The sequence below is a fragment of the Engystomops pustulosus genome, chromosome 4 (genome assembly GCF_040894005.1).
Source record: "Engystomops pustulosus chromosome 4, aEngPut4.maternal, whole genome shotgun sequence".
NCBI lineage: Eukaryota > Metazoa > Chordata > Amphibia > Anura > Leptodactylidae > Engystomops > Engystomops pustulosus.
Window position 1 is genome coordinate 49,038,549 of NC_092414.1, and position 144,179 is coordinate 49,182,727.

The window sequence follows — 144,179 nt, forward strand, 5'->3', positions numbered from 1 at the left end:
TACAGCAGCAGAAGACCACACCGGGTGCCTCTCCTTTCAGCTAAGAACAGGAAACTGAGGCTACAATTTGCACAAGCTCATCGAAATTGGACAGTAGAAGGTTGGAAAAACGTTGCCTGGTCTGATGAGTCTCGATTTCTGCTGCGACATTCTGATGGTAGGGTCAGAATTTGGCGTCAACAACATGAAAGCATGGATCCATCCTGCCTTGTATCAAGGGTTCAGGCTGGTGGTGGTGGTGTCATGGTGTGGGGAATATTTTCTTGGCACTCTTTGGGCCCCTTGGTACCAATTGAGCATCGTTGCAATGCCACAGCCTACCTGAGTATTGTTGCTGACCATGTCCATCCCTTTATGACCACAATGTACCCAACATCTGATGGCTACTTTCAGCAGGATAATGCGCCATGTCATAAAAATGGAATCATCTCAGACTGGTTTCTTAAACATGACAATGAGTTCACTGTACTCAAATGGCCTCCACAGTCACCAGATCTCAATCCAATAGAGCATCTTTGGGATGTGGTGGAACGGGAGATTCGAATCATGCATGTGCAGCCGACAAATCTGCAGCAACTGTGTGATGCCATCATGTCAATATGGACCAAAATCTCTGAGGAATGCTTACAGCACCTTGTTGAATCTATGCCACGAAGAATTGAGGCAGTTCTGAAGGAAAAAGGGGGTCCAACCCGTTACTAGCATGGTGTACCTAATAAAGTGGCCGGTGAGTGTAGTGCAACCATATATTGAAGTATAGGAGAGGGACTTTGTGTCCCTCTTCAATAGGGAATTTAGGTGTATGGTACCATCTGGTTATTTGCTTAATTTAATGCTTTTTAAATGCAGACACTCATTACATAACAGAAAGAATGTAGTTGATATTATCTGTTTGTTATTCTAAATCTTTGTTACCTGATTTTGATGAAAGCAGGGAAGTAAAAGAAAGTTATCCTACCGAGCTGAGAGAAGGGGAGTAGAAGAAACAAACATGCATCTTTTTTTTTTTTAGGTATAGGTGCAGCATTAGACGTTACCGAACATTATTATGTTTTAAATGCCTAATATAACAATTCTTTGGGGGTAATTTATCTTTATACTGACTAACTGTGACACTTCTATGGGGGGTATTTATCAAAAGCCCTGAAATAATCGCAAATGCGATTATTTTGCCCAATCCGCCACCTTCACCCCAGTGGGGCATGAAGGGACATGGAGAGGGAGGGCACGGCCAGGCGCACAGAGGGCACAGCCTGCTTGGAGTGGGCCGGCGCGGGCCATTATTGTCCCCACGCCTGTGCACTCGCTGCAGCCAGCGAATTTCCACATGTCAGAATTTGCCAGCTGTGTTTATTTCTATGCCAGGCAGAAATAAACGCTACACAGGATCCCGCCGCATATCAGGCTGCGCACGAGCACTGGTGTATGATAAATAACTCCCTTCGTCTGTCTTTCGAATTCTGACAGAATTAAGTAGTCAGATTTAAGTAGCTTTGCCCTTGATAAATCAACTTATTCTCTGTGGGCTGTTTGCGACTGTTGCATGAAAAATCTCAAAAAAACACTTTAAAAGTTGCAACATAGACTAGTGTGGGGACTTCCGTAAATAAAAGTTTACGCCAAATTGAAAAATCATGAAGTCAGTAGTGTTGTGAAAACTAGTCTATGCAAATAATGAATTTTTTGCAAAGGTGATTTTGTTGGATGAATGTTGGAACAAAACATTCCGGGGTTTCTAATCTCTGTCTGATGTGCTTGATGTGCACTTTGATATTAGCTACTTCTTCAAGTATTGGAGGTATTACTTTGATGTTATTTGTCCATTTCTGCTAGATTGTCTTTTTCTTTAATGTCACTGTTAGAGCTTTTGATTTACTTTTTGAGGAGCCTAAAATGATATAGATAGGGCTTATGTGCTTGGTACTTAGTCCTTAACAGAGGAAGATAAGAATCCAATGGGGATAGCTTTGGCTATACCTTGGCTTATAAACTATAAGTTGATGCTGACTGTCATGAACCGATATCTGTCCAATAATCGAGAAGCATTTTGTTATCCATCAGTGTTAATATGGGGATGGAGATTCACCACGCTCCACATGGCACCAATGTCTCAATTTATTGCAAGAATAAAAGAACCTGCACTGACAACGCATGTACAAAGGCCTTCCAACACATGTCAATCTAAGTTACAACATTATAAATGGCCTAGATGCAGCAGGTAAAAATGTAACTTTATTGGCAATTGGTGCGGTCAAGATGGTAGATTCCGATTGATTTTGTTTGTCGGCTTACAAAGATGGTATGTCTAACTTAAATGACATCATCCAAATCATCCAACATAGTATCATAGTAGATAAGGAGTAGATGATATGAAATAAGACGTTGGTCCATCAAGTCCAACCTTAAAAACCCTAAATGATCTTATTCCACCTAATTCTATACTCTAGAGTAGTTAACATGATTTGACATGGTTTTTCCTTATCAAAATACATTGTTGGTCTTTTTCCGCACCAGGTTGACTGGTATTTCCTGTATTTTGAATGGTATGGTCATTTTACCAAATATTTTACAGGTAGAAATACTTTTCCAAAATCTTCCACATGAACATTCCTTTTAACTACAAACAGAAAGTAATTGGTATCTGAATTCATTTTATATGCAAAGCAATAAACAATGATCCTAGTACCATCAACCAAAAAAAATGTAATTACTTTCTGTATACTACATACAAGATAATAAGAAACCAAAAGTAATAAAGGGATTTAAAATGGGTATATTAAAATTATAATTGTAATTGTAAGCTACATCTCGCCTACCTTCATAAAAAAAACAAAAGATAGATGCTCATGGTATTGTGCATTTGGTCACATATCTCGCAATTCCTGCACAGCTGGCTTGTCACATTATGGCATGATTTTGGAAAAAGGCATACCCTCATGCATGGGCCTGAATTAGCCACAACTCGAAGGACAGTTAACCATTTTATTCCATGCCTCATAAAAATTAAAAAAACTTGTATAAAAAACAGTAAATCAGAAACTACTACATGTTCAAAATGGTCATCCAACACGTCTCAAAAGGATTAACTATAACCCATTTTTTTCTTTGACCTGAATCCTTAGCAGAAGCTGATTGTCTATACATGGAATTGTATTATTATGCTAGTTCATGTATATCTGATTTGTCTTTCATGATATGCCAAAGTATTCAGTCCAATAAAGGAGGAAGTGTTTTGTGACTTTAAAGCAGGGGAAGGGGGTGCTTAACTACTAACTATGTTGTAGGAAAATTTTAAAGGATTGCCACAAAATACTAACACATACAATAGTGAATAATGTGAGTAACTCTTAGCAATTTAGATTTAGTGGTGCTTTAATTAAGAGGCCCTTTTAGATAATAATATTTATATGCAAAGCTGATAAAGGAAACATGCCAAAATAATCATATACTGTAAAAGAGCAGAAATTCTTCGAAGTAAACAGTACACTAGAACACCAAAGTGGAAGCGCCTAAGTCAAATAATGTCTTTTAAAAGCTTTGCTTATTTTAGAGAAACGGATTATGAAATCTTTTTTGTCAACATTATTCAGTGACTCTGTTCATCCACCGAAGGCGTTGCCCAAAACTTGGCTGTTCAGATTGTGTGACTACACTTACAAGGTCACTGCATGGTTTTATGTGAAGGCAGATAATCAGTAAGATACCATAAGCTGCCTGTTCTATGATGGGGGATCAAATACCATTTAAAACCCTGTGATCATTCGAATCCCCAAATCTCCTTCCATATTTTTTAATGCCATAAACATCCCATTATTGCAATTTGGAAATTAACCTTTTAGTTGAGTAGAAGCCATTGAGATTAGAAATTCTCCTCTAAAATGTAAAATAAATACTTTTAAAAAGAATATCGGGCTGGATGCCAGTACTACAAACTCCATAAATGACTCTATAAAGAGACAAAATGGTGGCAGTAATTTACCCAAGCGATGCGTTGTTGGCACAGACCATACCTATCCAATGCTTGTATATCAGATCTGTCAAAACTTTTATAGATATAATGTCTTTGTTTTGGAACACAATTGAAATGGAATGATAGTGTTTTGTTATAAGGGGCTTCTAAAAGGTGTTACTGCTTTGTGCGGTGCAAAGCAAACTTAAGCCCCCCTCTGTGGGAGGCAAGGAGTTATGTAGCTCATTAAACCTTAAGAAAGCAAGGGGAGAAGCTGCTTCCAATTACCAGGATGAAAATTAATGAAATAAAAACTACAGACAGGCTGCAGTATTATGCAATAAAAAGGGCTTTGCTGGCGTTAACAAGGCACTATGTAATATTTGTGTGGTTCAAGCTCAGTTTTGCCCTGAACACATGGTGATTCTGCACATAAAATGTATCCATATTAATGAATTAAAAATCCTTGATAATCCCACACAATTTTCTGTTCCCTACTACTCTTAGAAGGGTAAGAAGAATCTGTGCTTATTGGGCTGTTATCTGGAGGACAGGTCAGATGTCCGTGAGGCACTGTAAACTTTTGCTTCATTCACGGTCAGTTGAAGCCTCTGGTTTAAATTTAGTATGTACTACTTATCACATGAACTTCCTATAGACCTTATTTTGTCTAGCAAAACTCATGCCACCTGCTTGAAGAGTTTGATCTTCTAACAACTGTGTGCGTGCAAAGGATGACTCGATATGTAGCTTTGAGAGCTTTACTTTGGCTGTGACCCTGCTCACATCACGTTTATAATAAAGATGGCATGTGGTTAAATGGATTTATGGCGAGAGAAAAAGACTGACAGGTTTCCCAGAAGCAAAACTCTTGTTATCTTCAATGGGAAAATGCTGAAACCAAATGAATATTTAGGGGGGATGAACTCAACTTAAACTTTTCTCTTGGCAGTTAATGGCTACTTAAATACACAATATATAGAATCGACTGAGAAAATCTAAGAATAGCTCAAAGGCAAAGTTACATACATATATAACATTAATTATTATATTAACATTAAAATTTATTGTGATACATTAACATTTTCTATTTAGTCAAGAAACACACTACATTTTTTGCCACAATCACAAAATCTTTAATAATTATATTCTTTTAATACTGGCCTTACATTACAGAGTGAACTGCTACTGTCTGACTATTCCATACACGTGCATGATCAGCACAACCAAGTCACAAGAGTTTCTATTACAAAGAATAAAAGTCAATTACAGTAACCTACACTACCACATTACCAAACGCAAATGCTCTGGAGGCTCACCTTCCATCTATGCAGAACATGTGTAGGTCCACTTGAAATAACATTATAAAATAGTTATATTACATGCATGGCGCATATCTTATATAAGGTGTTGTAAGATTGTTTTGCATAAATAGGTCTATTGGAAAATGATTGCCTCCAAAGTCAAGATTTACTAGGTTTCCATCCTAAATTTTAGCTTGTTGTAGATCGAGAGTTTATGAATATAGTTGAATTTAATTCAAAAGATTGCAATGTTTATTGAGCTATTGTGAGCTAATGTGACAGATTTAGGGTGGTTTCACATGGTGTGTGTCTTGCGTTACCGTTGCATCCGTTGCATTTTGTCTCTGTTTTGTCTCAGTGTTTGCAAAAAAAACGCAAACGTTAACACTAATGTAATTAAGTTACGTCTCCTCAGTTGTTATAATAGGTTTCAAAATGCAACATGTGACCGCAGCCTTAGAAGTAACCAATAAATTAAAAAAAATATAAATGCAAAAATTTCAGAATTTTAAAAAAAAACAGGTTATTGTAAAAAATTTTAAACATTTAACCCTTTCACGACCCGTGACGTAATAGCACGTCACGGGTCGGCCGCGGGTGCATGGAGAGGGCTCATGCGTTGAGCCCTCTCCATAGCCGGTAAGTCTTTGCTGCATATTGCAGCAAAGGCTTACCGGTAACTACTAGCGGGTGTTTTCACCTCGATCGCCGCCGGCAATGCTGCCCACGCGCCGCCATCTTTTCGAGGATTGCCGCTCCCCGTGACGTCATCTGGGAGCGGCGATCCGTCGCCATGGTAACCTCGGGTCTCGCGAAGACCCGAGGCTACTTCAGGTGAACCCATGCATTACAATGTGCTATCAGCACATTGTAATGTATGAGTAGTAAAATCCCCATATACTGCCATACTGTAGTATGGCAGTATATGATAGGATCGTGCAGACCCCCTAGGGTTAAAGTACTAAAAAAGTTTAAAAAAAAAATTATAATAAAAAACCCTAAAAACTCAAATCACCCCCCTTTCCCTAGAACTAATATAAATATAAATAAATAAGTAAAAATCATAAACACATTAGGTATCGCCGCTTCCGAAAATGCCCGATCTATCAAAATATGATAACGGTTTTTCACTGCGTTTAATCCCGTAACGGAAAATCGCGCCCAAAGTCGAAAATGGCACTTTTTTGTCATTTAAAAAAATTAAAAAATTCTATAAAAAGTGATCACAAGGTCAAACAGTCCTAAAATTGATAACATTGTAAATGTCATCAAAATCCGCAAAAAACGACACCACCCACAGCTCAGTACACCAAAGTATAAAAAAGTTATTAACGCCAGAAGATGGCAAAATCCCCAAAAAAATTTTTGTACAGGAGGTTTTAATTTTTTTAAATGTATGAAAACATAAAACCTATACAAATTTGGTATCCCCGTAATCGTACCGACCCAAAGAATAAAGTAGACATGTCATTTGGGGCGCACAGTTAAATCCGTAAGATCCAAGCCCACAAGAAGGCGGCACAAATGCGTTTTTTTACCAATTTCACTGCATTTGGAATTTTTTTCCCGCTTCCTAGTACACGGCATGGAATATTCAATACCATCACTATGAAGTGCAATTTGTTACGCAGAAAATAAGCCGTCACACAGCTCTGTACATGGAAAAATAAAAAAGTTTTTGATCATTTTTCATCATGGGGAGTAAAAAATGAAAATGAAAAAACAAAAAAGGGCCAGGTCCTGAAAGGGTTAAAGCATGTGGAATAATTCCAATTTACATGTTAAAATAGGGACCAGTCACAAAAATAAGCAAAAAAAGTGATACATAAGTGAAAAGTCGCACGGAACATCTGGGAAACTAAGATACATAAAGCACACTGCACAAGGTGCAGACCCAGGCGTACTTGAAAAACGACAGGTGAAAAGTCGCAAAAAAGTTGCAATTACTACAAAAGTCGCAAAAACGAGACAATTTGACTAGCAAAAATAATGATATATGTCCCCCATAGACTTCTATTGTCTTGCATGATCCGCCTCAGTAAAAAAAAAATTTCCAAGGACATTGGATCAATGAAAATTGCTCATACTGTATGGTAAGTTTCCCTATTAACATGGACTGATTATGAATTCATCTATTGGTAACAAGCAAATGTAGGAATGCCCATTTGTAAAAATCACAATATGAGTAAGCCCAATAGATAGAATGACAAGTAAAAGTACATAATATATTCATAACATAAATGGTAAGTTTTTGTGCCCTTATTTTTTGTGCCAAAATTGGGTCATGGCCAAAAGTGAATTTGTTGAGTTTGAACCTCAACTTGAAGCCAAAAGAAAAATCAATTGGGACCTGAATTTTAACACCAAAAAATGTAGAAGTTGGACCAGAAAAATGGGTTAGGGAAAGTACTCTTTGCGGTAAAAGAAACAATGGAAAAACTGCATACCATTCCACTCACTGCAGTTAAGGGGACTCTTATGAATCCATGATGAATTCATTTATTGGAAACAAGCAATTGTAGGAATGCCCATAGTAAAAATTACAATATAAGTAAGCTCAATTGATAAAATAATAATTAAAAGCACATAATAGATTCATATCACAAATGGTAAATTGTTGAGCCCTTAATTTTTGTGCCAAAATTTGGCCATGTCAAAATGTGAATTATTTGTCAATTATTATGTCAATTATTTCGGGACCCGGACTTGATCCTAAGCTTGAACCTCAACACAAACTCCATTAAAATCAATGAGGACCCGAATTTTAACACCCAAAATGGGGGTTATAACAGGGAAGTTGGAGCCCAACAAAGTACTTTTCTCTGTGGTAAAAGAAAGATTGGGAAAACCGGATACCATTCCACTCACTGCAGTTAAGGGCACTCTTTGTGCTCAGACCCAGTGATTCTGATAGTATTAAAATAATTAATAGTATTATATATTTAATAATAGGGTAGTTGCACCACAAAAATGGGCTAGGGAAATTACTTTTCTCTGCGGTAAAGGAAGCAATGGGAAAACTGCATACCATTTCTCTCATTGCTATTAAAGGCACTCTGGGTGCTCAGACCAGTCATTTTCAAATGAAATAAAAGAAGCAATGGGGAAAACCAGGGACCAGGGTTTATCTTTTATTTAGCTTCTGAACATTCACTAGTATCTGACACAGAAAAATAGAGATGAGACAGATCAGAGATGAGAGATGATGAGATCCATGAAATGTATTTAACACAGAATGACAATCTTAGCTCTGCCCCTATAGCTCTGCACCTATAATGCACATTGTTAGCTCTTCTATATCTCAGCTATAAAACACGCAGAGTCAGCTCTCCTATATACCTCCTTCTCCTGCTATAAAGATCTTATTTTGCCTGTAACTTGTGCAGTAAGTCTGTGCATGCTGCTTGCTGGCAGGAAGTGTCTGTGTGTCAGCTTTTCTTTGTAATGGAGGGGGGAATGAGCAGAGATCACACTGCAATGTGCAGAAAGGAGAAACTATTCATGAGAAGAATCTGCCCTACCTGACCATAATCAGAAGATTTATGGTTGGATCCAGGGGCAACTGAAGTTGTGTACACTCGGACTAATGGAGAGTGGCTGGAATTATATCTGTGAAATGCTGTATTTTTGTTAATAACAGTGAGTTCGAGAATGTATTCTTTTGTTATCCTTTTGTTATTTAAGAATCTTGTCTTCACGGGAATACCCCTTTAATTGAACTTTCTATCCAATCACTCTGGTGCTGGCACCGCCAAGTTGTGTGGGATTCATGTCTGGTTTATCTTAATGAAAGTGAGAATGCCCATGATTGTTTTGGTTTAGCAATGACATTTCTGGTGGTGCTGCAGATGAGCTCTGGCAGAACACTTGCTGGCAGTAGAGCAACTCCAAGATGTAAATGGCAATCTCTGACCACATGTCCGACAGGCAGTCTTCCACCATGCAAGTCACAGTCTGACTCCTGGTACTATGTTGGTGATGGAAGTTGAGGAGAATTGAACAAACTTTTTCCACATTATGGCCATACTAACTCTCCCGCCTGAGGTGTGCAGGTGTTCTTACTGTGTTGGTTACTCCCTCCTTCTAATGATGCCAGTGAGCCCTCAATGTCAGATAAGAACTCTGCCAGGAGTGCCTTCACCAAAGTAAGCTTTTACTCCTTAATTTTTCTCTCACTTTTCACTGGTGGAATAAAGGATGCTATGCTATCCTTGTAGCATGGATTCAGCAGGGTGGCCACCCAGTATTAGTCACTATTGACTATCCGGGCAACTCAAAGGCCATTGACAGGAACTGCACTGTCAAGATTCAGGGGTAGTGGACCCATTGTACCACTGTGATCGATGATGTAAGTAGACACCTGGGATCAGAGTCTAAGTGGCACCTGCGTTTTCAACAGAGCCTGCCGCAAAGCGGGTTAAACTCGCTGCAACGGGATACCACAAGGTCGCTCCTCAGGTATGACTCTGCTCACAGTGGTGGCCAAGACGAGGTACAGAATCATGAGATGGAGGGGGAGTCGTGGTCAGGCTATAAGTCAAGACAGCCATCACAGGAGCAGAGTCAGGAGCAGAAATCGAAGTCACAACCTGAAATCACAGTAATCGCAGGGGAAGCTTTCTCAGAGCCATTAGTCACAAGGATCCAGCAAGGAAGATAGGAAGGGGTTGGGAATTTAACAGGGAAGGCGGTCGGCCAGCACCAATTATCGGCTGGGCCTTTAAATCTCAGAATGCTGGCGCATGCTCCCTGGGAGGCGGGGACACACGCACCGGAGCAAGAGGACCACCACTGGAACAAGGGAAGATAAATGCTGCCTTGGGGCTCCAGGGGCGCAGGGAAGCACACGGGTGCCCTTGCTACCCAAAACATGGGTCACAGGAGCACCATATTTTGGCTCATTTGGGCAAGGCTGCCCAGAGGCATGGACAAATTTTCTCGGTGGAAGGTTTCACCCCCAGCTATGTTTCATTGACATGCATGGCCTGTTCTGGGTGTCACCCTGATGGAAAGAAAATTCTTCTTACTCATCATCCTCCTCCTCTTCCAAAACTGTTCCCTTGCTGGACAGTGCAGTTCCTGAACACTGGTATAGCAACCCACCGTGCAAGTTATGTTTTTTTAGGCCTGACACCTGTTCCTTCTCTGATGATGGTATTAGCAGTGCTGACCATATTGAAGACATTTTGGATGCAGTGCCAGTAGTTGGTGGCAAAGTGCTGTTGGTCACTACTTCGATTCAAATGGGCATTTCTGGAGCTAGATCGACTATTACCTGCTGCTACTCACACACCTTTTGCAGTATAAGCAAAGTTGAATTCCACCAAATTTGTACATCACATATAGGGAGGTGAGTGGGAAGGCCAAAGTTCCTATGTGATACTGCATGCAGCAGTAGGTTGTAAATGTCAAAAATGTGCAGACATGACATGCACTTTATGCAGCAGCCCTGGCATGTCTTTGTAATTGGACAGGAGACTTTACATCACCAACTTGAGCATATGAGCAAGGTAAGGAATGTACGTCAACCTGGCTAGGCCCAGGTTGCATACCTCCTTGTTGGGCTTGAGCTTCAGTGACTATAACAACTCATCTGTTTGCTTCTGGATCCCAGTCCACAGGTCCCGGGCAGTGTGTGATCTTTTGCCAGACAGATGAGTTGCAGCACAGCCTGCTGCTGCGGCTTTGGTAAAACTGGCGGTGCAAGCGCAGCACTGATGGAATTAGGAGAGGAGAAAGTGCAGTAGGAGGCAATTGGGGAAAGGCTTCTGGTAGCAGAATGTGGGGCAAAGTGCTTTCTAGCTTACATTAATCTAGTGGGCAGTTAAGGAGATAAAGGGGCACATTTATTTACCCGGTCCTGTCTCGGTCCCCAATCTGGACGGTCCAACGAAGATGTAGTCCGGCGTGATTCACCAAGATCGTGTGTCCGAGATCCTGCATGTGTCGCTTCCCCGCTGAGGTCCGCCGGAGTTCACCTTCTTCTTCCTGATGTATGTGAGTGCGACACAATTTGAGATGTAAAATCCTGCGCGTTGTCTGAATCCGCCGGGCGGGCCGCACCCCAATTTGTGTCACGTGAAAGCTGGCGCCGATGCACCAAAATCCGATCGCTTGCACCAAAACCCCAGTTAAATGCGGCGCAAAATGGAAAATTCGGGTGACCTGACGGAAATGTGTTCCGCGGACCCTTAGTAAATGTGCCCCATAGTGTACTTGCCCATGTCACTACTTCGATTCAAATGGGCATTTCTGGAGCTAGATCGACTATTACCTGCTGCTACTCACACACCTTTTGCAGTATAAGCAAAGTTGAATTCCACCAAATTTGTACATCACATATAGGGAGGTGAGTGGGAAGGCCAAAGTTCCTATGTGATACTGCATGCAGCAGTAGGTTGTAAATGTCAAAAATGTGCAGACATGACATGCACTTTATGCAGCAGCCCTGGCATGTCTTTGTAATTGGACAGGAGACTTTACATCACCAACTTGAGCATATGAGCAAGGTAAGGAATGTACGTCAACCTGGCTAGGCCCAGGTTGCATACCTCCTTGTTGGGCTTGAGCTTCAGTGACTATAACAACTCATCTGTTTGCTTCTGGATCCCAGTCCACAGGTCCCGGGCAGTGTGTGATCTTTTGCCAGACAGATGAGTTGCAGCACAGCCTGCTGCTGCGGCTTTGGTAAAACTGGCGGTGCAAGCGCAGCACTGATGGAATTAGGAGAGGAGAAAGTGCAGTAGGAGGCAATTGGGGAAAGGCTTCTGGTAGCAGAATGTGGGGCAAAGTGCTTTCTAGCTTACATTAATCTAGTGGGCAGTTAAGGAGATAAAGGGGCACATTTATTTACCCGGTCCTGTCTCGGTCCCCAATCTGGACGGTCCAACGAAGATGTAGTCCGGCGTGATTCACCAAGATCGTGTGTCCGAGATCCTGCATGTGTCGCTTCCCCGCTGAGGTCCGCCGGAGTTCACCTTCTTCTTCCTGATGTATGTGAGTGCGACACAATTTGAGATGTAAAATCCTGCGCGTTGTCTGAATCCGCCGGGCGGGCCGCACCCCAATTTGTGTCACGTGAAAGCTGGCGCCGATGCACCAAAATCCGATCGCTTGCACCAAAACCCCAGTTAAATGCGGCGCAAAATGGAAAATTCGGGTGACCTGACGGAAATGTGTTCCGCGGACCCTTAGTAAATGTGCCCCATAGTGTACTTGCCCATGTTTACTCGTTTACATGTCAGTGATGAGGCACCTTGGGACTAATGCCACGTCTAATTTTGTATCGCCTGCCAAGAAAAGTAGTGGAGACTGGGAATTACATACTTAGGGGCAGCCCCAAGTTAAGATCTTTAAAGCTCTTCGTCTTCACCAGCCTGAATCAAGCCTAGGACAAGGCATTTTTGTTCCTTAGGCAGACAAGCAAAATTATGCACCCCCCACCCCTCTGTAATATTGTAGTAAAAACACAAAAAAATTGATCCTAAGGTGAAAATTTAAATGGATCCCTCATTAAAATCAGAAGAATTAAATCTAACCTGCATGGGATAATTTACAATAAATCCTACCAGCAGTAAATACAATATAGAGCAAAAATAAAAACATGTCTCTCCGATTAAAAAAACTGAAATGACTATGAAATGACTATGCTGCACATACATATTAATAGCAATGAATAAACAGAACACATAAAAATATCCTGCATATATAAATATATACCAAAAATGAATAAATTGTACACATAAATATATATCAGGAGTAAATAAGCACACATAAATATATACCAGTATCAAATATACATACTGTTCAAATTAGGATTCCGGTGATTGCTTCGGTGTTGGGCAGGTCCATCGTGGTCTTCTTCCTGTAGTCTCCTAATTATTTGCAATCCTTTTCCATCAGGTAGTGAATGTCATGGCAATTTCTTTCGCTAATGATTTATCACTACAGAATTTGCCTACATCTGAATTTGACCTCTACCTCTTCGACCCTACCTGCTACCCTACCTCTGGAGAACATCTCCATACTGCATCCATAAAAAAAGAAATTACAGGCAATAGAATGTCCCCTAATTAACAGTTATGTGCTCCTCACAATGACCACAATGTGCCCCCTGCATGTACAGATAATACACTGTGACACCTCAATATATTATAATATATACTGCAGTATAGTTCCCCCCTTATTAATTTATATTTAACACCATCATATCCTAAGTAATTTAGATAGCACAGCATCCCCAGTATTTATGCAGCCCAATATATGCCCCCAGTATATAGGAAGCCCCCAGCAAGCACATGCCCCCAATATACAGGTAGTCCAGCACTTGTCCCCAGTACATAGGTAGCCCAGGCCAGCACATGCCCCCAATTTATACAAGTATATGGGTAGCCCATACCAGCACATGCTGTCAGTATATAGGTAACCCAACACATGCCCCCAGTATATATATAGCCCAGAATGAGCTTCAATATAAAGCTAGCCCAAATCATTATACACCCCCAGCATAAAGGCAGCCAGGCCAGCACATGCCCCCATTATATAGGTAGCTCAGACCAGCACATGCCTGCAGAATAAAACTAGCCCAGATCGGCACATACCCCCAGTATATAAGTAGTCCAGCACATGTCACCAGTAGATAAGTAACCCAGCCCATGTCCCCTGTATATAACTAGCCCAGCACATACCCCAGTATATAAGTAGCACAGCATATGCCCGAAGAAAATAGGTAGACCATCAAATTCCCTCCTGCATATAGGTAGTCCAGGCACATGCCCCCTGTATATTACAGCCTGCATCCAGTGATCAGTGCTGTGGGCATCTTAGAGACATAAATTGCGCTGATTACTATTGGGGGCTGAGACAGTGCCCCCATGGTAGAAGGTGGAGGAGGCACTCTAGACAACTGCCTACCCTTGCCTACCCATTGTCCTGGCACTGGCATAAAAGGTAGCATTTTAAAGGCCAACACTTGGCTCCTGCAAACTGCATTCAGTACCAGAGCTCATGTTTGAGTTGGTCCAAACTTCCACTTTTTCTCCATTAATTGGGATATAGAAACTGAACGGATGGTATGGACAGGCTTGGCTATGGTAGTCAATGGCTTGAAAAAGCGCTCAGTAGTGGGAAATGCCCTGTCATTAATCACTGCACTATTCCATGCATGTATAGAATTGGTAAGTGCTGTGTCTGTACCTTGTTTTGATGATCATGGACTGCCTGCTTACACTGAGCACCACTGAAGTGTTTTTTTTGGATCAACCCTGCCTTTTTATGTCCACCACATAACCTCTGCTCTACTCAGGCACACGTATAGTGCCAGTTTATGACATCGCTTGCCTAAGAAGGTGAGAGTCCTGCTGCTAGTGGCACTTCTGGTGATGCTCAGTGCGCAAATGAAACATGTTCTGTCTTCTGAAGCTTGGGCTAAAAAAAATTACATGCCACGAAAAACCTGTGTGCCTTTGTGTTTTGGGCAGTAGAAGGCAACATCATGGTTACCGGTTGACTGCTGTGCCTTGCCACCCTAGTGTATCTTCAGCTGGCTGACTGGAGCTTCCTAACCACCACCTCTTTATCCAGACTATGACTGTGTTCCATTCTTGTTGGGTCTAGGACATCATTTTCAATCCTGGCAGCTTCTACCATTCTACCCCCACCATTGCCCTCTTTCACAGTATGCACATTGCAGAAAATCACAACAGTTGGCAGTTGGGTTTCATGATTATTGTAGATCTCTTGGGATGGTCTGCTGTCCTCCAACACAAGTTCTTTGGAATCTTGTAACAGTATGGGGCAGATTTATCAAGCTGTCTGAAAGTCTGAATATTCCTAAGTGCCCATGGCAACCAATTACAGCTCAGCTTTCATTTTATCAGTGCTCGTGAATATTTTAAAGGGGAGCTGTGATTGGTTGCCATGGGCAACTAGGAATATTCTGACAGCTTGATAAATCTGCCCCTATATCTGCAACTAGATGGGTCATAGTATCCTAGCTAGAAGAGTCATCATACAGCATGAGTGTCTGCTCCATGACTTGTGGCTGAGACAGTTTTGCTGTTTTGAAGGGATAGGTGGAGGGCACTGCACTCAGCAGAGGTTGAGCGTGGGTAAGATAATACCATGGAAGTTGATTCACTGGGGGTCATTTACTAAGGGCCCGAATCGCGTTTTTACGCCGGATTACCCAAATCTTTCCGTTTTGCGCCGATTTTCCCTGAATTGCCCTGGGATTTTGACGCACGAGATCGGATTGTGGTGCATCAGCGCCGGCATGCATGCAACGGAAATCAGGGGGCGTGGCCCAACGGATTCGTAAAAACTGCCGCATTAAAAAAAAAAAAAAAGTGTCGCTTGACACGCACTTACCTGCACCCAACGGAGGATGGTGAACTTCAGTGCACTCCGACGAACTTCAGCGCAGCAGCGACACCTAGTGGACATCGGGGGAACTACCTTAATGAATCACCGGAAGACCCGAATCCTCCACACAGAACGCGCCGCTGAATCGCGAATGGACCGGGTAAGTAAATCTGCCCCATTGTTTAAACTTAATGTGGCCTACTGGGGTCTACCATTGTACGTTGCACAACCTTGCACCTGCTTGCAGCAGAGGAAAATGGCAAAGAGGGAACACTTTTTCTCCGTGCAGAACCAGCTCTATTACTACAAGCAATAGCAGCCTCATCCCTATCCCTTTATTCATGTTTTCCTCATTTAAAAACACTGAGTATACAAATAGAGATAACAATAGAACTTTTATTTTGAAAAAAAACTATTCTAACACATTTAGATCTGCACATACAACATAGAACCATAAGCATATTAAATGAACCATAGGGAGTCAAAAATCAACATTCACAACATGGGTACAGGTTCTACAAATGGAGATGGAAATAGCCATATTAAACTATTTCAAGTTGGTATAGTGCATATAGTGGTAAAATGAAAAAAAACATTAGCAACACCATACCACTTCCTGGCTAAATTATTGACACAAGAATGAATGAGTATAAGCATGAAGAAGGGTAAACTGAGGGGTTTATATAATTTCTAATACAAAAATAAGGTTTATGTGACCTAACATTTCCAAGTGATTACCGTATTTTTAAATTCTCTAGTTGTATAATAGACTAAAACTTTTCAGGTATAATCTTTAGGTATAATTACAAGAAGATGTTATAGATGTCAGACTGGATGTCAGGCAAGCTCAGAAAATGGCACTCATTTTTTGGAACTCTGTTATCTTGCATTGGCTAATCTCGATAATGAGAATAAAAACCCAATTTCCTAGAATATTTGCCATTTTATGTTTTCAGAAACTATATAAGAATTCCAAGTAATACATTAAAATAGTTACTGAAACAAAAGAAAAACTCAAAAGAATACTCCATGTTTGCTATCAGCCATTTTTCTGCTGCCAAAAAACTATACAGGACATGTTCTCAGAAGGCATATAGTGGTGAGCCAGCATTGTAGCCTCTCAGGCTAGATTAGTAAAGTCTTCGGCAAACACTGGCATATCCTTCAACAGATTAATCTTTTAAAGAAATACTCTGATACAAGCCCATGTTTGCATACAACAGAGCATGTGGTATAAGAGACATACTTGTTGGAATCTGACCTAGGACAAATGCTACCACATACCCACCTTCCCTACCCACTCAAACAAGGTTGTATAAAGTATCATGGGCATACTAGACTGAGTAAGCATAGCATAACACACCCACTTATTGGCAAATGTTAAGAACATATACGTGAACCATTACAATCATTGTCATATGCTCTACTGATAATATTACACAGACCAAAGCTGGAATTAAAAAAAGGGAAAGGTTAACATAGAAGTTATAAAATTAAATAGAAATAATCTGCATGGTTAAAATAAGTGCAGGTTAGCTTTAAAGTCCCCCCCAATGACACCAAAAAGGACTCCAATCAGAGCAAATGTGTGGACCATGGCACGCCACTGTTTTAGCGCTGTTGTCTGGTTCAGACACGACAATTACCAAATTAGCTGCTGAGATTGATGGTAGTAGGTAACTGCAGAGACCAAATTATCATTATTGATTTTAATTTTATCTCAAAGTCCCCCTGGACATCTGGGTTTGGTCCATCCTGTTAACTGACCAAGAGTCAGGATAGGATAGGAAGGGAGCCATATATAACATGACATGAAGAAAGAAAATATGTAGAAGAAGCACATCATAAGGAAGAGTAAATGGCTCTTTTCATATATCCAGTCCCAATGTCGAGATAATACCTTCATTATAATCAAGGCTTTCGGACCCAGAACCTGTACCTCCTTTTGTTATCAGCATTTTAAAATTACCATTTTCTTGTGTTTAGGTCAAAAATGTAACACATTATTATTTTTGAGAACTATACATAAAGCATACATTTTGGATGGAGGGTTCTAAAATTTACAGGTAGTCCCCCAGTTACGTTCAAGATAAGTTCCATAGGTTTCTTCTTAAGTTGAATTTGAATGTAAGTCAAAACTGTATGGACTTTACAAAGTTGTCTAAGCCAGCATTGATCCTTAGGTTACTGCATACAAGTCCAGGGCTTTTTAGCAAACACCCTTATCTGCCCGTACACCTCTCACTTTGTCACACATTTTTATTCATGGGAATTAAGTCATTACATTTTTTTCCAACTCCATAAATATACATGTTGTATAGAATTCCAACCTTAGATAGCTTAGTTGACCTGTTGAAACTGTTGACCTAAACTATTTTTACCAGACATTGCTTTTGTTTCCTGACTTATTTGATTCTCATTTTTGACTTTGGCCTTTGACTTGTTGGTTATTCTCTGGTTAGTGATTTTGTCTAGATGTACTCTCCTGGTTTTGGAATATCTTTGGGGCTTTGTATTTAGGGATTTAAGTTTGTGGTTTTCAATATAATGTTCATTACCCCTTTTGCCCTCCTGTCCTTACATATAAAACACAACAGCAAAAACCAGAAATAGTACAGATTTTCATACACCAGTGACGTTACTGTAATTTTTTGACGTTGCATGTAGAAAAAGGTGGTAAAAAATAACCCACCTGGCAAAAGACTTGTGCATTTTTCACATATTATATGACTTTACTTTGTATAACTAGAAATCACTTCCTCATGAACTTTTGTTGTTCAATGAGGTGTTCCATCTTCTGTTTCAACATCATTAGTAGCAATTTCTGTATACAATCACAGTGGTAATAATAGTACAAACACATTGTAGAATTCAGAATTGTGTCTTCTACAAAACCTGTGAAATAGTTGCATACATATGCAACACCAAAGCTAACACATGCCCCAGCAAGTCCATTCAGAATAATGTGTATTAGAAAAATAAATATGTAAACTAATTAACGGTGCAAAACTTACGCATAGAGATATATACACATCTCCAGACTCACACACATACTAATACAACACATGTTAAATATTTAGCACTTCATCAAACAATATACAGTATGTTTAAACAATATTACTAGCGATGTCCAGAAAACATTTGTAATCATCTAATATATAATATATGAGTGTATGTGTATGTACGTCCTCTAAAGAAATGAGCACCGCCGCATCGAGGATGCAGTCACACGTTGCACAGCAATCAGTTTTAAGGTGGTTTTGGTTGCAGTTTTGTTAATTAAACAAGTTAAAGGCATTTGTTTAACAGGTGAATAACATTTGTGGAACATGTTTCCCCTTCAAAATGTCTTTCACCTGTTAAATTAATAAAATTGCACCTAAACCACCTAAAAACTGCAGGTATAACTGCAACGTGTGAATGCATCCTTACAATCACCAAATTTTGCACAGCTGCTCCCTGTGAAACAGGAAACGTCATAGACTATGTTTTTGAGTCCAATCCCCCCCCCCCCTACCCCTGGGCTTACCCAAAAAAATGTATTAACCACCATCTACAGGAGCTATTGTCTGTGGCTGCTGTGGCAGTTAGCAATCAATCACAGCTAAGCTTCTAGCAACCAATCATAGTTCTTTTACCACTGATCATTAATATGAGCGGCTTATGTGTAAGGTAATATGTGAAGTGATAAGTCAGGTAATATGAGGTAATAAGTGAGGTAATATGCAAGGTAATAAGTGAGGTAGTATGCAAGGTCATATGTGAGGTGATATGAGGTAGTATGTGAGGTGATATGAGGTAATATGTGAGCTAATATGAGGTGATATCTGATATGCTTATATCTCTGCCTACAGCTGTGGCTCTGACTAGAGCAGGGGTAGGGAACCTATGGCTCGGGAGCCAGATATGGCTCTTTTGTTGGCTGCATCTGGCTCTCAGACAGATCTTTAATAAATAGTGATGGCTGCTGATCACTGGACACAGGCAGCGACGTTACCGCTGCCTATGTCCTTTGTACGACCCCGGGGCCATCGTCTAAGCCTGGTTCAAACCGAAGAATTTGGGAGCGATGAGGCACTGCCTGCAGAGAGTGCTGGTAAGTGAATATTCTTTTTTTAATGGGGCTACCAATATACTGGGAGGCATGTGCTGTGGCTACCTATTTACTTGGGGGCATTTGCTGTGGCTACCTATTTACTGGGAGTATGTGCTGTAGCTACTTTTCTACTGGAGGTATGTGCTGGGACTACCTATCTACTGGGAGGCATGTGGTGGGTGTCAGGATTTGGAGTAGTGAACCCCCTTGACCACCGCGGTCAATGAAGTAAGCAGACACCTGGGACTGGAATCTAAGTGGCACTTGGTTTTCATCAGAGCCTGCCGCAAAGCAGAATGGTCTTGCTACAGCAAGGTACCACCAGGTCGTTCCACAGGCGCAGCTTATCCCCCGTGGCAGCCAAGGTCGAGGTACAAGATCACTAGGCAGTCTCGTGGTCAGGAACAGGCAGACTGTCAAGGCAGGCGGCAATGATGCAAGGTCAGGGATGGAGCAAGAGATCAGGGCTAGGAGCGAAGGAGCAGAATCAGGAACAGGTCCGGGGTCACAACGGGAGGTCAACTCTTTGGAAACATTAAGATCCGGCGGAGAAGAACCCGGGAAGTGGGCAGCACCAATCAGTGGCGCTGGCCCTTTAAATCAGTGAGTGCCGTCTGGCGCGCGCTGGCCAGCCGGGACAGGAGCCGGAAAGTGGTGAGTTGAGTGAGCTCAGAAAGGGGCACCGCCAAGGAGAGGGGCACGTGTATGCCTGCGATCCGAGATGTAGATCGCTGGGACTACCTATCTATTGGGGGGCATGTGCATATGGTACGGTTCTTACGGAATAACATTTTAAAATATGTGGCGTTCATGGCTCTCTCAGCCAAAAAGGTTCCTGACCCCTGGACTAGAGTATCAATTTGTCGTTGGACCAATTTGACATGCCTGTGCAGCGCTGCGTAATCTGTGTGCGCTATATAAATAAAAGAATTATTATTATTAATTATTATAGTTCTTAATATAAAGCAACTTATGTGTGAGGTAATATTTTTTAATTATACATATTACATCATATTTGAAAATCCAGTCACTTCCAGAGCTGCAGTTTTATCCATGTCATTATATACTCCAGTCACATCCAGAGCTGTAATCATGTAAATACCATAATATCATCTCAGATGACCGATATGAAGTAATATGTGAGGTAATATGAGATAATATATTCTCAGTTCCTATGCTTATATTATCTGTGATACTCTAGTCACATCCAGAGCTGCAGTTTTATCCATGCCATTATATACTCCAGTCACATCCAGAGCTGTAATCATGTAAATACCATAATATCATCTCAGATGACCGATATGAAGTAATATTTGAGGTAACATGAGATAATATATTCTCAATTCCTATGCTTATATTATCTGTGAAACTCTAGTCACATCCGGAGCTGCAGTTTTATCCTTGCCATTATATACAGGAGGTCCCCTACTTAAAGGACACCTGTCATCAGGTCTTTGTCACTTGTCTTGTCACTACTACCTGTTGGAGCAGCTCACAAGGATCCCATCCCAGCCTTTATCTAGTAATTTCATACATTAATCATTGTAAAATCATCTATTCCTTATCAAATAAATGAGGCTGGTCACATGGTCAGAGGCAGTGATGTCACCCCTGTTCCCCCTCCCCTCTCCTCCCCCTGCTCAGGTCTGTGTGTAATGTATAGTAAAGCATGACTAGTGTGTGTTCTGCATCTGCTGACATGCTGCATCCTCCTAATATACAGCTGAGAGACACAGACATCAGCTACACATGAATCTGACATGTTCTGCTGTAACATGGCTGCCTGGAGCTGCTGTATCTCTCCTAAACACACACACACACATACACACACAGGCTGCAGGGGGCGTGGCCATCAGCACCAGGAAGCACATCATTATACAGCCTCACATCATTATACAGGCTGTCAGTCAAGCACTGGGGGTGTGGCTGTGCCTCCCACTCATGAATAACGTGGACAGCTTGAATATGCTAATGCTTCATTGGACATTTCACAGGTCATTTGCATACAGCTTTAGGACCTCATTGCTTAGGTTTACAGGCATGTAGAGGGACAATGAAGGGATAGAGGCAATGCTCTCTAATGGCAGTTTATGAAAATATATTTAGTTTAGGGGGGTTATTTTGCATGACGGGTTCTCTTTAAGGACACCCAACTTACAGACAACCCATAGTTACAGACAGACCATAGTCACATCCAAAGCTGTAGTCATCTATCTATGTTGATAATTTGAGATATTCCATGCATGTTCCAGGCCTGTGATGTGACATGCTTCTATTATTTTTTTGATTTTTCATAATAAAAAGTACATAAATAACCTTGCGGGTACTGCAGTATTGATGTGTTGTCTCATATGGTATGTGTGGCCAGGATGGTCCTGCAATATTTTTTTCTTTTTATAGATCTGGAACTTTAATCATATTTTTACCTGAACTCAGTGAAAGTAATAATTTAAAAAACACATCCCTCCTTCACCCACCATCTTTGTCTTAGAAGTTAATCCTTTTGGTTTTGCACACAAAGGGTGTTCTGTATTGGAGACACAGATATATAATATAAATACATGTCCACAATATGAAGCCTAGGGGTTTACCCAGTTTTTTTGCATATAAAATACAATCCAAGATTAATTATTCTTAATTTTTAAAACCAAAAAAACTCAAGTGTAAAAATATAAGAATGACTTGTCCAATGATAATAACCTGGGCATGAAACATTTGTAATTATCCAGTCTTGTCTTTTTTGTCATCTGTCTGTATTGCAGAAAAGCCAATTGAGAAGTCAAAGGGTGTGTAAAATGTTTAAATGTTCTGCATATACCCGGATGTTTTGTCAATTATTCACCACAGACAGACAAGCTGTCTGCCCATCACATTCCATGCACTGTCACTTATGTCTTACTGCACAAAGCCATTTCATGGCAGTGACATCTTCTTATGGAATCAGGATACATGTTTGTCTTTCTGCAATTTAGCTTTGTCTATATTTTTACAGTTCAATTACTTTTTTCTTGCATATTTTTTTGTTTTTATAAATGAGTACAGTATATGTTGAGTTCCGGAATACCTGCTGATTCTCGTCATTACATAGATTTTTTTTCAATTAAGAAAGTTGTATACAGGCAGTCCCCAGGTTACATACAAGATAGGGTCCGTAGGTTTGTTCTTAAGTTGAATTTGTATGTAAGTCGAAACTGCATATTTTGTAATGGTAGATCCAGTCAAAAAAATGTTTTGCCTTAGTGACAATTGGAATTTCAGAATGTTTTGCTGTGATTGGACCAATGATTATCAATAAAGCTTCATTACAGACACCTTACAGCTGATCATTGCAGTCTGGGAGTATAGTAAACCATCCAGAGAGCTTCACCAGAGGTCACAGGGGGCAGAGGGGTCCGTCTTTAACCATGGGTCGGCTGTAAGTCAGGTGTCCTTAAGTAGGGGACCGCCTGTATATCATTTATTAATAGGCCCTTGCATGCTGTTCATTTTAGGGGCCTGTTTATCATTCATCTGTATATCTATATCTGTATATCATTCATTGGTGCGGGGCACAGAATATAATTTCAGGTGGGCTCAGAATTCTATTTATAGTGAGGAATAACTGTATATATTACAATTACTTGAAGGGTTGCTTTTGAAAAAAAATGAATTGATTCACAATAAAATATACACTACCCCCTGGTATAGTACATCATATACAGCCACCCAAACTTATTAAATGTGATATAGAGACCACTAATCACCTTTATTGCATAAAGCACTCCCCTGAATGAATTACATTCACAATTGGAAGATTTATTGAAGAAATTTCTATAGGTAATTTCGCTATATGGATTTGAATAGAATTTTTTCTATAATAGCATCTACCTGGATTTTTGCTAATTGTATTCCAATGAACGAAGAAATTACTGCAACAAATCTGCACTGTGTGAACAAATCCTTATGATCATTGGAGCTTTAATTGAATGAATAGATAAAGAACTTTTTCTTCAAAGCAGCTTCAAAGGTACAGCTTTGTTTTAAGGATTGCTGTGAAGTCATCATTTTGGAATAATTTTACTTGAGAACAGTATTGTTCAAACTATGTATTGTGTATCTCCTAGTAAAAACTGTCATGATCATGCTCACAAGTAGAGTCTCTATTGAACATTTGGGTAATTAGGGTTAAAAGTGTTTCTTTCATTATGTTTTATTTTACGTTTGACAGCATTATGAATGTCAGCCTGGGAGAAGGGAGTATAATTGCTCAGTTTATCTTTCTGAGGTTGACTGTCTGAGCTCCTGCATATACCACCCACTAATATTACCCATACTGCACACCACTGAGGAAGCATAAAGGAGTGAGAGGATACTACTATTGTAACAAACACACCAAGGTCTAACTTCTAACTGCTTCACCTTTTCAGTGCATTCTACACTGTTCCAATTGAGACTTTTGTTTTGGTTAATTCTATTTATATGGATTTTGTTCACCTACATTGGTTCTGTATGCTGCTGGGTTATAAAGATTTTCAATCAAGCTGTCTGTACGCTACCAAAGATGTTCATTCTGGTCCTTTTGTTTTGTCATTTTTAAGTAGGTGTTTTCTGTCTACATCACTGTGTACTACACTTGTAAAGTGAGACAGTTGTTTCTTTAGAGATGTTCCCAAGAGAATAACAGATATGTTACACTGATGATTTGCTTTAGTATTAGCAAATTTGTAATGGTCTGAGGTCAATTCCTCAAGCTGTTTTCTTTAAACTGTGTAAAATGTTTTCACCTTAATTTTTTTATCCATGTATTTATTGATAAAATATTTAGTTATATGGTTTCTAATAAACGTGCATTTAATAATCTACTTGCATGCCTTGCTTTCTGCAGTGTAGTAGGCCTTGGTATAAAAATTGTATAGCATATATAGTAGTCCATAGCAAAGGTATGTGATTGACCAAATAAATGAACTTAATATGCTATCTGTCATATGATAAAACACACACATCTCATAAGTTTTCCTTGGTAAGTTTTCCTCATATAAGTGTAATAGATTTCGATACAACTAATTCCCAGGCCAGAATTGTCCTACATAAACAATCCATTAAAGTCTGGTGAAAAGCTGGCAAAACAAAGCCCCAAAAGCTTAAGAACCTATATAAAATCCAGCATTGACCTGTATGGAAAAGTCTACAGCTACCATTTTGTGTTCAATATGGCCTCTCACAAGAAGGGTTGGTCGTAGGTGTAAAGTACACTGTGGCTTAGACTATATGCACATGTACAGTAATGAGGCATGTGAGGTAGCTGGAAAAAACGACAGCTAGTTCATTGCCCCCATTGAAGTCTATTGGGCACAGTGCAGTGAGCATACAGTGGAGCACATTAACTTACTGGAGTTAACCGAAAGTGCATTGTCCGACGATAATTCACTGTGCCGTGATTCACTAAGATCGCATGCCCGATATACGGCATGTGGCACTTTCCCGCTCAGGTACGACAGTCACCATCTTTTAAGTTAAGCGTGTAAGTGTATTAGCCTGCAACACAATTTGAAAGTTAAATCCCTCTATCAGTCCGAATCAGTCGGATCGTCCGATGGCAAGCCCCCCCCAATTTGTGTTACATGAAAGCCAGCGCAGTTGCGTCAAAAAACGATCGGGTATGCCAATATTCCAGCGCAAAGATCTGTTAAATACCTGTCCAAGCTGTGCAATCAAAGAAAAAGGTGAACAGTCCGACAAAAGTGAGCAGCGTGACCCTTAGTAAATGAGCCCCAGTATTTCACTGTATTATGACTGAGCCAAGCAGATTGAGAGCAGGTCTTATTCCTGCCTAGATTTGCTATGGAGATTAAAAGGGTGAGCAGAGCTACATAAAATCCAACATTGATCCGTATGGAAAAGTCTACAGCTACCTTTTGTGTTCAACATTGACCCACACAAGAAGGGTTATTTCTAGGAACAAAATACTGCCTAGGCTACATGTACTTGACTATAAATGAGGCATGTGAGCTAGTTATTGTGTGCAGCCACAGAGTGATGAGTATGCTATGTCTAACTGAACCATGACTTAGCCAGGCAGACCAAAAGTAGGTCTTATTCCTGTCCGGATTTACTATGAAGATGGGAGGGGTGAGCAGACCTCATCCCACTCACCTCCACAAGGCCTAAATAAAATTCAAACTTTCCCCTGTTTGCAGCTTGTTTCACTACTGGCAGTATATAGAGTCTTACACCTTAAGGTTACATACACAAATGTTTCAGTCATCTGGAGCTGTGAGCGCTGATCACCCCATATCCATAGGACATCCAGGCAGATGTAAGACCTGTTCTCGATCTCCTTGGCTAGGTCATGGTGTGGTGAGACATGGTGTTTCTGGCTTTACTGCCCTGACCTTTGCATACAGGCAGTATTTACAGTCTAATACCCTAAACCTACATGCACAAAGAGCAGGGCACTCAACCCAAAACTTGAAGGAGAGCATGCCAGAATATATCCAGAGAGCATAGAAATATGTAAACTGCAAATAGAAGCATAATCACTATGCAAGCCAGGGTCAAGCCAAGAGAACAGATAAGCCAAATAACCGATGAAAGGTAGATCCAGGAAACAAACCAAAGGTCTGAGAGACAGGTAACAATCATTAGAATGAAGGCACAAACAACTAGCGAAATATTAAACATCAACCACCAACAAGAGCATGGTTAGATTTCTATACCCCACTGAGAGATAGGATTTTGAGTGCTCCATAGCTCTATAAGAGGTAAAGAGAATCAGCAAAAGAATCAGCTTGTCGGCAAGACAGTCTTAAAGGAGTTGTACCAACTATTTAATGGGGTTATCCAAAGGTTTTAAGTTAACCTGTGTTCTGTGTGAGGGGTTGACTACTGGGACCCCCACTGATCACGAGAATAGAGGTTCTATTCTTACTAAAGGGTGGAGTGGTCGTGTAATCTCTGGCACAACCATACAATTGAATGAAGCAGAAGGATGCAATTTTTTAGTTTTGTTTAGCACAGCTTCCCAAAATATTTTTCATTTATCTATTCAGTAGATGTGTATTTCATTAATTTTCAAGCACAAAATTGAATTAGAATATTTTCTGATTAGATTCGACAAATATTGTACATACAATAATAGAAATCTGTTAAAACATCCACTGATTTCAGTGGACATTTGATGGATCTGTTTTTATGTTTGCTACACTTACATTAGGTTTGCATTAATACTGTTTTAGTAAGAATTAAAAATAATTATTTTTTTAAAAAGTTAATGAAACCAGGCAAGGCCCATTTTATAAAAAGAAGGTTGTGTTTTAGGAGACTAGATATGCTTATTTACAAATTTACAGGAAAATTAAAGCTATATCAGTTTAATTATTGTTAGTACAGTTGAGACTATTCATAGATTCCCAGCTCAACAGTACCATATTTTTCGGACTATAAGGCGCACAAAAAATCCTTTGATTTTCTCAGAAATCATAGGTGCGCCTTATAGTCCAGTGCGCCTTATATATGAACCTCACTTACAGACAACAGCTGCCTTGAACTGTGCACAGGTCTGCAACTTGCTGGTCATTCATCCTTATAATCAGGTGCACCTTATTGTCCAGTGCGCCTTACATATGAACCTAGACATTTTAGCGGGCATTTATTGATGGTGCACCTTATACTCCGATGCCCCTTATAGTCCGAAAAATACTGTAAATAAACGTTTTTTCCTCTGGAGATAAAACCATTATTTTTTCAGACAGAGAGGGTGCCCCCTTGTATTTTGATACATTTTAAACTGGAATAGCTTTTATGTTTTGTTTGGGACATTTTTATATACAGTATATAGAAAGTAATCATGCCTCCCACCCCTTAGTCATCTCTTCTAGCGACTGAATAAATCTAAACAAGTCCCTCTTTTGAGAAATGACAAGATCCTCTAAAGACAGCTAATTGACATGACATAAAACAAAATGTACCTGCGCCAAACACTCTAACAAGTGAACAATCCCTACTATTTCACCATACACGAACCTCCTACCATGTATATATAAAAGATGTGGTATTTTGGGGTCTAGATGGTAATTTGCTATTAAATATATGTGGATACCTGGTGATGGTGGAAGCCGGACCTCCTGGTCTAAAGTGGATACAGTCCCTTTTCGTGCTGGAATCCGGAAATATGGTAGAGTCCACGATTATGGTTGTCCAGAAGGGTTTCTTTCCACAGGTAATCCAAACTGGATGTTCATAGACTTGAGGATCGCTAGTGTTTGCACGTGGAGTAGAGCCCCGGCCGGTGGCTACTGCTCCATACACAGTTCTGATTGCAATCCGTGTGGTGACGTCACCCGGTACGGTAAGTCCAGAAATACAAACTTCTTCCTACGCGTTTCGAAGGCTGCTGCCTTATTCGTCAGGGAATTTGTGTCACTGTGCATATAGTGTGTTCAATTAAATGTAATTGACATGACATGTTGTTATTTCATCTATGATCAACTAATACACTCAACATATGTTGCATGCGGATTATGGGCGGCACGGTGGCTGAGTGAGTAGCACTTCTGCCTTGCAGCACTGGGGTCCTGGGTTCGAATCCCACCCAGGTCAACATCTGCAAAGAGTTTGTATGTTCTCTCCGTGTTTGCGTGGGTTTCCTCCGGGTACTCCGGTTTCCTCCCACACTTCAAAAAAACATACTGTTAGGTTGTTTAGATTGTGAGCCCCATGGGGACAGAGACCGATTTGACATGCCTGTGCAGCGCTGCGTAATCTGTGTGCGCTATATAAATAAAGAATTATTATTATTATTATTATTAACCCCCAGTTGCATAACCTTACATTCATCCACATTGAACCTCATTTGCCAAGTGGATGCCCAAACACTCAGTGAGTCAGCTTGTAGCCTATGAACCTTCCTAAACTGCTCTATACTACATAGCTTGGTGTAATCTGCATAATTAGACTCTAATAATGCTACTAATAATATTTTCTGCTATATCATTAATAAACAAGTTAAAGAAAATCAACCAGTAAAATCAATCATGATAAACCAGTGACACTTAGATCCAGGCACTGTGACTGTGTTAATCTTCTAATATTTGTTATCTATCATCTCCTTCCTTCTAAAATCAGCTACACAATCAGTTACATTCTGAAGAAAGAGCTTTTCCCCTCACACTGTGTGCACACTGCTCACTGCTGCCAATATTACTGGAAGTGCAGGGGGGAGAGTGAGACTGAGATGTGCTGCTGCAGTGTAACAGTTTGTGAAGCCAGAGCTTCTGTAACACATTCGTAGCCTCTCAGGCACATTAGTATAATTTTAAAATTTGTTGTAAGGAGACCATGGATAACCCATATAAGAAGATTACCACAGTTGTGGTGCCTGGATCTATGAATAAGTGTCCCTGGTTTATCATGCTTGATTTCCTTTAAATAATAAATAATAGATTAGGACTCAAATTGGATCTTATGAAAAACTCAACCCTGAAGGAGTCCTGACTGATTCACTCATCTCTACTTCTCAGCAATATACCTTCATTGTTCTGTGTATTGCAATGTATATAAATGTAGGATGATGTTCTATAAAAATTTAACTCCTACAAACAATTTTATCGCATTGTGAAAAGGAGGCATCAATAGATCAGATCACATAAAATAGATAATAGCAAAGAAGGTAAGATTCACTTTTACACTAATACATTTCTTTATTTTAACTCTGAAAATATCGGTATCTGTGTCTTGATTTTACATAATCTAATTACTATTACTATTACTATGGTAGTTTAAGAATTTTTCCTATGCTTTCTGTGTGCAATGCTAACAACAAATTGTTGCTATTATTTTGCTAAATGTATTGGCTTATGAACATAATGCTAGGACTGCTATGCTATACAGTATAGGGAAAATAGTAAGCAGGGAAAGGAGGATGACAAGGATGTATGTCATAATGGAAAACAGGGAGATGACCTCTATGGACATTATATGAGACATACTGTGGGTATTGGGTATTGGGGATTGTATGGATGTACAATTTGGAGTCATCCCTTTCAAGTTTTACTGTTGGTTTTCATTTTTTATCTTGTTTTTAGCCCCCTAAATGTGCAATTTTTCTTTCAAGAGTTAAAAACTGTTTTGAAATGCGTCACCAATTACACTGACTCCTATGGGAGGATTGATGTAACGTATGACATAGCTGTGATACATTTTTTCCATTCTTCCTCCCATTGAATTTAATGTAGAAAAGGTGGATGGGAATACTTGTTATTGTCAATGAGGTTCAGTGTGGAAAAACTAACTCCATACACTGAATTTAGTTAAAGGACTGATAGTAAAACTAATGGTAAGGATAACAATAATGTCACAATGTATGGTGAATCTGTTTTGTTATAATTAGTCAATTATCAAAAATGGAACTGATCTCAAACATTTGGTTGGAACATGTTTGTTAATAGACATTAGACAGCTATCTTCCCTGCCTTCACTATAGATATGCTGTCACATGAACTGAAATGTGACTGGTCACATAGATATAAGTTTCATCATTATGTAGATAGCAGACATCAGGAATCATAAAAACTTTTGCTGAAACATTTTCCCCAAAGCTCCTTAAGGATAACTCATGGATGAAACCCATATGGTCACTCGTTGATAAATCATATCAAGAAAAAGAGAAAGCGATGCACATGAATGGCAACAAATAATCTATATTAAACATTATCCAAAAAAATCACAAAAAATTAGGAGACACATACAAGGTAAAAACAATTCAAAGATGTGCTAAACTAAGGAACAACAAACCCCCTAGAGCAGCGGTGGCGAACCTATGGCACGCGTGCCAGAGAGGGCACGCAAAGCCCTCACTGCTGGCACGCGCCCCATCCTCCCAACCACTGCCAGGTGCGGACAACCACTGTCCACACCTGGTTGTCATGGCTGTTAGCAGTATCGGAGCTGCGCTCCGATACTGCTAACAGCCATGACAGAGCAGAGCGCTGACACTGCCTGCTGTCACTCTGATCACTGCAGCGCACAGGACGGTAAGCATCCCCGCGCTGGCAGCGTAATGATGTCATTACGCTGCCAGCGCTGGGCAACCTTACTCCGTGTGCGCTGCAGTGATCAGACGGAGGAACGAGTCTGAGGTGAGTGTATTTATTTTTTTAATTCAGCGCATCCATCCTGCCCGCTCCCGCACCTCCCATAAAACTCCGCCCGCAACCGGGTCGAAACTCACGGCACAAACTGCGCCCGCTACCACAAGCCCCCCCCCCCCGCGCGCCCGAACCCCAGCCTGTTATGCCCGCTACCGCAACCGGCCGCCCCCCCCCCCCCCCGCAAGAACTCCGGCCGCTCTCACCCCCCCCCCCCGCTCAAATCCGGTCACTGCCCCCCATCACCCCCTCCCCTGAAACTCATGCCTCATTACCACACTGAACCGATCTCCAGATGCTGCACCCCCCCCCCCTGGAACAACAGACACCTGAGCAAGAGTAAGTAACATATGTATTTTTATTTATGTATTTATGTATATGCATATTATATTATATATTTATATGTGCATTTGTATATACCTGTGTGAGGGCTTATTTTTTACGTAACATATTTTACTTCTCATTTATTATTCCATGTCGTGTACTGGGAAGCTGTAGATTTTAATACTTTCGCTGTGCGCTCCAAATCATTTGTGTCCTTTATTCTTTGGTTCGGTCCTATCGCAGTGATACCAGATTTGTTGGTTTTATTGTGTTTTAATGCTTTTTCTATAATTAAAACAGTGTACAAAAAAGAAAATAGTTTCGCCATCTTGTGACGCTAATAACTTTAGTGCACGGAGCTGGGGAGGTGTGTTTTTTTTTGCTTAATGAGCCGTTGTTTTCATTGCTACCATTTTGAGGACTGCGTGACCTTTTGATAACTTTTTATTACTCTTTTATGTGATGTAAAATGGTGTAAAAGTGGCGTTTCAGTGTGTATAGGACTGCTGGAATCCGAGCTCAGACAGTCCTGTGTAAATTGATTCTAAACTAAACCGTCAGTTTTCTGGTTAAATTGCCGTACTGGCACTTTGCGATAAGTAATTAGGTTTTGGGTTGCAGTTTGGACACTCGGTCTCTAAAAGGTTCGCCATCACTGCCCTAGAGGGTAAGAGACCCAAGTCCCAAACACAGGGGCAACCCACAGTGATCAAAACACTATCCATATAGGTAAACCCCAAGTATCAAAAGGTCAATAAGAAAGATAATCAGGAGAGCCTGAGGGGGAAGGAGGAGTGGATCAACTGTGGGGAAAAGGAACCCCATGTGTTACGTATCCGTGACTTCCTCAGGGGTGACGTAACGCATGGGGCTCCTTTTTTCCACAGTTGATACACCCCTACTTCCCCCACCTGATCTGCCTCTTCTCGATTTAGGCCTATTTACTGTTTGGAGGTATCATATACATTCACTCTCCTGGCTCTCCTGATTATCTTTCTTATTTACCTTTTGAAACTGGGGGATTACCTATAGGGAGAGTGTTTTGATGACTGTGGGTTGCCCCTGGGATTGGGACTTGGGTCCCTTACCCTCTAGGGCAGTGGTAGGGAACCTACGGCTCGGGAGCCAGATATGGCTCTTTTGTTGGCTGCACCTGGCTCTCAGATAGATCTTAAAAGATAGTGATGGCTTCTGTGTGCCTCTTAGACTGATCAATGGACACAGGCAGCATGTTACCGCTGCCTATGTCCTTTGTACGACCCAGGCGCCATCGCCTAAACCAAAGAGAAGAGCGATGAGGAGCTGGCTGCAGGGAGCACTGGAAAGTGAATATTCTTTTTTTTTCTGTGACTACTTATCTACTGGGGGGGGCATATGCTGTTGCTACCTATCTACTGGGATTATGTGCTGGGTCATCCTATTTACTGGGAGTATGTGCCATGGCTACCGATTTATTAGGGGCATGTGCCGTGGCTACCTATCTACTTGGGGCATGTGCTGTGGCTACCTATCCACTGGGAGTATGTGCTGTGGCTAGCCATCCACTGGGGGTATGTGCTGAGACAACATATCTACTGGGAGGCATGTGGTGGGTGTCAGGATTTCGAGTAGTGAAGCCCCTGGACCACTGAGGATAATGATGTCAGCAGACACATGGGACTGGAATCTAAGTGGCACCCGGTCTTCACCAGAGCCCGCTGCAAAGCAGGATGGTCTTGCTGCGGCGTGGTACCACCAGGTCTTTCCACAGGCGCGACTTGTTCACAGTGTTGTCAGGAACAGGCAGATGGTCAAAGCAGGCATCAATGATGCAAGGTCGGGGACAGAGCAAGGGATCAGTGCTGGCAACGAAGGAGCAGAATCAGGAACAGGTCCGGGGTCAACACTTGGGAAGGAAACACTGTTGAAAGCTTCCTCGTAGGCATGAAGCACTAAGATCCGGTGGTTTTTATAGGAACCCAGGAAGTGGGCAGCGCCAATCGGCAGCACACTCGCCCCTTAAATCTGTGAGTTCAGGCGCAAAGGCTGGTCAGCCAGGACGGGTGCCGGGAAGTGGTGAGTTGAGCGAGCTCGGAAAGGGGCACTGCCACGGAGAGGGGCACGGGTATGGCTCTTAAGGAATAAAATTTTAAAATATGTGGCATTCATGGCTCTCTCAGCCAAAAAGGTTCCTGACCGCTGCTCTAGGGGTTTGTTGTGCCTTAGTGTAGCACAACTTTTAATTGTTTTTACTCCTAATTTTTTGTGATTTTTTTTGGATTATGTTTAATAAAGATTATTTGTTGCCATTCATGTGCATCACTTTTTCTTTTTCTTGATATGGTTATAGCATTTTGATGCATTTTGGCCTATGTATTTACTTATTTGCTGTGCCGTTCCCTAGCCTTTGGTTATACCATTGATAAACCATCTAAAGGTGCCCATTTTTTAATTTGAGTCTGTTATTGAATCTCACAATGTGTGGAATAACTATTACAGTGTATAAAGTCTCCCCAAAGTTACTATGTAGGATTGTTCTGTTGTCTTAGATACCCTCTTAGCTCTTAGTCATGAGCTTAGCATGCTGATATACTAACGTCATGATTGACAAGATGTCATTACTACCAACAGGGTTTTTCAGTTTTCAGGTGGAAAAAACTTAAGAGACTGACAAGAGATTCACTGCTTAAACAAAAAGGTTATTTATTGTGTGAAACTCAAAAAATATAACATTATGCAATATCCCTGACATTCCTATGTCTGTTCTATAACTTGAGGTAAAACTCAATGTGAAACTATAAACTAACTACTATAATCATATATATAATATAACTGAGCTGATAGCTTGGACTATTTTTGAAAATTACATATCCATGTGTGACAGTACATATATATATATATATATATATATATACATATATATATATATATACATATATATATATATATATATATATATATATATATATATATACAGACACACACAAACACACACACACACACACCAAGACTTTCTACTCTCCCTGCTGGTTATCAATTTAGGCTTTATATTTTGAGGCATTGGTATTTTATATATTAATATATAATTTAGTATTTTTGGATTGCTGTATAAGGCATTTACTTATTCACCACTGTGTGGTTTGCAACGGGCACATTATAGGGTCTGTAATGTGCATTGGTTTTATAATTTTCACACTGAGACTAGGTATAGATATATATGGGCATATATATCATATGTTGCTGCTCGTATGCAGACGTGGGGCAGAGGCCCTGACAAATATGTCCCATAGACATGTTGTATTCATGTTTGCCTATTGCACTTTTATATTTCATTAATATACACTTTGGCACTGAATAGTTTTGGTTTATTTATTATTAATTGTACACATATATTAGGGCACATTTAGTGATCTATATACAACCGTGGTAGCTCATAAAATATACACTTTGCAATATATTGTAAGTGGTCCGGGAGATTATTACATGTTTAAGCTAAGAGACTACACATGCGCCTAGGGTTTGACCATTGACACCAGAAGTTATCATGTGTACGCTTACGCTATGAGAAGGTAAACACTATGGGCACTGCCATTGTAATTTGATGGCGCTTTACTGGGATCTGCCTTGATCAGAACGCTAAGGTATTTTTACTCAGGAACTAAATACTTTGGCTACCCCTTAGGAAGCTAATGATAGGTGGCAATACGTGTGGGGAATTTCCAGCCCTTCTCCGCCACTGTGTCTGGGTATATAGTGATTTATAGTTGTAGTATATAACATGTAATGAATGTAATTATCGGTTTGTGTTGCTTCCCCATATGTCTTGGGTCAAGTTGTGACTTGCATACACCTCAGATTGCAGATATATGTTATTGGGCATGTCGATTTATTACATTTGGTTATCTAGTAGTCTCATGCATATAACATTTTCCATTGCTGACATTGTCTACAGTGGTTGGGGAAGGGCTGTGTAGGAAGATTCAATGTGAGGATATTATCAGGTGCCCATTTCTTCCTTATGGTCATAATGGGGAATGATTCCTCATTTAATTGGTTTTAACCTTGTTTTGTCAACACTCACCGGCCACTTTATTAGGTACACCTGTCCAACTGCTCGTTAACACTTAATTACTAATCAGCCAATCACATGGCGGCAACTCAGTGCATTTAGGCATGTAGACATGGTCAAGACAATCTCCTGCAGTTCAAACCGAGCATCAGTATGGGGAAGAAAGGTGATTTGAGTGCCTTTGAACGTGGCATGGTTGTTGGTGCCAGAAGGGCTGGTCTGAGTATTTCAGAAACTGCTGATCTACTGGGATTTTCACGCACAACCATCTCTAGAGTGTACAGTGAATGGTCCGAAAAAGAAAAAACATCCAGTGAGCGGCAGTTCTGTGGGCGGAAATGCCTTGTTGATGCCAGAGATCAGAGGAGAATGGGCAGACTGGTTCGAGCTGATAGAAAGGCAATAGTGACTCAAATCGCCACCCGTTACAACCAAGGTAGGCAGAAGAGCATCTCTGAACACACAGTACGTCGAACTTTGAGGCAGATGGGCTACAGCAGCAGAAGACCACACTGGGTGCCACTCCTTTCAGCTAAGAACAGGAAACTGAGGCTACAATTTGCACAAGCTCATCGAAATTGGACAGTAGAAGATTGGAAAAGCGTTGCCTGGTCTGATGAGTCGATTTCTGCTGCGACATTCGGATGGTAGGGTCAGAATTTGGCGTCAACAACATGAAAGCATGGATCCATCCTGCCTTGTATCAACGGTTCAGGCTGGTGGTGGTGGTGTCATGGTGTGGGGAATATTTTCTTGGCACTCTTTGGGCCCCTTGGTACCAATTGAGCATCGTTGCAACGCCACAGCCTACCTGAGTATTGTTGCTGACCTTGTCCATCCCTTTATGACCACAATGTACCCAACATCTGATGGCTACTTTCAGCAGGATAATGCGCCATGTCATAAAGCTGGAATCATCTCAGACTGGTTAATTGAACATGACAATGAGTTCACTGTACTCAAATGGCCTCCACAGTCACCAGGTCTCAAACCAATAGAGCATCTTTGGGATGTGGTGGAACGGGAGATTCGCATCATGGATGTGCAGCCGACAAATCTGCGGCAACTGTGTGATGCCATCATGTCAATATGGACCAAAATCTCTGAGGAATGCTTCCAGCACCTTGTTGAATCTATGCCACAAGGAATTGAGGCAGTTCTGAAGGCAAAAGGGGGTCCAACCCGTTACTAGCATGGTGTACCTAATAAAGTGGCCGGTGAGTGTATATATATATCATGTACTGTGGAAATTAATAATGAAGATTTATATTTGTACTACTTGGCTATATGACACAAGTTTTATATGTGTACTCTATCATTATATGTGTACTAATCATAATTGAAGCAATGTTAAGCAAAATGCCACCAATGGACTCTGGAGCCCTTCTTCATGGGAGCAAAATATACTATCCTATCTTGATGTCTGATGTATGAACCTGGTCTTATCTATTGCAAAAATGGTGCAATGGCTGACTACATTATACCAACAGTAAAAATTGATGGAGAAGACATGGAGAAGTCAACAATATGTTTTCAACTTTATTGGAACAGTGAAGGGACCTGGAGGCCTTTTTTTAGTTCCAGCATTTGTTTTTCAGTACACAAAACAAGGTCTATAAAGCAGGGGCGTAACTAGAAACTGCTTCCCCCACACACAAGTACTGAATGCCCAGACCCCCTGCCCCCAAGGGGCTTGTGTTAGCCGCAATGACTACTATGCTGGCACTGTACTACCTACTTAGTATCTTATAATTTTTCTCTTGTACACTGCAGAGCAGGGGCAGTTTATTAAGGATAAAAAGGCTTTTTCCTTTAATTACCTCCATTTAAAGGACATTAACTTGCCCAAACCAGGACTGACTACCACTGTGATATCTAACCAGGTCCCTTATTGTATGGTCTAGGAGAGTCTTATAATAACGATTATATAGCTGAGATATGTCCACTGGAAGTAGTAAGTAACCTCTGCCCATGGCAAACCCTAAGGCAGTGATGGCAAACCTTTTAGACGCCAAGTGTCCAAACTACAACCAAAACACACTTATTTTTTCGCAAAGTGCCAATGCAACAATTTAAATAGTAACTTATCACTCCTTGCTCTGTCACAGGTTTAAATTGTATAGGTACTTGATGACACCAATACAGTAGAAAGAAGGAGAGGAACTTATCATTGTAGCTTCCTTCTAGGGTCCTGGGCTGCCTGTGATTGCAAGAGTCCTGTCATGTCTGGTGTCCTGTCTGGTGAACCCTGTCCTGGGGTGATGGCAAGGGTGCTCAAATAGAGGGCTCTGAGTGCCACCTCTGGCACCCGTGCCATAGGTTCGCCACCACTGCCCTAAGGGAAACCTGCCTTGTTAAACCGCTGTTGGTCTTGGCCACTGTGCTGCAGCTTCATTTCAGGTTGTGCAGCAGTTTAGGTGTGTATTATGAGTTTCTTGATAAGTTTGATGGAGCTATAGAAATAAAGATTTATTTAATATGTATTCAGTATAAGTTTTTGGCATTACTGTTACCCAGATTTCATTGGGGTCCCCAATATTTTTTTCTCCCCAGGGCCTCCGCTGCCGTAAATCCAACCATCCAACCAAGTAATACATCAAATAACACATGGAGAGACAGTTTCTAATTTTGCACAACTTGGCCATATTCACGTAGTGGTATATTTACTTTTGTTGTAGTGGTTTAGACATTTATGGCTTTTTGTTGAGTGATTTTTAGGGCACCCCATTTACATTGTTATAGAAGCTGTACACTGACAACTTTACATTTTATCGATGATCATATCTTCAGTGTTGTCACATGAAAAGATCTGATAAAATATTTTCAAAAATATGAGGGGTCTACTCATGTTTTGATATACTGATATATTTGATATATATAGAGAGACATAGACATACTTTCAGAAGCATTCATAAGCTGATCCTTCAAAAAGACTTGTAGTAAATTGTGAATAAAGAGCCATAGAAATGAAGATGCTGCAGTTGCAAAGCCTGTAGATGCAGATTTCAAGCTATATTTAATGATTTAGAAGGTTTTAAAACTAAGCTTCCAACCTCTTACCAACAATATTACGATTCAACCCAAACACTCCATTCAATCCCTTCCTGGAAAGTCTCTTATGCTAAATCATTTGATACAGTTTAAGTCACCTTCATCTGACCTCTGGACTCACTAAGACCTGTACATATGCTAGGAAATTCCTGCATCATGAATATTATTATAAGTTCATCAATATGTACATCATCCAAAACAGAAATATATCAGGCTTAGTCCTCATTCAAATAAAGGATAGAGCACAAAATATGGTTACTTTATTCAGTGAAGAAGCAATATTTGGCTTGCTTGATTCTGTTAACAAATAAGTTTGTTATCTACAGGGTAACCTAAAGACCTGCACATGTGGTCCTGCTGGACAATATTAGGTGAGAGTGTAAATCAAAACCACATGATCTCAACTGAACCAAAAAGCCACATTAAGATGTCACTTTAAGCTTACGTACCAGTACACATACTGGTTACTAACTTCTATATATTTCTGTAAAGAGATTTGTAGTTTGTGATGTGTTCAGTAATAATTCTAATTTTCTGGAAAAACATAAAAATACAGAGAAATGTAATGGAGAAAAAAAGAAATTCTTCTGTGATGCTCCACCGATGATGTACCCAAAATATCCACAAATCAATCTGTCATAAAGAAGATATGTAGTTGTGCTGTGGTCACTTCATGCCATATAGCTTTTATAGGACACTTGGTTGGCTCACACAGTTACCTATGCAGGATAGAAACTTCTTTAGGTCAGTATTTCATACTTATCATGATACTTTTACCTTTTCCTATTTGACAAAATTAATTTTTGCTGAACTTGCCAAGGTGAATAGCATAGAGCCCTACATATATGGATTTAACCGGCAATCGCTTTACATTTAATTAACTTTTACGTGAACTAAAGAGATTGTCTTCTTGTGAATTGTCAACTGATTTAAAAGTTTTTAAGTAGGATGACCAACCGTTTTATTATGTGTTTTTATAAAGATTGTGATATTATGATTAACACTGTTAATGTGTTTTTGGTGACTATTTTGTATTTGGTTGCAACTGCAAATAACATAGGTTGAAAAGACAAATGTTCATCAATCTCAATCTTTCCAACTTGAGTTGGCAGATACTTTTCTTGTCTCTCATTTTAGTGTTCCATTTGAAATTCAGTTTACCCGACTTTTTTAACAATCTTTAGCTTTCTCAGAGAATTTAGCTAGGTGTATGGGTGGCCAACCTCACCATTCATTCTTCTTCATTTGAAGTAATAGCCCGTAGCCACATCAGTAGGCTGATGAGAGTCAGGACAATAAGCAGCTTCTTTATTTGTGTGATGATGAGTTTCTCCTAAGGTGATATTGAGGGAAGTCTACCAGATTCTGCCAGGGCAATAAAAATAGAAATACATTTTAAGCAGGAAAAACATTGCCGTATTTTTCAGACTATAAGGCGCACCGAAGTATAAGGCGCACCTGATTATAAGGATGAATGACCAGCAGGTGGCAGACCTGTGCACAGTTCAAGGCAGCTGTTGTCTGTAAGTACGGTTCATATATAAGGCGCACTGGACTATAAGGCGCACCTTTGATTTCTGAGAAAATCAAAGGATTTTTTGTGCGCCTTATAGTCCAAAAAACACAGTATATGATCAACTTATTGTCAAGGGCTCCTTTTAACAAGTAGGGGTTGTATAAGGCAGAGAATCCAGTTTATGGTTGGTGTTCTCCTATTATAAAATATCCCTTTTCTCTTAAGAAAAACAATTCTAACTCACAGCATATTGAAGAAAATGCATAATAATCTGAAACAAATTAACAAGAAAATGTAAAGAATCTAGACAGAGGGCCAAATATGGATCTCATTGTAATCTAATTTGCTGTGTTTTTCTAAGATTATGTGCTCATATACCTGCACTATAGAAATAATAGAACTTTTTCATAATGGGACAAGCTACAAAGTCTGACTTTATCTCTTAAATCCAGATTTGGAGAACGCCTTTTGAACTGCTGAAGGAGCTGGTAATGCTATTTTATATCAAACCTGATGGTCATTCAATGATAAGTGTTAATACTAGTAATCCCCACGTCCATTTTGCCTTTGAACTGATCACTGCCTGCCATAAGAGTGTTATCCTTTTCTGAACTGTCAGTATCAGTGAGGATTAGGTACATGTTTAGGCTGGGTGAACTCATGAATGAAAATATTTTGCTTGGCAGTTTTTGAATGTAGACTAGCCCCCTCCCCTCCCCCTTCCTTAGAAGCCAAAGCCTTTGGCAAAAGGCAACATTTCATTCAGATTACCCAGTTCATATTGGGAGGTCTCAGCAGATGTATTTTACTCTTTCTCTGAAAAGTTGTTGGCTGGTTTCTACACAACGGTGGTTACAAAGATGGCTACAGATGTATTTGATGACATTTTATGTTCAGCATAAATGATAAATAAAACATTCAGGCAAACACAAGTTCCATCAGGCAGTAAGAATTGAATAATGTAGAACTAAAGTTTTTACAGGAAATAAATAATGTTCCCAGATTGTGAGTGAAAATAATGAGCTGCTGTACAGAACGCAATAGAACTACTGTATGTCCAACATTGTGGGGAAAGAACGGTTTGTAACAGCCAAAATAAAAACAATTTCAATCAATCATTTTACATATTTAATATAAATCTAACTGACAAAAAATGTAATCCAATGAATAAATAGGTAAATTGATTCATAAGCTTTGAGGATGCTTTTTCGAGGAAAAAGAATCTGAACTTCAGTGTAGAAACCTTTTCGGATCCAATCCGCCTACAAGAGAGAAATTGGAGTAAATAATGTTTTTTGGGCTACTCTTAAATATGATGTCAAATGTAAGAATGTATTCATCACATGTTATTGTTTTATCTGGATTTTAATGGTCTCAAAGTGGATGGACATTTTTTTTTGCCTGTCTTTGTCATCTACGATTAGAGCCATCAACATAAGCTGCTCTAATGTTGATTACCTAAATATATGTTACAGCTATTTAACAAGTTATGGATGCCAAAGGCAGGAATAATTACTCAAATTGAACTTCCCTTCTAGCTATCAGAGTCTGGTTCACATAATTACATTGTAGCAGTTACATGATGCTTAAAGACATTAGCAGAAAGTGACACACATCCCCAAATGAGGAGAACAACCCCTTTTCCCAACAAAAGCTGCTCCAATGAGCAGATCATTGCCATTGATATAAAATTTACAGCTAAAAAATATTGGTAACCTATCAATAGGATGTGTATTAAATATCTGATTGGTGAAGGTTCTATCACCATGCACCTCCAATGAGCAATTGTTTACTGAACAGTCAGGAATTAACATAAAGAAGAAAGCTATAAGCACAAGTTAAAAGCCAAGCTAAGAAGTAGTAACCCGACACAACCATCCTTGGTCTTCATTCTCTAGAGTTGGGGTTGGAGTAGGTAGTGAAAGGTCTTCCTTAATAACTAGATTCTGAAAGCTGCTTGGAAAAGGCATATAGTCTTAAAAATTAAAATGAAGTAAAAATTTTACTGACGAATATTATGAAATTCGAGTTGGATCCAATTAACATTGATTGAGGATACAGTATATTAAAACCAGATTTTTGGACACCTAGGCTCTGAAATTGCATTCTTAATCTAAGTTGTAGGATACAAGGGTCTGCTTTGCAATGTCTATTTCAGTTGATCCCAAAGGTGTTTGATGGTCAACCCTGTGGGCCAGTCAAATTCTTCAACATCGGACTCTTCTTAATATGTACTTTGCTTTGTTAACTACTGCATAGTCAATAGATGTCAAATTATTCCTTGTAAGTTGGAAGCATGCAGTTTTTGAAAATGTCTTGGGATGCTAAAGTTTTTAGATCTCAATAAAATTTTTGTTGATCATTAATCATTATGATATTTACAATTAGTGTCAATCTATACATAAAACCACTAGGAAATTAGCAGACATAAGAGCATTAAACTATTGTTAATACAGTATTATTTGCCATGTCCTAGAAGTGAGGTCATTTATGACTGACTTAATTTCGTACTGAAGCAACATCACAACTGATTGAGATACTAAGGGTATCCTATTTAATCATGATTTTAATTTTCAGCAGTCAAATTAGTTTGTTCCAGTACCCTCCAAAGGGTTTTTCAATTAGATCAAATGAGCTGGACTTTGGCCTTTCTTTTTAGCCTGTAACTTACACCTATATACTCAGTAATACTCCATAAATCCCAACTTTATCATGTTTCAATGCTTTGTTCATCAAACAGGCTAAAAATGTGCTTTGAATTACAACTTCAAAAATAAATGAATCATAATCCACCTTTTAGTACGAATCCCCCAAAAGCCTAATTACATATTTCAGAAATGGATACAATTCTGGCCCAAGCTGCTTAATTAACTGTAATAATGACTATTGGGACATGGAATCTGGATAGAAGAGTAATAGCAAGCACATGTAGACATCTGCCTCAAGAGGTTTTTGGGGTGGAGATCTGTTGTTAAGTGAAGAGGGTAAAGCAGTGAGAGCATCCTTAATCCACTGCGTAAATATCTTGTGCCAATATCGCAGATTAATGTACAAATATTTTACTTTGTTAATACAGCTTTGACTGATCCGCAGTTGAGTGCATTGGATATTTATCTGTCTGATGTGAAAAGTAATCAACATGCTAAGTTTGTTGTGACACTCCAATAGTAATGAATGCATTGCTTAGCAGTGATGTCTCTGGATGTTGCCTAGCCTATCAAACTGCAAATCAACATAACCCCAGAAATAAAGATGATATTAATAATAGTATTTCTGGGCTTAATTTATTCTCTTCCTTGCCCTATGATGATATAAGATGTCCTAGAAGCAGTAATCTTAACCAGAAATCAGCTGCTGTTAATATTACTATTATTTTACAATTATATTTAATCTTACTTATATTTGGAACACTAGAAAAACATGACAATGTAATGGGCTACGAGAGTCCAGTCCCTCTAATTATGTCTGGGTATTTGCCCCTGAGCAGTGTGTTTTATTATTTTCTATCCTGTTTTAATGTGTCTTATTGAAAACGGATCTGGGGATGTATATTGTACAAATGTAGCAACATAATTGTATGGCATAGTTTGTTATTATGTTTGACATTAACAAAAATTCCATTTAAAATTTGCTAAAATTCTGTGTATATTGCAATAAAAACATCATTCCTTTAAAAAATATCAATGAGCAGAATTGAGGGAGGGGATCAGAATTGTGAAATCTACTGGGACTGAACAACACAGGATGCAGAAACTGTCTCTGCTTCCTGTCTCAGGTGTGCTATCCTCCTCTTCCATGTGAGTGAGGGGGTTCTGAGCCATAGAACTGATGTTCTGGGAGAGTTTGGATCAGCTAAGAAAACTTCCATAATGGGTATGTATGTGAAAGCAAGTGTGTGTGCATATTTCTGCATGTATGTGTGTGCAGTTGACATGCATTTTGCTATCAATGTTGGGCTGAGGGGAGGTTAAGGGATATGATCCTGAGTGCTATATCCCTTCTCCTCACATGTGTAGGGAACATTTGGGGGCCATCTTGTAGGGTAGACAGGGACATTTTGGGGGGTTTAATGTATGGCTTGCCACCCCTTTTCCCTTGTGTCCTTACAGCTGTATTAGTGTGTGAATATGTGTGTACGTGTGCCGTATTAGTGTGGGCATGCGTATGCATTTATCTGTGCATATTTATGTACAAAAATAGGAGTATCTACATTGAACCTTATTATATAAATGTACAAGCCATAGCTCCTGGCATTGCCCAGGATGGCAAATAACTGCTCTCAGCTATAACAAAATAGAATTAAAGGGGTTAAAGGGGTTCTCCCATGAAAGAAAATTCTCTAATCTCAATCCCCTAGTGATGTTAACACAATAAAGATAATTTTTAATCCTTTACTTCACAATTTTACTGCTGTTTAGCGCCTATCACTCAGTGATGGACTCTCTAAGTAGACACATTATGATCCATCTAGTTCTGTGAGCTGAAAATGTGTTTAGATTATCAGCGTAGGTTTATATATACTTTCATTTACCTTCTGAACATTGTACTAGTATCTGAGAGAGAAATAGAGATGAGACAGACTAGAGATGATGAGATCCATGAGATGCCTATTACAAACAATGTCAGCTCTCCTAAATCCCTGATATTGAACAACACACTGGATCTTCTGTGCCTTCCTCCCCCAATAAATAATTTATCTGTCCGTAGCTTGTAGTACTACTCATGCTGCTCCCGGCAGGATGTCAGTGTCTGTGAGCTCTATCCTGGACTGCAGGGGGTGGAGCTAAAGTGCAGGGAGCAGAGAGAGAGACTATCACTGTGAAGCCTCAGGCAAGATGGCTGCCATTCCTAAACTCAGAAGTTACAGGGTTGTGTCTAGGGGCAACTGAAATTGTGCACACCAGGTCTGATAGAGACAGGTTGGATTTATATCTATGAAATGCTGTATTTTTGTTAATAACAGTGAATTAGAGGATGTGTTATTTTGTTATCCTGAGTACACTTAAGGAAATTGTCTTGTGGGAATAACCCTTTAGGATGTAAACTCATGTGTTGAAGAATCAACAACAAGTGGGACACAATTGTGAAGTGAAACAATTATTGTCCTTAATGTCCTGTTCCATAGGGGGGGGGGAATGACGGGCTGAGCCCTCTTCATACTCACTGGGTGTTTGCTGTACAATGGAGCAAACACCCATCCCCAACACCTAGGATCGGTGGCAGTGATTGCAGGGGTTAAGCCTTTGATCGCCATTAACAAGCCGTCGGGGCATGGACGGAGCTATCTTGGCTCGTATTGTTGCTCCCCGCAACGTCATTGGGGAACGGTGATCTATTGCCGTGACAGCCTCGGGTCACACAAAGACCCGAGGCTGTCATGTTTTAGGCTATCTATTACAATGTCCGATTTGCACATTGTAAAAGATGATGTGCAAAATACCCATATACTGGCATGCTACATGTGGTAGGATCAATTAGACAACCTAGGGTTAAAGTACCCTAGGGAGTCTGAAAAATAGTACAAATAAAAATTTTTAAAAAGTTGAAAAAAAGTATATTAAAAAAAAAATTCAATCACCCCCCCCTTTCCCTAGAAGTCATATAAAATATAAATAAACATTAAAAATCATAAACACATTAGGTATTTCCGCATCTGAAAATGCCCGATCTATCAAAATTCAATAACAGGTTTCCACTGCGTGTCAATCCTGTTATGGAAAATGGCACTTTTTTTGCATTTTGAAAAATATATATATAAAAATAAAAAGTGATCATAAGGTTGTACAGTCCTAAAATTGGTAGCATTGAAAACATCACCAAAAGTCGCAAAATATGACACCACACACAGCTCCGAACACTCAAGTATGAAAAAGTTATTAGTGCCAGAAGACGACAAAATGAAGAATTTTTTTTTTGTACTGGAAGTCCGTAACCGTACTGACCCAAAGAATAAAATTAATATGTGATTTGCGGCGTTCTGTGAAAGCCGTAAAATCCAAACCGACAAGAAAATGGTGCAAATGCATTTTTCATCATTTTCACTGCATTGAGAATTTTTTTCCCGCTTCCCAGGGAATATTAAATACCGTCACTATGAATTGCAATTTGTACATGGAAAAATAAAAAAGTTATAGATTTTTGAAGGTGGGGAGTTAAAAATAAAAACTTGAAAAAAAATATATAAACTTCTCTTTAACAGTATTACGAACCTGCCTGGTGTGTTCCTTGGTCTTCATGATGCTCTCTGCACTTTAAACAGAACCCTGAGACTATCACAGAGATAGTGAATTTATACACAGGTAGATTACACATAGGTAGATTATAGATTATATTTATCATCATGAGTCAACTTTGGATCATTCAGGGATCCTCCCTGAACCTTTTGGAGTGACTTTGCTACACTGAAAGTAAAGGGGACGGATAATATTGCACGTCCCACTTTTCAGTTTATTTTTTTACAAAAGTTTAAAATATCTAATATATTTCATTTCACTTTACAATTGTGTCCCACTTGTTTTTAATTCTTCACCAAAAACATTTCAATGAAAATGGTAGAAAAGCTCAAGGGGGCCAAATACTTTAGTGGAATATTGTAAAGTGGAGATCAGAAGGAGGAATCATGAGGTTCTGTGGTCTTTCAGATATTAATATGATGTTCTACAGCATCTGAGGTGTGTATAAAAATGAGGTGTGCCTGCAGTCTCCGTACCCCTGTTTAAAGAGGACCTTTCACCACCCCAGACTTCCCAAACTAAACATACCATAAAACAGGCTCTAGCATCCTGATTCTGGGGCACTTGGAATTTTCCTTCTAGCCCCCTCCGTTCCAGAGATATGACCCCCGGGATCTGACAATCTGATGCCGGGAGCGCGCAGCCGCTGCTCGGCGCGCGCTCATCCCAATACAAAGGAGTCTCTTATCTGACACCATCGGACGCTGATTGGATGGTGTCCGAAGATTTTAGCATACTCACACACCCCCCACCCGTGCTGCAGCTCCTCCTTTCTGACCATACAGACCTCAGAATCGTCAGATCCCGGGGGGGTCATATCTCTGGAACGGAGGGGGCAAGAAGGAAAATTCCAAGTGCCCCAGTATCAGGATGCTAGAGCCTGCTTTATAGTATGTTCAGTTTGGGAAGTCTGGTGTGGTGAAAGGTCCTCTTTAAGCCTTGAGTGAGGCCAGTCACTGAGCATTGACAGGAAAGAGAATTGAAAAAGAATACACAAAGAACATGTGTCATATTGCAAACAAAAAAAACATGTCTTTATTTACCACAAAAAGATACATACATCAGACAAACATGGATATGAACTTTGAAAAAAGCTGTAAAGACAAATTATACCCTAAGAGTCAAACACAAGGAAAAAAGCTGTAAAGACAAATTATACCCTAAGAGTCAAACACAAGGAGGATTGCAACACCTGATAAAATCAACAAAAAAATTGACCTATAAAGCCCTAGCTCAACCACTATCATGCAAATAATTAAACCAAATATGCTCAGGCAGATGTCTGGGCAAAGAGGTCTGTGCATGAATCTGCCATATGGGACAAAACCCAAAGCACAAATAAAGGGCGATTATCAAAAATGTATAAAAGAAGTAAATGCACATCCTACCAGAACTGACACTGATATAAGCCTGATTTAGGTGCCAACAGGTAGCTAGATGTACACACACCTGCCATCTATAGAGGAAAGAGAATTGAACCATCACTGCTAGATGTGAGCATTCTCCCTTATGTGGTACTGAGGCCACTGTCTGGCCACAGTGGTCATGTGAATGTAGACACGTCCTGCCAGACCATAACAGTCACTGAAGCCCCTTCACAGGAGAAAAACAAGCATCTTGTGCTCTTAAGGCGGTTGCATAACCGTAAGATTAACCCTGATGATTTTTTTGTCTAACCATAAAAACAGTAGACATGCGTATTAAGTTGTCATTAATACTAATAAATCAAATATGATGTTGTTAAATTATAGCAGGGCATCCAAGCCCATATATCATATTATGACAGGATTTCATTTTTATTTGCCTTTTATTATTCAATTTTGCTCTTGTCAAGGAGTCATTTTTTATTGGGAGGGAAGAGTAATTACCTGTTTCTTTGTATAGTACGATGTTTGCTAATTAAATATAAACATTTAAAAATGACTAATTCAAGTATCTGGCAGTGAAGAGCGAGTGTAATCAGCCAGGCACCTGCATCTCTGACTATTATTGCTAAACTGGATTTGGAGAAGTACATTTCTTTTAGTTTTATTGTTTATTTCTGTAATGTTTTATAGATGTGTTTTATACTGTTTTAGAGATATTAAAGTGTTTGCATTGTCCTGTATGTCCATGTAAAATTAGAATTGTGAAAAAGAATTGTTTCTTAATCATAAGGATTAGAATATAGATATCTTGACAATTTTTACTCAAATGAAAAATTCTATCAAAAGGTAGTGCCATGTGTGGAAGCCGGACACAGTAAAAAAACAATTCCTCATTTCTTGTTACAGTATGAACCCAGGAGATTAAACATGATTACATTATTACATATTATGACAAAGTTTTAGTGTTAAAATAATATTTTTAGGACCATACTTCTTTCCATTTTTATTTTTCCATTTACAGAGCAGCATGAAGGCTTGTTATCTGTAGACATATTGGGGCACATTTACTAAGGGATGCGCACCAGTTTTCTGTCGGACTTTGCACATTCTTTTTAGTGTAAACTGCTTGCACCGATATTTAACAAGTGCCTGTGGCCCGACTTCACTAAGGATCATGCAACAGTAATTAGGGGGCTTTCTGGTGCTCAGTTGGACCATGCCCTAGATTTAACATGCAAAGTCAGGCAGAATTGTGTCACATGCCCCATGTTAAAGGGGGCAGCATGCTCAGTGGATTACATAACACAGTGCAATAGATCTGTTTCGCACTGTGTTAGCTCTATTTAAGCTTGAACAAGCAAAGAACGCTTGTTTAAGCCTACATGTCAGGGGGAAAAAAAGTTAAAACAATAAATAAAGGGTTTTTTTTAAAATAAAATTATGCAATAAAAGAAGGTGAAAGTCACCAAAATACCACAATTCCCTATACACAACTAATAAAGTACAAAAAAAAAACTAAATGCAAATAAAACTGAAAAAAACGCTGCAGAAAAAAACCCGAAAAACTTGCCAAAAATGTAAATTTTTCATCAAATCCCTTTACAAGATATGTTTTAAAAAGTGGTTATTTCCCGTGTTGTGCAAGGGCAACATTTTCCTAAGGAAGTCCCCCATTTTACGTGGTCCCCTGGTATATTCTACCACCTTATACGAAACACATTCATAATTTACACAATTTATGTCCAACAATTATTGTGAATTAATTTCGGTAAAAGGAATCATTGCAACGACTTTTAGGTCAAATTGATTACTATATCCCTTGATTATTTTCTTGAGGGTTTTATTTTGCAAAGTAGGGTTGTCAGGGTCGCTAGGGAGAATGCTGGGACTTCTGGTTCTTCTGCTGGTGCCAGCAGCGTTCTCCGACCCCCGGCGCGTATCCGCGCAAACTCCACCTCTCGTCCCGGGCAGCGGCTGCTAAGATCTCGCGCTGTCTAGGAGTTGTTTTCGGAACTGCTGGGACTTGTGTACCTCTGCATGATGCCTGGTTGTTCTGCACCATGAGGGGTTAATTCCCAGAAGCTGTCCAGCTCCTATCAGGTTCTGGAGGTGGAGTTCTGGCTGCATAAATTGCAGCTTCACTAGTCACCTGTGCCAGTGTTTGAAATCCCTTTTCCACTCGCTCTCAGCATTAGGTTTGACTTGCTCTGTATCTGTATCTGTATCGTTGTGACCCCGGCTCGTTTTTTGACATTGACTCTTGCCTTCTGATTTTACTATTGACGTACCCTCTCGTTGTGAATCCGGCTAGTTCACTATTCTTTTGTGTTTTATGTTTGTCAGTCTGTTTGTGTTTCCCTTCCCACACTTATCCGTGTATTTCGAGTCTTCAAGTAGTTGCCCCACGGTTTAGCGTGGGGGGCTATAGGAAGGGACAGAGGTTGGGGCAAGCTCAGGGCACACTATCCCCTGTCTTTTGTTTTACCCAATTCCTAACAAGGGTCACTTTTTTTTTACACATAATGGGCACTGAATTTTCCAGAAATAATTACAATTTCCATCTTGGGCATCTTTGGCAACCACGTGTGTCCAATATGCTCACTATACCATTTGATAATAAACATATTACACCTTGCTTGATTTCCCAAGGGGTGTACTTTTGGTTTTTGGAGCTTGTTTCATTTTTGTATCCCTTGTGGCTTACTAAAATGAAGAATAGAAGTCATTTTTCTGGGAAAATTTTCACCTTTTCCTTTTTGGGGCCTAAATGGATCATATACTTGTAGGGTCAAATACATATATTACACCTTGTTAAATTTTCCAAAATGACATCACTTTTTGGGGTTCTTCTCTGTTTTGTACCACTAGGACTATCCAACTGCATCCTGACTCATATAAAGGATTTCTGTCAAATTTGGCTTCTAAAAGACAAACATCCCTCTTTCCCTTCTGAGCCCTACTGTGTTCCCATACAACATTTTATCTGCACATGTGAGGCAATGCTATACTAAGGAGAAATAATTTTACAAATGTTGGCGGGGGGTTTCATTTTTTACGCCTTGTAGCTTACAAAAATTAAGGGTAAATGTGACTTTTTTGGTAAAATGTTCAACTTTTTCCTTTTTGGGGCCTAGTTGGATCAAACACCTGTAGGGCAAAATACACATATTACACCTTGCTAAATTCTCCAAGGATGTACTTTCCAAAATGGTGTTATTTGTTGGGGTTCTCTGTTTTGGTACCACTAGGGCTCTCCACATGCATCATGACATATGAAACATTCTTCAGCCATATTTGTCCTCCAAAAAATTAACTGCGACCTTTCCCTTCCAAGTGCCGCTCTGTGCCTGTACTACAACGTACAGTGACAATATGGGTATTGGCATACTTGGAAGGATTTGCCCAAAACATTGTGACAATCATTATCCTTTTTAACTCCTTGTTAAGGTTTAATGAATATATTGTTAAATAAAATTACATTTTCAAAATTTCACTTTTTTTTCACCCTCATGAAATGCTCATAGGATTAACAAACTTCACAACGATTGTTTTTAATATTTTGAGCGGTTGCAGTCTCTAAAATGGTGTGATTTGTAGAGGGTTTCTATAATATAAGCCTTATAAAGTAACTTCTAAATAAATTTCAAGTTAAAGCAGACATATGGAAAATGTTAGTTATCAAGCTATATTGGTGATCTGACTAACTTTCCAAAAAGTAGAAAATTCTGAATTTGGAAACCATCGTTTTTTTCATAAATAAAAACTAAACATACTGTCTAAATTTCTTAACTAACATGAAGTAGAATGTGTCACAAAGAAACAATCTCAAAATCACCTGGATATGTTAAAGCATTCATAAGTTCTTACCATTATTACCATAAGTTATTACTATTTTTCAAAAAAGGGCTGTGTCAGGAAGGTGCAAAATGGTCATTAAGGGGTTAATAATAATCCCTGAATGCTCACCAATTGATGATCATCCCTGATGCTTCCTTTATTGCTGTGTAAAGACTCTCTGTAGGATGTTTGTTTACATGTCTGAACACTGATAAAAGAGGAGATGATTATTGCTACTATATCACATTTCAATACTACTTTAACTACTCATCATCCTATCCGATGCCACATAGTTAGGTGCAAATTATGTAATTTTTTCCTGTGTGCCACCTATTACATGTATCAAATAATTAGGTGTACTTCATATGATTTTTTTTCCTGTACATCATTTATTAGGTGTGTCCTATAGATAGGTGTATTTCATATAATTTTTTTCCTGTACGCCATCTATTAGGTGTGTCATAAAGATAAGTGCGCTTGATATAATTTCTTCCTGTACGCCATCTATTCAGTGTTCTGTTTAGTTAGAGGCGTTTTAAATATTTTTTTTCCTGTACGCCATCTATTCGATGTGCTGCATAGTTAGGTGCATGTCGTATAACTTTTTCCTGTGTCCTATCTATTAGGTGTGACGTATAGTTAGGTGTATTTCTTATAATTTTTTTTTGTGTGCCATCTATTAAGTGACCATATACTTAGGTTTATATTGCATATAGTTCCACTACAATGTCTTAAAATGACACTGAAGACATCTGATACTGAGCCAGCTAGCAGGGATGATGGCCGTGTTTCCTTTTGTCCTCCAAATTTAGCTGGAAGGTCCTCTGAGAAGGCACCCTAGGACTTCTAGGGTGGAAGAAGTGCCTGAGGTTTCTGCAAAAGAAGTCCTTGGGACTTCTACTGATCCCATATGGGTAGCCCTAAATAATAAGGCCCCTCAGGTCCCAGACTTGATGGACCACACTGGAATATAGTTTGACACAGAAGGCTCAGAGCAGTGGACTTTTTTAGATTTTGATGATGAGTTAATATATTTGATATTTTAGACAAATCTCTATTCTGTACAACGTATTGCCCAAAACACCACTTCTTTTTATGTACAACTTCACAGGTGTCACTGCAACAGTGTGTCGAAGGAACCATAATCTAAATCTAGTTGGGCACATAGGAGGCTGTTGAAGTTGTAAAGTTGTAATTTAGTGATATGTGTCCTGCCCTTTAGGCCATGGTTGCACGTAGTTGTTTGACAGCTACATGGTGGTATCTAAGTTATACATTTGTAAGTTTATAAGAAATGTTTTAAGGAAAAATCCCACATTTTACATTATACTTTCTTATGGTGTTCAAGATCAGATTGCATTTGCTTAATTGGGAATTTGCTGGATTGCAGCTCACATTTGATGCTTATACAACAGCTCATTATATTGTACAGTTTCAATGTCAGGACAGATGCCTAAAATGGAGAATCATTTCTAAAGAGCAATACATGTGTTTATTTGTGAAATCACAAATTGGACAAGATGTTATAACAAGCTATGGTCTGGTTTTCTTTATATCCTTTGAAATAAAAGATAGATACATACATATATAATTTGTGACCACACAAAGTTTTCACATGCTCACAAAGGAATATGAAATACAAAATGATGGTTTTTTTTTTATGGAGGTCAACCAGATGCAAAATAAGATTTGCTCGTGATTTTATTTTATCCAGATGGTTAATAACCAATCAACACTGGATGTCCATGAGGATGTTTACATCAACTCAATCAGTGGCAACACTGTGTCAGTATTTTGCATGGTCTCCAATAGAAACCGGTTTTAAACAATGTATTGAAGGGACATCTGTTCTTTTCAGGTGTTCTGTCTGGTCAAGGTTTAATCAGAACCAAGGCTATATCTACATACAGGAACCAACTTACTACTCTGCAATATACAACTAGCTTCTTTTGCTAGTAAACTAATTTCAAGTTGACTATTTTTTAAGGGCTTTGCTTGTTATTATAATGACTAGCCTACCCCCTGTATATGGCCCATCGCCTCTTAATAGTGCTTTATTGACAGTGATGACAATAATAAGACTGAATCTTGAAAACCATCTTACTGACAGTTATAACTGCAGCTATAGTGATAAACCCATTGAGATCCGGTTTGCTATGGGTGTCTCAAGTCTGTACTATATTATCATTTTAGCTGCTGTTATTTTTCTAACAAGAATACATTAAAGCAGCTAATAAAGTATGAGTAGGACAAGAGCCTACAGCTAATAGTATAGCATAAACAAAAATCTTATTATTGTAACTTTTCCAAATGAAATGACAAAGCATTATTAGCAAGAAATCAGAAAAAAATATTTACCAGAAATCTTCAGATGATGAAAGTAAAGAACAATAACTCAAAGATAAAGAGGATTTTAGGGGACACATGTCATCAATTGTACTGATGGTAGATGTGTCCTACTAAGAAGTCCTTTTTTATAGCTATACACAGCAATATAGAGTTCTAAAAATGATTCTAATCAGCCTGTGGCGCTCCAGCTACACTACTGGAGCGTCTCAGAGTATCTTGTCTTTAATTTATTTGCTCGCCCTGTTCCAATCTTGGAAGGGGAGAAAATAAATTACTAGGAGCTCTATGACTTAGCCAGGGTGCCTAAGACCGATTGTAAATTTTTTTTATTAAAAAATTGCGTACAGAGTTATAATAAAAGAAGAAGAACGTCTTAGTAGGATACTTCTACCATTAGTAAAACTGATGGTAGATGTCCTTTAATATGTTATTAATAGGTTACTTAGCCTGAGAAAATTGAACAGTCCAATCTCAGTTTCTGGCATGTTGAAATAAAATTAGTAATAGTAATTATTGCATTTCAAAATGAGTAATTAAAGGATAACTACACCCATATTTTGCAATGTCCTATGACAGCTGTCTCTGTTCAACTATAAAAATTGAAGTTCAGGAACAGTGTTTCATCTACATGAGAGATAGGCCACAGCTATTGTATGGGAATTGTGAGGTAATAGGAGTTTGCCCTGAACTTCTTACTCCACAACCTTGTTCTGATGGGTAAAAGATATGTTCTGGGTGACTTAAAGAGAACCTTACATCTCCACCTCAATTTATATCCTTCATTATAGAACCTCAGTAGCATATGGGGTACTAAAACGCAGGTTATTTACTATCAGATAGGTAGTCTTGAGCTGAAGCAATTCTGACTATCTGACAGTAAATCGGGAAATCATTATTGTATATACTCAGGTATAAGCCGAGTTTTTTAAGCTCAAAAATTGGCTGAAAAACCCTAAGTCTATAAAAAATTAACACTGTACTCACCTTTCCGAGTACCTCGGCTTATATTTGGGTCGGCTTATACTCGAGTATATATGGTACATTGATTTCATGTGACTGACTAAATAAATATATCCAGCTAAACTGGAATCAGTAGAAAAGCATCTTTTAAAGGATGTAAAGCATTTGGACCAGTTAAGATTGTGTAGTTTTTGTCTAAGGTCATTTTACATGAGAAGAGAGATTTTACAATTCATATTGGTAAATCATTAATCTTGTCAAGTCTTTCTTCTAGATAGTGGAACAATTGCATAGGTTTTTTGCTTGTTTATGGTTCACTCTTGCAGTTTCATTGTCAATAACAAAAAGTGCCTGGTCACAGAAGTAGATGCCATCAGTACAGTGCTATATCTACCATGAGGCCCGTTGAGCTTTTGGCCTTAGGGTGGAAGAGTGCAGTAAATCAGATAAAGCTGCATAAGGTAAATCTTGCTAAGTAGATCTCCTGCACTTTACTGGTGGTGGTTAATCTTTCTTTCCACACAATTTAGTTCAGTGTGTTCTTCTTATACACTCCTACAGAACACAATATTTCATGGAGGACATTGATACAGTTACCGTATATACTCGTGTATAAGCCGAGTTTTTCAGCACTAAAAAATGTGCTGAAAAACGTCCCCTCGACTTATACACGAGTCTTAACCACTTAAAAAATAACCCACTTTAAAAAAAAAAAAACTTATATACTCACCCTCCGATGTCGGCGCGGCTCCCCGATGTCCATGATGTCGGCGCGTCCAGTCTTCTCCGTCTTCTCTTCTTCTTTCTTCTCTCACGGACGTGGCCATGTTTTCTTCCTTGCTGTTGCATACTATGACGTCAGCAGCGGCCGCGTCATAGTATGTGCCTGCTGGAAGAAAACATGGCCGCGTCCATGACAGAAGAAAGAAGACAGAAGAAAGAAGAAGAGCTGCGGGGAAGAAAGAAGACGGGACACGCCGACATCGGGGACATCAGGGAGCCGTGCTGACATCGGGGAGCTGCGCCGACATCGAAGGGTGAGTATATAAGTTTTTTTTAAGTGCTGGGGAGGGGGGCAGGCTGTATACTACATGGGGGCTAGCAGGTTGTATACTGCTGGGGGCTGGCAGGCTGTATACTACATGGGGGCTGGCAGGCTGTATACTACATGGGGGCTGGATGGCTGTATACTACTGGGGGCTGGCAGACTGTATACTACATGGGGGCTGGCAGACTGTATACTACATGGGGGCTGGCTGGCTGTATACTACATGGGGGCAGGCTGGCTGTATACTACATGGGGGCAGGCTGGCTGTATACTACATGGGGGCATGCTGGCTGTATACTACTGGGGGCAGGCTGGCTGTATACTACTGGGGGGCAGGCTGGCTGTATGCTACTAGGGGCTGGCTAGCTGTATACTACAGGGGGCTGGTGGCTGTATACTACTAGGGGCTGGCTGGCTGTATACTACTGGGTGCTGGCAGGCTGTATACTACTGGGAGCTGGCTATAAATATGTGGGTATTTTTGGCCTACTTTGTCAGCTTTTTGGCTAATTTAGAAGAAATATATTCAGGTTTGACACATCTTTTCAACCTTTGACTTGTGAGTGTTAAGTCATGACTTAAACAGCATCTGCCCTTCCAACTTTGAGTTCATCATAAATCTAATATATAAAGCTATGTGTATGTATTTGTGTGTGTATATGTCCAGTAAAGAAATCTGCGCTTAAAATAACCAAATTTTGCACAGCCGCTCCCTGTGACTTATGGAACGTTATAGACTAGGTTTTGAGTTGGGAATTTCACCCTACTTTTTCCAAAATCCACTTATTAACCACCATATTCAAGAGCCATTATCTGCAGGCTGCTGTGGCAGTTAGAAGCTGAGCTGTGATTTGTAGTTTGTCAAAGTTCATTAATATGAGCTCTGAGCTTTGATAGGTTACTATAGGCAATGAGTAGAAGGCAACCTATGTGATGCAATATGGATAGAGATAGAGAGACAGACAGAGAGAGGAAGAGAGACAGACAGACAGACAGACAGAAAATTGTGTATGTGCCAACTGGCTAGAAGGAATTAGGAATTGTGAAAGGTGAACTGCTGTGTCTTGCCCAGGCTGGGATTAATCCAGTGTAGAAATAAAGTATTGAAAAAAAAACAGGGCAGTGGGTATAAGAATGGACCCAGAAGAGTTCTCCAAGGAATCCGGCGCTCAAATAAAGAATCTTCCAAAGATCCACAGAGTTTATGACTCTAAGAATCTATTAAAATAAAAAACCAGTGACATATTTCGGCTCAGTACACGAGCCTTCATCAGGCATAACATCTCCCGTATCACATTTATTTACATGGCAGGGATTAGAAAATGAGTTTGCCCGTGAAAAACAGGACTCGATTACGTAGATAGGTAGAAAAAATATAATGGCTAAAACAGTCATATATAGTAAAATATATACAGTGATAACTAAATTCCATACCCATAGTCCACTAGTCGGCTAGGAGCACTGTAAATATCTGTTATTCTAAGTGCAAATAGTTACTAAGTTACCGTTAGGACCGGAAACGAGGCCTGGAAGTAGGTAACTAGGCAAAAGATCCAAACCAACCAAGAGGGGCCAAGCTAGTGTCTACAGCAGGACACGGAGGTACATTAATTCAGAGGTTTTTGTGGCTAAGTCCGATGAATTGTGTTTATTTTGAAAATGCAGTAGGATTCCCTTCTGTTTAGAGTTTTCACCCTATTTTTGCAACTGGAGGGAATCTGCTTGATTGGAGTTACAATTAAATCTGTAAAAGAGCAGTTTTTCTCCATTGTCAGGTGTTTGGATAGACTCTTTTTAAGAAATCCCACTTTAGTTTTGTGCCTGTGGCCGTTCATCCTGTCCTGGAGTATTTGTATGGTATGGCCTACATATTAGAGACCACAGGCACAGTTTATAACGTAAAATTGCAAAGTTAGAGGCACACGTCAGTTCTTGCTTAATGTAAAACATGTCCCCTGTATGAAGTGATATTGCACTCTTAGGGGCACATTTACTTACCCTGTCCCTGGACAATCCCCGATCCGGACGGCCAGACGAGGATGAACTCTGCTGCGATTCATGAAGATCATGCACCCGATATTCTGCTTGTGTCGCTTCCACAATCAGGTCTGCCGGAGTTCACCTTCTTCTTCCCGGTGTATGTAAGTGCATGGCTTGCGACACAATTTATAAGTTAAATCCCACGGTTTGTCCGAATCTGTCGGATCGTCCAATGGCCCGCCCCCCGATTAGTGTCGCATGCTTGCCCCAAAATCCGATCGCGTGTGCCAAAAACACCTGTTAAATACCTGTCCCAGCGGCACAAAACGGAAATTGCCGGGATGTCCGCGGGGCCCTAAGTAAATGAGCCTGTTAGTCTTTTGGTTATTTTTAGAATTGTCTATAGACCTCAATTTGCTAGAGAAAAGAATGTTTTTTATGGTGGTGGCTTTCCAGAAGGTAATTTGGGGTTTATTTGGGATAATATCCTTCAAATGTGGGTCTTACATTAGGATCCCCCAATGTTTATTTAGGACCTTCCGGATTTCTTTATTGCCTTTATCGAAGGTGGTAATAAAATTTAGGGCAAAAGATTTTTCAGGCTCTGCTTTTTTCATAAGACAATCCTCTTAATTTCTTTTATAGGCTTCTTCGATCAGTACTCTATGATATTTTTTATCTAGAAAACTTTTTTTTATGTTGAGTGACTGTTCATTGTAGTCATGCGTTCTAGTACAGTTTTTTCTGATCCTATGACATTGACTAAATGGGACGTTTTTAAGCCTTTTAGGGTAATGGGCACTTCCAAATTCTAGAAAGCTATTGCTGTCTACTAATTTGAAGTGAGTTTTAGTGATGATCCGTTTATTTTCATCATGGGTACGTAGTAAGTCCAAGAACAAAATTTTATTTTTATCCAAATTCATTGTGAACTATAAACCCCAGTCATTGTTGTTAAGATATCTGACAAAATTATGTGCTTCCTGTTCTTCTCCTTACCATATGAAGAACAGGTCATTGATATATCTTTTATAATACCGGATGTTAGGGGACCAACATAAGAAAAAATATTCAAATCTGGTATCCCTGTACTCATATTGACCCATAGAATAAAGATAACATGATTATTAGGCTATACTGTGAACACGAAAAAAAAAATAGTAAAAATTCCAGTACAGAATTGATGCTTTTCTACGCCAGACCTCAAAAAAGTTCTTAAATTTTCAACAATTGGGGATACCAACCCTAAAATGGTAAAACTGGAAAAAGCATCTCTTCCCGCAAAAAAAATGCCATCACATGGCCCCAATAACGAAAAAGCAAAAATTTTATAGCCTGCAAAATGGGCCAATGAGGAAACTAAAATCCTGGCAGTTGCAGGTCCCTCCTTCCCTTCTGCGCCTCGCTGTGCGGCCATAAAAAAATCATGGCCACATGAGTCTCTGTAATCGGGAGAAATTGCATAACAAATGTATGGTGGGTTTTCTTTTTTTATCTTTTGGAAATGTGTAAATTTTAGGGCTAAATGAACGTATAACCGACAAAATTTACCATTCTAAATTTCGCCTCCATTTTGATTCAATTACTATGAAGATCTGAAGGGGTTAACAATCTTTCTAAAATCTGTTTCCGATAGTTTGAGGGGGGCAGATTTGAAAATGGGTTGGTTATATAGGGTGGTTTTAATGCTAAATATGTAAAATTTCATTCAAAACAGTATCTATCCCCAAAATAGTAAATTCTGAAAATACGGTAAAAACGGTAATATATTTGTAAGCCGTGTGACCTCAAAATAAATTAAAGAGTTGTTAAGGGAAAGTATAACACCTACATGTAAAACTTAAATACTGCTAAGCTCATATACTATAGTATAAAAAGATACTGAAGTCGGTCGTTTCAACTGTGGCTGTTATTATCCATACTTCTTACCTTCCTAAAATACTTTTCTCTCTGACATTTCTGCTGATTTCTATCTTTCTAGCAACAAGACATAATCACATTGAGATTTGAGATTACAAATGTTATGATGAAGGCAGACAGAGATTGCAGATATATAAGCTGTTTGTCAAAGAAGATTACAAGTCACAGGATGACCCCAGACAGTGTTATTCCTGAAAGGTTAGGTACACTTTTAGTAACTCATTGACTATTTATGGACATATACTCCTCTCAATCATAAAATGCACAGGTGTGGTAGTATACTTTTTATTGCCATTTATACCTGTGTGTATCAACTTGTGTGTACAACAATAACCCAAAGGATAAAGGATATGTAAACTTATACCCAATCTGTGTGATTTTAATCATTTATCTAAAAAAGTTCAATTCTGTGTACTATTTTCTAACAACAAATTCAACCTGGGGTGTTCGGAATTTATAATCTCAACAAAATGTTTAAAAAATTCACACCAACCTGCTTTAGGCCTCTTTCACACTTGCATTGCAGATAACGTCTGAGTTTGATCAGGGTGCAATCAGGTCAGTTGATCAGTGAAAAACTGGCATTTTTCATCAGAGTTCAATCAGTTTTCAGTTAGAGTTTGTCTCAGGCCCCTTTTACACTTGTGTTTTTCACGCGCAGAACTTGCATTGCACTCTGACCTATCGTAATCAACAGGCTTTTTCAGACTTGCATTTTTTCATGCACACACGCACGTTTTTTTATGTGCGTTTGAATCTCAGCATGCTCTACCTTTGCAAGTCACGCGTGTGAAAAACGCACCATACAAGTCTATGGAGATGCATCAAAAGCACATTGCACTCTGAGACACTTGCAAGTGCAATGCGTTTTTCATGCATCAATTGCCATAGAAAAGATAGACTTCAGTCCTGAGTCCTTTTCACGCGCGTTATCTGTGCATGAATAACGCATTTCACACTTGCATTGCAGATAACGTCTGAGTTTGATCAGGGTGCAATCAGGTCAGTTGATCAGTGAAAAACTGGCATTTTTCATCAGAGTTCAATCAGTTTTCAGTTAGAGTTTGTCTCAGGCCCCTTTTACACTTGTGTTTTTCACGCGCAGAACTTGCATTGCACTCTGACCTATCGTAATCAACAGGCTTTTTCAGACTTGCATTTTTTCATGCACACACGCACGTTTTTTTATGTGCGTTTGAATCTCAGCATGCTCTACCTTTGCAAGTCACGCGTGTGAAAAACGCACCATACAAGTCTATGGAGATGCATCAAAAGCACATTGCACTCTGAGACACTTGCAAGTGCAATGCGTTTTTCATGCATCAATTGCCATAGAAAAGATAGACTTCAGTCCTGAGTCCTTTTCACGCGCGTTATCTGTGCATGAATAACGCATTTCACACTTGCGTTGCAGATCACGTCAGAGTCTTATCAGGGTGGGAGCAGGGTTTGGTTAGTGAAAAAACTGACATTTTAGATCAGAGTTCAATCAGTTTTCAGTCAGAGTTTGTTCAGTGTCTCAGTTTTTCACGCGCGTTTTCTATGCATTTTCAATGCGTTTTTCACACACAGATAACGCGTGTTAAAAGAACTTAGGACTGAGGTCTATGGCAATTGATGTATGAAAAACGCATTGCACTTGCATTGTACTTGCATGTGTCTCAGAGTGCAATGCGTTTTTTATGCATCTCCATAGACTTGTATGGTGAGTTTTTATACATGTGCCTTGCAAAAACAGAGCATGCTGAGATTAAGATGCTGTTTAAAAAAAACATGCGTGTGTGCATGAAAAAGAAAGCAAGTCTGAAAAATGTTTTTATTACAATGGGTCAGAGTACAATGCAAGATCTACACGTCAAAAGCACATGCAGGACACGTGCATGAAAAACGCAAGTGTGAAAGGGGCCTTACAGATTAAAGAATTTTGGTGAATCTTATTTTTATTGTTGTATCACTGAAGCATGATATTTGTAAGAACTGGTAATTACAGAGATGCATTCTTTGCAAAAATGTATTACAAAAATGTATATCTATTTTAATAACTAACTGTGATAACACTACTTTTCTGCTACTATAATTTTGTTGTGTCTCTTTGATGTCTCATGCACACAATTGTTATGGGTGCTGTGATTGATCACGGTCCTCATAAAGGTCTATAGCACCCAGTCACGGTGCACACAGTGTCTCCCCAAAGGGCGACCAAGCTGCACAGCTGGCATGCAAAACATTGGACCTGTTCCATATATTGTGCCATTTTACAGAAGGGGCTGCTCTGCTTTTTCTGGAGAGGGGAGGGGTGAGGATCCTGCTAAAAACCTAAATGCTACTCTAAAGCTTATCATTTGGCCAGTTCATTTTGTTACAATATCCAAAACTGTAATTTGATCTGTTGCGAATGTATCTCCAGTTCAAATTTTGACTTGAAATGTGGTATTAGTTTTAATTTTTTTTTATCACAACACAAATGTTCCTCCTGGTGGCCTACTCCTTAGTGATGATTTGAAGATGGTCAGTACTTCAACTCCTATGGCCATTCTGAAACTTAACTATTGTCTGCTGCTGCTCACACACCCTTTCCATCATATGTAAACTAGAATAATACCTAGTTGGCACATCACACATGAGGTGGTGTGTTGGAAGGCCAAAGTTCCTCTGCGTTGCAGGTAAGCAAGCAGCAGGGTATAAAGGCTGAAAGTGTGCACAGAAGGCAGTAACTACAACATGTCTGTATAATTGGCCATAAAGCTTTGTACCTTTGCAAAGCACTAGATGTGTCAACCTGGCTTTGCCCACGGCTGCTACTAATTTCCTCCCACAATACCTTTCTAAGGCTAGATTCACACAAACGTATGGGGATATATATACGGCACCACACGTGCGCCATGCGGGGTGAGTAGCGCTCATTCCCTGCTCCTCTCCTCGGCACCAATGTATTCCCGCCGTATTAAGGTACAGCGGGCATACATCATATGAATGTAGCCTAAGACTTAAGGTTGAGCAGCGTTGAAACAAAACTCTTTGTAAATAGTTTAAGTTGTTTTGAAAAACAGAAACGTATTACGTTTTTTTTTTTTTTTTAAAAAGACTAAGTTTCATTTGATCCAGGGATTCATTTGGGGATGAGAAAATAATTTTTCCATTCTGTGGGCAGTGTGTGGTCTTCGGCCCAGACAGATAAGTTTCAGCATGACCTGCTGCTATTTCCCCGTGGCTGTGCTGAAATTGGTGGTACAGGTGTTGCGATCAGGGGCAGACTGGCCATACAATTTGCCGGGAAAGTTCCCGGTGGGCCGGTCCTCTCCGGGTCGAATCACACACATGGGGGGAAGAAGCATGCCAGGGGGATAAGAGCCCCGCTCCCTGTGCACATCCCTTGCTGATTGGTGGTGGAGCAGCATTTAGCAGGGGTCTGGCAGCAGGAAGGCTGAGGTGACCAGGGATGTGTGACCTGCATCCAGCAGCTCTGTGGAGGAGATACTACTCTGCTGTGTGAGATGTAAAGCAGAGACTGCTCACACTGGCCAGTCAGGATCAGGCCAGGGGAGGGGAACACAAAAACAGTGGGAACAGAAGATCTGAGCACAGTGTGCAGCTGATAAATGTTTCCTGCCTGTGAGTGCCACCATAAAGCTGCAAGTCTGGGCCTGCTGTCTATAAAAGGTACACACTATCTTGTAGCGCTATCTACTTATATTATCGCTACCTATATATCTATCTATTTGTCACATATTTATTATCTATCTATCTAGCCTCTCTATTTTTATCTCTTTATCTTAACCAAAGAAGTAAGCAGCAACTAGAGATGAATTGCTATAACATAATCTTTCATCATTGCTGCAGTTTCTTGGAATCGGTTCTCCGGAAATCTGGTTGGGGAGAAGATAAAAGTGTTTTATGCGGCTTCTGTCTTCTCCTTTTTTCACTGCATAGCTGTAAAGTAGCGCTATGCAGTGAATATTAGAGGCAGCGCTGCTTCTGGCTCTGTAGACCCAGTGGTCGTGTGATTGCCAGGTCTGCAAGGGTTAAGCAGAGCTGTGGGGTCTAATCAGGCCCAGTACAGCTCTGCCCCAGACATCTGCCCAGACAAGCTCTGTAGATGCCCCAGCTACAGTGGAAAACTTGTAAGAAACCAAAAGTGTGGAAATGCTCCACCAGCGGTCTTTTATGACCCCCTGGGGGACATATAAAGTAAAAACACACACACAAAATATTACCCTGTATTCCGGCGTATAAGACGACCTGGTGTATAAGACGACCCCCCTACTTTCCTGTTTAAAATATAGAGTTTAAGATATATTCGCCGTATAAGACTACCCCTTTTCCAACGCATACAAAACACCGGTAAAAATTAAAAAAAAAAACAGATTTGAATTTAACATGGTCCTTTTTTTAATGTAAATTCTTATGACATGCAGGTATATAGCAGGAAAACTGTCGCTCATGAACATAAGGCATACAACAACAACATTAACATTACAGCACAGCCCTCAGTAGTATACAGCACAGCCCCCAGTAGTATACAGCACAGCCCCCAGTAGTATACAGCACAGCCCCCAGTAGTATACAGCACAGCCCCCAGTAGTATACAGCACAGCCCCCAGTAGTATACAGCACTGCCCCCAGTAGTATACAGCCCAGCCCAGCATTAAAAAAAAAAAAAAACTTATATACTCACCCTCCGGTGGCCCCGAAGTGCTGCTCAGCCCGTGAGCGCTCTCCATGCACCGGGACCCGCCGTATAAGACGATTACCAGCGTATAAGACGACCCCAGAGAAGACAGAAGATTTTTCTGTCTTCAAAAGTCGTCTTATACGCTGGTATATACGGTAACAGATATTTAAAAATATTTCCTAATAAAAAATTTTTAAAAATCACTTTTTACACTATAAAAAAACATTACCATAGACTATACATTGTGGGACAAATTTACTAAGGGTTGTGGATCACTCTTTCGCCGGACTGTTCACAGTTTTCTGTGACGGGTATTTAACAGGTGTCTGTGCTGGGACCATGCCATACTAGGGAACTAATTTACAATGGTCATGCTGGGGCAGATTTACTTACACGGTCCATTCGCGATCCAGCGGCGCATTCTCAGTCGAGGATTCAGGTCTTCCAGCGGTTCACTAAGGTAGTGCGCCCGATGTCCACTAGGTGTCACTGCTGCGCTGAAGTCCGCCAAAGTTTGCTGGAGTTCACCGTCCTATCTTTGGTGCAGGTAAATTCTGCGATTTTTCCGAATCTGTCGGGATTTCCGACGGCCACACCCCCGCTTTCCATCGCGTGCATGATGGCGCCGATGCTCTACATCCCCAACCGCGTGCACCAAAATTCGCAATTTGGCGCAAATAAGTAATTTTCGGGAAACCCGACAAAAAATAGCTATTTGGGCCCTTAGTAAATGACCCCCACTGAGTTAATTTGAAAACTGAAATAAAATGTATACTATGCGTTAGTATATTTTTCTCCAGTTTTTGTAACTTTAACCCCTACAACAGTAAAAATTAAACATTTTAAAAATTTTTGACTAAGTGTCATGAAAAAATGCCATAAAAGTTTTTAAAGTATTGCACAAAAAAAGATTTAATGGCCCTTAATGGTACAGTCACACGTTAGCACTTTGAGTGCATTTAGAAACTGAATTAAAGTTCACAGGGGCGGGCCACAGTCGATCACGTGCGTTTCTGTGGAAACAAGGGTGATCCGTAACCAGCACCTGGTATCCTGCATTTATACAATACAAGACACTGGGTGCTGGTTACCGATCACATGTGTTTACATAGATCGGCCTATTTAGACTGTGTGTGGTAGTGTTACCTGGGTGTGCACTTGTTTACCATGCCTTATATCTCTGACACACTTATAACTATCAGTTATGTCACTGCAAACAATTTAACACACAAATCAGTTGCTGCAGAACATCCTAATACACAGCTGCTGCAGAACATCATAATGCACACCTCAGCTGCTGCAAAAACTCATAATACAAACCTCAGCTGCTGCAGAACATCATAATACACACCTCAGCTGCTGCAGAACATCATAATACACACCACAGCTGCTGCAGAACATCATAATACACACCACAGCTGCTGCAGAACATCATAATACACACCACAGCTGCTGCAGAACATCATAATACACACCTCAGCTGCTGCAGAACATCATAATACACACCTCAGCCCCTGCAGAACATCATAATACACACCTCAGCTGCTACAGAACCTCATAATACCCACCACAGCTGCTGCAAAACCTCATAATACCCACCACAGCTGCTGCAAAACCTCATAATACCCACCACAGCTGCTGCAAAACCTCATAATACCCACCACAGCTGCTGCAAACCCTCATAATACACACCACAGCTGCTGCAAAACCTCATAACACCCACCACAGCTGCTGCAAAACCTCATAATACCCACCACAGCTGCTGCAAAACCTCATAATACCCACCTCAGCTGCTGTAGAACATCATAATACACACCTCAGCTGCTGTAGAACATCATAATACACACCTCAGCTGCTGTAGAACATCATAATACACACCTCAGCTGCTGCAGAACATCATAATACACACCTCAGCTACTACAGAACCTCATAATACCCACCACAGTTGCTGCAAAATCTCATAATACCCACCACAGCTGCTGCAGAACATCATAATACACACCTCAGCTGCTGCAGAACATCATAATACACACCTCAGCTGCTGCAGAACATCATAATACACACCTCAGCTGCTGCAGAACATCATAATACACACCTCAGCTACTACAGAACCTCATAATACCCGCCACAGTTGCTGCAAAATCTCATAATACCCACCTCAGCTGCTGCAGAACATCATAATACACACCTCAGCTGCTGCAGAACATCATAATACACACCTCAGCTGCTGCAGAACATCATAATACACACCTCAGCTGCTGCAGAACATCATAATACACACCTCAGCTACTACAGAACTTCATAATACCCACCACAGTTGCTGCAAAATCTCATAATACCCACCACAGCTGCTGCTGAACATCATAATACACACCTCAGCTGCTGCAGAACATCATAATACACTCCTCAGCTACTACAGAACCTCATAATACCCACCACAGTTGCTGCAAAATCTCATAATACCCACCACAGCTGCTGCAGAACATCATAATACACACCTCCGCTGCTGCAGAACATCATAATACACACCTCCGCTGCTGCAGAACATCATAATACACACCTCAGCTGCTGCAGAACATCATAATACACACCTCAGCTACTACAGAACCTCATAATACCCGCCACAGTTGCTGCAAAATCTCATAATACCCACCTCAGCTGCTGCAGAACATCATAATACACACCTCAGCTGCTGCAGAACATCATAATACACACCTCAGCTGCTGCAGAACATCATAATACACACCTCAGCTACTACAGAACTTCATAATACCCACCACAGTTGCTGCAAAATCTCATAATACCCACCACAGCTGCTGCTGAACATCATAATACACACCTCAGCTGCTGCAGAACATCATAATACACTCCTCAGCTACTACAGAACCTCATAATACCCACCACAGTTGCTGCAAAATCTCATAATACCCACCACAGCTGCTGCAGAACATCATAATACACACCTCCGCTGCTGCAGAACATCATAATACACACCTCCGCTGCTGCAGAACATCATAATACACACCTCAGCTGCTGCAGAACATCATAATACACACCTCAGCTACTACAGAACCTCATAATACCAACCACAGTTGCTGCAAAACCTCATAATACACACCTCAGCTGCTGCAGATTGTCATATAACACACCTTAGCTGCTGCAGAACCTTGTAATACCTCAACTGCTGCTGCATTTGTGCATGACCTAACCTACCACAAACACTGCTGTGGTTTATATTCTGACCCCGCCCACTGGTGTTGACTCCACCTTCTGAGAGTTTGGACCAACCCACAATATGGGGCCTCTTTTAAAACTTTTTCCAGGGCTACTTTGAAAAAATGGCATGTCATGGAGACCCACAGTCCCTGTGCGTGGTTGGTGGACAGTAGCAGGCAATGTCATGGCTATGGGCTTCCCAATGTGCCTTTCCTAGTTGGTAGAGGTGTAAAGCTGCCTGACTGGCTCTCCTGCAGCCCATCAAGCAAAATGTCCAACAGAGCTGGCAAATGGAGGGTGCTGAACCTAACGTTCGGGTCTGCTCATCTGTACTTGTAATATGACTCATAATATAAACCAAAACAGAAAATCCCTTTCAAAATTAATGAAAAATCCATGAAAACCAGGCAGCTGTTTTGTGGCTTTTGTCCCTTATGATATGCAAAGTAGAGTTTTGATGGGCTAAAAATACCCATTAAAGTGGGTACTTTGGGCAAGGTCTATCTTAATTTTTGCTTTGTATGTTAAAAGTCACAAAGAAAGTCATACATGTTTTTGCAATGGAGAATTAGCAAATTTGTTGTGTCTTTTCAGTATTTGCACTTCAACAATGTGTAGTTTGCCTATGAAGTGTATCCCTCTAATGCCCCGACAGAGTGCACCAACTGTTTTTTGGTGCACCTTTAACATAGGGTGTGCGACACATTTCTGTTGGGGTCTGCATGATAAATGTGTCGCAGGGTTCAGCTGTGCCCCTTCAGTTCAGATTTTTGTGTTGTGTTAGGTATGGTGCAGCCCCAACACATGTGTGTTGCTGACACTTTTTAAATGCATGTGCAAGCAGTTTGCACCAATGTGTGTAGAAATATATTTCAGGGGTATTAATTAAAGGGGTTATCCGGGTTTAAAAAAAATTTTATGTCCGGGCTGGGGAGGGCTATTTAAACATAATAAACATGTACTTACCTCCTCCGGTGCTGCCGATGTCCCGCGCCGCGGCCCGTCTTCTCCGTGCGCCGGTTTCAGTACAAGGGCGCACAGGGAGCTTCCGGCCGGCCGGAAGCTCCCATGCGCACCATCTCCCGGCGCTTACAACGCTGAGAGATAGGGACGGATGGGAGGAGCCGTCCACAACGCGGACCAGAAGCTCCCTGTGCGCGGCTTCCGTGCCCCTGTTTGTTTACAGGGGCACGGATCGAAGTGGCCGCGGCACGGGACATCGGCGGCGCCGGAGGAGGTAAGTCCATGTTTATTATGTTTAACTAGCCTTCCCCAGCCCGGCCATAAAAAATTTTTTAAACCCGGATAACCCCTTTAAAGAAACACACAAACACAAAGGATAGGGCCTAACTTCCTGATCGTTGGGGGTCTGCGCCATTACTCTCTGCATGCTCACCGATCTCCGTCAGGTGCATAGAGATTAATGGAGCAGAACTGTCATGCGCAGCCTACTGCTCCATTACTCTGATGGAGCAACAAAGGGTCCAAGGGAGGTATGTGGGACCCCTCGTTTTCGTGATCTGTGGGGTCTCATCAATGAGAAGGAAATGTGACAGGGTATTAGTTGTCTAGGTAAGAAACCATTGATGTGACTAGGTGGGTTACTATCTCTCATAGTCTTCAGGATAGGCAATTTAGTGATCATTTAGGAGCAGGAGTTTACTGCAGAAAACTCAGGCCATGTCACTGATGAGAAACGCCCATAGGACACTTAACATCACAGTTCCTGGCAGATTAAAGCTCTCTTGCACATAAGCAATGGTTTCCTAGCAATGACAGCAGCTTTGTGTGATCCAAATTCCTGCCAGATCCCCGTTAACTGTCTGCAAACAGTAGGGGCCAATTACAAATTTTGCTTTGGGGCTTCATACATTTTAGATTCTTATTTTACAAGGGGATACTTTCATACATCAGTATTATGTTGATGTTTCCTTCTTTGTTGTTGCACTTGACAAATTTTCTTAAAGAAAAACTATAATGAGGTTGGAGTAAGTGTTGTGATGCATAAAATTGGCATATTTTATCCTTCATTGTGCTCAGCATGTTGTTCTGCACCCAGTGGTTTTAAAGGTTGTATTCCTCTATACACTTTCACTAATAAACCGTATGAATTTACAGATAATCCTGTGTATCTCACCTTTAATCCTGTAGCATTAGTTAGCTGTTTCACGGCTCTCCAAGGGCTACACTGTCAAAATTCTGTAAAGTCACTTGTGTTTATATTGCAAATCTTTCAGCGGCTACATTGTAGTGACTTTTCCTAGTTAAAATGGAAGCAACCAATAAATATATTGTCCATAAATAAGAGCATACATGCTGTGTACTGCAAATGTATACATCCTAATCCTCAGTATAGGTTCACAATGAACATACACTACACATGTGGAGTAATTGTTCATCCAGGAATATCCTTTTCAAGTGCTGATACTGCTATTGATTCCTGTGGCTGTGGTTGAGCTTTGTTAATAAGCTTAAACATCCTAGAATTTTGACTTTATTTGTGGCAAAATAGAAGTGCACAACGTTCATTATGTGGTTTATATAAATTTTTTTTCATTATGTGTCATATGTCAAGAGGAAAAGCTTTATATGTTACAATTTGGGGCACATTTACTTAATACGTCAGAAACTGCACTAAAAGTGCTGTTTCCGTGTATAATCCGGTGCGGTGATTCACTAAGATTGTGTGCCAGAAATCATGAATCTGTTGGTTCTCCACAACACTAGGATTGTGTGCCAGAAATCATGAATCTGTTGGTTCCCCGCACTGGCCCAACAAAGTTCACTGTCTTGTTTTGTGGTGCACCTTTAACATATGGCGTGCAACAAAATTTGCAAGTTAAATACAAAGCATGGCCCGAATCTATGGGAGCGACCGACGGCACACCCCTTAATGTTGCACAGAGGCTAGCGCTTGCGGCTCAATAGCGGCACAGACATTTCTTAAATACCTCTCCACGCCATTTTTGCCTAGAAGAATGTGCACAGTCAGACAAAAGTGCGGCAAAAAGCCCTTAGTAAATGTGCCAGAACGACATCAAAATTCTGGTGCAAATCTTGTACATTAATAAGGAAGTATAACTTTGTTTAAAGATTCTAAAATGCAGGATATGTATCATACAGCCCCACAACCTGGGCTAGGTCCAGGCAGGAGAGATATGACCCTTCAAAAGATAGAGGCCCAGCTTACACTGTCTGCTTCTTATAAAGATAAATTAGAAATCCCAAGTTCCCACAACGATTATAGTAAAAGTTCTGAAGCAAGATCTGATCAGTGGATGGAACGCAGCATCTTTGTTAGGAGGGGTTGTTGAGGTTAGATGGTGGTGATACATTCTGTAAAATTTCTAAACTTACTGGCATCTTAGCCAACAATAGGTAATTCTTAGACTTCACTTGTAGAATAAGCAAGCACGATTAGCCACGATTTAACTTCTGAGTAGACCTATAAAACTCAAAATTGGACCCAGAAAACCATCCAAATGTTTAATTTTCTTCCCAATATGTGACTCTTTGACATAAAATTTGAGAATTTAATACTTTTTGTCATTGTCATTATGCTTTTTTTAAAGAAAAAAGTTTGAACATTTCCGCCTAAGTAGACAATGTTTACACAGTAAGTGCCCTTTTAAAATTCAGTAGAAGTACATAGCTCAGGCTATTTTTTTCCAGACAGCATTCTGAAGTTATTTGGGTTCAAAGAGCAAAAAAAGCAGACAGGCATTATAGTATTAACCTAGTCAAAATCCCCCAGACCAAATAGAAGGCTGAGGTTTCACAACCTTTCGGAAGTGCTCTATGCATATAAACAAAAAAAGCATTTCTGCAATTGAAGTGTATGCCTTCTTATTACATAAGCATTATCTCTCTTTCTTAGGACTTGCTTGACAACTATGATGTTTTGACGCCACTTGATCACTTGACTAGTGACAGACACAATGATATACAAAAAAACTACTTAAGGTAAAAGTTACCTGTCTGTCACTATATCTATACATCTGAGAAAACAAACTAAGGCAAATCTGTCCAGTAAATTTCTATGTTGTCTGCCATAACCTTTTCTCCACAAATAACAAAGGTACAATAAAATAAAACGTATAATTTATGTTTAGCGATAAGCGAACCTGAAACCGCAGTGTTTGGATTAGTGGCAAACATCGGAGGTTTGGATCCCCCGAACCCAGACTTCAGTCTGAAGTTCAGTTTAAGTCGGGTTTCGGCTCAGTTTATACCCATTTAACACCCTTGCTCAGTTATTGTGGGTGTTAAAGGGCTATTCCGGGAATATGAACGTCTGACACAAAAACCCATGATGATATAAATAAATGATTACAACATTACTCAATGTCATTAGTCACAAAACGGATCTTAAATAGTTTGATTTTATGATTTACAAAATGTATGGCCTCTCTAACTTTAGGTGGAGTTATCACAAAGATGGCCGCCACCAGAAACTACAAGTTCCATGATCCTTTAGTTCTCAGTAACTCCTCCTCCCACTTATGCTCTGCTCCCAGTGATCATCTAACAGGTTTTCTTGCTCTGTTACCATAGTAATGATGTGTAACTGCCATCACCACAACACTGGCCATACTGGATGCACTGCAACCAACCGACTACAGCCAAACATAGTGGTGATACCGTGACCTGCCCAGGCAGGGGCAGGACATGTGATGTGGAAATGTGACCAGCGGCCATCTCTTGTCCTGTGTCTGCTCTGCAACGGACCGCGCAGTGGAAATTGACGGACTGATTAAAGGGCCAGGAGCATTTTAATTCTTCATTACAGTGTATGTCATCAGCATTTTCTGCTAAGGGGAGCAAAATTTTAAATAAACTCTAATTACACATTAGCTTATATTTTGAGTACCCATTTGTATATGAATTATGCTGATTCCTGGAATACCCCTTTAACTCCATGTAAATGGCCATGGCGTTCTGCCAATTTCCCAGAGGTCGTAACTCCCCAACGACATCACTGGGAGCGACAATCCCCAGGAAAATGGTGGAGCCATTTAAATGCTACTGGCAGCTTTGCCTTCAGCATAGAAAGAGTCCCTGGACCCAAACCTGAATATATATTGAGGTTTGTGTTCAGCTGAACTCGGCTGAATCTAAACCTCAACAGGTCTGCTCATCGCTATTTATGTTACATTATTTTGCAATGAATACTGCATGTAAAAAGGCTAAATATGGTATTTGGTACTCTAATTATATCCCCTGTGTTAGCTAAAATAGAGTTGCTCTGTTACTGGCCACCATTTAGTATTAAAGTACCTGTCTTTGAATGTATAACACGGTCTTCTGATTGTCTTCTGTGAGTAAAATTAAAAATAAGTAAGGGTACCTGAACTCAACGAATGTCTATAGAAAACTGACCTCTACTAATGCGCTCCTGAGGTGGGAAATCCGCTCTTAGAAGTGACATACCAAATGGTCAATACTATTGAAAACAACGAAATTGCTCCACAAATGAGGACTGGGATCTGAGGGTAAGATTTGGGGAGAGAGGCTACCTAGATCACATCCTTAGACAAGCATATAAGTCAGCATTAGCAAAGGATTGATGGGAGCTTTCAAAAAAAAAACTAACCAAGAAGAGGGGAAGGGGGGGGGGGGGCGCAATCAAACTAATAACAACTCAAGAGAATCCCAAGAATTCAACAAAAACATTGGGGCATACTCTTATTAAACCCAGAGATTAGAGGTGTTCTGGGGGATTTCAAACCAATCAGCTACATAAAAGGTGACCGGTTGGGGTAAACTTGGAGCCTTACTTGAGGTACATCTAGTATGTTTTCTGCCCTAAACAGAGGTAGATATGTCACATCCACATACTTAACTGAGATTGGTGTTTGAGAGATCTCATTAAACCATTACTACATGTGGACAATAGTATATTGGTGCAGGGGAACTCTTTTATTGTATTTTACGTACTTATTATGTATATTAGAACCTGGGGGGAAAAGGGGTATACTTGCCTAAAAATAATTTGTTCCTTTTTTATATTTATTTTTTGCCTCCAGATTCCTCCCTGTTTGCTGATTCCCTAACTGTATAAATCAGATTTGTTGTATAACAGTGAATCAATAGAAATATCAATAAGAGCTACTCATATCTATTCTTCAATTTGTAGTTCATATTTATCAAACATGCACATGGGTTATTATGTGGTGGTGAGGGATGGAATGCAAATGACCTTGACCAATAATGAAATACTTATACATCCGTCCACAGACTACACATGCGTCATAACAATATCAGCTCCTCAGTGGAATGCAAATACTTCTGGCGACCGGTGAAATATATATATACTTCAGGCATTGCGGCGACACATGCTCTATGACCGCAAGTCAAACCACAAAGCTAAATAAAGGTAAGACGATCCTCTCTGGAGGAAGCTCTCAATTGGATAAACAATATGTCCATCTAAAACTGATGGATATAGGAACCAATAGCATTGATTAAAGGAGGAAGTTCTAAATATAATGTGGGGTGAATTTTGAAGGCGGAGCTAATAAGCCTATGTAATCTACCTGCATAGTCTATGCCAGATGGCATTCTTGCATGTCATCTATATTCAGGGCTCCATAGGTTGTTCCTAAAACTGCAAAAAAACACCACTGTGGCACCTCAGCATTGCTACTTAAGTGCAATGGGTGACAGGAATCCTTGGTCTTGTGATCATTGGAGGTCCAACCCATATAGGCTGACATATGTCATATTTGCCATTGATAGGAGTCAAATAGAAATTTGGTAATAAATTTGTGGATACAGTACAAAACTTCCTTTCTTTAGGCACAGAAATATTTTTTATGATTCGCTTCAGACAAATCTTTAAAAATGACAGTTATCATTAATCCCCTGGCTGAGGGAGGGGGAGGGGTGAGGGAAAACAATCCTAAAAATATTTTACAGTAAAATAAACTCTTGTTTATTGGAAAACAGTGCAGCATGCTGCTGTAGAAATGTATATGGAGAGTGGCTTATAGACACTCTAGGGTCATATGATTTGCTTTCCTATTAGATTTTGGCCTCATGCCTGATTGGCTGCGTATGGGGTCCCCCAGGCTTTGTACTATGACTATTTTGTGTCATTATACCCCTGTATGGCATCATATTATAAGAATATCCTTTCCTAATACCAATACTCTTTGCACTAACCTCATTATTAAAGTATCTATTGGAGCATGGGATAAATGGTAGACAAATGAGTGCTATATGTTTTGTGACATTTTTATTGTACGATAGTAAAGAATTATTCATGAGCCATTTTGTACATATAAAATCAACATTCTGGAAAATCTACTGGGGAATTGCTGATATCATATTCTTGTTGGACATTAAATTAAAACCTTAAAAGGTAAAATAACAATTGGGAAGCACAAAGTGGCATCAAAAATAAAAGCCCACTAATAGTTTGCAATACTCTTGTAAAATCATCAAAGATACAATAGATCTTGAAGTGGGAGAATGTTGCGTACACTGTGGGAAAGAGAATCAAGCTCCCTGAATGACAGGTTTGATCTTTGAAATAGTTATTAAAACAGCTATTTGCTATGTAACCTATTATTTTACTTGACAACAAGAATCCTCCTGCTCATGCTTGGGCACATAGATGAATTTTGAGCGTTTGGAAGTTTGTTTTTGCTGAATAGACCAATAAAAGCTTAATTCAGAAAAAAGGGATTTGTTTTCCAGTCTAGGCCTGTGGCAATCTACCTTAGGGTCCCAGTCATTCATTCCGAGCATCATCTGCCGGTGGCAAAAAAAAAGTCTTTGTGAACTCTACCACATAGTGAATGTGCTTTTACAAGCTGCCTTGTTTAAATATCTCTTCCTCCATACAACCTCAAGCTTCCAGTCAGACTGCATTAGAGCCCACACCTCTAGAGCCTTTAGAGATTACACTTAAGTAATAAGACATTCCATTCAGCTCATTGTACTTATTAGCTAACGACTTGGGTGTGCGGCGAGCAATCAACAAGGCAAAACACCCTGGAAGTGTTGTTTTATGAGCTCTATCTCTGTATTGTCTCCTAGGAATTGATGTTTTCTTTAGGTTTGTCCCCCCACACACATATCAGAGTCACATATCTGACAATTTAACCGAGGCATCATTGAGATTAATTTAACATGCAGTTTGAGCCATTGTGATATAATATTGGTGAACTATTCAATGTATGCTCTAAATTTAACATGGAAAGATAATTTCCATTATTTATGCACTTTGATTGAATTATAAAGCTCGAAATTTAGTTTTACAAGCATGTCCCTACCTCTTCTTCTGTTTCCTTCTTCCCTCCTCCCTCTCCAGAGACTTCCATTAGGTCTCCTCTACTACTTATTGATGCAGAGTTTCTGCGAAAGACGTCAGAGTTGGGTTCCCAGTCAATACACTGCCAGCGCTGAAGTTTAATCAAGAATAAGGCAAGAACTCCAGTTGTTTACAAGGTGCACAGACTGTGGGAATGGGTCGACATACGGGTTTGTTTCCGCGGGCTGCACATATTTGTGTGAAGGCAGCCTTAGTTTTATATTGGTCTATATTCGTGGAATTTACACCATTCCATATACATTTTACTATTAATTGCATCCAGGTTTGTAGTGACAAGCGAGTTAGGTCATATGAACAAACATGATGTATCTCAAGGGATGTATTTTCTATAAGATCACTTTACATAGTTTTACATACAGTAACTCAACTGGAAAATGCTCCTGCTTCTTTGAGCAACATCATGCTGCATGCAATAAAAGTTGATTTCCAAGATCCCCCTATCCAATCCTTAGAGTATCCATATCTCAACATCCCTGCCAACCAGCTTTTTGAGAAGACCAAAGTGTTTGGGGAAGCTCTTCGGTGTCTTCACTGCTGTGCTTGCTATTGCAGCTGAACCCCAGTTACTTGAATGCATTTAGCTGCACTTTGCATATCATGGCAGTGAGTGCTGCTTCTTTTTTTAGAGCAGTTGAATGACAGGGTTGTGAGGATATCCCTCTATCTTAAAGATAAAACCCCTTCAATATCTATTTAACACACATATACTTGTGATGAAGCTCTTAGATGCAACCACCTAAGGAAAAATATTTAATTGTAATGAATTTAATTGTGTTTTATGGAAATTTAAGTAAAAAATATTGTCATAAGATCAAATCAGTGTAGTTGCCTTATATTAAATCCAAACATCAAAAAGGCAGCATAGGACTGAGCTGGTTTTTCAATACACATTTACATGTATAGATTTCCAGACCCTTGGCACTACAAGGGGGAAGAACTTAATATGATACCATAAAGTAACCAAAACTAGGGCAGCTAATGATAGTAACGTATCTGCTTTAATTATAAAAAAATAAATTATAAAATTATAGTACTCATTCTGTACTTATTGGGGGTTGCCCTTTAATGTCCAGTAAATTAGTTGATAAATCCAGTAACATGTGTACTGCAGAGTTTCTATGTATGAAGAGAACTTTGCTGTACGAAGTTGAATTACATGCAGTATCACTATATGGCATAGTAACACAAAAACACAAATTCGCTGTATTCTTGTGCACTCTACTGAGCCTGCCTGTACCTTCTTCAGAGTGGTACAGATGGCTTCTATATTTTTGCTTGAAATATAGAGCAATGAAATGTATTGAAATGTGGGGCTTGTGGTTAGCATTACAGCCTAGCAGCACTTGGGACCTGGGTTCAAATCCCAGGGTCAACATCTCCGTGTTTGTGTGGGTTTCCTCAGGGTCCTCTGGTTTCCTCCCACACTCCAAAACATACTGGTAGATTGATTCGATTGTGAACCCCATGGGGACAGGCACCGGTTTGGCAAGCTCTGTGCAGCACTGCGTAATCTGTGTGCGCTATATAAATAAAGGAATTAATAATAATAATAATAATAATAAGTGTGTATTAGGTGTGCATAGTGTATTCACAATTGATAAACAACAGGCATGTGACTTAGAGCTAAAGCACATTGTTAATGTTACAATTATGTTGTTGCTCTCTACAATCTACAGTACTCTACAAAGTCATACACCTATGCTCTGCTTACCATGGGATACCTCTGTTTGTTCAATTCACTCTGAAAGAAAACCACACCCACTTTCCCACAAATGGAGTGTATGGTGTGGCCATCCCTCCTATTGTTTCATATGATTCCATGATTTGCAAAGGCCTACTGAATACAATGGCACTATATAAATAAGGATGTATTATTAATTATTATTATTAATAAGACAAAAAGTTACAACAAACAATCTGACACCATTGGATTAGTTTCTTCCTAGAGGATAGAGGACAGCTAGTTTGCATATTTAATTATATATACACATACCAAAACCATGGGTTCTGTGCATGCATGAAACTTTATAATGAAAATCCGCTCCAAACCAAAAGACTACCTGAAATGTATTATTTCCAAACTCTTCACCTCTAGGAGGCCCTGATGCTTCTCTTGTCTTAAAGAAACATGGTATTGGGATTAATCATTGTCTTGTGCTATAATCATTTATCATTATTGTCAAGTGCTTAGTAAAAGTGACTTGCCATATTGTTACGTTCTGGAAACACATGATTAGAGTTCAAGAATCCCAATGGCTCATGGGAACTCAAAATTGGGAGCATTACATTGGATACTGCAATATTTACTAATGTTTTGACTGTGGTATGGTAACAAAAATAAAAAAAAATGTTCCCTGGTCTAAGGAATTCTAAAATTCAATGTAATCCTCTTCTGGATTATTTTGCCCTTTCTTGAAATCTGTATAAGAGCTACCTTTTAAATATTACACAAATGATGGTTGAGTGTTCTATATATAGTCTTTCCTACAACTTGTATTTTTTCTTCTGTTTGAAGATTTGTTGCCAACAACAAAGTGGATTGAACCTTTACTTGTAGTGTAAATATGTATATTTGAAGTAAAGTTTAGAGACTGTTTTAATAGGATATTTCCACGAAATACTAAATTTATAGGTTTGATATAGTTTTGATAATTTATATTACTCATAATATGGATTTATTTATTTATTTTATTTTACATCTAAACATATATAGAGATTTAATTGGCATTTTTTATATTGTACTACGCATAGGGAAACCTTCATGAACTTATTCCATTTTATAATTCCATCACACTCTTTTGTAGCTTTCTAAATTTGCTTTAGTATGTGTCCTGGCTAATAAGGCAGATGTTAATTACACTCCTATTATTCTAAGTAACCAGCAACTAGAGGAAGCGTTTCTGGTAATAAGATTATATTAGGGAAGTGCTCCTCTAACAACTTTATAATATTTTCTTGAAAATACTTGCAGGATGGATTAAATGTTTTGTAACATTGTTCTTTATCATCATAGTACAGAGTAGTTCTTCATTACATGTACAAAAGTATAAGTAGGTGCTTAAGGAAGATACAAAAACGTATCCTTACAAGTTCACATAGTTTGGAAAAATTGATGACATACTTATAAATAATACTATACTTGTATTTATATATATGTATATTTATATGTATTTATTTATATGTATTTATGTATTTCTTTATACATATCATAAAGAATAGCACAAAAGTAACAGCATATAGTCTCATTTTTAAATTAGTTAAAATAAAATGTCTAAAAATGAGTGCACACATTGTGCCAGATGTCACAGAAACAACTACGACTCCCATAATCTGCTCACCAGGATGAATTACTACAGTATTTATATGTATAATTGTAATTACATAATGTATAGAACTACATTGCCTCTATCGACGAAGAGAAAGATAGACAGCAAAGAGTTACTGTATAACAGCCATGCATATACCTTGGATTTTATGTTAAATTTTCTATTGTTGCAACAATATACAAGCAATATTTTATACTTGTAAAACATACAAGGTAAACATTACATTATACTGTAATGTTAATGAAACCTTAATCAGTTTGGGCAGTCTACTACTCTCGACTATACAGTTACAATTATTTATTACATTTCTATATCAATATATTTATGAACATAAATCACCTTTAAATAATATATTTTTTAATTTCACTGTGTACAGGATCCTGAGGAATCACTGCTTATTGCGCATTTCGATAGAAGATGATGTTTGCTTAACAAAACCTGTTACCGTTTTGCCCATACAACAATACAACGCCCATTTTTATGTTTCTCCCTCAAAATATTTTGTAGTCACTGATTAAATTCTGATTTTGGTCTTTTAACATAAAATCATAATTACAAACATGTATTCTGGAACTCATCACACAATATTGGACAAAATATAAGAACTGACATCACTCATATTTTTTGCAGATGCTGCCGAAGATTTGCCAATATTTTGATTTTACTGATACTATACAATAAGGTTAGTTCTGGGGGATCTCAATAGTTAGTAGATTATTGTATATTTCAGGAATTCATATAAAATTGTGAATAATAATGGTTTGTACAGTATATTGAGTGGAAGAAAGACATTTGCCAAAAACAAATACCTGTATTAAATGATGTATATCTAGCATCTGTACAATTTTTGCAATAAGTCTTTTTTATGTTTCGACTCAAATTCCATTTATATATTGTCTTACAAGCGGACACAAGATGTACAGCAATGAGGAAATTGTTTTGTTGTACTGTTAAAGGTGTTTTTGTTTTGAGAATTTTTATTGATATGTTTATGGAATCTGTGCTTTTTAATGTAATGTACTAAATGGGATAGTTGTATTTATACCTTAACAATAACAATGAGCATTTCACATCTATCTTCTATCTATATATCCATGTATGTCTATATACATTTTATAAAAAGTCATGCTGTAGAAAATGCAGGTGATTTGTATCTTACAAAGAACGATAGCTTTCTTCTGCCACCTGTTGGCGGTAAATTAAAGCTGTTAAGAGGAAGGAGAGAAATGTTTTGAGTTGTGTGTTTCTATCTATAGATTGTTGGTTAGATAGATATCTCACACCAAACACAAAATATTTATATACATGTACATATTTTATGCAAATTTCTAAAAACAAATTGTTACAACTAGCATATAAACTAAGCTATTAAATACATTTTTAAAATTGATCTAAAAAAATCAGTACAAAGTACAAACTATTTCACAGACTAAGCACCAAAAATAACCAAACAATAAACACTTTACATACATTCTTAGTAAATAACATGTAACAGAAAATATGTTACATTTGTTCTTATTCTATACGATTGCAACATTTTGTCAATATTTATAAAAAGGTTAACTTAATCTCAGATATTTTCCAGTATTTAAATTTTTCAGATATTTAACAGTGAGTATTTTTTTTACATTTCTTAGGAAAACATTTTTTATAACTACTGGCACCATGAAATAATAAAATAATTTTCTTTCTTCTTTGGTATTTTTATGTATTTTGTTTCTCAGTCATAATTTTTCTGCTAGTGTTTTTGTAAAATGTATATTATCATATATTTGGAAAAAGATTCTGAAAATTCTAACTATCTGTGTGCTCTTTATGAACAATACATTCAATTTGTGGGTAAAGGGGACGACAATGATAACATTTATCATCAAAACCAAAAGTGCAGGAAAAAGTTACAAGTAACACCTCTTATAAAGCCGGGGACACATAACAAATAATAAAAGTATTGTTAATCATTGATAGTCCCTCCTACCCTTCTCTGCACAATAAACAATGAATACTGTATATGGCAGAGCTCACTCATAACACTCTTCCAGAAAGGTCAGTGAGTTTTTTTTATGGTTGCTGTCCAGGTGTCTGCTATAAAGCAAATATCTACAGCTGCTATTTACAGCACCAGCTCACTAGCCTTGGTTGCCCATGCAATTATGTAAATAAGCTTAATATTCTTAGTAGTTTTACTTCAAGAATAACATTTAGGAATACAAGTGTAGGAATCATTGGCTTTTTGTAGCCCCAAACTCTATAATAACACACTATATAATTTTGAGAATCTCCAAAGTGACAATTTTTGCTAATTTATTTTATTTTCATTTATTATAGAAATGATATTGTATGTAATATATGTATTATAGCACATGATGGTGTGTTATTATTAAACCAAATACTGCATTTGTACTAATAGACCCCAAATCAGAATGCAAATACAGTTCTCAAACCAGATAATAATAATAATAATAAATTAAATTGTCCGCAGAAAATAATAAAGATGGAGACCCCCTACCCCAGAGCGGGCAATTATAATACTAGAAACCAAAGCAGAAATAAAATAGTGGAGAGTCCAAAGCAGACTGAAATACAGGATTAACCCCAGAGCTGAATATAATACAGGAGTTGACTTTAATACAGCAAACCCCCAATAGTTGACCTGATACAACACAATAATAAATACAGGGACACATGAAGGAGGCATACCTGGGGGTCCTTCCTGTGTCTTCCAGTTGCTGTCACGCTGATTTCCATGCCTGACTGCTCTCTCCCCCCTCCTCTGACTACATCACAGGTGGCAGAATTTCACAGAAGGGAGGGGAAGCTCTCTCATACTCACACTGCAGCTGGGCACAGCACACAGAGCTGTACAGGAAGTATAGGCGGGGCTGTCAGTATGCAAGAAAGCCTCATTGAACTCTGGAGGAAGCGGCTTCAATGAAGAGACCACACAGCAGGTAATTATTGTGAATAATTGGCTTTGTGCATGCAAGAGCATTGATAAACCCCAGACAGTTATTCATACTTATTATCTGCTGTCACATATTCTTCACCACTTTTGTCAACTCTGGGATCTGAGGGCAGCAGGGTGCAGGCTGAGGCTCTGTGTGCCACAGGTTGTGCACCTCTGTTCTAGATAGGTCTGTTTTCACCTGCTGGCAGCATAAACTACAGTGTTTGGGAACAAGTAATATGTTTTGAAGTTTTCTGAAAAAAAGAGGTTTTTCACTAGACATGTTGGAATGCAACTATGAAGGTTCTGTAGTACAAAGGGGGGATGGTCTATGCATGGCGATAAAAATACATGTGAAAAAGCATGTGGGTTTACAATTTTTTTAGTAAGTAAATATAGAAAATAATCATCAACTGGCCAACTTCTTTCAAGTGGTTGCCCAGGAATAAAAACATTTTCATATATGGCTTATGAGGCTGTAAAACTAATAAACCAGTGGCCCCTGCCTGTCACTGCTGGTCCATGTTTATATACAGAGAGGGACAATGATGTGGCGATACACAGCTGTATCAGCTCCCCTCATTGACGGGTAGAGATACAACTGAACGGGATAGTGGAGAGAGGTGAGTATAGGTGGCTTATTATTTTTACAGCCCCCCAGCTAATATTTTTTATTCCCCTTTAACTTCCTCTTAGCATCTTCAGCATTTATAGCAAATGCCAAAGCTGGATTAAAGTTGGTGGCAGCCCCTGGGAGTAAAATCTGGTGGAAGCCGCCACTGAATGTAGCCTAGCCAGGGTACACATTTCACATCAATGTAATAGGCAGGGTCTCCCCTTAGTCCGTTATCCATTTAATAGGCACGGTACCTCTGAGTCTGTAATCCACGTATAAAGTGTGGTCCCACCTTGGTCAGAAATCCATGTAATATGCAGGGTCTACCCCATAGTCAGTAATCCATGTAATAGATAGGGCCCCCTTTGATTAGTAATCCATGTAATAGGAAGGGTCCTCCCTTAGTCAGTAATCCATGTAATAAGCAGCACCTTGGCTTGGTTAGTAATCCATGTAATAGGCAGAGTCATCCATTTGGCAGGGTCCCCCATAGTCATCCATTAGGTAGGGTCCTTCCTTGGTAATTAGGCAGGGCCCCCTCTTAGTAATCATTTATGCAGGGCCCCCTTAGTAGTTAGGCATAGTCCTCCTCTTAGTAATCAATGAGGCAGAGCCCCGGTCTCTAGGGCTTCTATGAGGAACATTTATCCCACACTATCATTGATGGTGCAAGTGTGGCGTGAGATTAAATCTTTATGGGATCTTGACGGTATTCTACCCTTCTCCCCCATATGGAAAAATGTAAACCTAGGTACACCTGACATTATAGAACGTCCCTGGATAGAGAAGGGAGTAATTCACGTTCACCAGCTTATTAGAAATGGTAAAATAAGGCCATTTTCAGTCATAAGAGAGGAATATGAGATCCCCCCTTCATGTTTTTTTGCACATGCGCAATTGGCCCATTGGTGGTCCTCTCTTAATAAGACGGTCCTGGAATGGGAGGGATTACCCTCAATTATAAGATTAATGTGGACCTTTAATAAAAGGAAGATTAAGACTCAAAAAATATATACTATTATAGTTACACAAAGGCGCCATAGGCTCTCCAATAGACTCAGGGAGAAATGGGCGGAGGAAATCGGAATTGTAGAAGATCAGGCCTGGGTAGATACCTTGAGAGATATAAAAACATATTATACCCCCCAAAAAATCTCATCATTTTCAGGAGAATTGGTCCGGTGTAAACGGTGTGGGAGGGAGAGCACTGATGATGTTCATATGCTCTGGTCATGCCCATCAATACAAAATTACTGGGAAGAAATTATTAAAGAAATTGGAAATTGCTTTGATACCCAAATCCCATTCCACTTTTCCATTTGCATTTTAGGCATCTGGCATTGGGATGCTGATAGGGTATTTGGGAAATACGTATTTAGAAAACTGTTGTTTCTCGCCAGATTTTGTATTGTTAAAAGGTGGACATCTCCAGATCCTCCCCCACTTGCTCTTTGGAAACGTATTACGAACAAGACAATCCTAGCTGAGGGTTATGAAAATGGTAGAATAAACACTAACTCCAAACAGGTCTTTCTAAAAAACTGGCAGAAATGGATAGACTCATATTTCACATTAGAGGAAAAGAAGCTTTTAGGGGTATCATAGTCTCCTGTTGAGACATGGAAAGCAATATTGAAGTAGGGAGAAGGGCCACCAAATTGTTTTACTTTATTTATTTACTTGCCTATATAATTTATTTTTTTTGCTCCTTGATTAACAGAATCTATAAGTATCAATGATGAAATCTAGAGATATGGTTAGGCGGGGATGGGTAAGGTAAAGGGCAAAAAAAAAAAAGAGATTTGTATGTGGGAAAATTACTGTACCATTTTTTATATCTGCTATTATCTGACTGAAAATTGTATAATATGAAATGTAAAGTATGTTGTATATAAATGCATTTTAAAATCTAATAAAAATTTGGTATAAAAAAAGGAAAAACAAAAAAAAAAGAAAAGAAAAGAATGAGGCAGAGCCCCCTAGTTAATTCTTAGCCCCAAGAAGTAAATAAAATACTCACCTACAGAATCTTCTTTTCTTTATGTAGTTTGATGTGGATGATGCAGGATTGCGATGCCGTCACTGCACTCCTGTGTCTTAAAGAGGCCACATGGCACTTGACATGCAGCCTCTTTAAGACGCAGGGACATGGCTGCAAAATCACTTGAATGTGCATTCTATAGACACGCATGTAAGTGATTAAATGCAGAAGTCATTGGAGCTGTTGGAGCTCTAGGCATTGAAGAGCACATATGATGATTTGGCCCTGGCCGCTGCTCACCCAGAGATGTGATATGCAGCAGTGGCTTGCCTGTTGTTGATGGGGGGGCCCGTGTAAGATGGTATAGGCCCTGGAGTGTGCACCCCAGGAGCCCTCCCCATAATCCAGCCCTGGCAACCACTATACTTTATTTTCTGGAACTGACAATTCCATTGTGTAAAATTTTCTCCCAACGCTCTACAACACAGATGTTAGGGTAGTTAAAGTTTAGGCAATTTCAATTGATTCATTGAAAGATGAGCTGCTGCTCAATTCGAACACAACAAAAAAATCATGTGTTGAAGGAGTCAGGAAAGATTGTTGTCCTATCACCAATAGCAATCCTATGTGCATAGCCAGCTTTATTCTTTTCGTAGATACTGAGTTAGATTTACAGATGTCACTAAACTGGTATTTAGAAATAGCTTCATTTTATTAAAAGTTTATTCAGCTCCAACCCTATCCATTTCTTAATGCTGTTATTGACTCTATCATAATTTTCTCTTCGGGTAGTCCAAATCTGTATCTTTCCTATGTTGATGTTATGTTGAAGTTTCGTCCACATGATTAGATGTAAAGGAAAGATATTGTAGAACTGGTTGCAAATTAAACCTAGCTAGGCTTAGCACATTCAATGTAGTAAAAAAAGAGGGAGAGATGAGGAGAGAGAGTCCACTTCAAAATGTATTTTGCACCAGTATTTGCAAGTTAAAAATCAGGAATGGAACATTAAAAGATGTAATGAAAATATACTGGCATGCAATATTACATTTGGATCTTGGATTTCTATTGTTAAAACACATCAAATCTGACTTTTCGAACGCTCCTTTACTACTGCTCAGAGGGGTAGCTAGAAAACCAAAAGACTTTGGGGAGCCCCCTAATCTAATCTGTATTCTAAGGAAGCTATGCTATGTCAATAGTGCAGTCCTGTGACTGTTAACTCAAATCCTACATGTACAGTTTGGGCATATCACATTAATAATACCGTATATACTCGAGTATAAGCCGAGATCCCTAATTTTACCACCAAAAACTGAAAAAACCTATTGACTCGAGTATAAGCCAAGGGTGTAGTATACAGCCAGCCAGCCCCCTGTAGTATACAGCCAGCCTCCCCCCTGTAGCATACAGCCTGCCCCCAAGTAGTATACAGCCTGCCCCCAAGTAGTATACAGCCTGCCCCCAAGTAGTACACAGCCTGCCCCAATAGTAGTATACAGCCTGCCCCAATAGTAGTATACAGCCTGCCCCAATAGCAGTATACAGCCTGCCCCAATAGCAGTATACAGCCTGCCCCAATAGCAGTATACAGCCTGCCCCAATAGCAGTATACAGCCTGCCCCAATAGCAGTATACAGCCTGTGATTAAAAAAAACAAACTTAATACTCACCCTCCGATGATACTCACCTTTGATGCTCGGCACGGCTCCCGGTCCTCGGCGGTGGCTCCCGGTCCTGGCGGCGGCTTCCGAACCTCGGTGACAGCTCCCCTCTTCTTTCTTCACTGGCGGCTCCTGGTCTCTTTTCTTTTTCACTAGCCGGCAGTCTTGTCCATGCGACTTGCCGGCAGGCGCACACTATGATGCGGCAGTGTCGCCGCCGATGACGTCATCAGCGGCGACAGCGCCGCATCATAGTGTGCGCCCGCCCGTAGATCGCATGGACACGACTGCCGGCTAGTGAAGAAAGAAAAGAGACCGGGAGCCGCCAGTGAAGAAAGAAGAGGGGAGCGGAGCCGCTGCCAAGAATCGGGAGCTGCCGCCGAGGATCCGGACACCGGAGGGTGAGTATTATTATTTTTTTTTGCCCCTTTGTTGACTCGTGTATAAGCCGAGGTGAGGTTTTTCAGCACATTTTTTGTGCTGAAAATCTCGGCTTATACATGAGTATATACGGTACTTGTATCCTGTATATTCACAGTACAAAATTGAAACAAGGGCTGTTAGATATAGGGAAAGAAGTGTTCCTCCAAACAGGACATTTCCCTCTAGGGCGGTCAGAGAGATTAAAAAACAAGATTAGAGGCTAGGTGGTGTTTAGGTAACAGGGACAGGAGGATCACAACTAAAGTTATAAGTGGGAGCAACCCCAGAGGAAAGTTATAATCATTGAGTCTAGGATGTAAAAGAAATTTCAGGGGAAAGGTGTGAAGATGTGTTGGAGAACATAGAGGCACTTTGGTTGAACACCCAGGATTGACCTTGCCTGAAACTGACAAAGATAGGGAGGGCTATAATTTAAACTTGTCTCTAAAAAGGTGCCAATAAGACATCCATATTAGCAGATTGGCATAATTTTGGCAAAGTCAAAATACTGGAAATTATCAGAAACAATTATCAGATTATAGACTTTCAGTGAAGAAAAATATATACTGTAAGCTGGGATTTAGAGGCAAGTGGGGGGAAGTATTAGGCTTAGGGAGGGTGAGGAGGAGGCATTGAGAAGATGACTTGTGGCATTTGAACCTTCCCTTCCCCTGGGACCACACACTGCTAGCAGGGACCTAAGTAATGGTAAAGAAACAACTTAAAATCAGTGGAATTATTCAGATGCATAACAAAAGTATTGTTGAAATCAACATGCCACAGGCTATTGAAACTGATCATCATATGAAAATGACCATCCTGATGACAGGGCTTCCAATGCCAACTTAATAACCAGGTACTCTCGTTCTACGTTGACATAATCTTTTGCTGCCAGGGTCAGTTTTCTATTAATGTGCATTACTGGATTTTCCTCCCCATTTACCACTTGTGAAATTACTGCTCCCAAACCTATGTCAGAGGCATTGGTCTGGAGGGCAGACTTTAAACCTCTAAAATACCTTTTCTACCTCTGGAGTCTACTTCAGCATTACTGACTTACTGCCTTTTGTTTAGTCAGTTAATGGTGCTGCAACTGAGGTGAAGTTTGGTACAAACTGTAGTAGTACCCAGTTATACCAAGGAAGGCCTTGACCGGTTTCTTCCTCAAAGGTCCAGACCAGTTCTGAACTGCCTGAACCTCATTGATCTGGTTATAACTAACTAATTATTCTGGTTGTAGACCCACTGCACCCTTCTTAGGGTTTACGATTAGTTTGCATCACTAATAAAGTTTATCATAGCCTGTTCCTTAGAGGGGTGAACTCTCCAATCAGATTAAAAAATTACCACATTGTCCGGGTAAGTGGCTGCATAATCACGACGTGGCCTCAGAATCAGGTCTGAAATAGTTGTGGCTCCATGTAACTTGAACATTACTACATTCTGGAAAAGGACCTCTTGAGTGGAGAATGCAGTCTTTTCTTTAGTTCATTGAATAACAGTATCTTCAAATAATATCTTGTAAGGTCAAATGCTGTGATGTACTTTGCCCTCCCAAGCCTCTCAATGAGTTTGTTTACTCTTGGCATGGGGAACACACCATAGTCCTCAAACATCAAGCTAGCCCAAACATTACCAAGCTATCTGAGTCCAAAAGCACCTTTACAGAGCGGTCATTCAGTTCCACTGTGCAAACATGCAGCTCAGTTTTTGGCCCTGAAACAGCAGCACACACAGGCTCCGCAAACAGCAACTGTCGAAGATCATCGCACTCCATGGATTCTAAGGTATAAGGACAATAGTCAGCAATGTGGCCCTACTCATGGCACCTCCAGTGCTGGGGTGACGCATCTCTTAAGCAAGGAGTCCATTTTGGGACTAAATTGCTCCTGGGATTCAAGATCAGTAATTTGCCCATGCTCAAACTCCATTGCCCTGCTACTTGCACACACTTTTCCGCACACTTCCTGCTGAAATTCTCTTACCCACAGTTGTCCTGGGTTTGGCACTCCTGGGATGTGTTGGTTCTGTAGGGACATCACACAACCTTAGTTGCTGTAAATCGTTCAATCAAGTTGATGAGTTGATCAACCATAAAGGTGTCTCCATCTCCAACCCACCATTTTAGGTTTGTCAGGAGAGCCTTGAGAAAAAGATTCACTACCCTCTTTTACACAATCTAAGCTGGTGTAGAGGACTCAGGTTCCAGCCACTTATGTACCAGATGAACAAGATTATACATTTGAGAACGAGCAGACTCGTCCAAGGTATAGCTCCAATTAAGGAAGTGAGCAAGTTTCTCCATTTTAAGCTCAAAATAGCTCTGGACCTCCTGCTTGCTAAGTTCATAGTGGGCGTTTTGTGAATCATCTGACAGAACTTACGCAATCACCTCTCCCCATTTCGCAAATAGCAGCCTCTATAAAATACTTTGAGTTTCTGGTGGAGACTGTAGAAGAAATATTTGCCCTGTCAGATGTAGTCTAAACAAGTACGACCTGGTGGAGAAAGCTTTTGCATCTACTAACAGGCCAGAGCCCCTTAGTAGATCAGCACCCTGTGCACCTACAGAGGGAAGTATCAAGACTGGAGTGCAAAACAGTGTTAATGTACTGCCCCCCCCCCCCCCCCAACGTGTTGAGATGGGCCAGGGGCTTGTTCTTGATTAAACAAGAAAAGTGTTGTTGGAGGGTCCTTTAAACCTTTCCCCTTTTAGCCCACACTAAAGTAAGGAATTCAAGTTTAAAGGAGCTTCAATTGTTGTAATTCCTCTTATCTCCTCAAATCACTCAGGTGTCATATATAATGACCCATTCCAATCCACTGAAACTGTAATGATTACGGTGTTGGTTATGCTGCATATCAGGGAAGCAGTAACTATGTGTATCATGTATCAGTATAATGCATTGAAAACTGTGACATATCACTTTTCACATTCCATGATTACTGACAGTGTGAAACCACCCTTAATTCATTAACTTGAAGTTCTTTTTTTGAAGATTTCTTTGGGGTCACCTCATAACAACATGGAGAGTTACCCAAACAATCCTTGGAAACTTCCTTACTCCCTGTACTGTTATAGGCATAACGTACACAACTGCTATCTTCTCTGGGTCAGGTACTATTTCTTCTGGCAGTAGGTGGTCCAGATGAAGGCCAAAGGGGTGACCTTATCAGCAATAGAAAGAGAAGTTGGTGGTTCCAGGTCTGTGATTTAAAGAATATTGCCTCTTTACAATATCACAATCTCATTCAAGTCACTTAAAGGGAACCTGTCACCAGGAGACCCATTTTTAGCACTCCCTCAGTCCCCACAGAGCATAGTACATACACTGCCAAAGTGTTTTTGTATAAAAAATTGGTTTTACAGAAAAAAAGATATGTTATATTGTACCTTTCATTAGCATCTGCTGTGTGACTAGGCAGTTGCCAAATGGGAGGGTCTGGTAAGGAGCAGTCCCCCCACCCTTGGGAAACATGTGACCTTTTCAAATATATGAATAACTCCCATCACTCAGGATTGGCTGTAGAGGAGCAGGGGGCGCCGCTAAGCCCAGTGATGGGTGTTTTCATATATTTGAAAAGGTCACATGGAGAAGCTGTTCCCCAAGGGTGGGGGGGGGGGACCTGCTCCTTACCAGACCCTCCCATTTGGCAACTGCCTAGTCACACAGCAGATGCTAATGAAAGGTACAATATAACATATATCTTTTTTTCTGTAAAACCTATTTTTTTTATACAAAAACACTTTGGCAGTGTATGTACTATGCTCTGTGGGGACTGGGGGAGTGCTAAAAATGGGTCTCCTGGTAACAGGTTCCCTTTAAGAAGGCTGGTCACCCTTTGAAAGACAAATGCAAGAGAGTAATCATTTCACCACTGTAGCTGGAATTGTTTGCCAGTTCAGCACTTATCAGGGTAAGGATATGTCCCGTCATATTGTGTCACAATGTTTAAGAGCATTTGGACTAAATCCCACTCTGCATTGACCAACATGGCTAGACTCACTTTTGCTGAGGAGTATGTTGTGTGGACAAAGGAGAAGTGGTCCACAGTTAATTTTATTGATGAAAGCAAGTTTAATCTATTTGGGTCTGATGGGAAGCAATATGTCAACAAACTGACTGAATCCAAATTGTGTAAAGAAGTCAGTGAAAGGTGGTGGAGGAAGTGTCATGGCTTGGGGAATGTTTTTACAGCAGCAGTTGGAGCTCTTCTACATCTACATGCCAAACTGAATGCAAGTATATGTCAGAACCTTCTTCAGTAACACATGGTTCCCTCTTTGTTTTCATCACTCAATCAGCTAGAAATTTTCATGCAGGACAATGATTCATGTCACATAGAAAATGGGTAAAGCAGTTACTTGAAACAGAAATATTGAAACAATTAAATGGCAGCCCAGAGTTGTAATCTAAACCCAAAAGAAAACTTCTGGAAAATCCTTAGAGATAAGATTATGGCCACGATACCCACAATAGTCACAGAACTGTAGGAGAGACTGGAATAAGAGTGGACCAAAAGCACAACAGAGAGACTAGTGATGTGCTGAAGTCTTTCCAAGCAAAGACCTTTACGCTTTATACTGTTTGGTGGCTGTTGTGACTTTCCGAAAATGTAGTTAAAAGGTTAAGGTTTGTAGTTATACTTCAGTTATTTTTTTTGTAAAACACTTTTCTAGTGGCATGGCGTACTCCTTGATTAACATCTTAAACTGGACTTAAACATCTAAAAATTGTATTGATTCTAATGCAACTTCAAGTGGGCGGAGGACAGAGGTTGTTCCTCATTGTTGTTGCCCTGGGCAGTCACTCATCCCACCTGATGATATAAATGACTCTGGCTGTAATTTTGGAGATGAACAACAAAAGTATATAGCTGTAAAAATCTGACACTCAATGGTTTTGTTTAGGGCAGTGGTTGCCAACCTCAGGGCCTGGGCCCAAGACCAGGCCATGGAGCACCCGGTCCCAGGCCGTGATCGCGGCTTCCTGGCAGATAGGAAGAAGCACTTCTTCATAATTGGCCACATCATATTGTGTGTGTGCACTGGCAGTGCATATAGAAGTGAATATGCCCATCTGCCATCTAAATATGCAGTTTTTTATTACTATGGGGCTAGGAACATCAATATGGGGGCAGGGAACAACCCTATGGGGGCTGGACAGGGCCAGACACATCACTATGGGTATAGGTACATCATTATGGGGGCTGGGCAGGGAACATCACTATGGGCACTGGGCCAAGCACATCACTATGGGGGCTGGGCAAGGATGGGGCATCACTATAGGGGCTGGGCAAGGGACATTTGGGAGTTTTTGACAGGGCTCTGCTGTGGACATTTATTAATGATGAGAGGATGCTAGACATTTCATTAATGAGTACAGGCTGCATTTCCCGCCCAAGGCTTATACTATATTAGGTGCCTCGGCTTATACTGTGGTCCACTCATACTCAAGTATATGTGGTATAAAAAGGGGGCTACAGAAAAAGGAGCACTATCAGGAGGGGCCTACACAAAAGGGGGCACTATAAAGTGGGGCTACACAAATGGGGGCATTTTAGATTGGTTGCTGCAGGAAATGACACTTTATATTGGTTGGTGTTGGATATGGGGTATTTGCTGGGCACACCATTTTTTTTTGGGTGCAGCCAGTCCCAAAATACAAAAAGGTTGGGGACCATTGGTTTAGGGTATGGGGAACTAATCTAAATAGTAGGCAGATCTTTCAGTTTGTAGTTTGTCTGGGGTAAATCTATTTGTCTCTTTCACACCTAGAACAACAGCCACTGCTATCATATGATATCAAACATCTAAATGCAATAGGATTATACACAGTCTCAGTCCTAACCAATAGAGCCTATCATGAATGTATGAGTTATGCAGATGCTTTCAAAAATATCATCTTTTTTAAAAACAATTAAAATAATTTAGAGAAAAGGGGCTAAATACACAATTCATAGTCAATTCATCATGTCCAGAACAGAAATATTAATACATATAGTTTGGCAACCATGGCTTAAACAGATGTCTAAGACTATCTGGGGGCACAAGTTATTCCAAAAATTAGTATCTAAAACATAAATGTGACCAAGCTTATAAACAGTGCAGTAAATCTCAATACACATCTGGGCAAACATCTTTACAATGCATAAATGCAAAAGATGTCTACCGACAGTATAAGATGTTAATGCCATAACAGGAGTGATCACTGTGCTCCACTTTATCAATGTATATTACTCATTATTCTATGATAAGCTGAGTGAATATAGCCTGAGTGTAGCTCTTTTTTTTTAATTTCATGCTATGGCCCTATTGGATTTGAATGTATTCTATAGTAGTCAATAGTTCTGGAAGATTTAAGCAGGACACTTCAGACTAAAGTACCTCTAAATAATTGGTGGTTAATTATTATTTTCAAAACTCCCACGTGACTAAAGTTAACTGCTGGTACCATGGAAAATCTTGAAAGACTTGCACAGTAAATGTTGGTATCTTGCCATTCAAAGCTTCTTCTGAATGAATTCACTTCCAAAACTGTCGATTTACTGAACCACTTTACCACTGCCAGGACACAGGAGATGCCTTTTAGCACATGTGGTCTTTTCAAAACAGGAATGTCAGCAAATAGTATAACTTTGTGTTGATAGGTAGCTATATTGATCCCAAAAATAACTGGGTCCTTCCACTCTCATATTAATAGAAGTACTATCCCAGCAGCCATCAATAAGGGCGATGGAGGGTATGAAACTATTTTGCTTTAATGGAACATCTGCTCCATAAACATCAGCAGTTTTACAGGATATAATTCTTTCTACTTTCTGAACTAGGCAGATAACAAATTAAAAGGGCACGGCCAAAAGGTTCCTTAGGTCATGTCTGTGGATCTGATGCTCTACGTAGATGCACGGTGACTGTGAAGTGCTGTAGTGTCTCATGTGTTACAGGTCATATGTACAATGTATGGTGTGATCTGAAAAAAGGGGAGGTTCAATGATTTCATGTGTTTTCATATCAATAGTTAAAAGTCATTGTGAACTCATAGCCTGACACTTCGGGCAGATAGGAATTGTGAATTTATCATAACTATAAGATATTTTTGCTTCATCCCTTGTTTTCTAACACAAGTATTTAAATGTAGCCGTGTTGGATACATGTACAACCTTCAATGATGTTAAATGTGATAACTTTGATGACCAGAAAGAGCCTTCATAAAGCATTCTACCGAATCTATGAGCTAACTCTGTGACTGTCTATAGACCTTCTTAGCTGACTCTTCCTTTGCTGTCCTGTTACTGGTGATCAATGGAGGGGAGCAGAGGATGTTGAATGTAATGTGCACCCTGTCTTATTAAGAACAGTGCATTGCATCCATATTGTTATGCTTTTAGTCAATAATACCCTGGTGCATCTCTGAATGATATACTCATTTTTCCTCTGACATTGGTGATTGTTGTTGGAGTGTACAATGCACTGCAATGGTACTACAATGTATAGGGCAGACAAATGTCCTCACACTGACACGTGGCGCATTGGGTTAAAACGCATCATTTGCTTTCTTACTAGGGCCCTTGTAAAGACTGGCTAAAAATATTGGTGATCTATTCTTTATAATTGGTGAGGACATCGGCACCTAACACCCCCACATATCTTCTGTTCTCTGATAAACAGAGAATTGAACAGGAGGCGGCATCTGATAACTTAGCTCCAAATAAAATGCATGGTAGCTGATCTGTCTTAACCAGATCGGACCACTTTACCAAGATTGGAGCTGTCTGTTTCCTCTTTATCAGCTCTTTAAATGTTGTTGGACCCCCACAAATCTCATTTTCAGGACTTATTTTTTGTATTTCCATAGACTGGGAAACAACTTCACCACTCAACAACAGTAATATGTTCATTTAGCGTATTCTTGCTAAAAAAACCCCATCAAACTAGTCAGTGTGCTTTGAGAGCCTTGTATTTGTACTAAAAAGCAAAGTTGTTCTTTTTCCAGTGTTCATTTTCCAGTGTCTATTTGATGTTCCTTTGCTGTTTCCCTTTCAACTATTCCAACTAATAAATGACTGTCGAGGATCAAAGGCGTGAAATCTTTGTAAAGATGAGAGTTCCAGAAAGCATTTATATAATTAGTTCAAACCCAAAATATGTTACAATATTTACATTGTTTGTCTAAGTAATGATATAATAAACCCCTATGGATAAACATTCAGCTTGAGTCATTGTCTCTCATGTAGTCATCATTGTAGTCCTCATTGTGTCCAACAAATGCTACTTTGGCTATGTTTGGAGTTTTTTTTGAGTTGCACAATATACATGATATTTATTTCCATTAACAACTTTCCATGTTGTTTCTTTTTGTAAACTTAAAATTTCTAAAAACCACTTAGAGAATCCCAAATATAACCTATACTTGTTTTACTGGTCACCCAATGTGTTTAATTTTGTAATTTAAGAAAGATAAAAATTTAACATAATAAAATAATTATTTACTTTATGACTTAGATGGTGACACAGGAATAGGGAATAGGTTTTTATGAAAAATTATTCATAGCACCTTTGTCCCCAGGACCAAGATTTTAATTTATTTTTCATCAATGAATTTCAAGAGCCACAACTTTAATTTTTTTTTTCCAACAAAGCTGTACAATACCTTGTTTTCTGCAGGAAGTTGTTCAGGCTGTCTGTTTGTAAAAGATAAAGGATAATATTAGAATGATATAAAATTAGCCATTAAAAGAGATGTTAGAACTGTTTTCCATTAGTGTTTAAAGGGGTATTAACACTTTGGCAAATAATGTTATTGTTTGCATAATAAAAAGTTATACAATTTTCCAATATACTTTATGTATCAATTCTTCACTGTTCTCTAGATCACTGCTTTTTGTCATTTAATAGGAATATTCTATGTTCACTTCTAGTGTCCATGGTCATACAGGTGCACAGCTCTGATTACTCTCTGATACTGATGAGCCGTGCACCTATGTGACCATGGTCAGATTTCTGTCCACTAGAAGTAAACATAGAAGCTTCCTATAGAATGACAGCAAGCAGAGATCTGGAAAGCTGAGAGGATTTGATACAGAAAGTATATTGGAAACTTGAATAACTTTTACAAAAAAAAAACATTTCCTGAAATGGGAACACTCCTTTTATGTTTTGCCTGCCTTATCATGCTCTGGAATGCCTTCTATAAGATAATGGAGCATATTTATCATACACTGGCTCTAAGTGTGCCAGTGCATGATGGTGCCTCTGCTCCCCAGATCTATCAGGAGGTCCCAGCCTCCAGATAAATCCTAGCGGGCAGCTGCTATGTACTGCACTGGTGTGGAACTTCTACACCAGGTGTGACTTGCATGAAATTGCACCCAAACCTATGCTTAGCTGGCTCACTGAGCCGCTAACCATGCCGTCGCTTCAGTCCCCTTCATGCCCACTTGGTGTGAAGGCGGCACAATGGGAAAAACAGGTACAATTCCTGTCTGTACCCCAGGAATTGTGCCTATTTCAGGATTTGTACAGTCCTGGCCATAAGTTTTGAGAATGACACCAATATTATATTTTCACATAATCTATCACCCTCTGGTTTTTATGTGTGTTTGTCAGATGTTTTTATCACATACAGAAATACAAGTGAATCTCATTATGAATAACAAAAGCTTTTATTGACAGTTAGAATGAGTTAATGCAGCATGTCAGTGTCTGCAGTGTTGGCCCTTCTTCTTCAGGACCTCTGCAACTCTCCCTGGCAGCTCTCAATCAACTTCTGGACCAAATCCTGACTGATAGCCATCCATTCTTGGACAATCAATGCTTGCATTTTGTCACAATCTGTTGGTTTTTGTTTGAATGGTTGCAGGATGCTTTACAATTGGCATGAGACAAGACTGGTGGTATCGCTCACCTTGTCTTCTCCGAACAAGCTGTTTTCCAGATGTTCCAAACAATCGGAAAGGGGATTCATCAGAGAAAATGACTTTACCCCAGTCCTCAGCAGTCCACTCCCTGTACCTTTTGTAGAATATCAGTCTGTCCCTGATGTTTTTCTCTGGAGAGAAGTGGCTTCTTTGCTGCCCTCCTTGACACCAGGCCTTGCTCCAAGAGTCTCCACCTCACAGTGCATGCAGATGCACTCACACCTGCCTGCTGCCTTTCCTGAGCAAGCTCTGCACTGCTGGTAGCCCGATCCCAAAGCTGAAACACTTTTAAGAGATGGTCCTGGTGTTTGCTGGTCCTTCTTGGGCGCCCTGGAACCTTTTTGGCAACAATGAAACCTCTCTCATTGAATTCCTTGATGATGTGATAGATTGTTGACCGAGGTGCAATCTTCCCTCTTACTCTTCCCTCTTAGACCAGTTTTGTGCAGTTCAATGATAACTGCACGTGTTTTTTAGAGATAACCATTGTTAACAGAAGAGAAACAATGATGCCAAGCACCAGCCTTCTTTTAAAGTGTACAAAGGGTTGTTTTCACACACTATAATATACACTCATGATGTACACCACCTGTAAGATCTAGTTACGTTGTTAGGGAAAAGAGAGAGATGAGGGAAGGGAAAAGTTGTGAGTGTGTACGCTAAAATATAACTTTTATTAATTCTTAAGATTAATAAAATAGTTTATATATTTATTTGTGAAGTATATCCAAAAAACTAGTATGGCTTCACTAGTATCACCATACTTTATGATAGCCAGAGAGGCTGTCAGGTGCCAGCCCAGGACAACTATACAGGAGTGGATCCCCTAATTCTTCCTGTTACTTCTCCTGTAAAGATATATAACGTCCCCCTACAATATTGTTATATAAAGGGGTATTTGGGAGACAGAGTATTATCACTGTATATGGAGCAGCGAGATGCCACTGCACAATCTGCCCTGGTTGTAAATACAATCAGGTGTTATTATTGTATATGCACAAAAACACCTTAGCAAGCAGTACAATAATTTACTTGTCCAGCAGCGTGGTTTCACTTAATAGTTCAAAATCACTGCCTCAGAGACACAATAGGGCGCTGCTCTTATGTGTATACAATAGCGCCATTACTCCCCCTGCAAATACACACTGCCACTCAGTCTGAACATGTGCTAAGAAGAGCCTAGAGATGCCATGCTCCCAGGTGCAGGCTCCCAGCTTGTAACGAGCAGCTGCACATGGCAGTCTCTGCACCTAATGCTGTGGCCTGGTATAGAGCAGTTCACACTATGTGGATGTGGATGTTCCGCGTTGTATCGCAGAACTTCTGCCATTAATTGATATAGTGATATATATTTCTACCTTTTTTATCTGCCTTGCGTAACCCCTTCCCCCCGAGGCCCTTTCACCAAATACAGTGAAATTGGTGAAAAAATTGCATTTGCAACATTTTTTTTGTGGGTTTGGATTTTGGGGCGTTGGACCCCTTTCCATGCACCCGCAACCTGATGTGTGACTAGTACGTCACATGTTGGGAAGGGGTTAAACATAGCCCCATCTATTAAACCCTGAAGGATGTAGCCATTTTATCGCTTAAGGCACTGTCCCTATATTTTTGCTTACAATTTTACTAATTTTGTAGAATAAAACCTAGTGTGGGAAAAATATATAATTTTTAGTTTCCAAGTGGCGTCACACTTTTAAATTTTAGTCTCTACAGCTTGTTGAGTGCTTGTTTTTTGCAGGACATGTTGTACTTTACATCAGTACTATTTTTGTGTATATACACTTTTTATATATCCATTTTATTTTTTTAGTGCAAACTGCTTGCACATGAATTTATAAAGTGAAGCAGCTGAAGTATACCCAATGCAACTGAAAGCAGCTGTCAGGTGCATGATCGAACCGTGCGCCACATTTATCATGCAGATGTCAAAGGTGCACCAAAAAAGCTGGTGCGCTTTGGAGGCAGTGCAGGGTGCAGCAGATTCATGAAGAACACTTTATAGGTAAACTGCACCTAATGCAGTTTGCACTCTTTTTTTATAACTGTGGGCCAGTGCCTGTAAGGTCCTGTCTGTTTGTCTTAGATTAGACCCCAGGGTTGCTATATCGATGATCGGCACCCCCAAACCCCCTCCTTCCCTGGGAGGACAATTGTTTTGACCTCAACATTTACAGCTGATGGGCTGGCCCATGGCATATTATTATCGGGTCAATGATGCCGCACTATTACATCATAGAGGGGGAAAGAAATTTATATTTGAGAAACTCTTACTCATGTTCAAAAGCTGCATCAGTCATGTAACATTCATACATCTGAATTAAAGTACTATATTTTTTGGAACGGTTAACACATTGAAAAACGGAATCAATTGAATGAAGTCATGAAGCACTTTGGGAATTTAACTGTTTTAACAGATTTGAACCTGATACAATTGGTGCAGTCATCTAGAAACGATAACAAAAATCAATACATTTTTAGAATAGAAAACAAAAACAGATGAGTTCTTAAGACTTATGAAAAATGTTCTCTAAGGAGTAATACTTTTCATTTTTCTCCATGTGACAGTAATAAATTGTTCTCTGTTGAACTCAGCAGAGTGTAAACTTTTTTTTGGCTTGGTGTGTATGGGATATTTAAACACACCTTGGACAGGTGGTGGTTTTTCATAAATGTCCAATGGCCAATAACCAACTGGCATCACATACAAGTCTCACCTGCCAATAGAAAAGCCTTCCCCTGACACCCTGCCTTCCTTAAATTTTCACAAGCTCTTCAAAGAATGATATATTTATTAACTGAGATTCCTTTCTTTCTAGGTTGCTCATGTCCAGTTTTGGCATGTTAAATCTCAAAAGGACAAAATTGAATTTATTTGACAAATCCCTTATCCACTTTAAACAGGCTTTGGGCTGTCAGTTGGCCACTAAAACTATGCAAACATGATTTTTCCAACAGGTACTTACACTTTGTTTAGATTATAAGGCTTGAGTTGTAACCTATTAGCAGAGTGCAGATCATTCATGGATCAGTATTGTAATTGTTCTCCTTCCATGAGTGAGTGATATTCTAAGAATTATGTAACATAAAAACTAAAAGCTTAAAACTGCCACAGTTTGTCTTTAACGTCACTCAAACCATTATAAAATGTTCTCATTATTTAATGCAGAAAGATTATGTGATTCTAAAAGGGATATGCTATTTAAAAAGGTTGTTTAATCTAAAACATTTAACCAGTCGGAGTCCCGTTTTCCTGCACCATTTGCTGTCAGTGCCATGCCTCTGTTTTTGCATACTGACCTGGCAACTTCCAGTCACAGGCTGCAGCATTGACTCTAATGGTGTGTCCGGCGTGCTGCGGTGGTTGGGTAGACAAACAGACGCACTTCACTGACAGGAGGCAAAGGAAAGTATGAGCTCTTTTTTCTTTTCTTACACCCCCACCCCATATGTTGTAGATAAAACCCAGACAACCCCTTTAATGCTCCATTGTGCACCTGTACAGGAACAGAGTTCATATTGTCGTGAGCTGACATCTGTGGGGGGAGGGGGGGAGTTGTACAGGAGCACATAGGTTGGGGCTGAGAGCCGAGGAGTGAGCAGCACAGACAAATCACCTGTTGTTTTTGGAAATGCATCCAAACTAAAGAGGATTTTGTCAGGAAGCCAGGTAAGTAACAACACATAATTATATTGTAAGGCAAATGCTTAGAGAAAGGTATATTTGCACTGCAGGTGTGAGGGGCTTCTGCAACCTGTCTTTAGTGAAAATGAGGTCCCAGGTGACAGGTCCATTTAAGGTAAGGGTTTCATACCTCTAGATAAACACAGTAGGATTATAAAGTAGATTAGACTTGGTGGACCTGCATCTTTATTTAACCTAATCTACTATGATACTATGAAACATTATGGGAAGAATATTATTTAATAAAAGATCAAGGCATCTCAATGAACTGGAGTTCATTAACCCTTTCCTTATCGGGGCCCTTATCAGGCACCATTTTTAATTTTATTCAGTGTACAGGGGAGCCGAAAATAAATTCCAAATGTGCTAGAATTGCCTGTGCGGTCTAAATAAAACCTCCCCTTTAATTAATTGGGTTAATATGATCATCACGATACCAAATATATATATAGGCTTAATGTTTTAACTACTAACAAAAAATGTAAATCTTTTGTACAGAAATGAATCAGTTCTTCATGCAAATTTTATGTGTTTTAACCCCTTCCCGACGCGCGCGGTACTAGTACGGCGCGCGCCGGGTCCCGGTGCATGTAGAGGGCTCGCGGGCCGAGCCCTCTCCATAGCCGGTAAGTCTTTGCTGCATATTGCAGCAAAGGCTTACCGGTAACACCCGCGATCGGTGACGTCACGGGGAGCGGTGATCCGTTGCCATGACAGCATCGGGTCTCACGAAGGCCCGATGCAGTCTCGTTTTAACCCATTCATTACAATGTGCTATCAGCACATTGTAATGAATGAGGAGTAAAATCCCCATATACTGCCATATTGCAGTATGGCAGTATATGGTAGGATCGATCAGACAACCTAGGGTTAAAGTACCCTAGGGAGTCTGAAAAATAGTTAAAATAAAAGTAAAAAAAAGTTTTTTTAAAAAAAAATTATATTAAAAAAAAACTAAAACTTCAAATCACCCCCCTTTCCCTAGAACTGATATTAATATTAATAAACAGTAAAAATCATAAACACATTAGGTATCGCCGCGTCCGAAAATGTCCAATCTATCAAAATATAATAACGTTTTTTCACTGCGTTTAACCCCGTAACAGAAAATAGCGTCCAAAGTCAAAAATGACATTTTTTTTGCCATTTTGGAAAATATAAAAAAATTAATAAAAAGTGATCAAAAGGTCGTACAGTCCTAACAATGATAGCAATGAAAACGCCATCAAAAGTCACAAAAAATGACACCACCCACAGCTCTGTACACCAAAGTATGAAAAAGTTATTAGCGCCAGAAAATGGCAAAATCAAAAAAAAAAATTTTGTACAGGAGGTTTTAATTTTTTAAATGTATGAAAACATTATAAAACCTGTACAAATGTGGTATGCCTGTGATCGTAGCAACCCAAAGAATAAAATAGACCTGTCATTTGGGGCACACAGTGAAAGCTGTAAAATCCAAGCCCACAAGAAATCGTCGCAAATGTGTTTTTTCACCATTTTCACTGCATTTGGAATTTTTTTCCCGCTTCCCAGTACGTGCCATGGAATATTAAATACCGCCACTACGAAGTGCAATTTGTTACGCAGAAAATAAGCCATAACAGAGCTCTTTATGTGGAAAAATAAAAAAATTATAGATTTTTGAAGGTGGGGAGTGAAAAATGGAAGTGAAAAAACTAAAAAAGGCCAAGTCGTTAAGGGGTTAAAAAAGGTTAAAAAGTGCCAATTCGCACATTTGGCCGCCAAGAATAATTGTTTCTATATTTTGATAGCTTGGACACAGGAATGCCTAACATGATTCTGATTTTACTTGTTTTTTTTTTATATGTGTTCTAGAGAAAGTGGGAAGATTTGTTTTTAAGTTTATTTGTAAATTTTTTTACATTTTTTTTTAACTTTTAAAAATTTTGTTACCATTATTTAAGACCAACTTTAACCCTTGGGATTATAATCACACGCACAGTTTACTGAAATACAAATGTATTGCACTAAACAAGCAGTCCTTGGGTTATTTTTTTTGTGGGTATGTAATTTATTTTTTTTTTTAAAGAAACTTTTATTGGGTCCAAATATGCATACAAAACATTAGCGCATATATTTTACAAACATATGCTTATAGCAGAGAAAGGATCCATTTTTTTTTACAATAACAAGTATAACAATATAATACAAACATTTTATCAGAAATACATCATGGATTTTAAGTTTGACAAGTGTTCCTCCATTTCAATTCTTTAGATTAGTGTAGATATTCAGACTCTATAAATGTATATTCCGGTGAGGCCTTGTAATTGGTATCCCTTATTGTATGTGACGGATCTCTCTAGAATACAGTTGTTGTTTACCCTTCTAGTAAGTTCCATAAATGATGGAATATTATTTGATTTCCATAAAGATGCTATGAGGGTAATTGCTGTGACTGTAATACCATTACTCTTTCATTAGGAAAAGTTCTGCCAATCTCACTCCTAGTAAAGCCATGGTGGGGGTTAGTGTAATAGGAGTATCAGTTATGTCCCTTAGCATTATTTCTAATTGGTTCAAGAAGCTTCTTAATATCTTCCACTCCCAAAATATATGTAGTAAAATTCCTTCTGCCATTAAACAGCTCCAGCATAGCATGGAAACATTCTTTGCTAGGCCTTTCTGGGGTATAATACCAATAATAAAATATTTTCTGTTTTGTTTCTAGAAGAAGTGCACACTTTGATGATGTCTTTGGAGTCTCAAAGATAAATTCCCAATCTTCTGAATATCCTCTGAATATTTAGATCTTTTTCCCAGTGTTCTACACACGGTATTTTCTTTATATCTAGGGTTGATTCTATGGCTTTATGTGCCATAGAAATCCCCTTTTGTTTAGTGGGGTATAAGAAGGTTGATTTAAAAATGGATTTGGGAGAGGAACTGCCTGTAGGGTAGCAGCTACAAAATGTCGAAGCCTGAGATATTTAAAAAAATCTTTTTTTGCAACTTTAAATTTACTGTAAATTTCTCAAATGGTTGTTTTGCCACATGTTTGAAAGTGACTGCATACCCAAGGCCATCCAGCAAATCTAATCCTCTACCAACTTAGGAATCAAAGAAAATAGTTCCAAAACTGCATCCTCAATGTAGCTAGAGAGTCGAGGGAGTCCCAAACCTCCTTTTTCCTGTGATTAATATAGAATGTTGGCTACTGTGCTGGGCCTTTTGTTTGACCATACATGCTTATTTATTTTTTTGTTGTAATTTATTTAGGAACTTTTTAGAAACTGGGATTGCCATGTTCCGGAATATGTAAACTATCTTTGGCAATACCATCATTTTTATGGAAGCCATTCAACCTACCCAGGAGACCTGTTGTTTTGCATACCCTTTTAGATCTGTTTCTACAGTATTTAACAGGGGAATATAATTTAGCTGGTATAATTTTGATACAGGAAATGCCAGGTGAATACCTAGATTTGTACCTGAGTTGGGACATTCATACCCTCATACCCATAGCTTATAAAGTGACACTTTGCTTAATGTTTCTTTATAGATTAATTACATCTGCTATTGAAATTTCTGGTTGTGATACTGCTAGCCCCACCTAGATACCTGATATTGCTCCATATTTTCTGGTCTTTTCCGCCAATGGTTCCATAATCAATGTAAATATGAGGGTTGATAGGGGGCACCCCTTTCTAGTTCCGTTTGTGATCTTAAAGGGGCTGGAAGAATGACTGGCCAAAATAATAAATGCTGATGGAACTGTATGGAACTGTATATAGTGCCATGATACCTCGCGTAGCTTCTTCTGAGAAGCCAAATTTGCCCTTTACTGCTTTGATATTCCCAGTGGACATGGTCAAACTCCTTCTCCGCATCTAAAGAGAGAAGCAGAGAAGGTGTCTGAGTCCACTCCACCACCTCTATTAGATTGATGAATCTACGTGTGCCATCGGATGTAACCCTGCCCCTGACGAAGCCCACCTGATCTTGGTGTATGAGCCTCAGCAGGAGGAGAGCCAGATGCTCCACCATTATTTTAGAATACTCTTTTAGCTGTTAGCTGAATATAAGGCAGAACAGGTATAGTTTGTAACTGTAACTCTCCCCCCCCCCCATTTTCTAAATTTGGGTTGTCATGAGAACAAGAAATAAAGAAATATCAATAAAACTTTATTGCAGGCACCATTGATGACTTATCTAGACCATTGCAGCCTCATCAGCCAGATATTCCTGTCCATAAAGCGTCTGCATATGGAGGGTTATGTGATCTCTATCTGTCCATGAACAATCGCCCTGTGAGAACCTTAATCTTATATCTATAAATTCATGGACTGATAAGATCGCATGACCTTGAGGTAAAAGAGTGGAGACTTCGCTTTACATATCAAGAAAAGGGAGCAGAACTATTAGTAGATGTAAATTACCTAATATCCTGCCCCCACACTTACACACATATTACAAAAATGTGAGGTAATAGAGGGGCAACCCATTTTAAATCATATTCACAGGGAATTCATTCAAAATAGGGTAATATTATCAGATGGAATAGGAAAGGGTAGAGATCGGCACTCCAGGCTAGTTTAAAAGACTTTCTTCTTTATTCAAAAATCCATAAAATCAATGCAGGTAGACATAGTGCATAGTCCATTAGACCTACGCGTTTCGAACATTAGTATTAGTTCTTACTCATGGTCTGGAGACTACTGGTAAAGACCCATGTTAAAAAAGCATACAACAGGTGTATCGGATACTACTGATTACCGCATGCGCATACTAGAGCAGCTAAACATGTTGTTATGTAAACATAGAAACAAATAATTAACTAGCAGAAACAACGATACATAAATTGCAACAATAGGTTACAGGTGTACATGCTGATATTAATATAGGTACATTGTATCAGTTTTACTGTTCAGACCTCTAGGTATACGAGTATCTAATTGAAGGATCCATAGCATCTCCCGGTTTCGGAGTTTATGTGTGCGATCCCCGCCTCTGTTTGGAGCAGTAACCCTTTCTATGCCGGTGATCTTGAGATTGGTAAGATCTCCATCATGTTTGTCCAAAAAATGTTTGGACAAACTGGATATATTTTTATCTGGCAATCGTGTTTTAGAACCGTCCGCTATATGTTCTGCAATGCGTTTTTTTAGAGGGCGTATTGTACTCCCCACATAATGAAGTTTACACTTTGTGCATGCTGCCAAATACACTACGAATTTAGTATTGCAATTAATAAATGCTTTTATGCGCAGCAGAGATTTTTTCTAAACAGGGAACAGAAAATTCTAGCGTGCGTTTTTTAATGCAGGAATTGGAAATACAGATGTCGGATCAAGTGAAAATTTGGTGGGATTATACAACTTTGCAGTCATATTTGGAAAGAGCGATGATACCGAGGGGTCTCAGAATCAAGAAACTTCCGACTGTAGTGTATAATGATGAATTTTCTAAACAATGGAATCAAATATTATCAGAATGTTCCCTGAATTTAATGAGACTTATTATTTCTATGGAGAAAGAGAAATTGTCGGCCATAGAGGGGGACATTGCCAAAATACGCGAATCCTTAAAGCCGCATATAGACAAACAAGAATTTAAAGATTTGGATGCTAAACTCAAAGAAAATATCGCGGATATGGAAAATGCCATAACACAAATTAAACAAAATAAATTTAATAGAGATCTACGTGACTATGAAAAAGACTGTGTGTATACATGGCATGCATATAGAAGACACGGCCGCACCACATCATCTATTCTGAGGAATTCCAATAGACGCAAATATTCCCACAATACGAGCAAGGTGGGTTTCACCTCATCTGAACAGGAGTCAACAGACGTGATATCAGAAGACTCAGATAGTGAGGGTGCAACTGCAACCAATCACACCCGACAAACGTATAAAACGGAACAGACAAAAAACTACAAAACACAACAACAACAAAAAAACCCCAAAAATCCACTGCAAAAAAACGTACAAGACGGGCAGGAAAAAGACACAACCGCTCAATACAACACCAGAGCTACGAATCCCAACAACAAGAAGCGGAAGAATTAACAGTTTTGAATTTATCGGCATGTATTCTCACTCCAGAACAAAAACAGGTGCTTGCAAAAGGTCTTAACTTTGTACCCTCTACGAATTTTGATTTATATCATACTTTATTGGACGTCAACAAATTTGTACGATCACTAACGCTAAGAAGACATTTTTTCAACCAAGACTCCACAGAGACTGAACAAGGTCATAATCTACTTGAAAATGGAGACACAATTATACATAATGAATTTAAAGATCATGTCTTTCGAGATCAATGTGTTATCTTAGACTTGCAACAACTATCAGACAGCAACAGAACCAAACAAGAAGATGTATTGCCTATATCCATTAAGAATCCCAAATTTTATCCCATAGGATCTAGAACAAATGAAATGGACATGTTTCAAATATTAGTAGAAAGGGACCTACAGGACCTCAACAAGAATCTCCAACATAGACAACGGAACATGTCCAGGACACAGGAGAAGGCATTGAAAGAACTACAAAATAATGAAAACATAATTGTCCGTATGGCGGACAAAGGTGGCTCAATTGTTGTCTTGGACAGTAGTCTGTATGAGAACTGTATAATGTCAATGTTGAATGACATTACGGTATATAAAAAATTAGATAGTGATCCCACAAACAACATCAAACAGAGAATAATACGAAACATACAATGGGGAGTTTCCCTGGGTTTGCACACTGAAAAGGAGGCATCATTTTTAGTTCCAGATTTCCCATTATGTCCAATTTTTCACGCTTTTCCCAAAACACACAAAAACACCTTTCCCCCACCTTTGCGCCCAATTATATCAGGGGTTGATTCCATTCTAGAGCGACTTAGCGGGTGGTTAGATTCCTATTTACAGCCGATGGTGAAAGCATTACCTGGATACATACAAGATACAAAACAAATATTACAGATTATGGAAAAACTGGACTGGAAGGAAGGCTTCTTGTGGATTACATGTGACATAGTTTCCCTATATACAAATATTCCACACGATAAAGCGTTAATAGCATTAGAACAACATATGAAGCTATTCACTGATTATACTCACGAGTTACAACAGTATATTCTTTCAGTAACACATATATTACTCACCAACAACTTTTTTTCGTTTAACAAAAATTTTTTATATACAGACCCAGGGATGCCCTATGGGCTCATGTTTTTCGCCATCATTGGCGAATATTTACGTAGCCTGGTGGGAGAGAAATTACCTGTATAATTCTATCAATATTTTTGCCCACAATATCTATTGGTATGGTAGATATATAGACGACGCCCTGCTCATATGGGATGGATGTGAGCGGGACGTCGTCAATTTTATCAGTTTCATTAATAACAACAACTGTAATCTATCATTTACCTACGAAACTGATAGGTACAAAATACCCTACCTGGATGTCATGCTGATGGGTAATACGGAGACCAAGTCCATACAGACGGAACTATATCGTAAAGATACTAGTGGCAACTCGGTGTTACAGGCATCTAGTTGCCACCCTTCACATGTGATCAAAAATTTACCAGTGGGGGAATTTATCCGTGCTCGCAGGAGTTGCAGTTCTGAAGAATCCTTTTCTAAAGAATGCAACAATATAACCACTAGACTAATGGAAAGAGGGTATCACAAACATGGTATAAACAGAGCTATAAATATAGCCAAATCTAAAACAAGACAATCTCTGTTGAGTGATAATGTAAAAAAATCCAACAGCTCTGCTGCATTGGTTTTTTCCACCACCTACAGTAATGAATTTGAACAAGTAGTGGCCATAATTAAGAAATATCTACCGATGCTAACAGCAGACAATAAACTGAGACAAATCTTAGACAAAGGCTGTAAGTTTGTATCACGCAGAGCACGTACTATCGGTAATGCAGTTTCCCCCTCTACATATATATCACAACAGAATAGGAGCCGGGAAACTTGGCTTACTGCTAAAGGCTCCTACAAATGTGGGGGAAATAGATGTAACTGTTGTGCCTATATGCATAATACCACCATTTTTTCCAATAACACTACGGATAGGCAATGGAACATAAAAGCATTTATTAATTGCAATACTAAATTCGTAGTGTATTTGGCAGCATGCACAAAGTGTAAACTTCATTATGTGGGGAGTACAATACGCCCTCTAAAAAAACGCATTGCAGAACATATAGCGGACGGTTCTAAAACACGATTGCCAGATAAAAATATATCCAGTTTGTCCAAACATTTTTTGGACAAACATGATGGAGATCTTACCAATCTCAAGATCACCGGCATAGAAAGGGTTACTGCTCCAAACAGAGGCGGGGATCGCACACATAAACTCCGAAACCGGGAGATGCTATGGATCCTTCAATTAGATACTCGTATACCTAGAGGTCTGAACAGTAAAACTGATACAATGTACCTATATTAATATCAGCATGTACACCTGTAACCTATTGTTGCAATTTATGTATCGTTGTTTCTGCTAGTTAATTATTTGTTTCTATGTTTACATAACAACATGTTTAGCTGCTCTAGTATGCGCATGCGGTAATCAGTAGTATCCGATACACCTGTTGTATGCTTTTTTAACATGGGTCTTTACCAGTAGTCTCCAGACCATGAGTAAGAACTAATACTAATGTTCGAAACGCGTAGGTCTAATGGACTATGCACTATGTCTACCTGCATTGATTTTATGGATTTTTGAATAAAGAAGAAAGTCTTTTAAACTAGCCTGGAGTGCCGATCTCTACCCTTTCCTATTCCATTATTGTTGAAGGGCGTTCCGACAAGCCCATTCGGGATACGTGCACCGGACTCCACAGAAGTGTTTCCCACGGCTTTTCGAGGTCCACGTGAGTGAGCGGATGCTCAAGTGTTGTTGTTACTAATATTATCAGATGTGCCCATTCGGTTAGAATTAGCATCCCAACCGAATATAAGGCTGTATGGCAGTGAGGTGGAACATTTCACTCAGTAATAACAGATGGTGCAGAAGGTTAGCATATACAGTATAAATGTTATACTATATGTTAGTGTAAGGAGCTGATAAGATTGTACGTATCAGGAGCTATTCCTTGATTCTGATGAATGCAGATTGTAACAGCTAGCTGTGTGCCAGTACACGAGAATAAATAGCCAGGCCGGCCAGACCGGTGCATACACAATAGAAGACAGAAGTGAGGCAAACTTACGAGCATGCCATTTGATAATTTGTCTTTGTATTCTAATCCATCTATTACTTTCATGATGCTGGTTTATAAATTGGGTTCCTTTTAATATTGATGCCCAGGACTTCATTACATGCCTATAGACTAAAAAGTGGCAAGCAGTAGTTCAATGATGGTTGACCTAGAGATGGGGCAAAAAAGAGTTCAAACGACAGAAAATAATGTTCAAAATAATCAATGTTATAAACATTATACAGAAATTATTTTATGGCTAAAAGTGAAGAGAAAAGCTTCAAAATATATTGTATGTTTATGGAAACCTGCTAACTCTAAAGATGGAAACTTACTATTCTGTCATTTAGACATGGTAACAAGGTGTCACCTGATAGGGTATGACTCAGACTATCATTTGTTTAACAGATTTGTCCATAGCTGAAGAACATAAAATATAGCCATAAGATAGGATGTTTCATTGGTTTTTCAGAGCCAAACTATATAAATTTACCAAGCATGATGCTTGACATCCTGCCGGCAATGCTAATATGGCAACACAATTATGTCTACATAAGAAGTTGGTAGGAATTCCAGACATACTGAGAAGTAATATTTCCTGACAGAACTGCTGGTATATGAAAAACATACATAAAGAAATATGTATGAGGAGTCTTATTTACTAAGTTCACAGGAAAAATAAACCTTTTTCCTGGTTCTCTCATTTATAAAGTCAAAAACAGTTGTGAAGAATAATATTTTCAATAGCCTAAGCAGTACTTACTATAAAGTTTATGGAACAGAATCACTATGATCCTGCTATGGTCACCTCACAGTTAAACATGCTACTGTAGTTAGATTACTTGCAAACTATGTATAAAGAACTGGTTAAGATGATTACGAAAGGCTGGCATTAAAACACAAAAAGAGTTTAAGATTGTTTGGTCAGTGGTCATATTTAGTATGGGAAGCACATTATTGTATGACCCCCCCCCCCCCTACAGATCAGCTGTCCCCAGTATTTTACAAGCACAGAAAGAAACAGGAATGAAAGTTTCATTTGTTGTGTAATGGCTGAATCATTCTGTAGGGTTTGTTATATGATATTAAGATTCTATCCTATAAATGGGCAATTAAAACTTTAAGCCTGGTAAACCACTTTAAATGTTCTGAAAGCAAGGTACTACTGCTTTTGTGTGTGTGTGTGTGGGGGGGGGGGGAGTAGAGGATAACTTGCTGGAACTCCACAGGTTCGTTGTAAACAGTGCTGACAGAAGTAGCTGAGTACTTGCTATGAGTAATTATGAGTGAGTATTTGTATGGGTTAGTTCTGTGGAACACAACCTGTACTTAAACCACAACTGTAACATTTTTTTTTGTCTTCACAAATCAATAGCTCTTGGGATTTAGAAGAATTTTGCCTAGTATCCTTGTTACCTATAATAAACAGATTCTTTGCCATCATCCTCAGTTTACACCAGTCCTGAAGTAGGAGGGGAGGTCATGTGACAGTGCTCTCTGTTTGTGGAGCACAGCTGTGTTCACTACTGTGGATACAGATGTCACCTACACAGGATAGTGAGGTACAAGATCTTCCGTGTTCCCTATGAGTCCCTCCACCCAATTTTTTTCACCTCAAGCTGCATCCCTGCCACGCCTTGTACTCATCACTTTATACACAGTGTAGATAATCTATTATTATCACACAGCACAGACTACACACATCATGTAACTGTTTTACTTCTTATTTCTACCACTTTTTACATAGTCCATGCTCCTCCATGTGATAAAAGCTGTCAGGCTGGTTTCTAAATACATCTTGTATGTACTATATTCAGTTTTCAGTTATCTTATTTGTAGGAATTTCTCTGGATTTTCTGCTTAATAACTAAAGGAGAGAACATAAGGCATATGTGGGCAGAGTGAATTGGACTTAGATTCAGAGAAGATACAGAAAGAAATTATCTTCTGTCTACTTCACCACTGGTGAGAAAGATTTTTCATAGAAAAATAGCAAAACTTTGGAAAGAAAAGGGCAAGTAGCACAATATGGGTATATTTCTGTGTTTTTAAAGGCGGAATCAAATACGACATTTGGCAATTTGGTAAAATCATTATAACTTCACAGTTACACTTTAAGTAATCTTCAAATATTATGAATAAAAGTCTGTTTATAATAGAATACAATTCCATCATGGTTTGGTAATTTGTCTATTTTAGTGGTCTGGCATTTAATGAAGGATTTACATTATTCCTGATTATGTCAATTCCATGGTATTTTCCTGGGTGAAGACAGTTGAGAAGATGGCATTCAATAGATTGGTCCTTTTTTTGGTCTCTCTCCACTATGACCACTATGACCCTGTTTCAGGAGCAAAATGCCCCTCAGTGTTGCCAGTTGACTATTTATATTAAGAATCTGGGCTTCCAAAAACTCAACTTGCTTGCTTCTAGTGCACATATATTTACATATATTTGGTAGCATCTAAATGTTATAATTTTCCAGATAGTTATACCACCCAAATAACTAAATTACAAACATTTAATGAATGTCTGCTTTATATTGGCATAATTTTAAGCATCCTTTTATTTCTTTGTTATATGGCTCATAACTTTAGGAGAAATTACATTTTTATTGACCAACTATGGTTTTGCTAGTCTGAGAGGCCTATGTAATAAAATACATTAATTTAGACAAAATTACACATTCATAATGGATTAAATGACAAAATGCACTGCAAAGTTTGATACCCCATTTCTCATGAGAATGCCATTGCAACACATGCGGTGGTAAACTGCTGTAATGACACACATGACAGGGCATTGAGAGGAAGGAGCACCTTTGGGCTTTTTACATGTGTGCTGGCTGTCCAATAGCATGGCAGAGGCACGTCTGTGACGCAGCGGTGTCACTGCCTGGTGAGTTCATAGTGTGTGTGTGCGCGAGTGCATAGACACGTGTCTGCCCATGCTTCCAGGAACCTGAAAACCAGAATAGGAGATGTGGGGAGAAGGAGACACCAGAAGGTGAGTTCTAAGTTTATTTTTTTAAGGGTCTGGGTTGGACATTTTATTACTGAGGGGTTGGGATTGACAATATATTAATGAGAGGGGAACCCTGCTGGACAATGTAATATTTGGGTGGGCTCTGCTGGACAATGTAATAATTGATGGGGGCTCTGCTAAACAATGCATTAATTAGAGGGAACGTGATGAACCTTTCAGTAATGGGAAGGGTTCTGCTGGACATATCAGTAATGAAGGGGCTCTACTAGACATTTGATTAGTGAGGAGAAGCTACTGGATGTTTTATGAAAGGCTAGTGGTTACAATTCCCACTCTAGGGTTATACTTGGGTCAATAAGTTTCTACAGTTTTTTTGTGGTAAAATTATTGCCTCAGCTTATACTCGGTTCGGCTTACACTCGAGTGTATACCTAAAAGGGATTAGAACTAAGCAACATAAGGATAAGCAAAGGAAACTAAAAGTTTACAAAGAGAGAGAGGGGTAGATATATCCCTAGATAAAGGAGGAGAAAAGCAAAATCCACTCAGAGAAGCATGTAGACCAGAAAGTCCCATAAGGCAGGATAACCCTGGAGTTTGCCAAGAGGATAATAAAGTCTTGTAGGTACCAGCATCTTTCAGTACCATCTCTACCATCCTTTGGATGTTATTAACTTTTTGAGCCTATTCTATAATGCTAAGGGGTTGAGCTCTCCTCCAGAATCTAGTGATCACAGTTTGGATAGATATCTGAGGTTGTAGTTGAAACAACACATTTGATTCCATTTCTTATGAGAAAGGGTTCCCTTTCTCAGTACACCAGTAATGTTGGAGAATGTAGATGGGACAGACTTGAGGTGATGACTAAGTGAGGACAGTTTCTAGAATGGTAAGGTCTCTAAAAAGTCGGGAACTGGTCCGATGAGAAGATGAGATGACATGAGCCTTATGACAGCATGTACATCTGAAATTACCAATGTACAACATGTAAGAAAAATGTGGCCAAGGGTTACAACTTTACCTCTCAAAGACTGGCTCCTCCAGATGATGAGTTTCTAGTGATAGTGGAGTAACTAATTCTGGTCCTCTGCCCTCCCCAAACAAGATGTTCAAACAAGCATTTTTAAAGCAGGAGCCTTGGGCAGTTATTGGAATGGCCTGGAAAATGTAGAAGATTCTGGGAATAAGGTGATTATTTCATCCAAACCATGAGAGGTTAATTTTGTCATAGTGCTCTGGATCACCAAGGGTGAATTCCCGAAGAGGTGGTTAGTAGAGCCTCAAAAGATTATAAGGGAGGCATATCTTGAGATATTTGAAGTAGGCTGCCAGGTAAAAGAAAGGACCTGCATCAGGGAGACCTCAGAACTTGGGAAGGAAATAGTCATTACCTTGGTCTTGGCCAGATTGACTTTAAAATTACTGATGTCCCCAAGACATTGTAATTCATGGAGGATAGATGGAAAAGAGGTCTGAAGGGGAGATGGAGTTCATATACATTGATATACAATGTTCCATTGTCAGTATGTAAAGCAAGGAAACATGAGATGACCCTGGAAGTTCTGAAAGGAGACCATTAGTTCTAACCCTGGCTATTGGAGCATATTATAAAAAGATAAGGCACAAGCAATAAAGCCAGGACATATACCAAATTGTTGTAATGTAGCATCAATAGAACATCAGTGTATGCGTTAGATGGTCTTCTCTGCGTCAACCATGAGAAGGAAAATGGGGATCTTTTGGCACCTAAGCCTTGGACATGAGTTTAACAGTGTTTTTAAACTGCAGTCTTACACTGGCTGCAGCTGAACACCATTGAGACCAATGGTGAAGTGTGTCTCCACAGCAGCTTGTTTTCAAATACAGACCAGTAGTGACAGGAGATACTGCATAGGACTAGAGCTCGATTATATTATTTTATCCACTCGTTCCACACAAAAGAATCGATAATTCTTGGCTACTTTTTTTTAACATAGGCCCACTAAACATATACCAAAATTGAAGAATGACTACTACTAACATCATATGAATTAAACCAGTGCTTTCTTTTTACACATCAGCTTGTGCCTACAGTGAGCAGTGAGTTATACAAAATAAACTGTGCACATAATAAATGTTTGATTTGTGCCAAATGGTAAATTGTATATCACACCAGATATTGTTTTCCTTGTATTAGAAATTTATGTACAATAGATTCTTTTTAGCATCCAGATTGTGCTGTGATTTACCATATTTAGATATTCCAGAGAAGACCTCCCACACCTCGTAGTTCACACTGAGTATGAGGTGTTTATTTACTTTAAGTAAATATCATCCATTCAGCAGCTGTGACTTCTGACTGTATTTATCCTTCATTTTTATTGTAAGCATTGGACGGGCAAATATAGTTTATGTTATTGGTTACTAAGTCTGAAGATAAACAGATTATATCTTTCTAACACAGAAGCTGAGAAGACTTCAAATGTGAGGTGTCTTTTTTAAATCCTTTATTTTTTATCATTTGTTTGTATTTTGTAGGTTTGTTTATGAGTATGGAGATGTGACTGTAACCGCTTAACGACATGTGACGGAATAGTAAGCCAATGTATAAAGAGGGCTCACAGACTGAGCCCTCTGCCTACATGGTGGGTGTTTTCTGTATTAAGGCCTCCTGCCCACAAGCGAGTGCAGTCAGTGAAAATCGCTCTGCACACTGAAGGGATCTCCCGAATCTCTGATGAGTGGAATGAACTCAGCATGTCACTTAATTCCAGTGATCAGAGGTTAGGGTCAGGAGTGCTTTGATGCTTTGCCCCATTTTGGCTCAAATTATCGCCCCCACATAAGGGCACATTTACTTACCTGTCCTAAGATGTTCCCAAAAGTGCATTGTCCGACGATAATGCACTCTGCTCTGATTCACTGAGATCATGCGCCCGATATCCTGTGTGTGTCGCTTCCCCGCTCAGGTCCTGTGGAGTTCACACAATTGCGACACAATTTGAAAGTTAAATCCGGCGCTCAGTCTGAATCAGTCGGATTGTCCGGAGGCACGCCCCCCCCCCCCCCTTCCCATTTCTGTCTCATGAAAGCCAGTGCAGCTTGGCCAAAATCCGAACACGCGTGACACAATGCCAGCACAGACACCTGTTAATTACCCCAATTTTCCTACAACAGAGATAAAAATAAATAAATGGACACAAACATTTTAGGTATCCCCACCACAACCCAAATACCCAATATATCAAAATATAAAGAACAAAGGAAAACTTAGAGCTGTACACCAAGTTAAGTATTAGTACTTCAATGCTTTATTGATATTACAATCCAAGTAATTATGACGTTTCGGTCTTGATCATCCATTATCAGATAGAGCAGGTTGAGTAATACGTGGATAAGAAAGGGTCCCTCCTGTGGGTATAGTGATGAGGCACAGTTGCTACCAATATAGGATGTTCCTATAGGCAGTTGTGCATCGCCACTATAGCCTTTTAGAAAGCGGTGGATTCCACTTTCTTCAGGACATCCTATATTGTTAGCAGCTGTGCCTCACCACTAAACACACAGGGAATACTCTACATTGGGAATCTTCTACATCCACATATTACTCTACCCACAATCCGTATCTGCTGAAGGTCGATCCATATCGAAACCTAAGAATTACTTGGATTGTAATAATAGTAAAGCATTGAAATACTGGCACTGAGTGTCAAATCTCCACTGTTGCATACAATGGGATTGGGACCCTATTGTGGCACCAACACGTCTTAAATTGTGGAGTGCTCTGAAAATTCCAGATCTCATACATCAAGTTATAATCATCAGAATAAAGCAAAACTAAGACATTTTATTTTATTGTACAAAAGATTTCCATTTTTTTTAAATGTATCAAAATGTTTTTTAAAACTATAGAAATGTGGTATTTCAATGATCACATTGACCCACAGAATAAATTTGGTGCCCACAGAGAAAATCATAAAAACAGTCCACAAAAAAATTGTACTAATGCATTTTTTTAGACAATTTCACCACATTTGAATTTTTTTCAGCAAACCAGTACATTGCCTGGGATATTTATTTTGACACAAGAAAGTACAATTTTCCATGTAGAAAATAATTCCTCATACCGCTTTGTAAATATAAAAGTTATGACTTTTTGAAAGAAGGAAAGCAAAAACTGCAGAAAAAAGCAAAAGGTGGTCTAGATATTAATCCTGTGATGCTTCAAAGCTATACATCTGGAACTTAGTTTAAACCCTTCCCGACATTTGACGTAATAGTACTGCATCGCGGGAGGTGCGTTCCCGCAAAATGCAGTACTATTACGTCATGCTTCTGGCACCGGCTCCTGAACGGAGCCGGCGCCAGAAGCTGCAGGTGTCAGCTATATATTATAGCCGACACCTGCCTCTAACACCCGCGATCGGAGATTTCTCCGATCGCGGGTGTTAACCCCTGACACGCCGCGGTCGCGCTGACCGCGGCGTGCAAGGGGCATTTCAGAAGAATCGGACCCCCCTGCCGGTGCCCGGGGCTGCGCGATTCTCCTGCCGGGAGCCGGGTCCTGCCTTCTGACAGGACCCGGCTGTAACACACTGAGCATGCGCAGCAAATGTTAAAAACACTACATAAAATCATTTTTTAATAAAAATAATTAATTAAATAAAGTTAGAGTCCCCTAAACACAAATATTCCCTATACACATGCAATAAAGTGAAAAAAAACACAAAATCAACAAAAACCCCCACATATTTGGTATCGCCGCGTCCGTAACAATCCATACAATGACTCAGAAACATTATTGGACACGCTCGGTGAACGCCGTAAAAACAAAACCCGAAAAACACGCCAAAAATTTACATTTTTCATAAAATCTCTACACAAAAATGTTCTAAAAAGTGATCAAAAACAGTTATGTGCGCAAAAATGGTACCACTGAAAAGAACAACTCAACACGTAAAAAATAAGCCCTAAACTAGCTCTGTCAACCAAAAAATATTAAAGTTACGTCTCCGAAAAGATGGCGATGCAAAAACAAATGAGATTTCCTCTATATTAGTTTTTATCCAGTAAAATTGTAAAAATAAATGAAAAACTATATAAATGAGGTATCACCGTAATCGTAGTGACCTATAGAATGAAGATAATATAGTATTTTTAGTGAACGGTGTACGACCCCCAAAAAATACAAAAAGAAAGTAAACCAAAATTGACAATTTTCTTTTCACCCATACATTCAAGAGTTAATAAAATCTCATCAATAAGCTAATGACCCACTAAAATGAAGTATTTGTAAAGTGCATCTCATGTCGCAGAAAATAAGCCCTTATATGTCCTAATTGACAAAAAATAAAGATTGTATAGCCAATAAAAATTGACAATGCATAATCTGCTCTGAATGGCGCAGCTTCCCTTCGATGCCCTGGCGTGTGCCCATACAGCAGGTTACCACCACATATGGGGTATTATTATACACGGAAGAGATTGGGTATCAAATTTTGTGGAGCGTTTTGGTATTTTATCCACTGAGAATTTGTACATTTTTTGAAAAACATATTAATTTAGCCAAAAAATGTTACTTTCAAAATTGCATCTGATTTTGTGTTAACCCCTGTAAAACAATTAAAGGGTTAACAAACTTCATAAAAGTTGTTTCACGTACGTTGAGGGGCGTAGTTTCTATAATGGGGTAATTTATGGGGTTTACTTTTATTTAGGTCTCTCAAAGTGATTTGAAACCTGAGCAGGTCCCTCAATAGCGTTTTTTATGAAAATGTGAAAAAACGCACCTAATGTTCAAAGCCCCATAACATCCTACAAAAATAAGAGTATTCATAAAAAACCATGTCCACATAAATTAGACATTTAGTGAATGTTAGTTATTACGTTTTTTTGCGGTTATGACTATGTATGGAAAAAGTAGAACATTTTGAAGTTCAAAAATCAAAATTTTTTCCAAATTTTCACCAAATATCTGATTTTCTCATAAATAAATGCAAAACATACCACCAAAATTTTTCAAATAACCTGAAGTACGATATGTCACGAGAAAACAATTTTAAAATCACTTGGATATGTTAAAGCGTTCCGAAGTTATAACCACTTATAGTGACACAGGGCAGATTTGAAAAAATGGGCCGTGTCAGGAAGGTGAAAAGTGGCTTCAGCGTTAAGGGGTTAACTCTGGGTCCTGGGGTGTAACTACCATTGTAGCAGCCCTAGTGGCATATGGGGACAGGGGGGCCCAGCACACAAATCAAGAGTATTAATAATTGATCTTTTTTTGCAGTTTGCTCATTTTCTGACAAAACAGCACAACACAGGTGTAAACTTGCCCTATGTAAGTTATCCACAGTATCAGTCATGTGTAGATGATCATTGAACACACAAACACCAACACTCAGTGGTTTATCAATATGGACAGAAATGAAAGCAAACATCCCCATCACGTTTTACAGAAGAAATTGCTATGAAGCCTGCAATTTCTATTTGCGCCTCAGATTGGGTCCCACCATATCTCCCCTTTGTGGAACAAGCCACGGTGCTAACTGAACATGTCAACAGGTGTTTAAAACGATTGTACTCACGAGTCAAATTGATTAATTCATTAAGAAATAAGCTAAAATACTGGTTTAAATAATTAAAATACTTTAAATCTATTTAAAAGTCAGTTTCTTTTACCTAATAAATAGTGATGATGTAGATGATTCATCGAATGTGAAATGAGAGGAGATTCTCCACAATAAATAAAATTCCCTCAGGGTATTACTACCAGGACCTTTTTATTATTGTAACAGGTGAAAGGCAACAATAGGTCTTTAATAAGTCAAGGGGATATGTTCTTTGCCTTATGACCTAGAGCTATTGTCCAAACATGCAGGGCCGGTTTTAGACAAAGTGGGTCCCCAAAATAAAACTATTTTATGAACAGTCATATTGTACTCTCTTTAGTCCTGCACAATAATAGTATTTTGGAGTTTACAAACAGTAGTATGGTAGGGCAATCTATAATATATAGGAGATAGAGAGATGATAGGTTGATTGATTGATTATATTAATATCTATAAATGAATAGATGATAGATTTATAGGTGCACACATATAAAGTAGATTATATATAGATAGATGATAGAAGATAGATAAATAGAATAGAAAAGAGATAGATAGATCGATCAACCAAGGGGTATTAAATGAGCAATACAAAAGTCCACATGGAGGGGGCTCTTTTAGGACAGTTTGCCGCCCCTAACATCAGCCCTGCAAACATGAATGATGCTTTAGCGGAACTTTCCAGGCATATTCAAAATAGGGGTTAAGTGTATAACTTGAAAAACATTTTAACTTGTGTTTTCTCTGTCAGCATGATAAACCACGGACACTTGGTCCCTTAGACAAGCCTATATAAGGAATGAAGTTAATGTGATCTTGAAAGGGTTAATGATAATGAATGTGCACACTCTCTAAGTGTTATATAGATATGTATATATAATCTATTTCCCTTCATTTTCTACAGATCAGAACCATTTAATTTTTAGCAGCGGTACTGGCATTCAGTAAAGTGGAATCAGTTCTAGGGTTAGTAAAGCAGACTGAAAATGCCCATCTGTTCACAGATATTCATCTACTCAGTGACAAAGGCAGAAGACATAGGAAAAAAGGGCATTTTGTGTGTATACATGTACAATGTATTATATATATATATATATATATATATATATATATATATATATATATATAATATAATATATATATAGTAACAAGGGCATTTTCAGTCTGAATACCAGTACAGCTGCTAAAATTTATTTTTCAGTCACTAATATTTTCACTGAAATGTTTCTGATCTGTAGAAAATGAAGGGAAATAGAACTTTGCAACATGGCCAGTAAATGTTATTACTTAAAGTAAACTTTTGGGTATAAAAGTGTGCAAAGCTTTAAAATCCATTGCAACACAATGGGCCAATGGTTTTCATAAAGTCAGTCTAAGAACATAATCATTTCATGACTCCATAAGGTAGATTTCCTTAGAACCATATTTTTAACCAACATGATTTCCTCTCATTTCCTGAACGCCTACAAAGCAATGATTATTTGTTTGTGATTAAGCATGTCCTATTAGTGTGTACAATCTTATCCCTATAATCCCTATTCTTATGAGTTATGCAGCTCATGTGGAACAAGCACGAGAATAATGGAATGTTATGTGAGCGCGTAGTGTACACACTGGTATTTTAACTCCTTTGTTGGCTCTTCTGATTTATTATGTAGCAGATTTATATATTGCTATTGTTTGTTTGCTTATATTGTACACAGTGTACATGGTTGTGCAGTATGAAGAAGATCAAGTGAATAAATTAAAGAGACCATAGCATCCACCCTTCAACTAGTTGTAACATTTATATAACCTGGCTTTATCTTTTATATCAGTAATGTTTAATACTTGGCAAGTTAGAATGCTGGAGTTGAAATCATTCAGTGCTGATAATGCTATTTGATCTACACTTTTACTAGTGAAACTGACCTTATGGCTGTGATGGGGTCTAGGTGCTTAAAGGGAACCTACCACCCCGATTCTACCTATAAAGGTAGAAGGGGTGGTAGGTGGATGGATGGGACGTGAGGATAGCCCTTTTTTGGGCTAATCCTCACGTCCTGGGTGTCTTTTACAAAACTTTATTACATCTATATGCAAATTTTTTTATGCGGCTACTGGGGCGTGGAGTAGCCGGACATGAGGCTACTAGTCGTGGCTACTCCACGCCCCAGTAGCCGCGTTACTCCACCTACCAGATAATCTTCGGCGCGCAGCTCCTGGTAGCTGCGCGCCCTCGTCCGGGCCTCCTGCGCTCTGCGCCGAAGATTACCTGGTAGGTGGAGTAACGCGGCTACTGGGCTACTGGAGTAACCGCGACTAGTAGCCTCATGTCCGGCTACTCCACGCCCCAGTAGCCGCATAAAAAAATTTGCATATAGATGTAATAAAGTTTTGTAAAAGACACCCTGGACGTGAGGATTAGCCCAAAAAAGGGCTATCCTCACGTCCCATCCATCCACCTACCACCCCTTCTACCTTTTATAGGTAGAATCGGGGTGGTAGGTGCCCTTTAAGGTGCTTTGTGTGTTATGTCCATAATAAATTCAATTGTATACATGTCGTTAGCAGCTCCACACAATCCTGGGGAGGCAGAGTAGAACAGAGTGATATAGGTGTGTTTAAATTTAGTCAACAACTTTAAGTCCATTTGCATAAATCAACAGTGAAGATGAGTCTCTTATGACTTGGCTCTTCACAGTGAATCGAAACTCTCATCCTCCTAAAGCTGAATTATAAAGTAAAATATTCTATAGGTATGTTAGAAGTTCGGCTTTAATCTCCTTTTTTTTAGCAATCTGCTGTGTAAAGACAAGAAGGCTCTAAGAAACCGTGCTCACTAAAGGAGAAAGAAGGAACAGAAAAAAGGAACAAAAAGACCACACTTTGCATTGCCATGTTAAAAATAGTTGTCTTTGTTAGGTATTGCAATGCCTGTAGCTCATGATAGCCAGCACTTTGTCCCTCCCTCAAGTCAATGCCACAAGTTCACTTACTGATGGCAATTAGTGCCTATTTCTTTGATGTAGGAGTTGATGTCTATTGCCTACTCCCATATTTATATTTTAAGGGTCAGTGACAGTAGATTGCCATTTATGGAGACTGTGGGTCTCATGTATTGGCCAACCAAAATATGGACCTGATAAAAGCTATATGAAGGAGGAAAGCTGTATAGTATGGGGGCAGTATTAATAAACTACAAGGGTTCTGTATGTTAATTAATGAGGAGGTGCTCAATTAATTTAAGGGAACCTGCCACCATCTTTTTTCACTGCTAAACTACCAGCACCCTCAGGTAGGGTATAAAATATTTATTTTAGAATCAAGTCATTTTAAGAGGCTGGAGAGGGAGTGTCACCTCATCTTTCAACATAAGGATTTTGGTTCTGTGTGCTATAGAAGCTGAAACATGGGCAGTGAAAGAAATGATTTGGAATGTAAAATGCAGATACAGTTCCAGTTTATGTCTTCCACTTACCCCACACATTATAATTTGTTTCCAGCATGCTGTAGAAAAATGCATTATGATTTAACAAATAACTTTATTTTTTCTGTCCATTAAGCCATATCTGAGAAAATCACATTTTAATCTCTATGCTAAAAGGGTAGTAGGTACATCTACCCTAGTGCACCCAGTTGGCACCCAGTGTAGTGCTATTCCTGCCTAGAACAATAACCTGTCCATTAGAAGAGCAAGATATTTCTAAGGACACATCCAGGGTGCACCAACCATCTGTCAGGTGAATGGGACCTTTGAATGATCTCATATACAATGCACACTGCAGGAGAAAGAACAGAAGAAAAGGTCCAGAGAAGCTGCTTTGCTTATAGGGGTTGTCTGGCCTCTATGTTATTTTTTTAAGCTTATATTGCACAAGCCCAAGTCCCATCATCCTCCTTTCCTTCAATGCCCCTAATGTGCATCCATGCTACGCACTGCACAGCAATTGGCTATATTGCAAAAACCATGAATGTGCACATATGTCTCCAGTATATTGTCTCCACAACTGACTGCTCTTCCCATCTCTTCCCAACTTGTACAACACAATTGTTAGTACAAATGAACTCCCAATAGATCTAACTCAAATGCCTTTCAATGTCTCTAGTAGTGTAGATTTGTACCGTGTTAGCCATGGAGAGCAGAAGAAGAGTGAAGAAATCAGGCGATACCTTTTTGAGGCTAACTGAGTATATTTGATGGTGAGCTTTCGAGAATACTAGTTCTCTTCGTCAGACATGATGTTATGCATGAAACAGAAAATTCACAGCATTTTATACACACTAAACAGTGATCATCAAAGGATGAAAAAACCTCTAAAACAACAGATTGATAAAAACAGGGACATCTTATTTACAACAGGATGGCAATAAAAACATTAAAAACCTATGAGGCGAGACACATGAGCCCTGGCTCTTATCTGCTTGTGGCCTCCAGGTCAGAGGTAGGAGGTCATGAAGTTGGCATGAATGTTAAGACCACTTTGCAAGGTGTTGAATCTCCTCATTAATTTATACTCGCATTCTTTCCTTTCCCTCTGTGTCTTAAAATGTCCCATTAAAACAGTAATCTGCAAATCTTCCATAGTGTGGTCCTCTCTGGAGAAATGTGCAGCCACTGGCAGATCTTTCCTTTCATTTTTAATATCAGCTCTGTGTGAGTTCATACGTTGATGGAGTCTCTGACCTGTTTCCCCAACATAAAGGCCTGTGGTTGGACACTGCTGACACATAATAAGGTAGACCACATTAGATGACCTGCAGGAAAAGGTCCCCTTGATCTGATGTACCTGCTGTGATTGGGGTACAGGTACCTGGTCACCTGTGCGGATGTGCTGGCACGTTTTACACCTGCTTTGCAGGCAGGGTGAGGTACCATTTTCTGATGGGGGTCTCAGGGCACTCCGGACAACCAGTTGTTTCAGGTTTGGTGGTTGCCGGAAGGATAGGAGAGGAGGATGCAGAATCGGTTGGAGTTCCTTGGCAATGTGACGCAGGATCTCCAGTTGTGGGCTATAAGTGACTACTAGGGGCACTCTGGCCTCTGGGTCTCCTTATATGTGAGTAAATCATCTCTGTTGATGGCTGCTGCTTTACCTATTTGGTTATCAGTCACTTTTGGTCTAGTAGTGTAGATTTGTACCGTGTTAGCCATGGAGCGCAGAAGAAGAGTGAAGAAATGTCTCTCTCAATGGCCTGTATCATATATATACACTCACCGGCCACTTTATTAAGTACACCATGCTAGTAATGGGTTGGACCCCCTTTTGCCTTCAGAACTGCCTCAATTCTTCGTGGCATAGATTCAACAAGGTACTGGAAGCATTCCTCAGAGATTTTGGTCCATATTGACATGACGGCATCACACAGTTGCCGCAGATTTGTCGGCTGCACATCCATGATGCGAATCTCCCGTTCCACCACATCCCAAAGATGCTCTATTGGATTGAGATCTGGTGACTGTGGAGGCCATTTGAGTACAGTGAACTCATTGTCATGTTCAAGAAACCAGTCTGAGATGATTCCAGCTTTATGACATGGCGCATTATCCTGCTGAAAGTAGCCATCAGATGTTGGGTACATTGTGGTCATAAAGGGATGGACATGGTCAGCAACAATACTCAGGTAGGCTGTGGCGTTGCACCGATGCTCAATTGGTACCAAGGGGCCCAAAGACTGCCAAGAAAATATTCCCCACACCATGACACCACCACCACCAGCCTGAACCGTTGATACAAGGCAGGATGGATCCATGCTTTCATGTTGTTGACGCCAAATTCTGACCCTACCATCCGAATGTCGCAGCAGAAATCGAGACTCATCAGACCAGGCAACGTTTTTCCAATCTTCTACTATCCAATTTCAATGAGCTTGTGCAAATTGTAGCCTCAGTTTCCTGTTCTTAGCTGAAAGGAGTGGCACCCGGTGTGGTCTTCTGCTGTTGTAGCTCATCTGCCTCAAAGTTCGACGTACTGTGCGTTCAGAGATGCTCTTCTGCCTACCTTGGTTGTAACAGGTGGCGATTTGAGTCACTGTTGCCTTTCTATCAGCTCGAACCAGTCTGCCCATTCTCCTCTGACCTCTGGCATCAACAAGGCATTTCCGCCCACAGAACTGCCGCTCACTGGATGTTTTTTCTTTTTCGGACCATTCTCTATAAACCCTAGAGATGGTTGTGTGTGAAAATCCCAGTAGATCAGCAGTTTCTGAAATACTCAGACCAGCCCTTCTGGCACCAACAACCATGCCACGTTCAAAGGCACTCAAATCACCTTTCTTCCCCATACTGATGCTCGGTTTGAACTGCAGGAGATTGTCTTGACCATGTCTACATGCCGCCATGTGATTGGCTGATTAGAAATTAAGTGTTAACGAGCAGTTGGACAGGTGTACCTAATAAAGTGGCCGGTGTGTGTGTGTGTATATATATATATATATATGTATATATATATATATATATATATATATATATATATATATATATATATATATATATATATATATTATTTTTTTTATTTTTTTATTTTTAAATAGAGTTATCCTTAATATATTTATGTATGCTGTATATATGGTCACTGACTAATACCCATTCACTTGATATAAACACATAGGGCACTACTATCACTGACAGTATGAAGATACTACTCCTCCTATCCTCAATATAAAAGCACTGGAATGCATCAACATTTATATACAGTGATATATTCAGGTTTTTTTTTTTAATTAGTCCTTGTACTTACTGTAGTACTTCCTAGATTCAATAAATTAAATATTTCATACAATATAAAGGAAAGCTGAAAAATAATTACAAATGTAGTATAATTGACAAAAAAATGCAGCTGCACTATTTTCTTATGGGCTTATTTTTCACACCTTTCACAGTGCAGTCCAAGTGATACCACCCAGTGCACACAGATTACACAGTGCTATACAGAGCTTGCCAAATCAGTCCCTGTCCCCAATGGGGCCCACATTCTAATCAACCTACCAGTATGTTTTGGAGTGTGGGAGAAAACTGGAGGACCTGGAGGAATACTTTGAAGATGTTGACCCTGGGACTTGAACCAGTATGATCATGTACATATCAAATTTAGATTGTTTTTAAGGTTTCATTCTCTGCAGTGTGAACTGATGTTCTTATTGCTGTCCTTTTAGTGAATTTATGACCTTTGTATACATTTTTGTTAAAATCTTTAAGTAAAGCAAAAACCTATGTCTTGTTTATTTTATTTCTGGGTTAAGTGAGGTGTTTGAAATATTAGGGGTTTAAAAAAAAATCTCATTTTTTTAAGCCCTCTAGGGTGTCAGAATGCTCATAGAAATATACTAAAATACAACTTTCTTGCAGTATTTTGGCAATACAATGGATGTGTATTAGACCCTGTATTAGATCATGTTATGACATCTATGGAAGCCTCTTAGAAGCTCTTAGATGTCTTAGCAACAGATCACTGCCCCTGAAGATGTCATGTGGGGAAACAAACATTATATCCAGCCACATTTGACGGTGGCACTTAACCCTTTCAGGACCTGGCCCTTTTATGTTTTTTCATTTTTATTTTTCACTGCCCATGATCAAAAATCCATAACTTTTTTATCTTTCCATGTCCAGAGTTGTGTGACAACTTGCTTTCTGCGTAACAAATTACACTTCATAGGGATGGTATTTATTATTCCATGCCGTGTACTGGGAAGCGGGAAAAAAATTCCAAATGCAGTGAAATTCATAGTATCATAGTATCATAGTATATAAGGCTGGAAGGAGACGCAAGTCCATCAAGTCCAACCTTCAAGAATTAAATAAATGTTTTATCCCCATAACCCGTGATATTTTTTCTCTCCAGAAAGTCATCCAGGCCTCTCTTGAACATGTACATAGAGTCGGCCATAACAACCTCCTGCGGCAGAGAGTTCCATAGTCTCACTGCTCTTACAGTAAAGAACCTTTGTCTATGGTGATGGTAGAATCGCCTCTCCTCTAGGCGTAGAGGATGCCCCCTTGTCCTGGTCACAGGCCTAGGTATAAAAAGATCTTTGGAGAGATCCTTGTACTGTCCGTTCAGGTATTTGTACATTGTAATGAGGTCTCCCCTCAGTCGTCTTTTTTCTAAACTGAATAATCCCAAATTTTGTAATCTGTCATTGTATTCTAGTCCCCCCATTCCCCTAATAATCCTGGTTGCTCTCCTCTGTACCCGTTCCAGCTCTACTATATCCTTTTTATATACTGGTGCCCAAAACTGTACACAATATTCCATGTGTGGTCTGACCAGGGATTTGTATAAGGGCAGAACTATGTCTTTATCATGAGAATCTATTCCTCTCTTGATACATCCCATTATTTTATTTGCTTTAGCAGCAGCCGCCTGGCTCTGGTCACTAAAATTAAGTTTACCATCCACCAATACGCCCAAGTCCTTTTCAGCTTCAGTTTTACTAAGTAATTGACCGTTTAGAACATAATTATACTTTTTGTTTCCATGGCCCAAGTGCATAACTTTACATTTATCTACATTAAACCTCATCAACCATTTCTCTGCCCATCCCTCAAGCTTCCACAAATCCCTCTGTAATGCTAAACTATCGACCTCAGTATTTATTACTTTACACAGCTTAGTATCATCTGCAAATATTGAAACTTGACTGTGTAAACCCACTACAAGGTCATTAATAAAAATATTAAAAAGAAGTGGCCCCAATACTGACCCCTGTGGCACTCCACTGGTAACATCACCCCAATCTGAGAATGTGCCATTAATGACCACCCTCTGTTTTCTATCACTAAGCCAATTACTTACCCAGATACACAGATTTTCTCCTATTCCCAGCAGTCTCATTTTATATACCAACCTTTTATGTGGCACGGTGTCAAATGCCTTTGAAAAGTCCAGATATACAACATCCACAGCGTCCCCCAGATCCAGTCTTGAACTTACCTCCTCGTAGAAACCAATCAGATTAGTCTGACAGGACCGATCTCTCATAAACCCATGCTGACGCTGGGTTATAAGGTTGTGCACAGTGAGATACTCCAGGATAGCATCTCTAATAAACCCCTCAAATATTTTCCCCACCACAGCAGTTAGACTTACGGGTCTGTAGTTTCCAGGATCGCTATTTGAGCCTTTGTTGTATATTGGTACCACATTTGCTATGCGCCATTCCTGTGGAACATAACCAGTCCTCAGTGAATCTTCAAATATTAAAAATAACGGTCTGTCTATCACCGTACATAATTCATGCAGAACCCGGGGGTGTATGCCATCTGGCCCAGGTGATTTATCTATCTTAGTGGTTGCGAGGCGGCGCCGTACCTCTTCCTGGGTTAAACTGTTGACATTCCAAAAAGAATTTACATTATTCCTCATTGTGTCTTCCACCAGGGGATTTTCCTGGGTAAAGACAGTTGAGAAGGCGACATTCAGTAGATTGGCCCTTTCCTCATCTCCTTCCACCATGACCCCTATGTTATTTCTAAGGGGACCCACACTCTGTTTTTAGTTTCTTATCATTTATATACTTGAAAAATAATTTGGGATTATTTTTGCTCTCCCTGGCAATATTTCTTTCAGTCTCTATTTTTGCGGCCTTTATCTGTTTTTTACAGGATTTATTTTTCTCTCTATAATCCTGTAATGCCTCATCGCTACCTTCACGTTTTAGCACCTTAAACGCTTTATCTTTCTCGCTTATTGCTTTCCTTACAAGACTAGTTAGCCACATAGGGTTTTTCTTGTTCCTTTTATGCTTTTTCCCATAAGGTATGTGTTTCTCACAGGACTTTTTCAGAATATATGAGAAAAAGTCCCATTTTTTGGGGGGGGCTTTTGTCTTTGAGAGCATTATCCCAGTCTATGCCTTTTAGGTCTTCCCTTAGTTGCTGAAAATTTGCCCTCCTGAAGTTTAGAGTGTTGGTTGCCCCTTCACTAACATGCTTAGTAAAGCGTAATACAAAATCAATGATATTATGATCACTATTCCCCAGGTTCCCCCCAACCTGTAGTTTTGATACCCTATCAGGTCTGTTGGTAAGGATAAGGTCCAGCAGTGCCCCCCCTCTTGTTGGCTCCAGGACTAGTTGCGACAGGTAATTGTCTTTTGTTGTTGACAAGAACCTGCTACCTTTGAAGGACGTGCATGTTTCTGCCCCCCAGTCAATATCTGGGTAATTGAAGTCCCCCATGATAAGTACTTCACCATGCTTTGAAGCCGCATCCATTTCACTTATCAGCATTTCCTCTGCTGCCTCCATTATATTTGGAGCCTTATAACAAACCCCTAGTAATATTTTATTTTTATTTTTCCCTCCTCTTATCTCCACCCATAGGGACTCCACATTTGCGTTACTGATGTCATCTCGCAAGACGGGCTTGAGGCAAGAATTCACATATAAACAAACCCCTCCCCCTTTTTTATTTATACGATCCTTTCTAAAAAGACTATAACCATCTATAGTAACAGCCCAGTCATAGCTACTGTCCAGCCATGTCTCGCTGATACCCACTATATCATATTTCCGTTCCAACATCAAGAGTTCCAGTTCCTCCATTTTGTTTGTGAGGCTTCTGGCATTTGTGTACATACACTTTATATGGTTTTCCCTGTCCGTATTCCTTTTGTCCTTATTCCCCAATCTCATTCCAGCCCCCCTTCCTCCCCCATGGACTATGGCTCTTCCCAGCTCTCTATGTACACCGTCTATTTGCCCTGCACAAGTGTAGTTGCCCTCCCCCCAGGTCTCTAGTTTAAACACTCCTCCAACCTTCTAGCCATTTTTTCCCCTAAAACAGCGGCCCCCTCCCCATTGAGGTGCAGCCCATCCCTACTGTAGAGCCTGTAGCCCACAGAAAAGTCAGCCCAGTTATCCATGAACCCAAACCCCTCCTTTCTACACCAACTTTTGAGCCACTTATTTACCTCCTTGATCTCCCGCTGCCTTTCTGGTGTGGCACGTGGTCCAGGCAGTATTTCGGAGAAAATTACCTTTGAGGTCCTTGCCCTGAGCTTATGGCCTAAATCTCTGAAATCATTTTTAAGGACCTTCCACCTACCTGTTACTTTGTCATTAGTGCCAATGTGGACCATGACCGCTGGTTCCTCACCAGCCCCTCCCAGTAATCCATCAACCCGATCCGCAACATGCCGAACCCGAGCACCCGGCAAACAACACACTGTTCGGTATGCACGGTCTTTGTGACAGATTGCCCTGTGTGTTCCCCTAATAATCGAATCTCCCACTACCAGCACCTGTCTGACCTTGCCTGTGCTCCCATTACCCTTCTTACTGGAGCACACATTCCCCTGGTTGCTAGCGGCCACATCTTTCTGCAGCATTGCTACCCCAGAGCTGATATCCCCCTCATCCTCCAGCCTGGCAAACTTATTGGGGTGCACCAGATCAGGACTAGACTCTCTACAACTCTTCCCTCTACCCCGCCTTCTACATGTTACCCAACTAGCTGCCCCCTCATTCTGCACCTCCATACTTCCCTCCCCACAACCATCCTCCCCAGAGAGTTTGTGCTCCAGGAGCAGCAAACTACGTTCCATATTATCAATTGCCCGCAGCCTTGAAACTTGCTCATTTAGATCCAGAATCTGGGCTTCCAGATGAGCAATTTTCACACACCCCACACAGCAGTATTCCCCCTCGAACGGCTGTTCAAGGAAAGCATACATGGCACAGGATGTACACTATGTAGCAATGCCACTTATGGAGTCCATTATTCTAATGGGGATTACAATAGAAATATGCACAGAAAGAAAAATTTACAGTCAAAGTAGCACAAAATACAGCAGTTACCTGCTAAAGCCCCTCAAACTTAAGTCCCTTAAACGTAAGTCACACTTAAGACACTGCACACACTTCGGATCAATGCACCAAGCTCACACACTCGCTTTTCTGATGCTTTTTTAAAAGTTATCTGCCACAAAAATCTGCAGAGCTCACTGCACAAGATCTGGCTGCAAACCACCAAACAAACTGACCACAGAAGTATATAAAGGCTGCTAATTAGATAGCCACACCCCACTATTAATTAGGCAGCACCTGTGACTATACTGTCTAGATAAGCAAGGTGAATGCCTCCCTATACCCCCACACAATATACAGATTATGCAAGTAAAATACCTTCAGATCTACTTGGTTGCAATAAAAATCACACAATGAATATCAGGAAATAAAAAATGTAGATGCACTTATCTATTTGTTGCTGGATCCAAAAAGTATTCCTTCCCTTAAACGTAAGTCACACTTAAGACACTGCACACACTTCAGATCAATGCACACTCGCTGCCAAGCTCATACACTCGCTTTGCTAATGCTTTTTTAAAAGTTATCTGCCACAAACCCCCCGCAGTTGGTAAAAAAAACCCCGCATTTGTGCCGTTTTCTTGTGGGCTTGGATCTTACGGATTTCACTGTGCACCCCAAATGACATGTCTACTTTATTCTTTGGGTCGGTACGATTACAGGGATAACAAATTTATATAGGTTTTATAATGTTAACATACATTTAAAAAATTAAAACCTCCTGTATAAAATTTTTTGGGGGGATTTTGCCATCTTCTGGCGCTAATAACTTTTTTATACTTTGGTGTACAGAGCTGTGGGTGGTGTAGTTTTTTGCGGATTTTTATGACGTTTACAAAGTTATCAATTTTAGGACTGTATGACCTTGTGATCACTTTTTATAGAATTTTAAATTTTTTTAATAATGACAAAAAAGTGCCATTTTCGACTTTGGGCACGATTTTCCATTACGGGATTAAATGCAGTGAAAAACCGTTATCATATTTTGATAGATTGGGCATTTTTGGACGCGGCGATACCTTATGTGTTTATGATTTTTACGGTTTATTTATATTTATATCAGTTCTAGGGAAAGGGGAGTGATTTGAGTTTTTAGGGGTTTTTTATTATAATTTTTTTTTTAAAAAAATTTTTTATTTTTATTTTTACTATTTTTCAGACTCCCTAGGGTACTTTAACCCTAGGTTGTCTGTACGATCCTATCATATACTGCCATACTACAGTATGGCAGTATATGGGAATTTTACTCCTCATACATTACAATGTGCTGACAGCACATTGTAATGCATGCGTTAACCCGAAGTAGCTTCGGGTCTTCGCTACCATGGCAACGGATCGCCGCTCCCCGATGACGTCACGGGGAGCAGAGATCCCCGAAAAGATTGCGGCGCCCATGCGCCGCCATCTTTTTGAAGCCGCAGGCAGCTTTGCCGGTGGCGATCAGCGGGAAAACACCCGCTGCAACCCGTGACGTGCTATTACGTCATGGCTCGTGAACGGGTTAAAGGGAACCTGTCATCAGAAATGGGCTTAATAAACCACTGGTAGTATGTTGTAAAGCAGCTGTACAGTTTCTAGATCATGTTTATTTCATGGCCCTTGGTGGTGGCATCATTCAAAAAATCGGCTTTGAAGTGAGGTGTTAAATGGATGTATAAAGTAAATAAGGGTCTGTGTGCTAAGATCAAGCTCTCAGTGCCACTGGACACCTCCACCCATTTGAATGACATCATCCCACAAACTTCAGGAGATCTGGTCAATGATGTCCCAGGGCACAGGTCCATCAATAACAGTGAGGGGGATCCTCTAAAGCAGGGAAAGCTTGACTCCAGTGTTAAACTCTCCACCTCCTTGACTTCAAAAAACCAATTTACATCTCACTTCAAAGTTTATTTTCTCTATGATGCCACCACACCAGACCGTGAAAGAAACATAATCTGAAAGCTGCCCAGCTGCTTGACAACATACTTGTGATTTATTAGGTCAATGTCTGATGACAGTTTCCTTTTAAACAGTTGTTACCCACAATAAGTTGCAAAAAGGTGTAAGTCTGTAAACCCTCTTCCTTTATTTTTAAAGTTATTGGGCCATAATAACAGGTAAAACATAGACCTATAACTCGTCCTGATATTGTCAATGGTTTATGGAATTGAAAATAACATTTAAAAATGACATTTTTCCATTGAATTGTATTAATAATCAAGTTCTAAAGTTTATTTTTGTATTGTTTTGCAATAATTTTTTCAGAACTCTTTGCTACATTTACAAAAATATTCCATATGTATCTTTGTATCCTTACCTGAAAGCATGGCCTGCTCATATCTTCTATACTGTAAGAAACTAAAAATTTTCTTTCGCTGAAAAAAATATTTAAAAATTAGCAGTTGTTTATCAGGGATCTAGGATTCAGCAAAAGAAAGCCTTATGTTAGTCTGAGTATTTAAAAAGATTTCTCCAATAGTTTCTGCTCGCTTAAATTTTGGGGGGTGTTAATATTTTCTACTTGAATGCGTCTTGTGTCAAATCATGGCGACTAAAAGTGATTTGGAAAAATGCCGACTTTATGTGAGCAAAACTTACAATCCATGCTCTAGCTTTGCAGCACATAAAAAAGTCTAATTTATTCAGGGTGAACCTAAATACAAACACAACTCAACCAATGCAAACATTCTTTTAAAGCCAAACATATAACAGGAATTTATCACCTTATATGACTCAGCCACTTTTTTCAAATGAGCTTTTGTGAGATTTTCTCTTGGTTTTGCTTTTTTTAACAGCTGAGACCTTTTCCTTGTAGTCAATTTAAAAAGATGAACAATTTTGGATTTTGTAATAAAATTATTCTTAATAAGTTCTAATGATTTAAAGGTTTACACTGCAATACATTGGTTTTGCATGGCAAGAAATGCTTATGGTGACTATGTAACTGAATGATATAGGAAAGGCATGATGCTTTGAGAAGTATATCATCTGTGCTTTGTCTTGCTGTTTTTTTTCTCTTTATATCTGCAGTGCCCACGTCAAGTATGGCCCCAACGCTATTCTGATGTCACCCTGTGTTGCTGCTCTTTGGAAGTGCTGGTAAAGGGTGGTGCACCCCAATAGGAAATAAGTCAAGAGAGTCATAGTCTGCAGTCACAGTTTCCTTTTTTACTGTAGAAGTTCAACTACAAAACAATACAAGCAAATCAAAGGACTGACTTCTCCCATTTCCACCCTGGAAACAAGATTCTTCTGGTTGCTCAGGTAGACTTGCAGTCTTCTCCTCCAAGCTCTGATCCTTAACTGCAATTCACTGAGGACTGGGATTTTTCTCCTTATATACCTTCTACCAGTGGAGGACTGGTTACATTTTAGCACAAAAAAATGACAAGGCATTCTCCCTTAGACTTACCGTATATACTCGAGTATAAGCTGACCCGAGTATAAGCCGAGGCCCCTAATTTTACCACAAAATACTGGGAAAACCTATTGACTCGAGTATAAGACGAGGGTGGGAAATGCATTGGTCACAGCCTCCCCAGTATGTAGCCTTCCAGCCCCTGCCCCAGTGTATATAGCCAGCCAGCCCCTGCCCCAGTGTATATAGCCAGCCAGCCCCTGCCCCAGTGTATATAGCCAGCCAGCCCCTGCCCCAGTGTATATAGCCAGCCAGCCCCTGCCCCAGTGTATATAGCCAGCCCCTGCCCCAGTGTATATAGCCAGCCAGCCCCTGCCCCAGTGTATATAGCCAGCCCCTGCCCCAGTGTATATAGCCAGCCAGCCCCTGCCCCAGTGTATATAGCCAGACAGGCCCTGCCCCAGTGTATATAGCCTGCCAGACCCTGCCCCAGTGTATATAGCCTGCCAGACCCTGCCCCAGTGTATATAGCCTGCCAGACCCTGCCCCAGTGTATATAGCCAGCCAGCCCATGCCCCAGTGTATATAGCCAAGACAGCCCCTGCCCCAGTGTATATAGCCTGCCAGACCCTGCCCCAGTGTATATAGCCTGCCAGACCCTGCCCCAGTGTATATAGCCTGCCAGACCTTGCCCCAGTGTATATAGCCTGCCTTCCCCGCTGAAGTCCGCCGGAGTTCACCTTCTTCTTCCCAGTGTTTGTGAGTGCATGTCTTGCGACACAATTTGAATTTTAAATCCCGACAGCCATGCCCCCCCCCAATTTGCATCGCATGAAAGTCGGCGTGATTGCGCCAAAATCCAATCGCGTGCGCCAAAAAACCCTGTTAAATGCGGCGCAAATCGGAAATCATTTTTGCTTCACCAATGTAAAAAAAATTATACCAAACTGATACCAATAAAATAAATAAAAACTTGTCCCTCAAAATACAAGCTCCAACACTGTCCCATAAGAGGAAAAATAAAATTATGTCAAAGCATTTTCTTTTTTATTGTTTTCAACGTGCAATTATACAAATTTTGTCTCCATTAATGTACTGACCTGATGAATAAGGTTAGTATACAACCAGAACAATTCGATCAGCACTAACTTGTTCATATAAAACGTGGTATAGTCTTTATTGGTCAAGAAAGAAAGGACCAAAAATAGGAACAATATGAACAAGTGAGTGCTGATCGGATTGTTCTGGTTGTATACTAAAGGGAGTGGAAGACGTCCCTTAGAATCGAGCACCTGGGGTAAAATTGATTTGTGTTTCTTGGATTGATGAATAAGGTTATCATGTTTTTTTTATGCCGTCCTGTAAAAAAAAAGGGCAGAATTTAATTTTCCCAATTTCCCTCCGAATTAGGTCCTTCAATAAGTTCTATGTAGCCCAAAATGTTGCCATTGAGATGTGAGAAAATGTGAGAAAGTTATGTTTTTGAAATATGAAAGTGACAAAAAACACAAAATGTACTTGGAGTGTATTGAAGTGCACTCTTGTGCTAAAAAATGCTTAGATTATCTGTTTCAAAAGAAGTTTAGAAACTTGAAAGCCTCCATCTCCCTCCTTGCCCACAATTCTAGTTGTACCAATTGCATTAGTTGTACTTTTAACAAAGTTTTCTCCATACTTAGGGCTGTTTCACACTGGCAATGACCAGCCTGTGCTACCTCAAGTCCATGCTTGCCGTTATGCCAAAAAAGTCATCATTGCAGTTTCGGCACTACTGCTTATTAGCTCTGTGAATCATATATAGCTCTGTGAATCATATATTATATATGATGCAAAGAATTTTATCTCCAGTGTGGTCAGCCTGTGACACAACACTTTTCATACTTTTCATATTCTGTCATGTGCTGATCACTAATAGTCTGAATCTGCCCTAATTGTACATAACCTTGTGTCCCTAAAGTATAAGTAAGACTTTTTAGCTTGACCCAGGCAGGCACATTGATGTCATTGCACCTATCTGTGCGGAACTTACCTTTTTGCAGGCCAAAGACCTAAAATTGTCTGTTGCTTAGTAGGGTGTTCAGCGGATCCTTAAAAGGGTATTCTCATTTCGGCTAATTATTGTTATTGTTTGCATGATTTAAAAGTATACAATTTTATGAAATCCTGTGTGCCGACAATGTGTTTAGATGTCAGGGTCCAGAGTTCGAAACTCAAAAGGAAACAGAAGTATGCCAAAGGACCAAAAAAAGGTAAAGTATAAACAAATTTTTATTGATATACAAACTACACCACAACACAAAAAAAAACAATAAAAGCATTTAAAAGTGTGAACAACACACAAACAAACAATCCAGCAAGGAGACCTAGCATGTGATAGTGCTGGTCACCCCTACAAACCAACAGCTCCCCCTCCAGGAATCACACTCCACAAGCCACACAAAATCCAGAGAAGTATCTATTAGTAAATAAGATATCCAATGTGTGTGGTCAAAGCAGATGATCCCAGGAGAAATAGCAGAAGTAAACCAACAATCTTACAGCAGAATTATATGTAAGCATATACAATGAGGTGTATGTAAAATATGAATACACAAATCTACCTGCTGCAGCATGGTGGCTCAGTGGTTAGCACTAAAGTCTTGTAGCACTGGTATCCTGGGTTCAAATCCCATTCAGGTCAACATCTGCAAAGAGTACATTCTCTCTGTGTTCAAGTGGGGGTCCTGCTGTTTCCTCCCACACTCCTACCCCTTCCCTGCAATGCAAGATAAATTAGAGAGAATTGTCTGACCACAGTCAGATATAGGGACAACCAAAATTGTGTAGACCAGGGCTGATGGAGACAGGTTAGAATTAGATCTGTGAAATTCTCTATTTGTGTTAATAACATTGAATTAGAAAATGTCTTATTTTATTATCCTGAGTATATGTAAGGATCTTGTCTTTGTGGGAATACCCCTTAAAGAATTTGATGAATCCTAATCTGTATTTTCTACCTGTTTTAACCTCCATATATCAAGCCATATTGTTATCCATTTTAAAATATATATCAGAATGAAATGAAACAAGTATTACACGTGTTCTTATGTGTTTGTAATCAATCATACAAAATGTAGTTTTAAATATTTTATGGAAATATTCTAAAGGCTAACTTACCCACGTAGACCTGTGTTGTATGCTGTAGGTAATAAAGTTAGCATGGGTGAATTATTAAACATCTAATAATACCTTCAATGTCAAAACTAAGTTTCCCCTCCAGCTACTGACATATTAAACTATAAGTTACAGAGTCTGCCCTTTACTTTTCATCTAAGCCTGTCATCAATGATGACCTCACTATCTGAAATGTGACTAAAATTTAAACTAAGAGTTCAGGCCACATGGAAAAAGAGAGCAGGTCCTCTAAAAGTCTTGCTTTAATCTTTTTAACAGCAGCCATATGTTGTGCATAATTTTACCATTATTAAATATGAATGGCATTATGTTCTTTCAACAAATTACTTCTATTATTTTCAGAGATAGGAGGAAAATAATTAGGATTTTGGCTCATGCAGGAAATTTAATTCAGGACACATATTAAATAATAAAATTTTAGGCCACCAACACATTTGACTGATTTGTAAAGAAATAAATTCAGCAGTAATATGTCACCAGTATGTTCTATCAAAATAATCAATATCCATTATTGAATTTGTTGGAGAAATCCAAGATTGACAAGTACTGATAATTTACATTCAAGTTTGATAAGTTCTTTTAGAAGTTAATGTTTTGTCATCAAAAAGGATTTGTCTGTTTATATAATGTTTTTGGAGAAATGTTTCCTTTGCAATATTAAACACCTATCTATTAGTACATTACATAAAATATAAAAAAAAGAAGAGGGCCCAGTATAGTTCCCAATGGTAACCCAATAGAGACCCAATTTGAGGAAGTGACACCCATTACTATCAAAAGGCCGATTTTACACATAGTTACACATATTTTCTTGTTATGTAGAGACATTTTAGGTCTTAGGTGTGACATACAATACCATGGAGGAGGATTTAGTATTTCTGCAACAAATAGCTGAATGCCGTTGTGAGTGCATGAGAAAGTAACAAAAGTAATAGGGAAACTAATCCCCTAACTTATCCCAGAATGCTCTATTACAATGTTAGGAACTAGAACTCATTATGGTGGAGCAGAATATATTGCTGGAAAATAGCTTTGACTGAGCTGGTAATTTGGGTGTTTAGTGTGATTTTAGAAATTATTGCATTACTTAAAACTTACTTGTATTACTTTCTTATACGTAAAATCCATCCTAAAGTACTTCCTACATAATGTCATCTTCAAGTCAAAAAATAATGTGCCTCTGTGGGTGGTGATAATGGGATAGAAAAAGAATAATATGATTTTATTTAGGGTTTGTTAAAAGGCCCCATGTATTTGAAGATGAAGAAAATCTACTAATAAGGCAAGTAGGCTTTAAAACATGGTTAAGGATAGTGACTAAAATATACATCATTTTGAATTATTCATCTACAAGACATTTAGTAGAGTTTAGTTACAGCCTATTAACAGAAGCTCACAAGTGGCAGAAGATTTATAAGCTGGAAAGAACTGTCCTTTGCACTTATTTGGACAATTGATCTTAAGGCATACTTACCTGCAACACATAGCTTTGTTTATTTTAGCTAACAGATTTTAAAGAGATAATAGAATAATAAAATTTCTGTTTTTAAAACCTGTGAACCTGTCACCAAGAATGTAATTTTATCTATGCTATTTCCTGGCTCCCTGCCAGCAGAGTGAAGTGAGTACCAAAAAGGGGGGGGGGGGGGTTATGGCAGCTGTCTGTATACCTGTGTGTCAGGCTCCTTAATGCATTCTTCCTTCCTTCCACATCATCCCCCTCCCTTCCCTGCCTGACAAATGCTCATCAGAGTAAATCTATATTCACACAAACGTCTGCTCCCCGTACCGTAGCACAGCGGGAACACGGCGGCGCCCAGGAGTGGAGGTGGGAGTGAGAGCTGCTCGCCCCTCTCCATAGCTTTGTATGGCGCACGGCACCGTATTACAGGGGAAAATAGGACAGGTCCTATCTTTCTCCTGGCTACGAAACAATACAGTGTCACACGTGTGTCAGAATGCTGACACAGGCACTTTTAAAATCAGCATAGCATAGAATTTACCCACTCTCCTCCAAATCCACTCAATATCCAAATGCTGATTTGCATTAATTTACATAAAGAAAATAAAATTTAAGTTAGTTAAATTACCGCATATCATAGTGAACCTTTGATATAAGTTATATAAATTGATATATAAAACTATTCTGGGTCATGTAGTGTTGTATTGATGCTTCTGGTGTCCATATACTGTAATTATAAATAGCTCAATATGCAAATTTAATGTAAAGAATTATTACTCAAGTATAGAATAAACTTATCCAAAAAATAATAACTAAAAATATTCTTAGTATTGCTAGAATACCATATAACAAAAATAATATAGTAAAACTTTTGTATGACCATTTAAGGCTTTGGTAAGAAATGTGATTATCCATTAATAAGGTTGGTGAGGTACTAAAAAATTCCTTATTGCATTTATGGTGACTTCAAGAATACATCTTTTTAAATGGGCACATTGACTGTAAGTGTGCTTTGGATTGCTTTGTAAACTGAAAGTGTTATTGGCAATGAAAATATTATTACTATGGCTACTAGGCCAGAAATTTCTGAACACAGCTAGATGAAATGTTTTACTTTCACATTACTTCCAGGTTATAATATCATACACTCAACAATTAAAGTGCTGATTTAGTCTTTTAACTATATTCTAAATTTCATGAAGGAAAATACTTTTAGATATTTCTTTCACATCATGGAAGTCACTCAAAATAAACACTGGAGTTCTAACACAACATAATAATACATTCTAAAACACTCATAATTTTTAGAAAGCTCCAAATTTACTAATATATTTTTTAATTAATACAGGACCTGTATTTAAAATGTGACTTGAAAAATGAGAATATCCGTTCAGCTTCTAAGTACTGAAATATTTTAATTGAATTAATTGTGGATAACGTTATAATAATCAGATAATCATTACTAATCATTAATAATTTGCTTCATTTATTGCATGTAACAATTTTACATTAAAGACCAGTAGCTTTCTATTAGAGGCTTAGTTCCATTTCTTCATAAAAAATTTAAAGGGAACCTGTCATCAGAAATTGGCCTAATAAACTATTACCAGTATGGTGTCAAGCAGCTGAGCAGCTTCTAGATAATGTTTCTTTAATGTTCTGGTGTGGTGGTGTCATCCAGAAAATCAAATTTGAAGAGATATGTAAATTGATTTTATGAAGTCAAGGAGGTGGAGAGTTTAACACTGGAGTCAAGCTTTCCCTGCCTTAAAATGCCTTCTTTGCTGTAATTGATGGTCCTATGTCTAGTGACATCATTGATCAGATCTTGTTAAGTCCGTGAATGATGTCAATCACACATGAGGAGGTGTTCAGAGACAAGGAGAGCTTGACTTCAATGTTAAACTCTTCGCCTTCCTGACTTTATACATCTAACTTACATCTCACTCCAAAGTTTATTTTCCAGAGCTGGGCAATGAAAGAAACATAATCTGCAAGGTATTCAGTTGCAATATACTGGTATTAGTTTACTAGGTCAATTTCTGATGACATGTTCCCATTAAAATCATATACTGTTAATAAGGTTAATTCATGAAACTTTTAAAAAATGTAGGATAAAAAAGTTTTTAGTATCAGTAAAGAAGTTGCATTAAGGAGAACCTGTCATGCAAATGAACCCACCCAAAATAAATACTTCATTAAAAACTATGATTAAAAAGCATTACTCTTATCCTTATTCTATTTGATGGCTGCAATGTTAACAAAATCCGTTTGTAAACTTATATGCAACTCTATTAATATTATTTGACCATCGGTTATTAATTATGATTATTAGATTAGATCATTCTAATTATTGGCATCATTTTAACCTTTTAACGTTTGGTGTTGAACTTTAATGGAGCTGAACAAGGGTGATGCCATCTTGCCAATTGTCACACCACCTTTCATGTGATATCATTGGGGGGGGGGGGGGCATCTATTGGTTTATACTCTTTGACAGCCAAGAGAGAGGTGATCACATTAACAATATGTGAAGTAAAGCTTATAACGTCAAAAATCTGCTTTAGTGAAGCAGAATAGTAGCAATATACAGTGATACAATTATATTGCAGTAGATTATATAAGAGATCAGACCTGCTAACGTATATATCACCTGCACAAAAATGGCACCATACAAAGCTCCGGCATTATTTCTATTCAGTATAGAAGGCTGGTGATCAAAATGATTCCCTCTAGTGGACCCAAGGGATAACACTGTTCATATGTTTTATGATTAAAAGGAGTCTACCACCTTCTAACTCATCTACTAGTAAATAAAGCATTGTGTTGTACACTATATAGGTTTTCCAGAGTTTTCTCTATTTTCATTATAGAGTAACTTCTATTTTTATGCAAATTACCTTTTTGGGCCACATTGTTAGCACAGTGTCTGCTGGTGCACAGGGATTTTTATTTCTGCTCCTTCATTTAATAATAAATTGTCAATCATTGTGTAAAGGCTCATGTGCAAGAAAAGCAATTCCTTTTCCAATTGTTGTCCATTTGTATTGTTTTTAACCCCTACGGGACTCAGCCTCTTTTGGCCTTAAGGACGCGGCCCCATTCTTCAAATCTGACCTGTGTCACTATAAGTGGTTATAGTTTTGGAACGCTATGAGATATCCAGGGGATTTTGAGATTGTACTTCAAATTAGTTAAAAAATTTGGATGAAATCTTTTGCATTTAGTTATGAAAAAAAAAAAATTTGGCAAAAATTTGGAAAAATTCTTTATTTTCAACATTCTAAATTCTCTACTTTTGATGCAGATAGTCATAGCTCCCAAATAAATTCATAACTTACATTTCCCAAATGTCTGCTTTATGTTGGCATGGTTTTTTAAGATTCCACATATTTTACTAGAATGTTATGAGGCTCAGAATTTAGGTATCATTTTTCACATTTTTTGTAAAATCACCAAAACCTGTATTTAGATGGACCTGCTCAACTTCTAATTGACACTGAGAGGCCTAAATAATAGTGAGACTCGTAAATTACCCCATTGTGGAAACTACACACCTCAACGTATGAAAAAGCACTTTTAAGAAGTTTGTTAACGCTTTACGTGTTTTATAGGGGTTAAAACAAAATGGAGGTGCAGTCTGCAAATTGTAATATTTTTTCACAATACACCCATTTTGGGTGGAAAATTAAACATTTACAATGGATTAAATGAATAAAGGCTCCACAAAGTTTGTTACCCAATCTCTCCCGAGTACACGGATACTCTATATGTGGTGGTAACCTGCTGTATGAGCGCACGGCCGGGCTTAGAAGGGAAGGAGGCGCCATCCAGATCAGATTTGCTATGTCACATTGTACAGGCTATAATTTTTTTCTTTTTTTTAATGTGGACCTATAGGGGCTTATTTCTTTTGCCACATGAGATGCACTTTTCTGGTACGTAATTTGGGGGAATCTATAGGCTAATTGGTGAGATATTATTAACTCTTTGTTGGTAGAGGAAATGAAAATCATCACTTTTCAGGAAGATTTTTATGGGGTTTTTTTTGGCTGTTTACCATACCATAAAAATAGTACATTATTTTTATTCTATGGGTCGCCACGATTACAAAAAGACCTCATTTATATAGATTTTTTATTTTTTTCCCATTTTTACTGAATAAAAAGTAATTTGGCAAAAATGTTGTTAATTTTAGCATCACCGTCTTTCATATGCATAACTTTTTTATTTTTCGCCTCACAAATCTGTTTAAAGGCTTATTTTTTGCGAGAAGGATTGTTCTTTTTAGTGGTCTTATTTTAGAGTGCATAACATTTTTTAAGGGTATTAATTGAAAATGATCTTTTTTCTGGAGCTTTTTTTTGTTTTGTTTTTTACGGGGTTAACTTTGCGGATCTAATAACCATTCTGTTTTATTATGCAGATTGTTACGGACGCAGGGATACCAAATATGTGGGGGTTTTGTGTATTTTATTCAATTGTACTGAATAAAAACCAATTTGGAGAAAATCTTGTTCATTTTAGCATCACCATCTTTTCATATGCATAACTTTTTTATTTTTCGGCTGACAAATCTGGTTAGGGGCTTATTTTTTGCAAAAAGAGTTGTTCTTTTTAGTGGGCTTATTTTGGAGTGCATAACATTTTTTAAATTACTTTTTAGAGCATTTTTTTTATTGGGTATTAATTAAAAATGATCTTTTTTCGGAACGTTTTTGGGTTTTTTTTCTACGGCGTGTACCGTGCAGGTCCAGTAATGATTCTGTTTTATTATACAGATTGTTACGGACGCGGCAATACCAAATATGCGGGGTTTTTTTGTGTTTTTGTGTTTTTTATACTTTATTAAGTGTTTTTATAGGAAATTGACATTTTAGGGGCTTATATTTTAATGCATTTATTTTTTATTTATTCTAATGTATTAACTTTAGTGTTTTTGACTTTTTTTAAATTATACATACTTGAACTTGAACCAGTGGTGCTCTGATCACTGGTTTAAGTTCAATACACTGCTCTACAATACTATTTTATTGTAGAGCAGTGTAAACTGTCTGAGCAAGTTTACAGTCAGACCCGTAAGGGGTCTGACTGCCATGGAGACCGGGCAGCTCCGGGGCACATGCCAGTCCTCGGAGCTGCCCAGAAGTGGATCGGATCCCCCGGTAAGCGGCACGGGGGATCCGATCCACAGCGCAAACACCCTTACACGCCGCGGTCATGTTTGACCGCGGCGTGTAAGGGGTTAACACCCGCGATCGGAGCCGGCTCCGATCGCGGGTGTTAGCGCAGGCTGTCAGTTGTACTAGACAGCTGACAGCCGCTGCTTCTGGTACCGGCTCCGTTCGTGAGCCGGTGCCAGAAGCAGGACGTTATAGAACGTCCCCGTG